Source organism: Cryptomeria japonica, chromosome 8 (assembly GCF_030272615.1).
Source record: "Cryptomeria japonica chromosome 8, Sugi_1.0, whole genome shotgun sequence".
Lineage (NCBI taxonomy): Eukaryota > Viridiplantae > Streptophyta > Pinopsida > Cupressales > Cupressaceae > Cryptomeria > Cryptomeria japonica.
Genome location: NC_081412.1, coordinates 465,325,228 through 465,469,406, shown reverse-complemented (window position 1 = coordinate 465,469,406; position 144,179 = coordinate 465,325,228). Strand labels below are relative to the sequence as shown.

The 144,179-nt window shown below is 36.6% G+C and overlaps 1 protein-coding gene across 1 annotated transcript; it reads left to right on the top strand.

Annotated features, from left to right (window-relative positions):
• The first annotated feature begins 33,023 nt into the window (after positions 1–33,023).
• On the top strand, positions 33,024–137,619 carry LOC131034962 (uncharacterized). The gene is made up of 7 exons (XM_057966579.2): positions 33,024–33,540; positions 45,168–45,315; positions 71,769–71,960; positions 78,243–78,371; positions 116,526–116,695; positions 117,245–117,375; positions 137,291–137,619. Exons 1-7 carry the CDS (start codon positions 33,324–33,326, stop codon positions 137,375–137,377), a joined length of 1,074 nt encoding a protein of 357 aa, XP_057822562.1. The 5' UTR covers positions 33,024–33,323; the 3' UTR covers positions 137,378–137,619.
• Positions 137,620–144,179: the final 6,560 nt, after the last annotated feature.

Genomic DNA, 144,179 nt, shown 5'->3' with positions numbered 1-144,179 from the left:
ACAATAACAGTAAACACTTGCTAACAAGTTAAGACAAACTAATCAAAACAAGAACAATCAAGTAACCAATAAACACAAACAATTGCACAACAAGACAAATACACAACAAAATTAGTACATCAAGGAAAGGCATATCCATATCTTGTCCCTCCCATCATTAGGATCATGTCTCTTGGGGTTATAGAGGATTGGGTAGAATCAATCCTAAATGAGCTCAAAATAAATTTATTGAATGTAGAATTAATTAATCAAGAGCAATTTTAGGAGAAAAAACTCATTTTATATAAAATTTAAGAAGAAAATAATAGGTGCCAAGGAGGAGAGTTGACCCATGTCTAAGATTTAATCAAAGCAAACAAGTATCGACTAAAAAACTTCCTCGTCAACACTTAGTAGGATATCAATGTGATTTGGATGCTAGTAATTCACCCTTGACCACAAGAAGACACTCATAACCACACCTCTTGAAATATTTTTTAGATCTCACCCTAACATTCCAACCACCAAATCATGCATCAACATAATCATTTATCATCAACCACTCCTTCCTTGTGAGGTGATTGATTAAGTCGACACAAATCCTTTGCATACAAATTTGATTGACACTCATAAGGTACTCCTTCCTCACAAAGAGTGTAGTCATTTAGACACTCTCCTACTCCACTATATTTTTCCATGTGATCAAGATGATATATCCATACGTAATCCATGTGAATGGAATATGTGTGCTATCAAATCTCCAACTCATCAATAATAGTGGTAAATGGATTTAGACTAACACAATACCTAAATAAAATCAACTTTCAAACAATTTAATCATCATCAATATAATCAATGACTATAATCAAATCATATTTAACTAATACAAAAATAATCATTAAATGCATTACATAACATGTGTAGAGTTCAAAATGTGTGTTTAATAATCTTGTTACATTATCATTTTTAAATACTATAGCACATAATCATCCTAATTACACATCACTAATTATTTAAGTTTATTTGGGTATTGTACATCCTTACCCTTTTATGTAAGCATCATCCCAAAAATAAGTCTATTTTAAAGAAAAGAGTGAAATAACCAATGCATCTATTGGTTATCTTCCTAAGTTGCACTCTATTTTACATAATGGTCACATTAGACATCACACTTCTTCACAGTACAATTTTACATGTGCACTTATTGATGTATGCTAACCCATAAGGGTTCCACTACTATTATCACCAAAATCTCACTCATACCTATAAAGTATTTTGTCTAAGAATATGTTTTAGATCTACTGTGTACTACTTGATAAGCATTGCATGGATTGTACACATTTCTTTGATTATGTACTGGAGCAAGTCGGTATGTTGTTAGAATTTTTTTTATTTTTTTTAAGATTTCAAATGGACCAACATATCTAGTTGCAAGCTTTATGGTTTTTGGATTTAATGGATCTTGTGGGGCATGAATTGGAGGAATAACTTGTCTCCTACTATGAATTACATGGTATTTTATTACTTATCTACATAGTTCTTGATCGTAGAAGTTGCTTCCTTCATCATTATCGATCCTAATCAATTTCACTTGTTCCTCTATTTAGATTTTAGCATATTTGAACCATTCAATATACAATCCGATAGCTTATCTCAACTCCAATGTAATCACTTACTACCTATTCCATTGGAGTCACATCTATTGGGACTTCTGTATCTATTATTATGTTCACAACTCCCTCTCCTCCCTCAACCTAAGTTGGCTTGTTGTTTGTTGCTCCTCTTACCACTCCTACCTCTTAGGCTTTATTTATGGTGTTTTTTGACACACCAAATTAGGTGAAGCAAAATGATCTCACTTGAAAGGGATTCCTCCTAAAAGGATTTGATTCTTTGAATAAAAACTTAAAATTATTGAATATGTGTTCTTTACATATTTTGAAATTAGCAAGAAAACAAACATCAAATCCCTTGTGTGTAAAACCTACTTATTTCATGAACCTAATTATTTAATTATTGGAATTGTTTATGTTTATTTTAATGGATCATCTTAATGATTAGACTTTATTAGTATGATATTGGATAGGTGGATTTTTAATATTACAACTTATCTACATGGTTCGTTTATAAATGATAAATAATTATATCAATTCACTTTGTTATCATAAAAAGATGTTAGGGGAACCGTGTTTAAGCCATTGATCATGTGATTATGTACTTACAAATATTTTAAGTACACATATGATATCAATGTCGATGGAAGCATTTTTAGTATTATTGTCAATTTTTTTTGGATTATGTGAGTGATAGTTGTTCTAAAATATTCATAATTTCTATATCATTCTCTTATATTTTCAAATAATTTTTGATATACTATATTTGTTTATATCTTTTGTATTAATATAAATTTTCATTTGGTATGTAATATTAGTTTTGTCGTGCTCTGTGAAGTGTACCTGTTCCTGCAAACACAATGCACTCAATAAATCATTACAAGCAATGGTTAGTGAATTAAATCAAAGAAAGACAAAACCATAGCTAAGCGATCTATCGCCTCCTAGTAAATGCAAGTATGAATTTTGCTCTTAGATCTGGTTATGCAAATTCCAGTGACTTGACTACACTTAAATGGAGGATTTAAATGATGAAGATGCATGATGTAACAATAATAGCATGATTAAGCTACATGATTTCATGATTATTCTAGAAAATAGGCTAGAATGAAGATGCAATTAAGCTAAGATTTGAACATGATAACAATGCTTGAAATGAGAAACTAGAAGCTAGATGCCTATAGTAACAATGCATAAGATGAGATGAAATTGGGACCCATATTGCTCCAAAATGAGGTCTATTTATAGGATTTCCAAGGCTAGAGGTGATGTGGCAAGAATCAACGGTCAAGATTGATCAAAAGATATCAATGGTTAAATTGGAGGAGGATGGTAAAGGGGGTTGGACTAAAGGGGACATATGTCATCTCTATGGTGACAAGCGTCAAGAGGCTTCTAGAAGAGGTTAGATGAAAGGGAACACTTAGTGACAAGTGTCACAGGGTTCTAGAAGATGTTGGATGAAAGGGGACATGGTGGGTAGGTAGAACGGGTTAGGTTTAGGAGTGGTTAGGTTTAGGAGAATTTGAATTTAGAAATTCAAATAATAGGAAAAGGCTAATTAATCTCAACAACTCATAAATTTGATTTGTTTTAATTAATTAAAGGACTAGAAGAAATGATTTTGATGGGGGGAATTAATTAATTAAAGGGGATGAAATGAACCTATTAAATAAATCCTTAGATTTATTAATAAGTAGATGAAAGGGGAAATTTAATAAAATTGTTGATGAATTCAATTAAATTGGGAAGGAGTATTAATTAAATAATTGCTTATTTAATTAATTATCTTCAGACCATTTTTAGGTGTATACAAGTTTTACATCTTTTGCATTAATATAAATTTTCATTAAATATGCAATATTAATTTTACATCTTTTGTATTAATCTAAATTTTTATTATATTGTTTTCTTATATGTTATCCTAATTCAAATATTTCAATCCTATTTCATATTTTAGAAATGTCATTACTTTTTATTAATTCCTCCTCTTTTAGTTGCCCAGTTCACAATTTTTTCTAGACCTTAATCATATTGCATCTAGCCTACGTTAGCCAAATGTAAAAGCATAAATAATCTTGTTTTTGTCACATCTAGGGAAAAAACTTAGAGATGATTGGGGTTGTACAATTTGTTGTGCAATATTTAAGATAAACGGAAGAGAAATTTATTCGTATAAATCTAGCATCTCGAGACTCTTATTTGTCAATTTTGTATTTCTCTTGACAATATCTTAGATAAAATAAATTGTTTTAGTCATTTTCTTAGGAATCTATTTTCAATTTAGATTGATAAAAAATTCCCTAACAACACATTTATCTTATTGTTATCATCACTATCATATAATTAATTTTAATTAATTTTATTTATTTTCAACTAGCATAATTTGGTAGATACTTATATATATTTTTAATGCTTGATACAATTCTATTTGATATATTTTTTAAAATGGTTTTTTATTACTTTTATGCATTTTATCCATCTAAAAATTAAGACATAACAATGTGTAATAGTTAGTTTACTATTGAATCTTTACTAATTGAAAAATTATTCCTATTGATGCCCCAATTTTTGGTAAATAGTATCAAATATAAGAAATACTAACTCACCATGATTACCAACAATTATTCCAGTGGATGTTAAATCACCTTCCTAATTTCCCTTTTTGTGATGCCAACATATGCATGTTTGGTGGCTATTCACCTAGACTTTAAGATATTCATTTCAATTATATACCATATTTTCCACTACAATTAAAATCCATCCTACTATTGGAGCCATATCTTCCATAAAATCATTATTGAAAATAAATACAAATCCATTGTCTAAATAAATTATATTAATTAATCTTAAGGTGATACAATAAGAAATAAAATAAAAATAGCTATAGTAGAATAATTTAGACACAAAATAAAGATTATACATTTTCATACAACATAATTTTCCACCATTCATATATTCATATTAAATACCGCTTATATAAAATGTACTTTCATACCACAAACATAGATATATACATCATATGTGCTTCCATAGTATACCTTTTTTATTCTACAATACATTTAGTCATTTTCATCTCCTTTTTACTCTTTTCATATTTCTTTGTGGTATGGTTGGATAATCATATAGCTTATAAAATTGTGCATACATGTCCCTATATTCATATTTTTTCCTTATCAATTCTCAAGAGGTACTACACATTATCAAATCTTGTTGTAATGTACTTCTTGAAACCTGTGGTACCTTTGGCCTACTTGTTTTGCTTCTAGCTATATGCCTACCAACATCCTCCCATGACCTAAATCATTTTCTTTCCCTCAAGACAACCTACCTCAAATTTGATAAAAGAGAGATCCCATTACCTCCAAAAATTTTACTAAGATAGTCCCTTTGGTATCCTAAAATATATTTGAAAATGAAAAAATATTAAGATCCTAGAGGAAACGTACTAGTAGTCGTTATATCTAACTTCGTATACCCACAGATTCTAAATAGTACATCGAATTTTGATGATTTTTTCTTTGTTGTCTCTACATGCGACTTAGTAACTATGCTGATAGGGAGGATAGTGCTGGGTGGTTGTTAAGTGGCTAGTATGTTTGCTTGGCAAAAGTTCCTTACTATTTTCAAGGTTTAAACACCAAGGTCAAAGTGCAAATAGATCAAAGGCAGTCTAACAACTCACCTTGCTCCACCTCCCTATGTCAAACTCTTCTTGGCTACTCAAAAGCTCCAACTCCCTAGTTTGATGACATCCTTCCAAGGGCTCCAAAACCGTCTTATGAAGACAAACTCAACAAATAGATTGAATTCATGTTAGATTGACCTGTTTCAACTTGTTTTGTTGGATTTAATGCTTTGTAACCTTCACTTGCTTACCCGATTTGACAAAAACTTGGTTTTAGGCCTAAAACGGGCTACTAGGCAATTAGCCCTCCATTAGGGGTTTTGTGCTCACCCTATTCAACTGATGGACTTCCAGAACAAAATCTTTACATTTTTGGATACCCTTTTGGGAATACTTGAAGATTCATAAAGTTTCAGGGTCTCTTAGGGCTTCTCCATGACTGTCCCAAAAATGGGTGAAAAAGGAGGGCTTTGAAGGGTTTTGATGGTGAAAAACCAAGATTCAACCTATAAACCTCCAATATGGACAAGAGACCTTAGTGCCATCATAGTACTGACTATTTAAGCCACAAATAAGAAGATTTACACTTCAAAGTTTGAAGAACAAGTTTTTTTTTAAAAGTTGCTTATGAGGAAAATGCAACATTTTACAACTTTTCCAATTTTGCCTCTTTCAAACACTTCATTTGCAAACAAAACCAATTACATTCAACATGTAAGCATGCCTATCATTTATAAACAAAGGGAATCTTGTTAGCCCTGCATACAAGCATTAGGCAATTACAAAAAATGGTTTATTTCACTGTCAAGCTGACTGTTGCTGCCCCTTTGTCTTTCACTGTTTTTTTTGTAGTTCACTGTGACCTGCACTTTCACTGTTAGAACTCTTCACAAAAAGTCTATGTTTGTGTTCCTTAATAAGGCTCAGTCTTCAATGGCTCTTTTTCCTTCATACCTGTCATTTAGAAGAAGGAGATTACAAATATAACTTCAAGAAAATGTAAAACTCAGTCCTAGTTGACTGGGACAGCAAATGGGCATTCCAAAATCTTGCCTCAAAGATCATTGATTGATCTTGGCAACTTCAAACTCATAGATGAAATAAATAACACTCCTTGTGATTTTTTGCAAGCCATTAGAAGGAGGTACAACAACCTTACAAGCTCCAATGCATGATGGAGAGTAGGCTAATGAAAGGAAATTGCCTCTAAAACAGTGACTCACTGTTTTTTACAATATTTTCCAAAACTAAACATGAAAACATTATCCTCATGGCTTAGAAAGCCTCTTTTCCTTGGCATACAAACTTCAACATCAAGGTAAGTCTGTACAAATTTTAAATGCACTTTCTATAGAAGAGCAAAGCATTAAATTTCTTTAAGACCCTAGCCAAATGGCACACTTGCCTAGGGCTTAATGGCCACCAAAACTCCTTACACCTGCATTCTTGAAAAAAAAACATGTATTTACATAGTCTACAAGTTGACCAACTGGTTCTTGGGAAGCCATGATCATTTTAGGACTCCAAGAAGCCAAGTTGGTCAAGCATCCTTGTCAATTCCTAGACAAGGCAGTGAAACTATCAAATCAAACTAATTTTGCCACAAACTCAAAACTTGATAAAATCAAATGCCACCAAAGGGACAAGTTTAAGGAAACATATTAGAATCAGAAAATGCAAGAACAGTATGGCCAAGTACAGCTGGTGTACGGACTGCTGTTCACATGGAGCCAAAAACTAGAGAAAACCAAAAAAAACTAGTGTAAATTTGCAAATTGCTTCTTCACTTCGAATGATCAACCCTTACAATAGTTAAAACAGGATATTAAATACCTCTCCAAGTTGGTTAACCTCCTGTATAGATAGGTACATGTCCAAGGGCACTTAATTTTGACATTTTGATGCCTAAATGACAACTTTTGGTGCCTAGAAAATGCAAGATTGACCTCCAAAACTCACCATCACCTACAAATACTTCTCAAACCTAAAACCCAAACAAGAAACATGTCTAAAACCTTTTCAAAACAAAAACCACAAACAAAAACTCATTTTTCCATCATTTTGCCAGGCAACACCAAACTGGCAATTTTGAGCAAAAAGATGAAAACAAGAAACCAAAACCCCATAATGAGTTCAAAACTCATCAAAACAACCTAGAACAACTTCAAAAACATCCTAAACAACTTTCCAACTTAAAACAACAAAAATCAAACCTGAGATGAAAATGAAGCTGAGAATGAAGCTAGGTGCTCCTGCACCATATGCACATTGTGAGATTTGTTATGCGTGTAAGGGTCAAAAAGTAGACTTTTAAAAGTGTTGCTTGATACCTACTTAAATATGCCCCAATAACTATGTAGTTAAAATCGCCAATACTTATGCATAAATGCCCCAATAGTTGTGTGCTATTAGTACTAATAAAGGTGCACAAATGGTTCAATTATGGTCCAAAAAAGCTAAAAACTGAGTGGCTATTGGTGCATGTGTAATTTATTAATGAGATTTTAGTTATTTGTTTTTTGTTTTTTTTTAAGTTAGTAATTGTGGGTTGGGTGTGCAAGGAGTGAACGATTATTGGAACGTGAATGGTAACTGGTGCTCTTCCCCTATTTTATGGTAGTAAATTCTTGTAGGTGTTCTTGTTCTAATAATAAGAAGTTTCTTGATGAAAGATAGTTTATTGAATGCATTGTACCCACATTGAGATGTGAATATAATTTTTCTAGTAGATAACAGAATATAGGCTCTACAAAAGTAGGATTTATTTGCTTGATAACTAACATGATATTTGATAACATGGAAAGATGAACATTAACTTCTATACCTAATTTATTCAATTGAACAATTAACTAGCTATTTGTATGTTCATTTGGTTGTGTTTGGATAGGAGACTTCTTATCTTTTGTTGTTGTGAACTGTTGAGGTCACTCATAATGACATAGCTCATTGATAGTTGGCTCATAGCCAAATCATATACTATTTGATGTAAAGTAGAAAGATCATTGCAAGTGTTGTGTGATTTCTCTTGTTGTTTAGCTAGTTTTTCCCTTCAATTTGTCACTTCATTTGTACTTGATTAAATTTTTTTACCTCATAAACCATAACTATTTGATCCTTTAGTTGTTTCTTCTCTTGTTTTCAACCATCAATTTGTCTTAGTAATTTTGTATTCCTCCCTCTAACTTTATTTTCAAGGTTGTAGAGGAATCAAATTGGATTTTCTTCTACTATATTAATTTAATTGTCTTGTCCATGCTTTATTTTATAGATATATTTTTATTAACTTGTGTTTAATATTACTCCCAAATACTTCACTAAACTCTAACTTTTGTAGGGAATAAATCTAAGTAAGTTCAATCTAAAATTCTATAGGACTCTCAAGAAATATGTTTGGGTTCATGTTCATTACTAGATCTATCTTCTTGTTTCTTTCCATATACTCAACTATCATGCATATGAGTTCACAACTATTTTTTTCCTCTAAGACAACTACCTATTTAACACTATAATTTTTCTCCTATTCTACTTGCTTTACCCGTTTCTATTTTGGCCAACCTTTAGTTTTTGTAAAAGCATAAATCTACCATGCCTTTTTCTTCCACTTCCCACTTCCTGTGTTGTCAATTATCAATCTTCTTAACTAACTACAAAAATCCAAACTTCTTTGCGTCAATCATGAATCTTATCTTTTATAATCTTGGCAACTTCCTAGATAATCTCATCTTCTTGTCATTATACCATTGGCAAAAGTAAAGGAAATTTCATATTAAGAATAATAATATCATCTTCTTGTTTTTATTTTTTATTTTGGAAAGAGAAGTAATTTAAGATTAAGACTAATAACAATAATAATTTTCACCTACCTAGGCCTTGCATAAGTTCTACTTTGAATTATTTGTTCACTATCAAATCATACACCAATTTTACTGAAAATATTTATGCCAATGGTTTATGAGGGGCTATTTCTTTGTTTATCCAAAATATAATTATGAGCTCTACAACCCTACTTTATTTGGATTCCTTATTCCCGATACTATGATTATGGGTACAACATGAATGCCCACACAATGACCTTATCTATTGAAATCAACAACCAGGGGTTATAGGAATATCACCATACATATTAAATGAGTCTCTCCCCTTTCGTCTACCCTTGATAATGATTTTGGGGTTTGAAAATAATTTTTCAATTATTTTTGTCAAATATTGTTGGTTGAAAATTTTGTACACTAGGGAAGTTCACAAAATTGTGATTTCAACCACAGTGTGTGAGATTGAATCTCTCCTAATTGTAAGGGAAGGCTCCCCCTTTTCTTACTACTCTCTCTACTTTAAACACAAATTCAACTATGAATCCTATTCTAAACTTGGGTCGTACAACATCTTATTCTCTCTTTAGAATAGATGTTATTCTCTCCTCTTTTTTCTGGAATTAATTTACAATGCAGAGCAGTAATGATTAATATAACTTAAAAGTTACAAAAAAATAACTTAGATAATGCACGAATGAAAAATACAAATAAAGAAGCAAAGTTTTGTGAAGGCTCAAAGTCCTCTGTTGCTTCTCCGGGATGGGAAAACAATGTTCAAGCTCAAAGTCTTGTAATCACTATAATCCTATCAACCTTTCACAAGTAGCTTTTGTAACCCACAGTGTGTACTAAGATAACAAAGGAAAGCACAAAGTCTCTATCTTGATATCCTATTACAATTTTGATAATATTTTCTTGAAAATAGTAAAATTAAGCTCAAAGTCTTCAAATCGCTACCTTCTTACCAAGACGACAAAGCAAAGCACAAAGTCTTTGAAATGTTATCTTATTACAATTTAGCTAACTTTTCTCAAAATAACAAGATGAAGCTCACAGTCTTTGAATTGTTACCTCTTGTACTAATTACTAATTCTATTTAACAAGAGCTGAAATGTAACACAAAGTTTACAAACCAACACTTATTCTACTCTTTAATATTTCTTCAGTACACAATGCTTTTATTTGATCACAATAAGATTTTACAACAAGAATGGTGTAAGAACACTCTCACCATAAATCCTAATGAATCCAACACAAAGTTTGAATGCCAAAGGTATCTTCTTATTTGATCAAATTTGTAAAACAACAATATGAACTCAAAGTTTCACTTTTTCTCTTTACTTCGGAAAAGTTTCGTTGCATAAGATTAAAGATAAAAATTACAATAGGCAACCTCATATATAGAGGTGAGGTGCAATGGGCTAATCTATGAAAGCTATGACTAAATCAAAGAAGAGTCCTATTTGACTCAGAACTCGTGCATGTTCCAGATGCAAAAGCTTGAATACAAAATGACACTTAAAGTGTCAAAGTCTTATTACAAAAAATGCACCTACAACTCTAGAAAATATGAAAAATAATAAGTGTCACTAGACACTCCATTTTGATCTTGCTTCATGAATTTCTTGAATTTATGCAAAACAACACTCATTTTTTCTTCATCAGGTCCTTTAGTGTAGCTTTTGATAACCTTGACCTGAGTGATGGAATCTTCGAGGCTCATGTAGCATTTCTTGTGCTTCTTCAGAAGAGAATCCAAATCATCCAAATTAATTTGAATTTTTATTAACTTATCAATTGAAGATAATGAGAAAACTTATTTTCCACCTCCTCCCCAATAAGCAAGATGAACTCTTTGACAATAACATCTTCATGAAGAGGCTTTTGATTTTCATCAAGGAATGTACAAGGAAGTACTAATATCTTTTCGATGATGTCCTTTCCTTTGTCATTACATTTCTTTTGAGCTTTTCTCATATCTTTGACAAGAATTTCCAGGGTATTCATTTGATGTTCCAATATCTCCCTTTTCTCAATGCACATATTCCTTGAAGGGAGCACTCCATTATCAACCAAAACATCCAATTGAAAATATTCTAACTTCAACCATGAGTCAAATTTCTTCTCATATGTCTCTAGTTCATTTGAGAATAGATCCAAAGTTTTATCTATCTCTGACTTTACATCCTCCAAATCATTGATTATAGTAACTACAGAATGTAAGAGATGTGTACCTTGGCTCAATATACTGTCCATCCATTCACCAACTGATCTTCCTCATGAATTAACTTGTTTAGCTTGTTTGATGATTTGTTCATCAATTGATGAGGTGATAGGTTCAATTACCTTTGATGATTTTGTTATCTTGATCAAAACATTAGTGAGTTGATCCACCTGTTTCTTCAATCGATCCTTTTTCACCTTCTCCTCATTATACCTTGTTACAAGATTATCAAAAGATGATTGAGCATCTTCCATCATCCCTTCATGAGTTTTCTTTCCTAGGTCAATTTTATTGATAACATAGTCTGTAGGATGACTTTTATCGAAATCTGTATCTAGAGGAGGAATTGCCATTTCTACATACTTTTTATTTATTTATCCACCTTTACTCTAGATAAGGTTTTATCCTTCTTAGTACCCTTGGGCTTTACAAGAATCAACTGACTAAAACCAATGTCATTTGGGGAGATGGCTTGTTTTTTTCTCTCAGGGGTATTAGATACTAGCCAAGGTGGCAAAGGTGTATCATCTTCCACTCCAACGACTAACACTTGTGATGATGATTCTTGATGTTGAACACTTGTGGCCACTATGGATGGAGTGGAGGTAACAATGGTAGGCGAGTTATGGATAGTAGAAAATCTAGGAGGAAGTCGAGTTTCTGATATAAACTTATCAAAATCTTCTAACATAGAAGAAGTTACTTCAACCAAATTAGGAAGAAACGCATATTCAATATTATCCTGGGGTGTGTCAAGGGCAGACTCACTAGTAGTTGTAGAAGGGATGGTGTGAATTATAGGAGTCTGGGATGAATATGAGATAGTAGAACCCAAAGGAACAATGTAGGAAATTGAAACAAAAGTAGTACCTGTAACATTAGATAACGTGGGAGGAATACCCTCTTGTGTCTCTTGAGACTGGTAAGTACTAGGAATTTCTGGTAATCCTTCCTCGTCAAATTCTTCTTCTTGTTCCTATTTTGTTTCTTCCTCTTCTATTTGGTCACCTTCTTCATCAAGCAACTCTTCCCCAACTCCATCATGAGTTTGAGTCTCTTGGGTTGAAGATTCCCCTTGCCTTTTACTTTTCCCAACTGTGAACTTGAATCTGGGAGCCTTTGGGGCTGTTGTATCCTATCTATTCTTTGTTCTTAACTTAGAAGTCTATCCCACAGGTCCAACAATGTCATCTTCAAATCTAGTTTGGAAAGGTTTTAGCTAAATACCTTTCTGAGTTAGTCAAACATTAGTATTAGCAAGAATGCTTTGAAACTTGACCGTTATTGAGGCATTTTCCTTTTAGGACCATTGAATTAGAGGCAAAGGTGAACCAACAACTTTGGTCTTCTCATACATATGATCTAAGATGTCTCCATCATCCTTGAGATCCTTAGGGATATCAACAAGATTTAGATTCTCAATTTGTTCTACTGCTAGGCACCAATAGTCAAGCCTCCTGATATCCTCTTCTGTCTTGCAATCAATCCACACATCTTCCACCTGGTGGACACGAGTATAACTTTTCTTGATTTTGTTCTTCATGCCTCTATAATCGAAATGTTTTCCAGTCTTGAAGAATTTCATTGTTACTCTCCTCATTTCCTCATCCATAACTCAGGATTTGTAAATAGAATTGATTGAGTATCTCCCAATGGTATTGGAGAACTTAAGACCGACCTTGTGAGAGTCAGATTGAAGTTCATGCATAACCACCATTTGACAAGCTAGCTCCATGAGAACAATTTTGTCTGATGGGTACCTAGGAAGCATGAAAGATTCACCATCAAAGCATCCTATTCTAAGGCATGTGAATGTAGGGAATTGTAGAAAAATGCACCCATACTAACTTACCACACTCTAGGCTTCATCTAATACTCTCTTCTTTTGAAGATATTTATCAAACATAAATATATACTGAGTGAAGAAAGCATCATCAACCCTCTTGAAATGATGTAAACTCTCCTTGAGAGTCAACTATGTGTAATATTGGTATATAGAAATTTGACTCCTATCTCCTATGGTAGATAATCCTAAAAAATGCCTCATTGAGGCAGTTGCATACACTAGATATGAAGTCATGTAGAACTTCAAGGTGGTAGGAACTTTGGTTAACTATTCACACATTGCGTCAACTATCTGTTTACCCCAATAGATCTTCTTCTTATTTTGTCGGATAATATTGATGTATTGATACATCCACTTATGATAAGTATCTAAAATGGAAGTACCTTTACCCTACTAAGAAGAATGATCAGATCATTCACCTTGTCAATAAAGACTAATGAATAGTCTCAGGCCATCTTGCAATAGTAGGCCTTGGGGTTTTCAACCAATTCTCATTGATGCTTCTTTTGCATTTATTTGAATTGTCATCATAGTAGGTTAATGCTAGTTGCATATCAATATTGGTATACTAATCTATATTAGGACACTTGAAAATTGTATCAAAGAAATCCTCATCCAACTTGATGGGAGTCTTCTTTCCCTCTGCATCCTTTACTGATCTACTCACAAGATCATATCTATTAACTAGGGCTAACACAAATTCATGGTTTTGTGTTGACATGGGGAAGGCTATAACCAAATGAATGCCACTGCTGATGGTTGCCTCCATTTTGTAATATTATGGCAACTCTTTGACCCTTTTCAATAATTCCTCAAGATCAATGTGCCCTATCTCTGTGTCCCTAATGTTGTTAATATTGGATGACATAGATTAAGGTGGAAAGACCGGATGTGGGTCTTGCTTCTTGAACTTCATTGTTCTCTTGCTTGGTGAGGGCTTTGTCATTTGAGTGTGATGAAAACTGCAATATTTTGAAAAGATCATTGCCATATTTAAGCTCATTAGTCCCTCTATTAGGATTCCAAAAATCCCATTTGATAGAACAAATATATCTTATTGAGTACAAATTGGATTTCTATTTCCAATTTGCAAGTGTGTGCATTCAATGTAAATTGGACTTATAAGTCTGATTTGTACTAAAAAACGCTAGTGAAAAACATAAACAAAGTGCATATTGGGCTTACAAGTCCAATTTGCACTTAGGGAGGATGAATAATCATATAAGTGTATATTGGGCTTACACGTTCTATATGCACTTATGTAAAAAGCACAAAGGAAATAAATTGTCTTAGGTGTTAATCGGGGCTACAACCCTGACTTACACCTAGGAAAATCACGGTGCAAGTCGAGGTTACAACCTTGATTAGCACCAACTCTTAGCACTCAACAAAATGTAGCAAAAGGGAATGGTGCATGGTAGAGACAGGGCCTCGACATACACCGTTGGGTATGGCCTCGGTGCATGGTAGGGTCATGACTCTGTCATCCACCGCTTGGGCAAAACATTCAGAACAAAGTGATGTGAGTTGGGGGGAATAACCCCGACACACATCGAAAGATAGGGCATTGACATAAAGATGCATGTTAGGCTTAGATCTCAGCAAACACCTAAGAAAAGGGCATGAAAGAAAGGAAAAAGATAGTGTAAGGCAGGTCAATCGTAACAACATACATCCAAAGCTAGCTTTGGTGCATGTCGGGACTATTAACCCAACTTTCACTAAAAGGCCATTAAAAACCAAGAGTGAACAAGCAATGAAAACTATGAAAGCACAAATGAAGGCAAAAACATACTGTGAAAAGAGATAGCCTTAGCCTCAAACAATTAGTCTTCACAGTCCCACACAAACTCTAAGCAAAATAAGAAGAAATAAAGACCTAAAATGAAAATAAGGGAGAGAAAAACAAAATCAAAACAAACACTTGCAAGAAATAAATGCCAATACATGCCATAATAATGGTATATTTCAGACTTACAAGTCCAATTTGCACCATTAGACCAAAAGGGGTGTAGCTTGGACTTGTAAGTCCAAAATACATCAAACTTAGACCACTACTTGCAATATCAGGTTCTAACCCCGACTTTGCACCTAAAAACCTAAAGATGGTGTAAAATCGGGGTTAGAATTTGATTTTGCATCAAATTATCAAAAAATTGTTCAAAGTTAAAATTTTCAATTTTAACTAACAAAACAAGATTTCAAAAAGGAACACAAAGTATTCAAAGACCAACGAAGCAACCAAAATGCCTAAAAAAAAAACTCTTAGAGAAATGAGAATGAATTCAAATAAAAATTCATAGAGGGTTATCTTGTTTTCACCTGAAATGAAAACAAGGATAACAAATGTTATGGCCTTGCTTTCATAACAATATTATAGTTGCACTCTTATCATTAATGCTCCATAAGGAACTAACAATCAAAAAATTTACTCTAGACACCATTGTCAATATATTATTTAAAACATATCTAAGGCAATACAATTTAATAACAATATGTCATGCCATGTAACCTCATAAATAAACAAATTTGAAGAAACTAGAGGCTTTTGTGAATAAGAGATAAATCATGGTTTTTTATTGATTGGGGTTACATATATAGGTTTAGGACTTGGATGATTACTTTGTCATGATAATAAACTAAAGCAATATTATTGCAAAGAGAACTTAACTAGTTCTAGTGAATTTAAATCTACTTTATTATATAAATGCGACTCTAGTGTTGGTCAAAATATGGCTTAAGTAATGTTATTTATTCAAATAGGTTTATTATTAGGCGCTTTTAGAGGCTCATTCTATGTTAATGACCATTTAGTAGAAAATACATGCACCCATAAAGTTATTTAATAGAAAAAAATTATAATTGGGATAAATGACGAGCAAGCATTTAAAGATTTTATTCAAAATAGTTGCCAATAAAACATGAAGTTGTCTTGCTCCATGGATTTCATACAATATCAACAATATTCATTCCTATGTTAGCCCATATTAATGTTCTTTCTTGTTATCATTTGTACTAATACATACACGTTACTATCTGATGCTCTGCAAAAAGGATTAGAAAATCTGCTTGATGGCAACACACACAAGAGCACAAGAAACAGACGTTAGTGTTAGCAACAAAAGATTATCCTAAACAGGCATATCAAGAGAGATATTAAGCATGAAATAGAAAGCATACAAACATAGAATAGATAAACTATACTCCTCCAAATGCTAATCAAGATGCTCATAATTGCTCCTCCCTTGTTCCTCTCCTCTCCAGGTCCCACATGAGTGTAGCTCTCAGCTTTTAGCACTAGCCATGGATGCCATATGGAGATTCAAGATGGTTGAATATGATAAACAAATGCTATGCAAATGTAGATAGTGATGCTATGAAAAATCTCTATGCTAATACCAGTATAACAACAATACTCTAATTCTTCCTTTTTTGCTTGACGAGAAGAGTTCTATTTATAAAAGAAATGGGGAAATGAAGGGTTAAGATTGAGCAATCTTAAGAAGGGTTAGAATTGAAAGATATTCAATCCATGTGAAACTTTCAACCCAATCCCATGTTGACAAGTGTCACCATGAGAAGGCTTGAGAGGAGAGATAAGGAGCATTAAATGCTTGAGGGGACATGATGGCTACCCTAGTCAAAGAAATAAATGCTTTGAAGAAACCCATGAGTCAAAAGGATGGTTAAGTTAAAGGAAAGTCTCTAACCAAAGGTAAAAGGTGAGTTAACCATAAATGGTTATGTAAGAGCCTTTAATGGTTTGGAAGACTTTAGAGGTTAACCATTTGAAGACTTAAAGCCTTAAATGTCTTTCAAAGACTTTGAGGGTTTTGAGAAGTGACTCCAAGTTGCTTAGGAATGTGACAATATTTAGGGGATGGATTAGGCTAACTAGGAAAGGGTTAGAAGAATCTAGAAGGGGGTTAGGATTGCAAGTGGATTTTGTAGGAGAATGCAAGTGGGATGAATTTTGGGATTTTCAATTAAAATAAAATCATTTATTTCAATTAAATGGTGTAATTTGCATTTGGATAGATATTTAAATAAATATTAATTTATTTAAATGTGAATGTGAATTTTGGATTTAAATAAATCTTAATTTATTTACATGAGAAAAAGGAAGATAAAACATTTAAATATTTGAAGACTTTGAGGGAAACCATTAAAGGCTTAAGAAGACTCTAGAAATAAGCCATTAAGTTTGAAGACTTTAAGGGAAACCATTAAAGCCTTGAGAAGACTTTAAGGGAAGCCATTAAGTTTGAAGACTTTAAAGGAAACCATTAAAGGCTTGAGAAGACTCTAGAAGGAAGCCATTAAGCTTGAAGACTTTAAGAGGAACCAAAGAAGGAGCATTGTTCTTGTAAGCAAACAATATATACATAAAGAATAAAGAATATGGATCCTTGGTAATGGTTCATGCTCATATGGTCGAGGTATACGCTGTAGTCAGCAAGCCGTAGTGAACTATGACTATATTTTGCTTATGATCACATAGCTTAGTGAACTTCCCACGTAGACACCATTAGTACATGCCCCAAAACTTCATCGGAATAATTCGCAGAGGATACACAAACAATGGTGTAAGATCCTGATATAAATAACCCACAAATCAACCAAGTATTTGATAGCTTAAACAAAATTTTCTTGTCAAAGAAAATGTCATCTTGTCTTTGTTTTGGTAAGGAAGGATGCATCCTTGTTGAAGATAGGTTGAGTGTTGACGTTGATTGTTTGGTTGATTGATAAGTGGTCATTTGTTTGGAGTATGTCGCAATGTTGTTTGGTATCCGCTTTGAAGAATATATGTACAGGGTGTTGCCATGTTTTTGATTGATTTTTTATGTTTTCTGATGTTTTTGGATTTTGTGAGATAGTTTTCAAATGTTTTTGGTATTTTGATGATTGTTTTCAATGTTTTTGGTATTGTGATTGTTGTTTTGAATGTTTTTGGATTTTGTGAGATAGTTTTCAATGAAGAACCCAATGAATCACAAGATAATGTAGAATCCACTTCCATCAAATAGGTTAAGGGCATTGCCCCCAGTTTTTTTTATTAGACATGACTATGGAAAAGCAGGATATAAGACGCATGAAGTACTTTCTTGGTTGCAGATCAATAACCAGTCATGACTTTGGATGGATGGATGAGTGGATGAAATGAATGTGATCGCAACAGGTCTGAAAGACAATGGAGCCATAGCCTTTACGAGTGGCACCTGTTTGCCAGGTTTTCACCATCGCACTTACCCAAGGTGCCACCGGAGTGGTTGTTCACCGTTTGGATGCATGATTTTTCTTTACTTTTTTGATGTTTTTGTATTTTCTTCAGGACATTTATCTGAATGTTTTTGGATTGATTTTCTGGTATGTATGAGAGCCTGATACTCTGTACAGCTTTTACGTATAAAACCGTTTGAGGTGCATGCTATTGATCGGATCTGCTAGCGGTTCTCCTTCTAAAGTAGCCAACTGATATGCCCCGGACCCAAATACAGCAGTGATAACATATAGACCCAGCCAATTTGATTCAAACTTCCCTGATGTTCTTTGTTTGGTTGGTTACGAGGATTCTCTCGAAGAACAAGATCACCTACCTCGAATGTACGAGGTCTAACCCGATGATTATAGCGTCTGCTCATGCATTGCTGATAGGCCTTGAGGTGATTGTATGCAGCTTGTCGCTTCTCATTAAGTAGCTCTAAGTCCTGAAGACGTGATACTCTATATGCTTCATCATCAATGAGATTGTGCAAGGAAACCCGTAATGATGGTATCTCAACCTCAATAGGTAAGATAGCTTCTGCACCATAGACCAATGAGTAGGGAGTTGCGCCTGTAGGGGTTCGAATACTAGTTCAATATGCCCATAGTGCTGGATTCAATTGAACGTGCCAATTGCTACCAGCATCATTGACTGTCTTCTTTAGGATTCTCAATATGTTCTTGTTGGAGGCTTCGGCTTGACCATTGCCTTGTGGGTAATAGGGAGTGGAAAAGCGGTGTTGGATGTGAAATTTCTCACAGAGTTCACGGACATCCTGATTTTTGAAAGGAAGACCATTATCTATGATGATAGACATGGGGACACCATACCGACAGATGATGTAATTGAGGATGAATGAGGCAATCTGCTTGCCGGTAACTTGGGTAAGTGGAACAACTTCGATCCACTTTGTGAAGTATTTGGTAGCGGTAATGATGAATTTATGGTTGTTGGATGAAGATGGGTGAATTTTATCCATAAGGTCAAGGCCCCATTGACAAAAAGGCCATGGTGTTGTGATTGGTTGCAGGTCCTATGCTGGTGCATGTATCAGGTCTCCATGAACTTGGTATTTCTTGCACTTTCTAACAAAGTAGTAGGAGTCCTTTTCCATAGATGGCCAATAGTATCCAACTCGCATGATCTTCTTGGCTAGTGACGGGCCACTTGAGTGAGTCCCACAAATTCCTTCATGTACCTCTTCCAAGGCCTTTGTTATCTCATCTTGTTCCAGACATCGAAGGAGAGTACCATCAAAACTGCGTCGGTATAGGGTTTCAACAATAATGGTATACTGAGCGGTTTGGCAACTGAAGGTTTTACGTTGGTTATTTGATTGGTTGGGAGGAAGGGTGTGATCATGGAGATAGGTGTAAAACTCACCATACCATGGGGATTCAAAACCGACAAGGTGGCATATCATCTCGGATTCGGGGATATCATAAGCGGGAATCCAAAGTTGTTCTACCAAGAACTCGTAGCGTGTTGAATTTTGTGGAAGATCTAGAAGAGATGCGATAGTAGCCATAGCGTCAACAGCTCAATTTTGATCTCTGGGTATCTGCTCAAAGGTAATTGTAGTAAATGATGCCTTTAGACTGTCCACCATTTGCTTGTATGGCATGAGTTTATCATCCTTGGTCTGATATTCATCTGTTGCTTGTCGAATGACCAGTTGGGAGTCACCATATACTTGTAGTTCTTGTAACTTCCATTATATGGCTAGCCTGAGTCCTATGATCAAGGCCTTGTATTCAACTATGTTGTTTGTGCATGGAAATGCGATCCTGTAGGACTTTGGGATGCTGTCACCTTGAGGTGTGATAAATAGAATGCCTGCCCCCGAGCCATGCCTAGTGTATGAACCATCAAAGTATAGTTTACATGGTTGTGCTTCTATGATCATGAATATCTCTTCATCTGGAAAATTGGAAATGAGAGGATGATCGCCTATGAGTGGTGCATCAACCAACTGATTTGCAATGACTTGTCCTTTGATAGCTTTACGGTCCACATACTTGATGTCAAATTCACTTAGAATCATCACCCATTTGGCCAAGCGGCCTGTCAATACTGCTTTACTGAGTAAGTATTTAGGTGGATCAATCTTTGCAATGAGTTGTACCTTGTGTGTTAACATATAGTGCCTCAATTTAGTGGCTGCCAAGATTACTGCTAGGCAAGCTCACTCAATAGGGGTGTAATTGAGTTCATAGCCAACCAGTGTGCGCGAGATGTAGTAAACAACACACTCTTTCCCTTCTGCATTATGTTGTGCCAGTAATACACCCAATGCGGTACTTGTTGCGGATATATAAAGTAATAAAGGTCTGCTCGGATCTGGTGGGATCAACAATGGTGTATTCGTGAGATAGTCTTTAAGCATCTGGAATGCTTGCTAGCATTTGGCATCCCACTGAAAGCATATGTTCTTGTGTAACAGGTGTGTAAAAGGATGACACTTATCCGCCAGTTGTGCAATGAATCTTCGTATGGATTGCAGCCACCCTTGTAATGTCCTTAGCTGATTGATGTTCTTTGGTGGTGGCATGTCCATGATTGCCTTGACTTTTGCTGGGTCGACTTCAATACCTTTGCTTGAGACAATGATCCGAGAAGCTTCCTTGAGGTTACTCCAAAGACACATTTCTTTGGGTTGAGTCTAACATGATATTGTTCCAGTCTATCAAAGATTCTCTCTAATATGTTCAAATGACCTTCTCTTGTGAGTGATTTTGCTAGCAAGTCATCAACACAATCTTCCATTATGGTGTGCATCATATCATGGAAGATAGTGGTCATTGCTTGTTGATAGGTCGCTCCTGCATTCTTTAGACCAAAAGGCATTACATTCCAGTAGTATGTTCCCCATGGACATGTAAAGGTCATCTTATGTTGATCCTCTGGTGTGATCTTTATCTGATTATACCCTGAAAAGCCATCCATGAGTGAAAGCATGGCATGTCCTGCTGTTAGGTCCACTATGATATCGATATTTGGTAGGGGAAAGTCATCCTTAGGACATGCCTTGTTTAGATCTCTGAAGTTAGTACAAATGCAAATGCCCCCTTTTGGTTTGCCGACAGGCACAATGTTGGATATCCAATCCGCATAATCAATGGGTCTAATGAAGCCAACATCCAGAAGTTTCTTGAGTTCAGCTTTGACTAATACTGCTATCTGAGGATGCATCTTACGAAGTTTTTGCTTGACAGGTTTGACTTCTTTTGCTACTATGAGGTGATGCATGACTAAAATAGGATCAAGTCTAGGCATGTCCGCATATGACCATGCGAAGTTAATCTGACGCTTCTGGAAGAATTTGACAAACTTGGGTTGTTCCTCTAAAGTTAAAAGAGATGCCAGATGTATGAGGTGAGGAGTTTCACGAGTCCCCACATTGTATTCTTTGGTTTCTTCAATGAGAATCGTTGATCGTTCCCGCTGTGTGCTATAGGGAAGGATGTCAAACCTTTCATCCTCAGGTGCCTCAGAGAGGTTTTCACCATTGGATACGCTCTTTCTTTTTACTTTTGTAGGATCAAACAGTGCCACAGTGTGGTTTTCACTGAACGATCCATGCTTTATTGTTATATTTTTGTAGCTGAAAGGTTTGGCATCTGCCCCAAAGTATGTTGCGCTATTAAGTTCTATGGCGAATCTAGCTTTGTGATCCCCGCTTGGTATGTTATCCTGTAAGTCCAAGAAGTCAATAATCGCCTCATCATTTTGCAAGTGGTCAAGACATGGGGGATTAGGTTGGTTCCATTTGATGAGTTCAGGATGGATAATGGGCATTACTTCATCAATTAGGTTAAGTTCATTAGATGTATCAGTGAGGGTTAAGACGTTATGGTGAAGGTCATTGATGGTACTCTCCCTGTCAGAATCAGGCGTAGGATGAGATGTAGGGTCTATGGAAGATGTTTCCATCTCAAGAACCCAAGAAGTCTTTATCTATGCTTCTCCATAAACAAGGATGTCTTTGCGGGGTGGAGGTAGTGATGTGTCTTCCTCATCTGAAGTGTTAAGCTGTACTGAATAAAATTCCCACTCATGCGAGTCAGTTTCTGAGTCACTTTATGTACCGTATTGGGATATCCTTTGAGTCAAATACTACAGGTATGATCGGTGATGCAGGAAGGATTATGGGGATCAATGAATCTGATATGGGTAACATTGGTAGCGTTGACTCTGTTGCTTCTACTAGAACTGTTGATGTCATAGATACTGCGGTGGGTTCGGGTACAGTTGTTGCTGCTAGGGGTGTCTTTGATGCTGCTACTGATGGTGTTGCTGGTTTGATTGATGGGACTACTGGCGTTGCCGTCAATTTTGTTGGGATATTTAGTTTCAATGGGACAGTTGTGATGTTATGGGGTGTTGCTTTTATAATCAAGGGCGGTTTCTTTGTAGTAGGTTGATACAACGGTTTGTTGGGTTTCCCTTTGAATCTGAGCTTAGGAAAGATCTATTTTTGAAAGCCTAAGCCTGCATTGTCTTTGGGTTGCAATTTTGGCAGTAGTGGCTCATGTCGCCCTTGTTTACAATACCCCAAAGCACTTTGACCATCATATCCCATTCTTTGCATAATGAGAAGACCTTTGCCATATTGATCTGTGGGAAGATGAGCTTGTGGAATGTCGGTGGTGATAGGATCCTTATAGATCCATTCTGCTACGTCTTCATCTTTGGTTTCCTCTTCTTGACTCTTTCCAAGGATGAAAGGTGTCAACGCACATGCTGGTTTAACCAGTGTCATTTGAAGTACTTGTTGAGGTTTTCCATGTGTTTTAGGAGAAGCAGGCATTTTTCCAACACAAAAGAGTTGGCTTAGATTGTATTCTCCTGGACCTTCCTCTGCAATTTTCATCTTGAGCTTTTCTTGCTTGGGTATAATAGTGTTTGAATTGGAGAGGGAAGCTGGACTTACGTATGACGTGGAGGAGATGGATTCTCTATTGTTGGGAACAATAATCTCTGGTTGATGACTTATGTTATGACAATATGCAAAGGGGTTTGCATCGCCCAGGATTGTGATTTCTACACCATTATGTGGGAACTTGATACACTGATGGTAAGTGGATGGAACGGCTTGCATGGCGTGTATCCAAGGTCTCCCCAATAACAAATTGTATGGCAGAGGAAGGTCAAGAACCTGACATATGATGTGCTTCACCATAGGGCCAACTCGGATTGGTAATACAACAACTCCTTTGGATGAACACTCTACATCATCATAAGCTTTGATTGTGATCTTCTTGCGAGGATCCACTAATTTAATGACATATCCTAAAGTTGTGACCAATTGCAGTGTACAAATATTCAGGCCTGCTCCATTATCGATCAAGACTCGCTTGATCCTATGCTGGTTGATAAATCCTTCAATGTGTAGTGAGGCGTTATGAGGTTGCTGGAAGGAAGAGTTGTCACTTTCGGAAAAAAGTGAGACAAGGGGATGATCTTAAACTTCCAACCATGGCTTGGAACTAATCTGTATTCAAATTAGCAGGGACTGACGCCTCTTGGAGAGCTTGATCCAAGATTTTTTTATGAGACGGAGATAGGTGCAATAGCTCTAAAATGGATATCAGCGCAGACGTTTTGTCTAATTGTTCCACAAGATTGTACTGCTTTGGTATGGAGGTGGTGCCTTGTGGAGCTGCTTTTATGGTGATCTTGCCACGACGTGTAACAACATTGCAATCATAACTGGGTGGATTTTTTATGGTAATAGTTACAATTTGTTCACTGGTATCGTACAGGTGATTTACAGTGTAATTATACGCAGCTTGCGTATAATCAGTGGTATTAGTGCCTCTCCCGGAAGTGGAAGGAACCCTTTGATCTTGTGATGGAAGTGGATTTTTGAACATCAGATGATCATTGTTTGTTGTTTTTGGGTCATGCCTTTCGATTTCAATATCACCCTGGTCAATAAGATCTTGAATAAGATATTTTAACCGATGACAATTGCTTGTCTTGTGTCATTTTCCTTGATGAAAATCACAGTGTTCAGTATCTCTCCACCATGCAGGTTTGACTTGCTGTTCATAGTTTGATGTTTTGGGTAGGGTTACCAAGTTTTAAGAAACCAACTGTCGTAACACTGTTTTGATGGGTTCCCCTAAGGGAGTGTACGTTCGCTTCATTTTTGGTTGACGTTGTCTAGGTTCATCTTGAGATGTGATGCGGCCTTGATTTTGAGGAGCAACCGTGTTAGTTTTAGGTGGGGGATTTTGTCCTACAAATCGAACTATAGGTTGCGCACTTTTGATAGTTTTGGCATCCACAACCCCGTCGTTGACGATATTTTTGTTTTTGTTCTAGAAGTTTGGTTTGTCACTATTGAAACGTGGACGAGGGCCTTCCTTTGGTTCATTGTAGATTTTGATAAGTCCTTTCTTAATGAGGGCCCACTCACATTTCAAGCCTTTGGTGATCATATCATTGAAAGAATCTGTGTCTTTTATGTCCAGGTGAAATTCCATTTCTTCGTTCAAGTTGGAAATAAAAATTTCCACTAGTTCCTGTTCAGGCAACTGAAGAGAACGTCTGCTAGACATCTGACGCCATCATTGCAGGAGGACTGAGAAAAGTTCACCTGGTTTTTGTTTAGTGTTACACAGATCAGCCATGGTGATATCACGTTCAATGTTATGTGAGTAATGTGCTAGGAACTTCTGAACTAGCTCTTCAAATGTCCTAATGCCACTTGGTTATAAGGAAAACCATGATGTGGTTGTTCCTCCCAAGCTTTGGGGAAAAAGGTGCATGAGGTATGTATCTTCGTATGCCACTTCTAGGCAAGCTGAATGAAATTCTCTGACATGATCGCGAGGATCTCCTTTTCCTCTATACTTTTCAAACTTGGGTGTTTCAAACCCTCGTGGAAAAGGTGGCATATGAAGATTCCTATCAAAGGGATAGGGACAAATGTCATTGAGGGAAAATTGATTTGTCTTCACACCACTACGAAGTTGTTGGGCAAGATTTTCAACTTGTTGCTGCAACATCTCTATGTCATTTGGAGGAGGTGGTGGGTTACCTCGAGGAATGTTATACTTGATGTGATCTCTACCTCTTTCTTCCTCATTGCGACTTTGTTGTTCTGATGCTTGTCTTAGTTGTGCAAGATCAAAGTCAGAGGGGAGTTTAGCTCCTTCTTGAGCAAGTCTTAAAAAGTGAGCATCAACATTACTCCTGAGTATTTCATCAAAAAGTCTGTTAAAGAGAGGGTTGTGTTGTGCCCTTTCCATTGTCACAGGAGTAGGAGTACTTGGGTTTTCGTCATTCGCATTTCCTCCAAGTGCTTCTTGAAATTCATTGAGATTTTCTTCTTCTTCTTCTTCAATTTCTATTTCTCGTTGCCTTGACCGTGATCGGGTTTGGGCCATTTTGTTTACAAGATTTTGTTGAAGTTGGGTGAAAATGATTATGAGTTGTTGATGAAATGAAAGATTTATGGTTGGTGAAGTGTTTTGCATATGGATCTCTAACACTTAAAGGTAGATATGACCAAAATTCTTTCTTGAATTGCTTGTTGTGTTTGATAAGGTTTGATGTGATAAGGTGTTGAGAAATTTGAGATGCGTTACAGACTTAACTACCCAGTAATGAGAGGATTCACTCATACACTAGTTTTAACCTGCGTAGATATGTCTCTTAGGATGAGCTTATCCTAGATGTAGAAACAATCTAAAAAGTGATTTGTTGTGTTGATTCAAGCAATATCCAAAAGAAAACTTAGGACAAGAATCTCTTAATGTTTTGAGAGTTGAAATGAAGTGATGAAGTGAAGGTGAGAAATGGATGAAATGTTTAACTTCAATAAAAGCTTTGTGTCACAAATGGAACAAATTCTACCTCTTCCCTTTTGGGGTGTTGGTGGCATTTCTCGAGCCACGTTGTATGTGATACAAATGTCTGGGAAGAAGTTGGGATTGATCTTGCCTCCTTGGTTTTTGTTAAACTCAAATCTCTATATTGCATAAAAGCTCTGCGGTTCAATGATTATGGATAAATTCGTTTGATTTTCCTTGAAGATAAAGGCGCATGTGATGCAAAAAAGCTCTATGAGAAACAAAGATTTGTCTATTTAGATAGAAGAATTTTTGCCTTTTGATTAAAGCCTTTGAGCTCAAGGGTCTTCTTTTCAAGTTGATGTGTTGATGAAGATTCTTCTTTCTCAAGATGTGAAGAATGGTCATATATTTTGATACTCTTCTCTTTGTTTTTGATCTTTTTGGTTGTTTTGAAAATATTTGGTTGGATGAATACTTGTTTTGAAATTTTGCATTTTATGATGTTTCTTTGACAAGAAAACAAAGCAAGCACACAAACACAAGTATGTTGCCTAAAAGGCACAAATGAGTATGGGTCTAGATCAACCCAATCCTTGGAATTTTTTTATGACCCTTTCCTTTAAGTGTATTTTAGGTGTTTTTCTTTCCAAAGCTTGAAGTCGGCTCAATTTGCACTTGGTCTTGACTCAAAACGAAAACACTTCAAACACTCTTTATCCCTAAGGTCAAATGGCCAGTTGCGATAAGTTCAACCCACATCTTGATATTTCTTCGACTTTGGTGCTACATACCTTATGAATCCCATTGTGACAGGTAAGGATGTGATATACTAAGTCTTGCATGAGCATAACAAATATATGATCCCTATGATGGGGGAGTCACCACTTTCATCAAGCCACAAGTGACTTTTCAAAAAGCTATGTTTCTACTCAAGGAAATATGTATGGTGAGTATCTTGGGAGCAAAACCTTCTATGCTCTTGCACTGAATTTATCACAAATATCCTCAATCAATAGAACAAGTGGGCTACTACTTAAAGGTGTTAGTAATGTTCGATGTTTTTGGACATAAGTTCATTCTGCAGTGACTCACTTAAGAGCCTTGTAACTTGTGGTGGGGCCTATTTGTCCTTTCAGCAGGTTACACTATAGGAACAATTATACCCAAGGCTACAGCTTTCGCTCTCACCTGATTTCTATAGCGGCTCGAAGGATTTACCGTGCGAGGTCGTTCCCAAGAGTGATGTGTCTCTTGGCAGGCCTCTCTTAAAAATATAAACTTTGAGTGTTACTAACACTTTTCTCTTGCACCTAGGACCACGAAAGCCAAGGGAGAGGATAGTGTGTGTTAGAAGTAGGACCACTCGACAAAATTTGCACGAGCGTGCCAAACATAAAAGATACTTGTTCTTTTTAACTCATCATTTGCAATGTGATCTAACTATTTGGAGATGTTGCTCCAACAGTCATGGTGTTCTTTTTATCCTTTAATGGCAAAATGTGTTGTAATCTAGGAACTTGAAATCCTGGTCAACTAAATTGAAAAACACGTTTTTGCTTGAAGTAAAATCACTTTTGAACTTTGAAGAAAAATAAAATAAAAATGGCTTGTTCTTTTTAGTTGGCCCAAAACGAAATGTTGATTGTGAATTTCCTTAAGTTGATGCAAGAAATGAAAGTTGTGTTGTTGATTTTAAGCACCAAAATAAAGATTGTTCCTAAATTGCAAATAAACTTTGAAGTTTGTGGTTCTTTTTAATTTGCAAGTGGGGTTATTTTTACAAACCAAAACTAAAGATGTGATTCTTTTTATGATCCAAAATGAAAATGTGAGGTTCAATTTTTAAGCCAAAAGAGACAATGCATTTGTTTTAATCCAACTTTGAAAACAAAGTGAAAGAAAGAATTCAATGCTTTCTAATCTAACTCCTCCAATCCTGCATAAACAAACAAATAGTTATTCCAAAAAATAAAATAAAAACGAGGTATTGGTGGGCTTCTACAAGCCTAGGTTTTGATTTTTGATTACAGTAAAAAAAATTACAACTCTCTGTTATAATAGCGCCACTCTGTGTAAACAAAGAAGCACTATTTAACACGAAAGCGCTAAAGCGCAACCTGTGCGGTAATTTAAACAAAAAAGTTAGTAGTTTTGTAGAGAAATCTTGTGCTGGATTCACGTCGGATTCACCAAATGATGATCTGCAAAAAGGATTAGAAAATTTGCTTGATGACAACACACACAAGAGCACAAGAAACAAACGTTAGTGTTAGCAACAAAAGATCATCCTAAACAGGCATATCAAGAGAGATATTAAGCATGAAATAGAAAACATACACACATAGAATAGATAAACTATACTCCTCCAAATGCTAATCAAGATGCTCATAGTTGCTCCTCCCTTGTTCCTCTTCTCTCCAAGTCCCACATGAGTGTAGCTCTCAGCTTTTAGCACTAGCCATGGATGCCATATGGAGATTCAAGATGGTTGAATATGATAAGCAAATGCTATGCAAGTGTAGATGGTGATGCTATGAAAAATCTCTATGCTAATACCAGTATAACAACAATACTCTAATTCTTCCTTTTTTGCTTGAGGAGAAGGGTTCTATTTATAGAAGAAATGGGGAAATGAAGGGTTAAGATTGAACAATCTTAACAAGGGTTAGGATTGAAAGATATTCAATCCATGTGAAACTTTCAACCCAATCCCATGTTGACAAGTGTCACCATGAGAAGGCTTGAGAGGAGAGATAAGGAGCATTAAATGCTTGAAGGGACATGATGGCTACCCTAGTCAAAGAAATAAATGCTTTGAAGAGACCCATGAGTCAAAAAGGTGGTTAAGTTAGAGGAAAGTCTCCAACCAAAGGTAAAAGGTGAGTTAACCATAAATGGTTATGTAAGAGCCTTTAATGGTTTGGAAGACTTTAGAGGTTAACCATTTGAAAACTTAAAGCCTTAAATGCCTTTCAAAGACTTTGAGGGCTTTGAGAAGTGACTCCAAGTTGCTTAGGAACGTGACAATATTTAGGGGATTGATTAGGCTAATTAGGAAGGGGTTAGAAGAATCTAGAAGGGGGTTAGGATTGCAAGTGGATTTTGTAGGAGAATGCAAGTGGGATGGATTTTGGGATTTTCAATTAAAATAAAATCATTTATTTCAATTAAATGGTGTAATTTGCATTTGGACAGATATTTAAATAAATATTAATTTATTTATATGTGAATGTGAATTTTGGATTTAAATAAATCTTAATTTATTTACATGAGAAAAAGGAAGATAAATCATTTAAATGCTTGAAGACTTTGAGGGAAACCATTAAAGGCTTAAGAAGACTCTAGAAATAAGCCATTAAGTTTGAAGACTTTAAGGGAAACCATTAAAGCCTGAAGAAGACTTTAAGGGAAGCCATTGAGTTTGAAGACTTTTAAGGGAAACCATTAAAGGTTTGAGAAGACTCTAGAAGGAAGCCATTAAGTTTGAAGACTTTAAGGGAAACCATTAAAGGTTTCAAGTGGGTGAGGATAAATAAAATTTTAAATAAATAATTTATTTAAAATAGTTGTGCAACTTGTATTTGTAGGAAAATGCAAGTGGGTGGAGGATAAAGGTGATTTAAATAAATAATTTATTTAAAATAGTTGTGCAACTTGCATTTGTAGGAAAATGCAAGTGGGTGGAGGATAAAGGTGAATTAAATAAATATTAATTTATTTAAATGTGAGAGGTGGGATTTTGGGGGAATTTAAATAAATATTAATTTATTTAAATGTGTGAGAAGATTTAATTAAATAAATATGATTTATTTATTTAATTAATGGTCTAAATTTGTTTAAGTGAATTAAATCAAATAAATTGAATAATTTATTTAATTAATAGAAGAAGAGGGTTAAGATGAATTAATTAAATATATTAATTTAATTAATTATTTATATTAATTTAATTAATTATTGATTGATGGTTAAATAATCAAATAAATACTAAATATTCATTTAATTAAGTGGACAGATTTATGTGACTACACTATCTATCAATATAGAAATATAAAATACCTTGCATTATAATTATTTTAAAACTCATTCCATTGTCATAAACAAAATTGTTATTAAATGTAAATTAGTAATCAAAATGAAGAGCATTCTCAATCACTAAGATTGTAATGCTAATTATATAATTATATATTATGCTCACAACTATCACCACAAAATTCTTGCATTTCAATCTCTTCTTATTAGACAAATGAAAAGGTAAAAAAAAATAATCAATACAAAATATTGATATTGAAAGCAAAAGATGGGATCTACATTCACACTTTTCATGGTATTACTTTAGAAATATTAATGTATTTTGTTTCTTTTAATGTTACAAATATTTATATTTCCATACATTGAATTTGATTAGTTATTCAATGTAGAGAATGAGCTACAATATATAACATATTATAACATTATAATAGATGACTTGCATAGCTACAAATGAGGATATTTATTTAGAGTAGACATTTTTGTTACATATGTAACATTTGACAAGAACTAAAATATAAAGATATTGCATACATACTTAACTGATATGAAAGGTGGAGCAATTATCAGTTTATAATATATTTCTAATATACTTGTACAAGAACATGAAGCTCTATATAAAATATTCCATGAGTTTATCTAGAGTACAGATTGATACTTGTTAAAATTATTGCAAAAAATACAATAAATACTTATACATATCCATTGGAAGTGTTACTATAATTGTAACATTAGAAACAATTTCGAAAGCTCAACAAACACTTTAGCTAAAAAATGTCAAACTCATACATGGACAAAACAAGTGTAATTTCTAGCACATTCATAAAATATTACATTTTTTCAAATAGTTTTAAATTACTAGCAATATCTTGGTTCGCAATTACAAATTCATAGATACATGAGATACATGAGCATTTTCAATCCTTGTATCAATTTGTTGAAGAACAAAGTCAATAAAGAAAAATCATATTATGCTATTAAAAATTACTATTCTAGTACATAAAGGTGATGACTACACATTCTAGATTGCTCAATCAACATTTATCATCATGCTAACAACAACAAAAAGCTATAAAAGAGTAGAGCATATTACTTGCCACATTCAGCAAGGTAATCAACACTTTCTTATTCTTCTTTACATAGCTACAAAATGGAACATAAAAGCTTTGAATATATGAAAAGAGAAGTAACATGTACATTCTATTATTTTGAATATGTTGAGGGCACTCTATTAGACACAAAAAGTACTCAATTCCACTTGAGCCAACATGTATAAAATGTAATCTTGTAATTTGATCCTTTAATGCATTGAACTTGAATAAAACCCTTTGTAATTTATATAAAATTTGTGCGATAGATGATTCACACCATCTAATTATATGTTAAATATTTCCAACAACATAGTTTTACCATTCATTGTAATAAAACCTATACTACAAAATATCTTCCTTCACTTACATAGGTACAATATAAAGAATACATTGAGGACAAGTCCACAATCATGTTAATGTTGAGGCACTTTCAAGTAAAAGAATTTTTCAAAATGTAGTAAGAAAATGTAATTTAAGAAATTGATGCTACAAACTTCACCTACATATATATTATAAATTGAATGGTAAAAAGCTTTTCCATTCATAATAAAAACTTTTTTACTATTAGAAAAATGTTGTTTCTCTATGTAAAAAATATATTCAATTGTTTCATTCTCTACAATGATGTCTTTATAAAAAAATGAAAAGTTTAATTTAGGTACTCAGATTCAATAGACTACGCTCAATTCAACAAATTATAATGAAGGGTTTTCTTTCTTATATGTTTGAAGAACATTTATCATATTTGAGTTTAGTTTCATTATGTAATTTCCATCACTATAACATCATGCAAAACTTTCCAACTATATAAAAAGGATTAATAACGTTTAAGAATAAAGATAACATCAAATATTCATATTTACATCTTTTGTCATATTTCTAAACATTAAATAATAATTTTAAACAATATGTGTACCCTATTCAATATGCATAAACTATACAATCATTATTCTATCTCGTTTAATTTTTTCATTCTCTAAATTCTATCTATCACCATCAATCCAAAACAAAACACAATTCCTTCACTACACGATATTTAGTAGAAAAGAAGTATAATCAAAATTCAATTTATAAAAAGTGAATAAAATTTCTAATCACTCAATACTAAAATTGTATAGGAAACACCAATAAAATCACATGATCAATCATTTCTTTATGCTTTTAAAGATCTATATTTTTTATTCTCAATCCCTTCTCATTCTACTTTCTCAAATAGAATATTCAAGATACAAAAGAAAAGAAAGGTGAAATAGACAAAAAGTTAGTTTTTTTGTTTCTTTTGGAATTTTGTATTTATAAATGTTGTTGACCATGAGAAGATCCCATAAATTATTTGACTTAGGTAATAGATGTTAATTGCTATAAGAGTTGGCTCACATAAATTTAGATGCAGAATTGGAAGATACCTACAAAGATATTCGAATCAATTATGTTGAAACACTAAATGTAAACATCATGAGTGATCTATTTCTAGAAGAAAAGATAATAACAAGAGTTGTAGAGTTCCTAATCAAGATACATGGTAGATCTAAGATGCAAAGTAAAAAATTTAACAATAGCAATAGTTTTAAATTTTTACATTCTTTCTTTTCTGATTATCCTTAAATCCCATAAACTATTTGACCTAGTAAACGTCATTAATAACATTCATTAATTCATTCAATCAACTTCAACATGACCACTAACTCCCCTTGGAAAAAATGTGTTCCGCGTTTTAAGAAAGTTCAGAATTGTGTGTCGAGGTTGATATTAAATACGTACACGGGAAACATTTTACTTAAAACTCACTAATCGTACAATTGGTCCCTCGTTCGAATCCCCAAACTTGGTCAGACTCCAGGAGAGCAAAATTGCTTTTACGATCAGGGGCCACGGGGTTCAATTCCCTCCGCTCTCCCCTGCGACATTTGATTACCTAACGCTCCGCAAATTGCGAGCCTCTGGAAACTCTCGCACATAAATTATTCACAGAAACATAAAATTCTCCACTCGTCGCCGCAATTGATCTGTTATTTGTTGAATGATTTAGAATGAGGAACCATAACAGTACGAACGGCAAGGAGATTTGGGGATTCGAGCTGAAATTAGGAGCGCAGAACACGAAGGTGCTTCTCGGATTGGACGGTGGCACAACTTCCACTGTTTGCGTTTGCACGCCGGTTCCATCGCGCAATGAACAAGTACCAGATCCTCTCCCTTTACTCGCCCGAGCCATTGGCGGATGCTCCAATCATAACAGTGTCGGAGGTATGCTCTTTTCAAATGCAGTGCTATTTAAAATTTCTCCCCTCTGCAGGCTTTTTGGACTTTTTAATTTTTTTTCAACTGCATTGTTCTCTCAACATTATAACATTATGCTAAGAGATGGCTAACCTCCCTGAAGAATTTTAAAAAGTACAATTCTTTCAAGGCGTTTGGAAATTCTCCAATTCTTTTTCATTTTTAAAATTTTATTTTGTTATAATATAATTGGTATGAAAAATTGGTAATATTTCACACAAAACTATTGATTTATTGAAATTGAGGCCAATATTCCTTATTCGGTTTGAGGCCATCACGGGTGAACCCTTTTATCAAAGACTTGACGATTGAGCTTAGCTAATTTTCATTTTTAAATGGTCATTTTTTTTGAAAACAAGTCTGGCAGAAATGGCCAGTCGTCAATTTTTGAGTATTTTATATAAAAGCGGTAAATTTCACAGAAAATTTATCTGATCTAAAGAAATCGAAGCTAATTTTCATTTTGAAATGGCCAGGATTTTCGGAAACTATTATAGCAAAGTAGCCGACTGGCAATTTTTCAGACAATGGATTTAACTTTTTTTTCCCTTATATCTAACCTTTTACAGAATTCTTCTATTGATATTCAAAAGATGTTTAATTGATGTGTGGTTGATTCTGTTACAACGACTGATATTTTTGTAAATTGTTGTTGTAGCTGATAATTAAAATGAAAATGCTTAATTTCTATATATTGTAATAAAGAATGGTACGTTTCACAGAAAGTAAAATTGATTTACGGAACTTGAGAACGATTTTCATTTTTCAAGTGGCCCAGATTATTAATATTATTTTTATTGGATAGCTTTTAATATATCATATTAATCAAAAACCAGGAAGAGAACATTTTAGAAGGTTGACGATAGAAAAGGTGGCTGGTTGGTATACAGTGTACACAGGCCATCAAAGCAAGAGTCCATAAGATAACATGAGATTCAAAAAATAGAACACAAATAAAAAAACAAAACACAAAGCATGAGGAACAGACATCTCCTGGAGGAGGTGAAGGAGGATCATCTTACCTTTGAAAATTCCACTGAGCAATCTTATTGGGTGGAGGATTGAGGGCACACTACCCATCTTGCTTTTCCTAAATAGGCTTGAGGATTAATATACCCCACCCTGGAGGCATTGTCGTCACCTAGTCTCTTGCCTAGCATGTATACTCTCAAAAGTTTTGCCATTTGGATATGTAAATCAGCCTCTTTGCACAGGCAGTGGTGAAAAATAAGTCCAACTGTGAGAGCAGTTCTGTTGGCGAGGCAGAGGAGGTGAAATGTTTTGGATATTCCCCTCAGGAGGGACTCTGCTCATCGTGCAAGGTGCACTGCTCCAATAATGAGAAGATCCTGCAAATATTGAAACCCCAAAGCAAGTTTCTTAGGGCTGGCTTGAATTTGTAAATAAATAGAGGAAATAATGCCAATCTTCTCAGGAAGAGAGAAATTACAACCAACATTTTCAGTATTAAATATAGCTCCGTTTCTAGTCTTCCATAAATGAAATAAAATAGAAGCTTTGAAGAACTGCCAAATTCTGGCAATGTCAGCAAGCTATTGAGCTGCACCCCCAAATGAAGCCATCCTTCAAGAAAAGAAACTTGGGTGGAAAGGAGAGAAAAAACCATGGTTCCACTTCCAAGCATCTTGAGCCTGAGGGCCAATCCAAAAAATCATGTTTAAACTTTAAAAGTCTCTAGGTGACAGTAGGCAGGGCACTTATGGTGAGCAATGCCAATATGGAAGAATCTCTTTCCAAGCAACAACCCTTGATAAATTAAGCATCAAAGAAAGTGGGCAATCTTAGGCTCAAGCTGAGCTTGCCAGATCCTGTTGATTCGAAAAAGTCAAGTGTGAGGGGAACAGGGGAAGAATTCAAACCCCTGCCAAGTTGAGCATATTAAGAGCTGGAAAGACGGAACTTAAAGCTTTGTAGATAAGGATGAGATTGTAGCGTTTGAAGATAGTGTCGTAACTCTACTGGCCTTCCTTCTACTCTACTCTAGGAGGCCAGAGGCCAAACTTATGTCTCTAACATAAGATCAGGAATAAACTCTTGAATGTGTAAAATAGAAGGCATCATCTTAATTTTTTGTTGGAGCACAGGCCATGGGATCCATCTTGATAGAAGACTAAGTTCCTAATGGTAGTTTGAAAGCTTAAATTCTAGGAGTTTCTGCAACTGGCAAATTGGAATAGCTAATGATGGGAGACCGCCAAGACTATGGAAACCAAATCTTGAAACCATTGCCAACATACTTGAAAAAGGGCTTAATATTCTTGAATGCTTTCCAAATGTTTTGTGTAATGAAAGAGCTTTGAATCTTAACAGGGGCATTGGTAATTAGAAGGGAATGAAAGGCAATGCCTTTCCAACAATTCTTGCCATAGGGAGAATTGAATTTGATGTAGTGCCTGAGAAGAACTTTTCAGGCCTCCAATGGCTGAGACAATCTACTTAGTGCAGTGTACAATACTTTGCAAATGCACGCATATTAGGTAAGGCTATGTCACCCTTTTCCTGAGGAAGCAGCAAATGTCTCAGGTAACTTGATGGAAACTGTGGATTTTTTTGATGTTATACCGAAAAAAATCTCTCAAAAGCTTTGCCAGCCTATCATAGGCAGTTTTGGATGGGGGCCAACAGGAAGAATAAAACGTGTGAGTGGCCACCAAGACTTTAGAATAGATTTGGAACTTTCTTGCAAGAGAAAGCTGCATGGTTATCTAAAAGATCTTCTTCTCAAACCCCTAAAGAACATGCTGCCAAAAGGTGGCAGCATACTTCAAAGGCAAAAGGGATACCTAAGGTTGCTCCCCTATCAACCCATTTTTCATGATAATTCTAAAGTGAGGTCAGCAGAGTGAAAGGGCTCTATCTATAACATTGTGTCATAGTCCATAGTAGGTTCAAACTAGAAGTTTTGCAAAAAGTATCCAAAGAGGCCGTAGTTACTAGGAAGGACTCCTAGTTTTTGGTCACGTGAGTAAAGAGTCATTTGCAAAGTGTTCATTCATGAGGTGTCAAGAAGAATTGGAAAGGAAGATCTCTCTAACCAAACGATACGAGGCCTTATGAGCCAATAGATATTGCTAAAAGCCTCGACAACATGAACACATGACAAAGATGCAAGAGGGTATCCTTGGCAAATGGATCTAGACAAACCAAAATGTTTAGAAATTGCCATTAATTTAGACACATGTCCAAACTTCAAAAAAAGGTTAGCAATGCTTGAAGAAAAACTCTCCAAAACTTTATTGGCCAAAATTAAAAGCCATTCAATTTAGTGGAAAGCCTTCTGAAACCTTAACATAAGAAGAGGAATGCATGGCCAAGAGGCCCTAGCCCATTCTATCCCTTCCAGACAATTTATTTATCTAGAATGTATCAACTTTTAATGAATCCTATTAGCTAAGGTCACACGATAGTAAACAAAATATGCTTGATATGTAGGCCAATGGTTTAGCTAGATTTTTATATGGGACATCAAGCTAAGTGATAGGTCTCTAGTTGGTAATAAGCTCAAGGTTGTGAGCTTTGGAAAAAAAATTAATGTTCTCTAGATTGACAATAGAGCATAAGGATGGCTTACTATATAATGTCCCGTTGATGTGTTTTTTATGCACATAACAATACAGAATAAATTACCAAAGTAATTTACCCTCTCTTGAACAAAATCACCTCAGATGCTAAGAATGAGATCAACTAAAATGATTCCAAGGTTTCTACATGTCAGGTATTGACGAGTGGGTAAGTTCAGTGGTTGATGTGAATTGCTTTGTTTCACTTGGGGACTTACGCAAATGTTTAGATTATCATGAATGATGCGGAATAGGTGTGCTGACAACTTAAGGTTTATCAATAAGCCTCTGGATTTACTTCTTACTAAAAAGGGGGAAAAAGAACAGGGTTCAGGAAATCTATTCTAATCCTAGGAATGTAGGAAATGATGAATGGATCTAGTGGAATCAAACTAGGCAAGGTCTCACAATCAGGTATTGACACAAGCTTAGTGCAATCATCTAAGGTATACTTAAAGATTTTCAGACTATTACCATCAAACGTAGACACCATCCAAGTTGATGCTTGTCGACGGATGAGTAAGAGTTGAAGTTATGCTTACTCAAATTCCAGTTGACCACACAAGGCGCACTTACTAGCGGCAAGAGGCTAGTGGTATGGATTAAGGATTCCACACAAATGAATTCAACAAATCTTCCACTCAATCTGACATACACGAAAATAAATTCTAATCTAAATTCTAATCTAACTTGGAGGAATCGAGAACCATGAATGCAAATACAACACTTGAAGAGCAAAATCACCAACAATTGAACAATGATTAGGATTCAAATAACTGCAGCATATACCAACAATTCTACAAAAACTCTCCCTTACAAAGAGAGACAAAGAGGCATATATAGAGTCTCTTACAAAATGGATGGCCCAGATTGATCTAAGATCAACGATCGAGATCATGCCAACAAAACCCTAGAATTGCTCTAATTAGGGTTACATAAAAAATGGCGCCACCAACATATGGCCCAATGAAAAGATACCTAGTCATCATATAGGGAATCCTCTAGAAGATTCCTCACCGCATCTCTCTCTTTGTCCTAGCATACTCCAAGAATCTAGCCAATACTGAATCTAACTCCTCCATGGAAATGCTAGGCAAGGTATCCTACTGTAAATCAATCACATCCAATGAATCCGAGCAAGCATTCAAAGTGTTCTCCCATTCAGGCATAAGCTTCTGCGAATTATGAACATGAATCAACAAAGAGACCAAGTCATCTATTTGACTCTTCTGCAAAGAGTCCAACTAGCAAAAATACATAAATTTCATCTTGTCTCTTAATTCGGCTAAGTGTAAAGCACTAGCATCACTAACATCAACACCCAATAATTCCTCAATCGAGGCAAGGATCTTCATCTGAATGTCCTGAATTAATCCTTCCATCTCCATACAACTCGATTGGGCGTTCTCATAAGCTGATTTCTTCAAGGCTAATGCACAATACCAGCCATGGAAATCATATATGTCTCCACTGTGCACAATGTTCTCGTTGACCAAGGTGGAATTAGGAACCTTCTTCAATGCCAGGAGGCATGGAATAGTCTTGTCTTGAATAGGCCGAAATTCTTCCCAAACTCCCTCCAAATATTGGATTTTGAATATGAGCGTTGTTGTCTTATCATATGCATGGACAAACTGAATAAGGAAATCATCTGCCTGCTTTCTTGTGCTTTCAATCCACTTTTCCACCTCTGAGTGTGTACCTCTCGCTACCTCGCAGTGTGAATGTATTCCATGGTCAACTGCAATGGGGGAAATAAGGGTGGGATCTCCATGCCTTGTCCCTGCAATATACTCTCTGAGTCTAATATTTTCTTCTCTGTACCTGTCACTCTCCGCAGCCACTCTGTCTAACCTTGCATTGATTGCCTGGAGGTTGTCACCAATCTCCTGGAATTCCTGCTCTGTGGATGTACGACCAAGGGCGACTGAAGTGATCTGGAAATCCATAGGAGTAGCAGTGTCCGCTGTCACGCCTGCAATAGGAACAACAATCTGCGCAATCCGCATTCCTGTCTCATCTCTAGCTATGTGCGACACAATCTCCGCTCTCTTGGGCTCCTTCTTCTTAGCACTTCTAGCTAGGTAGTCATCAATATCATCAATAGGCTGCACCTCTATCATTTGTTTACTTTTCTCCGTACTTCTTGTCAGCCATTCAGGAATAGCGGCCATCTCCATACCATCATCAAGACATACTTGTTGATCAAGTCCTTTCAATGCTGAAATAACATCATCATTATCATCAGGATTACTCTTGGTCCAATCCTATACTTCATTTCCCAAACTAACTTCCAAAAGGACAGTAGGGGATTCCGGCTGATCATTATTCTCATCAGGAGGTGCAGATGTTGCTGTGGCATGGAACTCCTGAATATTCTCTGGTAGTATCACTGTGTTGGAACACTGTTGAGTCTCCTTATTCTATTCTATTACTTCAATCACTTCGATTGATGAGACATTGGGAGGGGGTGAAGGAATGATAGTCTTTTGTTTCTTTTTCACATCCTCAATCTTCTTCCCTCTGACCTTAACTTCTCTTGGCGTGTTCTTCCTTCTCTTGGGAGCTTGACTCTCCTCGTCTGCATGAATCCCGACATCACTGACAATCCTTTGATCATCCTCGAAAGTAGGCTCTTCCGGCTTCATCTTTTCATAAGTGAAGGGAACACCCATGTCAACTAATATTCATTTGTATATCCACCCATAGGCGGGAGAAATTCAAGACCTCTCTCATCAACGTATTCAGGTCAATCTCTTCTGATTTTGACCAATTAGGCAATAGGATTGCCTTCTTCATTTCATTCTCATACTGTGGATGTGTATGATCTCTATCATCTAATACCTGATCAGGAATGAGGAAAAGTCCACACTTCCTCATGAAATCCACTGACATTCTGGACCACATTCTTCTCTTCACTGCTTGCTCGTCCATCAGGTTAGCCCAATAATCTTCTATGTCAATCTTATGAGTGAACTTCTCTCCTCTGATCCTTCGGACCTTCTTGTCTGGATCAAATCTTTCTCTCTTCTTATATGTAGCAAATCGATAGAATGCAAGCTCCTCACTTGCAGTGCTGGCGGCTATGGCGGACTGACAAACCTTTGACGTCTTCCCAACTGAAATAGGGAATGTCATTCCTGTCCTGTGCTTCTCTCTCTGGATAACATCGAACTCTAGAAGTTGTCTCACCACTTCCAACAATATCATTATGTCGGTTGGATACCTAGAAAGTCTCTAGGGTTCAGATTGAAACGCATGAATCCTGAGGTATGTGAAAGTGACAAATTGTATATACCACGATCCATATTTCTCTCTTAACTTTGTTGCCTCCCTGCGGCATCCCCATCACTCTGTTGAGTAGGAATATCAAATCACTATATTCCTCCTTAAAATCTATGCACATAAGTGTCTTGGGAGCCTTGGAATGATGAGACCTAGGCTCAGTCATCCACTCTTTGTTAATTAAACTCTTGCATACACCCATCTTCTTCGTGTATCTGTTTGCATAATCCTCCTTGGTTACATCCTTCATGTCTGTTCCGCATGGAATTCCGAACACCTCAACAATGGCATCCTCAGCAAGGTAGGCAATGACAACGCCTTTAGGACTCTTGATCATTCTTGTGAGTGGATCGTAACATCGTGCACACTCCAGGATCAACTCACTGCAACTGTATGGACTGTGGAAATCCAACGGCATGGAAGATGCCACTCTTCATAATATTCGCATATGCTGGGGAAGGAACCTGATCTCTGACTTTGAACATCCGACGCTGCATTTGATCGAAGTCCAGGAAATGCATGTTTGTATCAGCGATCCCCTTCCATCTAGATGAAATCTCAAACCTCCTATCATTTTCTTGGATTTGTTGCAATGTTGTAACTTGTTCTTAAACTTTCTTAGCATTGAATATTTCTTGGCTGGGTTGTATAATCACATTTAAGATGGTCTTCACCTAGTCTTCTCTCCCAAGACACATGGACCTAATAATGGAAGAGAGAGGAAAGGGATACTTGACTTGCTTGTAATAGTTGTTAGTTTGTAGAGTTGATTTGATATTTTTTACTTATTTATCTTAGTATAATGTTGGTTTATTTTCTATAAGAGGTTTCTAAAACTTGTGAATTATAAGCCTATCATGCTATTTTTCTCTTTTTGGTTTTATATGAGTGCAATGCTAGAATGTCTGTGAGGAAGTAATTTGTTGTTATTTTTTGGAAATAAACATTTTAATTGAACTTACTGACTCACATGAATTTCAGAATGTTCTTGGTAGATTTGAAAATAAATGGAATTAAATGAATTAAATTTACCTAGATGAAGAACTACGTTCTTGGTGATTTTCTACTTCTCAGTAAATAAATGGAAGAAAATAGAGGAAGCTTCTAAATCTAATTTAATCTAAAGAAGTAACTCAAATCTTTTATAATATAGAAACCATAACTAAGAGTGTCATCTCTCCTGCCTACTCCTGCATCACTAGTGATGGATTCAAATGGAATTTTCTTGCCTGTACATGCTTCTATGGATGTTTGTAGTGCTTTAATTAGTGCTATCCCTATTTGCATGCTTGCCTCACTTGGGGTTTCTGCTGTTGTATATGTCATTGGGCATGATGTGGCTTCTAGCCCACTCCCCTCTATTATGATGGGCTCTCTTGGCTCACTTGTCGTTGGTCTTACTTTTGAGGCATGTTCCCTTGAAACTGTTCATTAACAAGCAATGTCTGATGGTGGACAAGTTTCTTTTGCAGCTGTCATTGGGTTGGGTGTCCCATTTGATCTTGGTGGGTTTTCTAACCCTTTGTGTGACAAGAAGCCTCTTGCTTGTTTGAGTCTCCCCTTGTCCTTGTTTGTTGATAGGTTATCATTGATGATGAAATTGTTTTCCTCTGTTTATGGTCTTTTCTTCTAGGCCTTCGCCAATGTATGCTAGAGTTCTAGAGACCTCTTATGAAAAATAGAAACAAACTCTGTCTATGTGCCAAGGAATTTTTCTTTACAAAATTTCAATCTATTGCAAATAAGGGAGGAGTGTTGGATGGTAGGCTTTGGATGTGGGGATAGCATTCCCTGTCACTCTTTATCATTCTTGTTTTCCATTTTTGGGGGCTCTCCTATCTTAAAGATATTGGCAATATGATTGGACATTTTCTCACAATTTTAGATAACTTTTCAAATATTGGACATACCAGCTATGCCCATATTTTTGTTAACATAGACATTTTTAAGGCGCTGCCTAAGAATATCATTCTTATGGTAGATTCTGCTAATTGGTGGAGGAATGCTCATTATAAACTCTTGATTGTTGGAGATTTTCGTGACTTTGAGGATTGCAGATCTCCCATGGCTTCCCCAGTTCTTGTTTGGTCAACTTTGGATGTTGTTCCTTGTGGGTCTGATGTTGTTCCATCACCTTCTTCTCTTCTCCAGGGTGCACCTTCTCTTGGCCTGGTTATGGTCAATGTTCTTTCTTCTATACCTACGTCTCTTGGGGTGTGTGCTGGTGGAACTATAGCAATTGCTAAATATTTTATGAACCAATCATTATGAGAATACTTAAATATTATTTACCAGTTATTGGATGCTATGAGGATTAGATTTCCTTTGGTTTAAATCAACTTGCTACAGTTGTAGCATATTTAATCTTTTGTGGCACAATTTTGCGTTGATTTTGGTGTTGTCTTTGCTTCAGGTGCTGTTTATCTTTCCTCTTTGGTGGTTTGTGTTTGTACTTTCTGATCTTAGGAGACTTGTGTGGGGCAAACTCTTGCTAGATATCCATACTTTTGAAAGATACAACATCTATAGTCCAGTGTTTTTTATTTGATTCCTATCATTTCCATGATTGATCTATTAGGCAAAAGTTTCTCTAAGTTTAGATTGATGCAGATGCATGTAGTTGAGAACACCTAGATTTCTGAGGCTGCTAGGTATTCTCGTATGGCATTCTTAATGTTTTTGAAGGCATTTTCCTTCCTGTATTCACTTAGAAGTAGAGGTAGTTTTATCCTAACTAGGACAGTGCTTGGAAAGTCCTCTTGGGTCGAAATCAGGGGAACAATATCTCATACAAGCTAGATTTCTTTCTTCAAGAACCATGGTTCTCCTTGGAAAACTTGGTGTTTCCCTTTTTTTATTGAAAGGACTAGTATGAAGCATTCCTTTGGCTTCATTAAAATTCCCATGGAGCTTGACAATTTCCAGTTTACATGGTCCTGGATCCTAACAGTTTTTGGTCAAGGGAAGGCTCCAATGAATCTGCATATAAGTGCTTGTTCTTTTAACATCCAAATGCTATGTTCTAATTTGTCCATAGAATAAAATCCTTGGTTGGATATTCATCATCAGATAATATCCATTTTCCTTTATTATGGGAAAATTAAGTCTAGTGATTGTCATTTCGGCCCTGGCATTGTTTAAATCCTTGTCTTCCTTGGAGACAACACATCTGAAATTTTTGATTTGGTTAATGAGGAGGTCCCCATCATGGGACTAGTCTCAAAGACCAATAAGCTTTTATTTGACTGGGATATTATATACTGAGTTGAAGAGATGGATATGGGCTATTTCAAAGGGTGCAAACACATCCATGCGCATGGCAGGAGTATCTTACATGCTAGATTGATCTCCATGAACACTAAACCTCTAGTTAATGGATTGTGGTTGTATGGGGAATATTCAGGTTGAGATCAAACAAACTTGATATTTTCTCATGAACCTGGTTATACTCGGTGTTCGAAAAACATTTTCAAGTTTTCTAGGATATGCTTGGGAGTAAGCATGTGGTGTCTGTGTTTAGGGAGATGGATATGTGGAAATTCATGTATTTGGAATTGGTACAATTGCTGGATATGATGAAAAAGCACCAAAATGTGTTTTCGATGGTACAGAAAGGTGAATGTGTTAAAATCTGCATTTTGTCTTCTGCATCACTCTCCAAAATTATGGGTGGTGGATATTGTGGGTGTTTTGGGGGATTACTTGCTGCTTTAGAGGACCCTCTCAGGACTCTTGAATCCTTGGATTGAGACTTCTTTCAGGGCTATAAATAGGAACTTGTGAACTTTTGGTTGAGGTCGAAAACAGCAAGTGTGGTGGTCCTTCTCACATGAAACACACCAGTGACTTATGTAACTTCCTTGGAAGCTGCTTTACAGAGGAAGTGTCTCTGCATGTTTATAGAGAGATGGAGGATCTGATGTTTTGTAGCCTGGTTCTTTTTTCTATTTCTTGTCTTTTTTCTGCATTTTTTGCATGTGTGTAATTTACAGTTTTATGATCATCTGTTGGCTGTGATGCCTGTTTTGCCATCCATTGCCTAAGTCATTTTTCTTGTGGGTCTAAGATGACTATGGTTTCCTGGTATATGCATTGAATAAGAGTAGCCATCTGTATTTATGCCAGGTGATGCGTATGGTTGGTGATCATAATGTTCATTCATGCTGGTCTAAGATGGCTATGGTTTCCTGGCTTACACATTGAATAAGGGTGGCTGTCTGGATGTACGCTAGGCGATGTGTATGGCTGGTGATCATTATGATCAGAACTCTCATGGCTTTCTGTTTTATCTTGGGGCTCTTTTATGATTTATATCTTTGAGTGTACCAATAATATTAATATAACTTGAATTCTTTTATCAATGAAACAATAAGGGTTAGAAATGGTTCAAGGCAAGGAAAAGTGCTGGAATTACTTTGAAAATCCCAGAGACAGTTCTGATCAACAGTGTTCCTTACTGCACTGATAGCTGTTTGATAGAAATTCTATGTTCTTAAATTTACCTGATTACAGCCATAAGGTTTGTATATGTAGTCATTGACTTGTTTTATTTGTCTTCAACTTTGCACTTGACTTCTTGGTGTAGAATTAACAGGCTTTGGAGTTTTCAAACCTATTAATGGTTTATCCTAGAAATATAGCTTTAGAACACTTCTATGTGAATTCAGCCTATAACTTTGTAATATTTTATAACCATTAACTGGAAATGCCTTCTTGTGGTCAATGCAGAAACAGAAGCAAGACAAGAAATGGAGGAGGTTATGGCAGAGGCACTCAAGATGGCTGGCTGTGGCCGCTTAGCTGTTAGAGCAGTATGTGTGGCTGTCTCTGGTGTCAATCATATGAGCGACCAGCATCGGATGACCCAATGGCTTAGGTCTGTTGGCATCTGTTGGCTTGCAGTTATTTAGTTTATTGTCATTTAGGAATTAATTTTCTCGTGTAACATGTCATTGATTGTTAACTTGTGTTATTAGAGAGGTTCCAATAATTGTTTAAAATTGTTAGTTTGATAAATGCACAAGAGCTAAAAATTGGCTATTTTGTGATAAAAGATTGAATTTACTAGTTATCAATTGCTCAAAGCAGCACTATTATTAATGTATTTACTAGCCCTGTAACTAATTTTGGGAGCTTCAAAACCCTTCTACATAACCTTTCACTGTTGGAAGGTAATTTAATTGAAGATATGAAATTTATTTGACTTGTTGATCAGTGGTAGTGGGTTCCATGTCTCTGGGTTACCCAAGGCCATGGTCAAGGGTGAGTCCCTTGTATTGCATTCACAGAGGTCACTCAATACATAGTTTTTACATGTACATTGGTATGGACAAAATCTCTTACTTCACTGTTCAAAATTTTTTGAACAATAATAAAATGTCCAAGAGAATAGTAGTGACCGGTATTGATCTTGATTGTTTCCGGATTAGATTGTGTGTGTGTATGATGGTGTAGATATATATATTTAACATATATATATCTTTATTAGTGCGTGTGGGTTTTTATGTCTTTGTTCTCTCTTTTTATTTATTTTTTATTCTTTTTTATTTTTCTTGTTGTTTTTTTCTGGTCTTTTCTTTATTGAGTAGGTGTGGGTCATACATACATACATACATACACATATATGATATATATGTATGTATGTATGCAGGTATGTTTATTTGTTTGTTTGTTTGTATGTATGTATGTATGTATGTATGCAGGTATGTTTATTTGTTTGTTTGTTTGTTTGTATGTATGTGTGTTTATTTTTTGGGAGGTATGTGTATTCATACACATACATTTACACACATATATTAATATATATGTTCACACACCCACAATTATCTTATGGTTTGGTTGTCATTAATTTTTCCTTCTTTTTTTCCTTGGTTTTTGTGAGTTGCCTTCGTAATTTTTGTTTTTTGGTTATTTTTCTTTGCTTTCTATTTCTTTTGGTTTTGTTCCTTTTACCCTTTAGTGGTCTTGTCACTTTTCTTGTTCCTTGTGCCCCTTCCCTCCTTTTTAGCTGCCTTGGTCTGCTTCTTGGTCATCTTTTTACTTCTGCTTGCTCTCTATTTTCATCTTGATGATGGATCACCGTGTGTGATCCGAAACGTTGATACAAAATACTCACACACAATCTAATCCGGAAACAATCAAGATCAATAACTCATGGATTGTGGAAACTTGATGTCTCTTAGTGACCGGTATTATTATAATACTTTGGGTCATTCAATAAATGCATGCCCATTCTGTACAGTCACTGTTAGATCCCCAAATCTCAAAACCATAAGAAATGGAACTTTTGATCATAGCTGTATTTTAGTTTGATGTCTTAAAGTGGATTCAGAAGCATTATTTGTCCAAGGAATGCATATGATATGCTAAAAAACTAGAAATTGAGTTCTTTCCTTCGAAGTCAAGTGGATTTTTAATAGCATCTTCTTGTTGGTATTGAAGGCAATGACCATAGTACTATTTTCAAATGTTTTCTTATTGCAGAAGAGAAGTAAAGAATCTGGTTAGGGCTGCTTTTACAGACCAGTGAAAGAACAAATAATGTCAGTGACATATTAAAGATGGAAATAAGACCTTATGGATAAGGCAATTGTTGGGCATGTTTGTGGTATGACTGAGATCTTTCTCCTTGATTATAATCTAAGAATTCTTTTAAGAAAGAGGCCTAAATCTTCACAAAGCTTATGTTGATAGGAAAATATCTTCGTAATCATTGAGAGTTTGAGATGGCCTCTAAATAGGTGGAAGTGGAACAACTAGTATGAATCTGTTCTCTGAGCATGAAGTGGAGTCTTGATAATATCTTTTTGGTGTTAAGGGTGAATATAGGCTTGCTAAATATTTCTTTGGTGATATGGAAAGTTGTAAACTTAGTTTTCCTTCATATTTAAGTTTAACCCTTTCTTGTTGCATACGAGAGGCAACGGATCTTGCTTTTACTAAGAATTCTATGGATTGAAAGAGAAAGGGATGAAATAATTGACCAAAAGAAGGATGGAAAAAAATACTCTTGTATAATTTATCCAAGTTTGTGTTGGCCTTGAGATTTTCCTTCAGCCTATCAATTTACAATCCAAAATTATTGAAGAATAAGGATCAACTTGTTTAGCACTAATAGAACCTCCAACGGCACCTGATTTTGTTGATTCAAGTAGCATCGATCAGATAAAACCATATACCTATCTGTTTATATCAAATGAAGAAAGACGGTAATGCAGATATATATTTCATATGAATGATTTATATATCGAACCTCTTCACTATCGAATTGCAATTAATACATGTCCAAAACATTATTGATATATAATCGGGTTATATTAGAATTGACCCGAATTAGTTATCGGGCTTGTTTGCTTTGATACCGATTCATTATCGGGTGTGTTTATATCGATCTGTTATCATTTACACCAATTAGTTATCGTAGACACCGAATGGATCGGTTGCCATTTGGAAGAGTCACGACCAAGTGACATCTTGATCGGACATGTCTAAAAGACATGTCCGATCAAGGTGCCACTTGATCGTGTCTACCTTACTATATATGCATCATTCAAAAGAAAGGGGATGACATTGAAATCGATACATGTTCATCCTCCATACCTGCAGCAAAAGTAAGACACAAATATTATTGTCATAGTTATAATACCTAAGTCTTAAATACACAATCTTGCATATAACTTGTTCATTAAATTGGAAATTGCAATAACATTTACAGATTCTCCAAAATAATTTGACTATGCATGATCTTAGAAAGATCCTTATGGAATTTGATATTTTAATGTCACAAGGCTTATTCAGAATATTGTATTTGGAACTGTACCAAAGGCTTCTTAAAGCTTTAGAAGAAAAGGGCTTAGATTTCAGTGCTTATGCATATTGATTATGACTAAAAGACTAAAGAGTGATCCCCATTTTGGTAGTATGATGGAATATTGGTAGTCTTTGTTTTGAAATTCTAAGATTCTAAACAAGTAGAAAGTTCAAGATTGAGTGGAATGGTTGTAATCTTTGCTAAGATCCTATTCCTGACATTGAAATTGGTGACATGATTTTGATGGTACAGTTTACGAGCACTTGATTAAGGTCCCTATCCTCTATATTTATATCTTGTTGAATGTTTTAGGTAGAGTTATCAAGATGTGGTGTGGGTAGAATTGTACAAGTAAGGAAATGTTGATTTTTTGGGATGATTTGTGCATAAATGTCGAAATCACATAAAAGAAAAAAGGAAAAAGAAGAATCAACTTGTCCACATTTGGCAGGGCCAAGAATCCAATTTGACTTGTTATGTCGAGGTGTAAGTGTAACCATAATGGAAGCAATGAATGGATTATAATGGTGTGAGTGTGTTAACAAAAACTCCTTATCTTAAATTTGACATTCATTTACATGTCAATTTGTGAATTTTTAATAATAAACATACCGGCAATGATGTTTTATTAAATAAAAACAATTAGTACATGAAACAAAAGATAGCTCTTCAAAATAAATAATATCTTAAACAGAATACACTTGAATAACATTAAACTAAATAGTTCTTGTGTCTTTAATTATCTATATACTTATCTATTAAATAAATAATAAAATTTAAAATGACATTCACATGCAAAATAAAATAACTTTTGAAGTAGTTCATTTATTTAATTTTTTTATTGCATTATTATTGAAAATTAAATAGCTCTTAAATAAAATTCAAAATAAATAATACTTGTATATATATTTTTTTTCATCTATTGTTTACCTTATTTACATGTTTGTATATGTAGTACTTTAAGTTTAGATAGATATTAATGAACAGTATCCATATGTAAATTGTACAGAAAAATATTTTTCTTATATTAATCTAAATTCGTGAAGCAATGCTCATAACTATGCACATCTCACTATAGATTAATTCATAATAGTTTCAAGTGATGAAATCTTATATATTAATATGTATATGTTAAATCTAGTATAGATATATTAAATGCATCTAACTCCAAAACGTTGAGATATATAGTATAGACATCTCGAGGTTGATATCTTTGGACATCTTTTAGATAGATGTATTTAAGATATCTATCCTAGTTACTAGGCCTAGTTACAACGAACTAAGACTAGACGAGATTGATATATTTGAAAATTTATAAAATATTAGTTTTTTCACAAAAGAATTTAAAGAAAGTCTGCAAAAATAAAAATGTAGAGGCATCCAATTTTACACCACTGCATGTCAAAAGAACTACTTAATAACAAAATGTGAACCACATATACCATGAGATGTAGGAATAGATAGAGGTACACCATGATTACTATTAGGGTGTGGATGTACGTAATTACTATGTGGGTGCATGTGTGTGTATATGGGTTTGCCCTTGCATTTGCATGTTCATTCACAAGTATGTGCGTGCATGTTGAGTATAGGTGCACATATATGAATGTGATTATTTGAAATGCCAAAAAAAAATCTTTTGTTATGAATCAAACCATTAGAAAAATTGATTTAAAATTGAAATGATTTGTTTCTTCTCAATTGTCCTTTACAATGTGATAATTTTCCTTGGAACTATGTTTTTTAAACCTATATTTATCTTTTAACCTTGCTGGTCCATATTTCCAATTTTATACTGACATTGAATCTACCTAAACACTTCATAAAACATTTGGTAGTTTCTTAATTTGAATGAGCAAGGAATGGCTTAAGTGGGATCTCATGATCTTTGAGGGCTCAAGGCATTTGAAACACTTTTTGTTTGTTTTCCCTTTCCTTTTCTTTTTGTAGGAAGACGGGCCAAGAGACTTTAGGGTGGGTTCCCTTCATGCTAGAGTTGTCACCTAATATGCAAGATATTGCATCTTTGAAACGCGTGCATTACACCAAGATATGCACTTCTAGGGTATGGTGTAACTCCATTAATGAATCCCAAGATAGTAAACGAAATCCAAAGTCCATAGATAATGGTTTGATAGCACAAAAGACATGTAAACTAATTAAACAATAGGAAAAAAATCCATTAACACTAAACTCAATCCAGCTAAATCTTTGATATGTTCTTATAGTCAAGGTTGTCAGTTTTGATTTTGGGCTCGGTTTTGGGGGTTGGATTCATATTGGGTTTGTCCTTACAAAAACATATGTATATATGTATGTATGTATGTATGTGTGTGTGTGTACGTGTATATATATATATAAATAATGTGAAATATAAAAGTTTATATATATATATATATATGTAATACTTGAAATATATTAACATTAATGTATGTATGTATGTACGTGTGTATGTGTGTGTGTATATATATATCTGAAATATATTAACATTAATATTAATATCAATAATTAATTTTATTTGTAATGTCCTGTTAATGTGTTTTTTATGCACATAACAATACAGAATAAATTACCAAAGTAATTTACCCTCTCTTGAACAAAATCACCTCAGATGCTAAGAATGAGATCAACTAAAATGATTCCAAGGTTTCTACATGTCAGGTCTTGACGAGTGGGTAAGTTCAGTGGTTGATGTGAATTGCTGTGTTTCACTTGGGGGCTTACGCAAATGTTTGGATTATCATGAATGATGCGGAATAGGTGTGCTGACAACTTAAGATTTATCAATATGGCTCTGGATTTACTTCTTACTAAAAAAGGGGGAAAAAGAATAGGGTTCAGGAAATCTATTCTAATCCTAGGAATGTAGGAAATGATGAATGGATCTAGTGGAATCAAACCAGGCAAGGTCTCACAATCAGGTATTGACACAAGCTTAGTGCAATCATCTAAGGTGTACTTAATGATTTTCAGACTATTACCATCAAACGTAGACACCATCCAAGTTGATGCTTGTCGACAGATGAGTAATAGTTGAAGTTATGCTTACTCAAATTCCAGTTGACCACACAAGGCGCACTTACCAGCGGCAAGAGGCTAGTGGTATGGATTAAGGATTCCACACAAATGAATTCAACAAATCTTCCACTCAATCTAACATACATGAAAATAAATTCTAATCTAAATTCTAATCTAACTTGGAGGAATCGAGAACCATGAATGCAAATACAACACTTGAAGAGCAAAATCACCAACAATTGAACAATGATTAGGATTCAAATAACTGCAGCATATACCAACAATTCTACAAAAACTCTCCCTTACAAAGAGAGACAAAGAGGCATATATAGAGTCTCTTACAAAATGGATGGCCCAGATTGATCTAAGATCAACGATCGAGATCATGCCAACAAAACCCTAGAATTGCTCTAATTAGGGCTACATAAAAAATGGCACCACCAACATATGGCCCAATGAAAAGATACCTAGTCATCATATAGGGAATCCTCTAGAAGATTCCTCACTGCATCTCTCTCTTTGTCCTAGCATACTCCAAGAATCTAGCCAATACTGAATCTAACTCCTCCATGGAAATGCTAGGCAAGGTATCCTGCTGTAAATCAATCACATCCAATGAATCCGAGCAAGCATTCAAAGTGTTCTCCCATTTTGGCATGAGATTCTGCGAATTATGAACATGAATCAACAAAGAGACCAAGTCATCTATCTGACTCTTCTTCAAAGAGTCCAACTGGCAAAAATACATAAATTTTATCTTGTCTCTTAATTCGGCTAAGTGTAAACCACTAGCATCACTAACATCAACACCCAATAATTCCTCAATCGAGGCAAGGATCTTCATCTAAATGTCCTGAATTAATCCTTCCATCTCCATACAACTCGATTGGGCGTTCTCATAAGCTGATTTCTTCAAGGCTAATGCACAATTCCAGCCATGGAAATCATATGTCTCCACTGTGCACAATGTTCTCGCTGACCAAGGTGGAATTAGGAACCTTCTTCAATGCCAGGAGGCGTGGAATAGTCTTGTCTTGAATAGGCCGGAATTCTTCCCAAACTCCCTCCAAATACTGGATTCTGAATACGAGCGTTGTTGTCTTATCATATGCATGGACAAACTGAATAAGGAAATCATCTGCCTGCTTTCTTGTGCTTTCAATCCACTTTTCCACCTTTGAGTGTGTACCTCTCGCTACCTCGCAATGTGAATGTATTCCATGGTCAACTGCAATAGGAGAAATAAGGGTGGGATCTCCACGCCTTGTCCCTGCAATATACTCTCTGAGTCTAATATTTTCTTCTCTGTACCTTTCATTTTCCGCAATTGCTTTGTCTAACCTTGCATTGATTGCCTGGAGGTTGTCACCGATCTCCTGGAATTCCTGTCCTGCAGATGTACGACCAAGGGCGACTGGAGTGATCTGGAAATCCATAGGAGTAGCAATGGCTGCTGTCACGCCTGCAATAGGAACAACAATCTGCGCAATCTGCATTCTTGTCTCATCTCTAGCTATGTGCGACAAAATCTCCGCTCTCTTGGGCTCCTTCTTCTTAGCACTCCTAGCTAGGTAGTCATCAATATCATCAATAGGCTGCACCTCTATCATTTGTTTACTTTTCTCCATGCTTCTCGTCAGCCATTCAGGAATAGCGGCCATTTCCATACCATCATCAAGACATACTTGTTGATCAAGTCCTTTCAATGCCGAAATGACATCATCATTATCATCAGGATTATTCCTGGTCCAATCATATACCTCATTTCCCAAGCTAACTTCCGAAAGGACAGTAGGGGATTCCGGCTGATCACTATTCTCATCAGGAGGTGCTAATGTCTTTGTGGCATGGAATTCTTGAATATTCTCTGGTAGTATCATTGTGTTGGAACACTGCTGAGTTTCCTTGTTTTGTTCTGTTACTTCAATCACTTCGATTGATGAGACACTGGGGGGGGTGAGGGAATGAGAAGTGGAGTGATAGTCTTCTGTTTCTTCTTCACCTCCTCAATCTTCTTCCCTCTTGCCTTGACTTCTCCAAGCATGTTCTTCCTTCTCTTGGGAGCTTGACTCTCTTCGTCTGCATGAATCCTGACATCACTGACAGTCCTCTGATAGTAGACTCTTTCGGCTTCATTCTTTCATAAATGAAGGTAACACCCATGCCAACCAACTTATTCATCTGCATATCTACCCATGTGCGGGAGAAATTCAAGACCTCTCTCATCAATACATTCAGGTCAATCTCTTCTGACTCTGACCAATTTGGCAATAGGATTGCCTTCTTCATTTCATTCTCATAATGTGGGTGTGTATGATTTCTATCATCTAATACCTGATCAGGGATGAGGAAAAGTCTATACTTCCTCATGAAATCCACTGACATTCTGGACCACATTCTTCTCTTCACTGCTTGTTCGTCCATTAAGTTAGCCCAATAATCCTCTATGTCAACCTTATGAGTGAACTTCTCTCCCCTGATCCTTCCGACATTCTTGTCTGGATCGAATCTTTCTCTTTTCTTGTATGTTGCAAATCTGTAGAATGCAATCTCCTCACCTGCAGTGCTGGCGGCTATGGCGGATTGGCAAACCTCTGACGTCTTCCCAACTGAAATAGGGAATGTCATTCCTATCCTGTGCTTCTCTCTCTGGATAACGTCTAACTCTAGAAGCTGTCTCACCACTTCCAACAATGTCATTCTGTCGGTGGGATACCTAGGAAGTCTGTAGGGTTCAGATTGAAACTCATGAATCTTGAGGTATGTGAAAGTGGGAAACTGTATATACCACGATCCATATTTTTCTATTAACTCTGTTGCCTCTTTGGACAATCTTCTGTGGATTCCGCTTTGCAGCATCCGTGTGATGTACATAGTGAATGCATTATTCACTCTCTTATAGTCTTGAATTCTGTGCATGCTCAGCTGGGGGTAGCATTCATAACTCTTAAATTGTCCCTGCCCATTCCTGACTTCACCTTTGCATATTAATCCTCTGTATGAAACAAATCGTGCAAGTAGGTACACCAGGTAGGAAGTCATGGCGAATGATTTGGACCGCTCTACATTTCTCAGTTGGAAATCTAGATTGTCACTTGTAATCTTGGACCAATTCACTAGTGTTCCTCTAAGACAATCTTGGATGAGGTAGAACATCCATCCATGAAATATTGCTCCCTGCGGCATCCCCATCACTCTGTTGAGTAGGAATATCAAATCACTATATTCCTCCTTAAAATCTATGCACATAAGTGTCTTGGGAGCCTTGGAATGATGAGACCTAGGCTCAATCATCCACTCTTTGTTAATTAAATTCTTACATACACCCATCTTCTTCGTGTATCTGTCTGCATAATCCTCCTTGGTCACATCCTTCATGTCTGTTCCGCGTGGAATTCCGAACACCTCAGCAATGGCATCCTCAGCAAGGTAGGCGATGACTACGCCCTTAGGACTCTTGATCATTCTTGTGAGCGGATCGTAACATCGTGCACATTCCAGGATCAACTCACTGCACTGTATGGACTGTGGAAATCCAGCGGCATGGAAAATGCCACTCTTCATAATATTCGCATATGCTGGGGAAGGAACCTGATCTCTGACTTCGAACATCCGACGCTGCATCTGGTGGAAGTCCAGGAAATGTATGTTTGTATCAGCGATCTCCTTCCATCTGGATGAAATCTTAAACTCTGGATAAAATCCAGTCTCCAACGTCTTCAGCAGTTCTTTTCTTTCCTTGTATCCTGACTTTGACATCGCACCTGTACGAAGCTCGAAGTTAGACTTAGGAAAATATTCGTAATAAAATTCCCGTCTCTCTAAAGATTTAGCTAATTCAGAGCATGGAGTCAGGAAAATAATCTATACACTTGGTAAATTTTAGCAATTAAGTTCAAAGTGTGACAACACTAAGGCATGGAAGCCTTCCACAAAATTCATTTAATAACTCCTTACGCTTAGAAAATATGCAAGCTAAAGTGCAAAGGAGTATACCGGATTGATGATGACTAAGGAAAAGGTGTGAAAGATTGTGTTTTCACACAATGAATGTCTGAAGACACCTTCTGCAGTCAACAATGGAGGTCAAAATTCTGAAGACAACTTGAAAATCAGACTTTTAAAACATGCTGCAATCTTCAAAATGTGCATAAAATTGATAAAAATCAGTTTTATTGATGAAAACAATCATTTTCTGGAATGTAAGTATGACTGGTAAAATTTAGTTTTCTGAGGACAAGTCTGAAAATCGGATACTTCAGACTTACCAGCACTTTGCAAAGTGGTTTAAATCCCTGAAAATGATGAAAAATTGCTAAGGAAACAGCCCCAAGCAAATTCGCCAAAATTGGTTAGGTGGCTGGAAATGAAAATTTCTGAGGGCAACCACCTAACAATGGAGTTTCAGACCTGCAACAACGATAAAATGGTCTAAAAAATGCACATAAAACTCCATAAAACACCTCCAAATGCTAAATGTTTAAGTTGGAATTGGCTGGGCAATAAAAACTTAAGTCTGAAAATTAATGGCAGCCATTAATGGAGGTCAAAATCTGAAGCAAACCTCAGATCTGAAGCGAATCAGTAGGCTGGAAATGCTGGCAGCCAACAAGCATGCATGAAAATCACCAAAATGTGGCACCAAATCACCTCCCTAGCAAAATCGAATTTTTTCCAAGTATGGCGCCAAACTGAAATTCTGAAAATTAATGCCAATGGTAGCCTTGATTTGCAACAGCAAGGATGCCAACAATCTGGAAAAAATCGCCCAAGTTGGGGTTGGATACCCCAAACACAAAAATTTGCCTTAGCAAAAAATCGAAAATTTCAAAATTCTGAAAAATGTTGTTAATGGCAGCAATTTGCAGCAATGAAGGTCTAAACAGCAAGCACAAATGGTGGAGGAAAAATCGCCCAAGTCTCCCCAATCATGAAATTGCCAACTTTCACCAAAAAATGCTAAATTTGGAAAAAATCGCCAAACTTAGCAAAATCGAAAATCTGAAATTGGTCTTTAATGGCAGCCAAGAGGAATAGATCAGCAAGCTGGAAAAAATGGAGGAAAATAAATCCTCAATCCCACACTTCACAAAATACCTTGCTAAAAATTCACCCAACTTGGAGAAAAAATCGCTTTCATGAAGACACCTGGCAGAAATAATAATAAAATAATGCTGAAGTTCCTCTCATATACTTGCTTTCACCTCCAACTTTCACCACACAAGCAATGTGGGATAAAACACTTGTATAAATACTTGCTTGGTGAAACCCTAACTTGCTTCTAGAAGGTTCAAACATTTAATAATTATTGCAAGTTATTAAATTTGCTTTTAAATTTTAAATAATCATTTAATAATTATTTAAAAGCAATTAAATGGGGTTTATTTATTAAAATATTACAATTTAAATTCAAAATAAAGCCTCTAGGGGAAAATTGCTATCAGTTGGGATTGAAAAATCCTTTTAAAAATCACTTGTGTCAAAATTTACCCCATAAGGGAAATTTGACCCATGCTTGGATAAAAATCCATGCTCAAATTCATCAAAATTGCACATAAAAACCCTCCAAGGGGAAATTTGATGTGAGTTTGGACAAAAATCCAGACAAAAATGCACTCAATTTGCAAAAAAAAATCACCCCCAGGGGAAATTCGATATGTGTTTGGACAAAAATCCACACTCAAAACTCACTTAACTTGGAAAAATACCTCCCTGGTGGAAATTCGACCTTAGTCTGGACAAAAATCCGGACTCAAAACTCTTCATAAATATTCCCAATGGAAATTCGACCTCTGTCTGGATGGAAATCCGGACAAAAATCCTCACTTAGTTGTCACAAAAATCCTCACTTAGTTGTCACAAAAATCCTGGTGGAAAATCGACTCAGGCATGGAATTATCCTTGCACTCTAGTCCGCACTCCTGGTGGAAAATTGATGACAATCTGGATAAATCCTGACACTTAGCCAAATTTTAGCACTTCCAGGGGAAATTCGATGGCAGTCTGGATAAACAGTGGGGGAAATTAGTAGCCAGTATGGATTTCAGGGGAAACCCATGTGTAATGTGGATTTTGGGTGGGGGAATGGGTTGGGTAGTCTGGAATGTGAGGGGAAAATCACCTCTAGCATGGATTTTGACCCTTTAACCCTTGAAATATGAATTTCCCTTAGGATTTTAACATTTTAACCACTCAAAATCACTCAGTGACTTTAAATTTGACTGGACTTAGGCTAATTTTCCAAAAATATGAGCGAAAGTCTAGGAAAATATTGGAATAAAATGCGAAACCAACTTAAATAATACCTTAGGAGTGAGAAAACAACTCCAAAAGGTCTGTGAATATCTTGGCACTTTAAAATCACTTGATGCGCGTGTTTAAAAACACATTAACGTTCAAAAAAGGTTGACACTTAGCAAAACTTAGGATCATTAAAACATCAACTTTTGTAACTTGATCCTATAACTTCAAAAACCCTAGACGGCACTAGTCATGATCAAAACTCTGAGACTCGGGCACGGAAAACGCAAAATTGCCCACTAAGCAGCCAAAACCCTAACTTAACAGCGCAGGAAACTGGCAAAGAGGGGGTCCCCGTTAGCAATGGGGCGATGTGTGAAAAGGTCACAACATGTCCCCATTTTGAAATAGGATTTAATAAAAATAATAATAGATATAAAATAATAATAATAGATATAAAATAATAAAAATATAATATAATATAATTAAATTAATGAATGGTCAAAAGGCATGGAATAAAGAGTTGTGACTCTCTCAAACATGAGATATGAGAGAGAGAAGAGATCATTTGAAAAGGGATAAGGAGGAGGGAAGAAATGAAGGAGCATGGGAATCAAGGAAGGATTAATGGAGGAAGAAAGGAATGGGAAGTGGATAAGGTTGTGTCTCTTTCAATGGGCAAAAATTATGAAGGATTGTACTATTTCAAAGGGTGCTAATCGTGAAAGGTTGTGTCTCTTGCTGAGGGGCAGGCATGATGAAGAGATGTGACCTCTCCCTCACAATGGAAGATATAAAAGGAAGAAGGTTCATTTGAGGAAAAGATGGAAGGGAGATCAATTTGGAGAATAATATATTATTCTCAAAAGAAGAAATGAAAAGTGGTGACTCAATTGTTATGAAAGGTGGTGACTCAATTCCTATGAAAGGTGGCGACTCTTCTACCTAAAGTATAAAGGAGAGATCATTCCAAGCATTCAAGGATCATGGAATGAAATCAGATTGAATATTAATAATTAAACATACAACAGTTCAAATATAGTTGTGGGTTTGGGTATGAGTTGTTTATGCACAGGATGATGAATATTATCTGCTCATTGATGATTAATAATATGATGTTGTTTACAACTGTTTCTAATATATATGACTGTTTATAATATATATTTGACTGTTATGGCTGTTTATAATATGCTGTATGTTTATGACTGCTTAAGATTCATTATATATCCTGCTTAATTGTTATATTCAGCCATGACAGGGGCAATGAGGGATTACAAGGAGGGGAACAATGATGGGGTAGTCTTCTAGGCACGCCACCTCATGGTGGTGACCGAACTGTCCCATGAGGCCAAGGGGGTACAAGGGGTACTGCCTTTGGGCATAGAAGGGATGGACTTTTGGGGCACCCTATTGTAAATACACCTGAAACCTTTGTCATGGTGGATCAACATACTAAGGAGTCCAATCATAGGAAGTGGAATTGGATGACATGATGAAGGGGAACGGTTATAGGACACCTCACTAGGTACACCACCTCATATCAATGTCACAGGCCACATGAGGCCAAGAGGGATGGTATATCTGCTCTTGGGCCTAGGGTTGAGGATCTCTAGGGCACCCTATGAAGTCACCTTATTATAGCTTCCCTATGGTTGAATTTCTTCAATAAACTAGAGATATTTTATGATTAAGTTAATGTTCCTAACCCTAGTAGGATTTTAGGGCAAAAACTAGGGCATTTATAAAAGGGGTCATTACAAATGGTATTAGAACATGATCTTGCTAGCCTGCAGGGAAAAGCTAAAACAATGAAATGCATTCTATTCAAAAACAATTTTAAGTTCTAAGAAAGGGATCTATAAACTTAGTCCAAAAATAAAATCAAGTAGACCAACATTGCATTTCTATATATTTATGCCTTTAACTACAACATGACTAATGCGTGTTGAGCATGCTTACTCCATGTATATTTAATATGCATGGTTTTCTCATGAATGCCTTGTGTTTGCTTCATGTCTGATGTGTTCTCAGCATGCATGCCTTGTGTCTTATGTGCATTTATGTGTTGCTTCATGACAGACGTATGTCCACTCCATGAGTGCCATTCTCATATATGCTTTGTACCTTACATGTATTTATGTATTGCTTTGTGCCTTACATGTGTGCTTCATGCTTCCATGTATTTATGTGTATGACTTCATGTCTTACATGTTTTACATGTATGCTTCATGCTTTATACCTTGTGTGTATTCATGTGTATGATTCATACCTTGCATGTATTCATGTGTATAATTCATGTCTTACATGTATTCGTGTGTGTACTTCATGCTTTACGTGTATGCTTCATGTCTTGTATTCATGTCTATACTTCATGCTTTATGCCTTGTGTGTATTTGTGTCTATGATTCATGCCTTGTGTGTATTCATGTGTATACCTCATACTTTATGTGTTTGCTTCATACCAAATGTGTTTGAGCATGTTTATTCCATGTGTGTTTTATATGCATACCATTCTCATGTATGCTCGGTGTCTTGTATTTTTGCTTCATATCTTACGTGCATTTATGTGTTTGCCTTATGTCTGTCATGGTGTGTGCGCCTTCCTAATGTATGCCTTATGTCTTGAATATGCTTTCCATCATGCTTGATGTGTTTTCAACAAGTTTGTTCCATGTGTGTTTCCAAAGCAATTTCATATTGGGAATCATTTTGAATGTTCCATGATCATTGCTTGAGGACAAGCAGTCTTGGGCAGGGCAGGCTGTAATGTCCCATTTTGAATAAGGATTTAATAATAAATTATAATACATGAAATCATAAAAATATAATGTAATATAATTAAAATGTAATTAAGTTAATGAATGGTCAAAAGACATGGAATGAAGAGTTGTGACTCTCAAACATGAGATATAAGAGAGAGAAGAGATCATTTGAAAAGGGATAAGGAGGAGGGAAGAAATCAATGAAGCACGGGAATCAAGGAAGGATTAATGGAGGAAGAAAGGAGTGAAGAAGTAGATAAGGTTGTGTCTCTTTCAAAGGGCAAGAATTATAAAGGGTTGTACTATTTCAAAGGGTGCTAATGATGAAGAGATGTGAGCTCTCCCTCACATGGGAAGATATAAAGGGAAGAAGGTTCATTTGAGGAAGAGATGGAAGGGACATCAATTAGGAGAATAATATATTATTCTCAAAAGCAGCAATGAAAAGTGGTGACTCAATTGTTATGAAAGGTGATGCCTCAATTCCTATGAAAGGTGGTGACTCTTCCACCAATAAAGTATAAAGGAGAGATCATTCCAAGCATTCAAGGATCGTAGAATGAAATCAGATCGAATATTAATAATTAAACATACAGCAGTTCAAATATACTTGTGTGTTTGGGTATGAATTCTTTATGCACAACATGATGAATATTATCTGCTCATTGATGATTTATAACATGCTGTTGTTTATAATTGTTTGTAATATATATGACTTTATAATATATATCTGATTGTTTATAACTGTTTATAATATGCTATATGTTTATGACTGCTTAGGATTCATTATATATCCTGCTTGATTGTTATATTCATCCATGATAGAGGCAATGAGGGATTACAAGGAGGGGAACGGCGATGGGGTACTCTTCTAGGTACACCACCTCATGGTGGTGACTGAATGATTCCATGAGGCAAAGGGGTTACAAGGGGTACTGCCCTTGGGCTTAGAAGGGATGGACTTCTGAGGCATCCTATTGTAAATACACCTCAACCCTCTGTCATGGTGGATCAACATACTGAGGAGTCCAATCATAGGAAGTGGAATTGGATGACATGGTGAATGGGAATGGTTATAGGACACCTCACTAGGTACACCACCTCATATGGATGGAACGGGCCACGTGAGACCAAGAGGGATGATATATCTGCTCTTGGGCCTAGGGTAGAGGATCTCTAGGGCACCCTATCAAGTCACCTTATTCTAGCTTCTCCATGGTTGAGTGTCTCTAATAAATTAGAGATATCTTATGATTAAGTTAATGGTCCTAAATCTTGTAGGATTTTAGGGCAAAAACTAGGGCATTTATAAAAGGGGTCATTACATTATTAGCCATGATTTCAAAGGTGAGGGCCAAACAAGGGCAATCTCCCAAAGCTTTCGATGTGCTTTTCTTCTCCGCAGCTCACTCGATGATGTTAGATATGGCGGATATGTCGAATGTGGCAGATTATAGGGGATATAACAGAATGACCGAACCCACTGTGTACCAGCCCCAAACCGAGACCCAGTTTGAACTGGACTAGGACCTCAGGGGTTAGGAGGAAGGACTCGATAACACAACTTATAGTTAGTACTTCTATCGATTTGTTGGATTCTCTTAGCAACTAATCTGCCTTTCTCTAAATACAATCAACTCTAGTCCTTGCTAAATTTTTCTCTCTATTGACTTACTAATCTAATCAGATGATGGATCTAACTTATCTTACTCCAAGTGTTTGTTGCATATTGGAAGGGGCTATAGTCTACAAATGATAGTGATGTGGAGAAGGGAGATGTCTTAGGTACAAGAGCGAGAGGGATTGGGACTGGGACAAGGGTCCCTTTTTCTGAAAATGCAAGGTAAGGATTACTGGAAGAACACAAAATAGACGAATAAACTACATATATACAATTCTAGAATTATTGGGTTAAGAAACATATTTTTTTTCAATTTTAAGTCATTCTAGGGTCTTATCATAGGAAACAACTAAGGACACATTTAGAGACAACTAGAAAATTCAGTTGAAGTCTTATAATGCATAGAGAAATCTCTGCTTAGGTTTCTCATACAAGACATTTCTATCCACAAGACACATCCTAGGTGTTAGATATTGTCTTCTTGTTACTATGATACAAACATTATTCTTTTGGGCTGATTTATTGTGCTTCTTGGAGTTTATATGCTCGATGATATTCCAACCTTGCTCACACCCAAAAGCACTACATGATTGACTCAAAATTCCAATGACAGTTTTTGATACTTGGTAGTTAGGGCTTCCACAATATCACTAGAGAGTATTTGCATAAAACAAACCAATAAGTAGATTATGCAAAATCTTGCTCTTGTAAATAAAAATTTTTCAATTTGAAAGGTAGATTTCAAAAGACATAAGACAAGATTCCTTCATATGCTGCTCTAAACTGCAAAGAGGCTGTTTGCATACCTTTGGGTGTATGGTTGGATTTTATCTTGGATATCATCATTGCAAGTTATCTTCTTCATGCACATCTTTGGGCCTTAATTTACCTCTTTATCTTCATTAAGGATGCATCAAAAAAGAATGTTGGATAAATGTATCGCCAAATTGCCTATGGAGGTCTATGAAACTACTGTTGCCTTCTACTATCAGAAATATCCCATAGAAGACGGCATGTTTCCTCCCTGTCATCATGTAATCCTCTGAAAAATTTCTTGACCTTCTTATGGCCTCATACATGTAATCCGTATGGGGTTTATTTTCAACCATGAAGTGAAGAACTTAACTAAAGGCTTTGACAACCATATTAACTTTTGAGGTTTTCTCCATAATATGTTTTCAGATCCATTCTGGACAACATCCATGCCATCTTTTTTACTCATGTGAGATGATTCTTCCAGTCATTAGTGAGTGCACACTTTTTAATATTCATCTTTTGTTCTCAAATTGATTGCAAGGGAAAAATGTGGCTAATCTTGTTTTAGAAGTTTGGAAAAGCTTTCTATTTGTGTATGCGACTTTAGCCTTTATCATATTGAAGAACAATGCTGATGATCCCCACCCACTGAGCCAATGAAACCCCAGATGCAAAATGATTTGAAGCAATGCTGCGGCCTGTAGGCTCAGCACCATCAGCCCCATATGGCTGTAAATTTATGTGGTAATGAACTTTGTTTTTTCCACAGACAGTTTAACCTATAATATTTGTCTATCAATTTTAAATTATCTTCTAATTGCAATATGATTAGAAGCTTTATGTGCGATGTTCCACCAAGTCCCTCTTGGAGGATGGGGTATGACTTAGTACAGCAGTATAAACTCTCTTAGTATCTACAAGAAAGGATTGAATAATTGACTTTTTTTTTTCTTTATTTTTTGAAGCATTTTTCTTTTCTCTTTCAATGGGGATATCCTCTAGTATTCTGCCACAAAAAGGCACTGCTTGGAGATGATGTTTTTGCATCCATCATCCTTGTCTTGTAGGTACACATTTCCTAGAGGTCTGACCCCAGGGGACATTTCATCATGGAACACAGATTATATGTGATTAATTGCACTACATTCTGTAACTCAACCTTTCAAAACAAATGTCTTCAAATAAGCACCAAGCAACTTCGTAGTATGCTCTGGTAGAAGAAACAGGTTTGTTCGAAATTATTTTTCCCCATGTCTGTCCATATAACTACTTTGTTGACATCTCCCAAAGCTTCACCAAAGTTTCCTATAAGAACCTCATTGTTAATTTCTTTGAAGTTCCAAATTTTACATGACAAATAACAATGATATCATTCATCAGTTATCAATATGGAGACCTCATAAAGTTGAAGGAAATTTCAAAATAAAATAAAAAATCCTAATTTCTTTCCTAGTATGGTATTGTTGGGGTTGATTCCTATGAGCTCCTTCAAGCCAAGGTTGTGAACCATATATAGTATGGAAAGAAAAAAATCTATGTAGTCCACTTGAAGTGGGAGAAGGGCATCTACTATGAGGAGTTAAAGATACACATAACATGCCTATTGCCAAATCCATGTGGTTTGTCTTGTTTGGCTTAGGTCTTTATTTTCTATGCTACTTTTTCTTAGATGTGGTTTCCACATTCGCATTCACTTAAGGTGTCATATCTAGTAGAATATGAGGATATTCTGCTACATCATGCATTTTTATTTTACCAAGACGATACTTCATTCTATTCATTATCCATACTCATGCTTGCTACAATGTATGCATCATACCTTCTCATTTTTTATTTCCCTGCAGTGATTCAGTGCTAGATCTTGGTTTCACCATTGGACTTTTATTTGTGAATCAATAGTAGTTCAATGATATAATTTATTTTTCCTATGTTACACAGGGATGCATCCCCTGCTCCAAAACCCAGCGTCCCTGCCCCCTGCCATTTCAGGGACGGGGGGATGCCAAGGGGACGCCCCTTGCCATCCCCACTTGACCAAAAATCCTAGGAAACATCCCCAACCATTTGGGGAAATTTTGTCATCCCCAAGATGACAAGGGGACATCCCCTTGTCCCCAAAACCGGCTAGCCATCCCCTGCTGCTGGGAATAACTAGAGGCTTACAAAAACAAAAAAAAATAGGTTTTTTTAAAAAATTTTCTTTTCTTCTATTGGTCTGCGTTGGGCCCACAAGGATTTCTAAACCTCAAAGGAACCCTAAAATGACAGAGTTAAAACCAAACAAAACACTAACCCAACAACCGAGACTGTTTGGGTTACAATTGGATGATGCACTTTTGCTAGAGGGTAATAGTGACTCAGATGGTTCTAAGTCTTTGCATATTGATAGCTCGAATGAGGCTTAGTTTCATAGACTGTTTTATATTTTTTTATGGTTGAAACTTCTGGATACCTGTTTGAGACTTTTGGATATTGATAGACCATGGTTTTTTGATGTTTGAGATTGCTGTTATAATGCTTTATTGAAATTGATTATGCTGTTGTACTACTACCCTCAAGATTTATTTACAAATGATATTGTTGTTATCAGTTATTGACATATCTCTCTCTTTCTCCCTCTCATTATAATATATTAATATATTTTGAAAAATTCATTCATATATATATATATATATATATGTATGTATATATATATATATGTATATATACATACATACATACAGATATGCATATATATATATGTATGTATGTATATGTATATGCATATATATATACGTATATAGACATATACATATATGATATATATATGTATTATATATATGTATTATGTATATATATACACATGTATATGTGTGTGTGTATACACACACACATATCGCTGTCCCCTGCCATCCCCTAAAAATGGCTCTCTAGGGAATGTCTTGGAAACGTGTCCCCTGCCATCTCCCTGTCCCTGTCCCCATCCCTAAAATGCCATTGAACATAGATTTTTTCTTGTTTTTTATAATGCAGGGCTCCTTTGAAATTATAATTTTTTTTTCTCTTCTCTCTGTCTATGGCTCAAAAAAACAAACAAGGGTTACACCATGGCATGTTGAATCCTTGTCTATATTAAAAATAATTTCAATACCTAATTTTATTTATAAATACATTTAATATTTATTAATTTTAATTATATTATTGGGGATCTATATACAGGGCCCCAGTGCAGCAACGTTAGAAAAAATCAGAAATGCCATAGAGCCATCTTTACCAGCAGCAACAGAGACTTATATAGAACATATCAAACTTCTATGAACCTATAGTCAACCATATGTGGAGCTATACAAATCCATACCATACTTTGGTAGTGGTAACATTTTCCATCAACCAAACAATAATTACGATGGTAACACTACCTAAACCAACACCAAGGAAACAACAAACACAAATGAAAAGCTAGATCAATTGCTACCACTTGCAGCCAAGGACGAAGCATACTGAACATGACCACCGTCAAAGCACTTGGATACTTTATAGACTGGTACCAGGGGGCACTATGAGCCATCACTCCAAAACCCTATTGTAAATTCCATTCCCTGAGACGAGCAATTTCTACCAAAGGAGCAAAAAGACCGTTAACAGAAACTGCACCATGAAGCTTAAAATCTTGGATTCTTCACAGTGCATTTGTAAGCATTCCTTCCTCTAGCAATGGCATTATATATACACTTGTCAGCTCTAATGTTCCATTATGAAATGAGATCACCATATGCCAAATTGCCATCCGAAGATCTTGACAGAATGGTTCCAGATATTGATTATCAATGTGAATTTCATGGATATTGTCGTGAAGCTTCCTTATAACGTCTTTCATGGGTTCCCTTGAAGAGTCCTTATACTGCTTACCCAAAGCAGAATGCTGCTAGCCGCTCTGCCATCCTACTTCCTCACCCCTTTACCTTCTCTGGACCTAACAGTTGTAGGATGCGATTCCTAACGTTGTCACTTACTACAGCCATTTTCAACTTGTGTTTGAAATCAGCTAAATTCACTACCCTTGACACAACCAACTATTATCAGTTAACTCATCCATCTACACCATAGTCGAAAATCTTGCCTTAAATAAACTCAGATTTCCTTCCACACCACAGTTGAATTTTTTTTTTAATAATGGTCTGTGATTGGACCATGCCACAACAGATCCCTGGATGATTCTTCCTTGCTTGGGGTTCAGTGGGATCCATGGATCCTCAATCCGATCAAACCATTCCCCTAATATTCTAAGGGTGGTCCCTCCACCATAGAATAGTGGGGGCTTCCATTAATCAGCCTGCTAAACTATTCCCCCCACCCCTTTAGAATAGTAGGGGAGATACCTCTGCCATTAATCAGCACAGAGCCCTACTATCCTAAGGGGGCCCCAGCCGAATTGTAGGGTGAGAGAAGCCCTCTGCCATTAATCAGCCTGCTAATGAAAGCAATGATATATACCCGGGGTTCGAGTCTTGACTGGAGTAGATTAATGACGTGAATTAATTACGGAAGGGAAGGAAAGGATTTAGTTAAATCCCACCTCTGCTCATGATGACTCGTAAACTTAAACAAGGCATTTTAAAATGACTACTACAGTACTAAAAATGTGCAAGCTATATACATCAACAAAATGGAAGATTCTTGAATCTACCAAGAACATATATTTTGACTCATTCCACATCATCTAATAGTTATTGTGGCTGATCCTCCTCAATAATGGGTTCTAATTCATTCCAATCTTTAGCCTCCTTACTTTTAAACAATGTGAATTCTAACTTATGAAAACTATGGATAGCCAAGAAATTTTCCATTCTATTTTGTAACCAATAACATTGCACTACCTTAATCCAATTGAACTTATATGCTGCCTTTTAAGTTGATTTCATACCTTCAAGTAACTTTTCCTTTTCCATTTCATTATTTGTTTCCTTACCTAGGTACTTCAAACTTATAACAAAAAGTCTACTTTATTGTTTCTTAAGACATAACTAGCACCAGCCGGGCCTGGATTACCTTTGGACGCTTAATCTAAATTCAACTTGACTGCACGTTTTGGTTCTTACCACTGAAACTTTTCCCTACTCTTTTCCTCTACAGTTAACCCTCAAAAGGGGTTATTAATGTTATTTTTTATTTATAATAATATTTTACTTTTATAAAACATATATTTAACTTAAATTTTTCAATTTTGTCGTTCAATATTTTAAATATATTGAAAGATTTCAAGCTTCCACTATCTGCAATGTTTAGAAAAGGTACATAGGTGTTCAATGTGGAAATACACACTGCAGGTCAGCAAAACCTGGTATGACCTAAAACTTGAGTACACAGATGCAAGGTGCTAAGGTGCAGGGTGTGTACCCCCAAAATTTAGGCACATAGTACGCTTGGGCAGAACAACACGACATTTAAATTCAAAACATAAAATCTTCATGAAATTAAGTAAAACTTAAATTCTGTATATTTTTATCAATATTTAAAATTTTTACTTATAAGCTTTAGGTTTCTAGTATATTAATAGATTCTTTATGGAGTGCATATGAAGTTTCAGTTAGATGCATTGAGTGCACCATCATGCATTAGGTTGTACTGGTGCATCGCAGTTGCAAATTTGTGACCAGCGCTCTGTACATGTGCCTCAATTTGAATTGGGTATGTGTACCCTGCCCACCTTGGTTAAGGCAATATTTTTTCCTTTAAAAATTGCATATAAATTTAACAGGATCAACATTTTGAACCATATTTTGTGTTCATCACTAGGATGAATGATAAGATCACATCTAGGAGCTCATTTTTATAGATAACTCTGATTACGTTTAGTAAATAATTAAAAATATCAATAATATCGAGAAGCAATCTACATAATAAATTTCTAATGCATGATACATACACTTATAATATATTGCAGAATAAAATAATTGTTATAAGATTCAGAAGTGCTTGTAATCGACAATTTACCCCTCTAACATTGTGGGGAAATTTATTTCTAAAAATTAGCTTGTGAAAACGTAGTCAATGAAGTATCTACCCAAGGTTAATAAAATGTAATGTTCCCTTTTGGGATATACCTAGTTTTTGCCCAAAAATAACAATCTTAACATGATAACTTATTTAGAAATAGTATTCTATGACTAAATCACTTAACAGCTATTGAACATAAAAGGAAATAAACAATTAACATCACTGAAATGATAAACAACATCACCTAAATAAATTTAGATCCATACTATAGTTTCGCTTCCAACTACCAACCATATTAGGGATTTGAGGGGAAAGCATGATAGGGTGCCAGGAGACTGTTGGCCACAACTAAGCCCAAGGGTGCAGAACATCCAACCAAGACAATTCAACCCCTTGGCCCACAAGTGGCAGGACCTCCAGTCCATCCAACTTGGGGTGGTCTACTTACATTGTGGGAACTGGTCTACTGCATCTCTCTAACATGTTTCCTTACTAATCTCATGTCTGATTGCTCGTAGAATGATAAAGCGATTGATTTATTAATTCTAAGAATTTAGATAGATTGATGATTCAAATTAATAAATAAATCAAAGATTTATAAGAGATATACTAGAGAATAGACTTAACCACATTTTCACCAAATACTTTGCTTAAATCAATGGCTTCTTTCCCTGAATGCAGATTATATTTGATTTGACATGATAATCAGAATCAGTCTTCCTTATTCCATTCCTTGATTCATACCAAACACAACTTACAAATTCAAGGTTGATAAGTACCAACTCCGATTTTTGCTTTTATTTTATCTGATTTCCCATTCAATATATCCCTCTCGTTTGATTGATTCTTTCTCTTTTTATATCCTTTCGCCTCCATGAAGAGAGGCATCTCTTTGAAGAGTGACAACCTTTCAAAGGACATCCCCTTTAGTTTATAACCTTTCTTTAAACTAGTCACTTCGTTTGTTCAATATAATTGCTGCTCTTTATATTAGTGCCACCCTTAACATGAATATACAAATTGCCGCTTATAGCTGTTTGTGTATACTAATCGCTGTCTTTGTTTACTCATTAACATCGCTGCCCATCTTCTATTAATCATAATTGATGCCTCTTAGTTTGTCTTTGTTTGATATACAAGTCATTTCAATTATGCTACCCATCATAATCTTTGTTTTACTAATCACAGTCCCTATCCCTATCATATGCATGGGGCTGCTCTAATGCTCATAATTACTGTTTTGATCGCTGCTTGTTATAGTTATTAGTCAGATCTTATTTGTGTTTATTATATATATATATTTTAAAAGTAAGTGCCTGGCAAACTTTTAACGTGACTGGTGATGCTGGCATGACACGCCCTCTAGCCCCACATACGTGAAATGCATTTGACCCGGAGCTATGAACTGGTGAGGTCACAAATGGTGGACCTAATCCCCATTTATTAAAGCTCAGGCTCAAACCCACAAGCACCATGGATTAGCAAAGGCACAAGCTTGCGATCACAATGGCTCAGCAGGTGTTTGAACCTTGGTGGCCACAACAACAATACCACCACTTAACAACCAACACATTATGGGAAGAACCCCATTTGTGTTTATTATTAATAAACACGAGATTTGGTCCTTTGTTTTATGTATATTAATCACTCCCTTCTATACCACTTTATTTCTGCCTTCATCAATAAAATCGCTGCCTTAATCCTTATGATGATTAAGATATGATTACTGCCTTCTCATCTCTTTTTTTTATGAATATAATCGATGCTTTTGATGTTAGTATACTTGTATGATTACATCTCCTTTGATATCGGCCCTAATTTACTTATTTCATTGCCTGGGTTATTTTACAAGGTTGGCCCTAGGAATTTCCATGAGTTCAACATCTGAATTTCATCTATTAAAGTGGCGATCTGTTATAAAGGACGGGGGTGTGACATAAAATATCAGTAAATCAATAGGAAAATCCCCAAAATTTGAAGAAGAAACTTATAAAATAAAATAAAATACTATCCCAAGGAATTTTACCATTGAAATTATCTTTTTATCCTTTGCCTGCAGATGAAAATCAGGAGAAAAATGCTGTAATATTGATAAAATCACCTGTAAATAATTTTTTTTGAAGATCCAGAACAAGCAGACAAAAATTGAAGGCAAAATTATGCTGATAAATGCTGAACTTCTTTGGCCTCTTAAAATTGTTCTTTTGGCTGTAAAATGGATGCAGGAGCAAAATCGTTAAAAGATGTCAAAAGATCTTTATTGTCCTATTTGCTTGTAGGGACTTAATCGTCTGTCCAACTTTGGAGTTGATGTGCTGAGTTGTGGTGAATCTGAATAGATTCGTTGAATCTTGGTGTGTGTATCTCAGTGAGCTGAATGGACGTATCTGAGCAGTGAGCTGGCTTGCGCTAGTGAGTTCAGGAAAGCCGAGAAGAGTCTTGCTATTATGATTTTATAGTAATCCACTTCAAGAAAGTCTAGAATAGTAGGTAAATATTATAGTGTGCCACCTCGAAAAAAAAAAGAAAAAAAAAAAGTGTAACCTGATGAAAATACATGATTTGATCATATTTTAGAGTACTGAGTAAATCAAATATTAGATGAGTCTCGTATGCACTTTTTATTATGTCATCGGCGGAGAATGAAAGTCTTCCTACATCAATAGGAATAAGAATGAGAATTAGGAATCCTTATGAAGATAGTCAAGCTTGTGAAACAATATGTTTGGCTAATAGCAAGAGTGTTGTGCTATTTTCTTCCAAAAACATTTGAAAGGGACAACCTTATGCAAATTAATTATAGTTGAAGAGGCTAAAATGATTATTTTTAGAACCATTTAAACCACCATATCAGTCATGTCTAATGCATCATACATAGCATAAATGTCTTGAGTGTGGCAATGGTAGTGTCAATGAGTATCATTGACACATTTTCTTAAACATCATTGTCTACAAGCACACTAAACATCATTAGCTTGGAAAGTGGTTTTCAATTGATAATTTTTTCATTAAGTGTAAACAATTGTTGAGGCCACTGAAATTCTCATCACAATTGGGATTTGAAATCTACTTCATGATGCTGGAAAGTTTAAATCTCTATTTTCTAAGATGTTTCTATTCAACTCTGACTTTCATAATTACTACAGAGAGATTTTTCCAGGTGAAGTGCAATTATATGTCCACAATGATGCTGTTGCAGCTTTGGCAAGTGGAACGTCAGGGAAGCTTCATGGTTGTGTTCTCATTGCGGGCACTGGATCAATAGCATACGGCTTTACTGAAGATGGTAGGGAAGCTAGAGCAGCTGGTGCAGGCCCAGTTCTGGGTGATTGGGGCAGGTATGTGTATGTTTATCTTTTCTAGCTCCTTTGACTATAATATGACAGAAGTAGTCTTGCCTTTAACTTAGAAGTCAAAAGATCCCAGTGTAGGTAAATTTTTACTTATTGGGATTCTGGTGAGAGCTATTTCCATTAAAGACTCTTATGAGAATTCACATTTTGCTTTATTATTTTGTCAATATGGATGGGAAGTTTTAGTAGGTTAAGTTCACTGCTAGCATTGGGGTCATTATTTATTTGTTAAGTGTGCAGACTCTTTGAGCTACAGGATCTTAATTGGCTTTGCATTGCAGTGCCAACTGACCTACGTTGTGCATTTGTGGGAATTTGTATAAGCTTTTTCTTCTTTCTTTACATTTTTCATTTCCCCCAAAATTTGTATGTATTCCAATTTTCATTTATAATCCAATCTTAATGAATGCTTGTCTTTGAATTTCTTGAAAACATTAAGAAAAGATATATTAATATTTAAAGTATTACAACAGTGCAGCTGAGCTGTGCATATTTTTAATTTAAGTGCTTATTGTAGAACCTCAAGGCTTCTGTGAATAATCCGTATCTTTGCTTTCTAATAGCTCTGTGGATCTCTGCTTTTTTTTGGGGTTATACCATAAGGATTAGAGGATTATTCTATGAATTTATTTATCATGTGGCCATCTCTCTTACTGTTTGTTGGACTGTAATATCTGGCTTCTTATTTGGTATCATAGGAGGATGTCTGCGAGTTTCATTGCCTTCCAAGTCAAATCTATTCCTTGTTTTCTTATTTGCATTAACGATCTGATTACCATTTTGCTATCTAAAGTCTTGGCATTTAAATATTTCAGTTTGTATTTAACATTATTGATAATTAAGGTTCTGGTTAAACATTATTGATAATTAAGGTTCTGGTTATCTCTTCTTGCATGTCAAAAACTAGACTATTTTCATCTCACCTTGTATTTTATATGACACTTTGCTTGGAATGTTCCATGAGTGAATGTTGTGGACTCGAATTATGGAAGGCCAATATCTTTTTAGATGAGAAAAAAGTCCTATGCAAGCAATTTAGAGGTTTAAGTTTACAATCACAGTATCTTTAATCTTCAGCTCATCCTTAGGATTAGTGATCGTTTTGCCAATAATTGGAAATTTTTTTTCAATCATTAATGTCAAATCAAGAATAGATTAGTGTAACTCATTTCATTTTTCTTGAAGAAATCCATTTTATATTTTACTTAAGAAGAAAACATTTACATCACTTGAGCATTACAATTACAAGGAAAATATTTTCTTAATAGGCAAGGAAAAAAGTCTTTTGGGCCTGTATCCCATGGGTAAAGGAGTCACATCCATCCAAAGCCACTCAAGCACAGCTTACACTATCAAATCCAAATTTTGTCCAAAAATTTGCATCTTCCCCATATCAAGTGGAGAGGTATCTTCTCGGAATATTTACATTGCTAACTAAATTGTATGCCATAGACTTAAGTAGTTAGCCCTTATCATACAAGAATTCCCAAGAAGAGATCTTACTCCAAGGGAGCTTGAGTAGTAAAAATGGATTTTGATTCAGATCTTACTTCCAGGAGTATGGTTGATGAGCTAAAAACACAAAAGCAATTCACGATAGCCACCAAAAAACTTGATCTCATGTGGACAACTTTAGTTTTCAACTAGGATGCATCAACCAATTTGGGTGAATCAGGAAACAGGGACTAACCACAACCATCTCACGAGTATTTTATTACATTCTCCATTGAGCCATTTGAGGAAAAAGGATTATGATGTCGCTCAATTGTTGCAATTTGATACCATTAGTGCAACTATGAAATTTCCTTAATGATTTCCACAAGACCTACTAATTGTATATGGATGTTAAAGTTTATTAACTATTTTTCTTATGTTGAAGGGCAATTGTTAAACATGTCAATTCATATCATTTTCTTCCTCATAGCATTTGGGAAGGCAATAAAGATATTCTTGATAAGCAAACACCTTCAACAATAAAATCACTTATTTTGTGCTTTTTGATGTTTTTGATAACCCTAAAGGAGTTTCTCTTTAAGGTCCATTTAACTTTATTATCATCCAATTGACCACCTTTCTGCATTACACCTAGAATTTGTTGAGCAAAATTACCAAGTTAAGAATTTGATCAAAGAAGGAAAGATAAAAACTAACACTTATTTGTCTAGATTCTTTCTAGTGTAGTTCCAAATAAAGAAGATAATGCGTTGGTATTTGGGCACAAATTTTTGTGGTCTGAGCAAAATCACTACAGAGAAATTTACCTCCTAAGATTGATGATTATCTAGACACACTTCAAGTGGCCAAGTACTTAACCTAGCTCAACTCATCTTTTGAATGCAACCAAGCTTGGATGGAGACCCACAATGTTTCCAATATAGCTTTCAAGACAAATTTTGAGCTTTGAGAGTTTTTGATGATCCACTTTGGCCTCAGCAATATGCTTGCAAATTCTCGCGTCTTATAAATGATGTTTTTAATGATCCATCTTTGCATATTCATTGTAGTAGGCATGACTTTTCCATAGTCCATGAAGATGATTTTGATTTCTTTTAGATTCAACTACGTGAGTGTTCTGCATAGTGTTTCGGATCACATTTAGTGCTCCATTATCAGGATGAGAAATTGTATTGAAAAGAAGAAACATTGTACAAAAATACTTACATAGTTGAATCCAAAAGCACTGAAAATCATATTTATCAGAGTCCATATGGAGGTTATCTTGGTCTACAAGTTTACAACAAGAATTGGGTTAATCACCTAGTGCAATTGTAGACAATTTTGGATCTTCTTCATCAATGTCAGCTACCTCCAAAGATCAATCCATGTTTAGGAAATCTCAGTCAAATATGAGCATGGAGTACAAGCAAATCTAGATTTACATCCTATTGATCTCTATGAATGAATCCTATTTCTACCCTGTGACAACATGATCGCTTTTTCTTTTTTGTGTCTATCCTTAAAATTAGAATCTGTGTTGTGAACCAAGACAACCAATTCACAGGAAGAATATTTTGACTTCTTTTTGTAAACATGTTTGGAGCTCTTTTGAATACTATCCATCATTTCAAATTGTGTCTCTCAGTTCATGAGGCACTTTTGGTGATGATGTACTGTCCCTTTTTAAATTGAATTGTGTTTGTGGAACAAAGGGCCAATAGCTAAGCCTAGGCCTAATTATGATTCATCGTCATTTCCCATAGGTCCCAAAATTCTAAGTGGGGTGTTTTTGGTTGTATCTCTAATTGTCTGCAGGTTGTTAGACTTCTAGAGTTCATTGTATCAGCATGCCTTTCCATCGAAGTCCAACTTCTCCTTGGTTCTTGTGAAAGATTAAAATTTTTCCATCACAACATACCTTTTTGGCAAACCTCACTCTTTCCTTTCCTCTTATTAGAGTTTTACACTTCTACCTGCCGGAATGCCTTCCCTTGACTGCTCAACTCTTGACCTATGGTATGTGTCATGAAGTATTCTTGCCTATTTACAAAATTCACCTCACTTATATCCTGATACAACATAGAAGCACCCTTAGTGCCAGATTTGACTGTTTTTCCTACCCAAAAACATTGTTTAAAGTTTAAACTTAAAAGGGGTGTGGATTCACATGTGGTTGAAGGTTGACCATGTTTCGTTAATGTGATGGTTGAGGTTTGGTTGCCAGTTCAAAGGGTTTTGCAGGCTCTTTACCCTGCACACAGATTGAAGGATGCCATTAATGCTGATGAAGTTAAGGGCCAACGCTGGTAGATCTCTTCCCTTGGCCATTTAGTTACACCAAAGGAGATGTATTGTAGAATTTTTCATTATTCTAGATTATGTATCGTTCTCCAAGACAAAATCCTAACTAACATTGTTTTGAGCACTAGTGTTTGAATAGTCAGATTTGAGGAGAAAAAACCTAAGATTGTAGAGACCAGAGGACAGAAACTCTGGTTGCCTAGGCACAAGGACAAAAACCCTTTTACCTGGTAGGACGATCACCCAAAGATCGTGCACAAGCTTCAAGGTCGCGGATCTTTAGCTTTATCAAGTTTCATGACATTCCAGTTGTCGTGGGGGCAAGCACTATATTTGTCAATTTTTTATAGCTGTTGCTACAGCATTGTAATGTATTATAGAAAAATTAATATAGTGAATGCTTTATTATTTATCTTGCCTCTTGGTGAATCTAGTGTTAGATTTGGGTTGTAATGTCATTATGTAAATGTGAAAGAAATTTTTGGATGTGTTAGATTTAGGCCGAATGTTAAGTCAGTTGCATTGGGTTATGGAATCTATTGTTGGTGTGGGTTCAAATTATTATATTTTTGGAGAGGCTTTTTTTTGCTTAGACATTGAGCCTGGGACATTACAGATAATTGTGGAAGTTTTAGATTCATCAATTATACTTTTTTACTTCATCTCATCAACATTGAGGTTGTTGATCGCACCTTATTCCATACTTACATGTTTATTGTTAAAAAAGTAAGTAGTGGGACAACTACATGCATATTATTCAATATTTAAGCATTCAAGTTTCTCTTAACTTTCATCCTTTTTATGTTTATTATGGCTTCCAATCTTTTGTACCATATGAGATTTTAGTTTCTCTTAATGCAATGGTTAATTGACACTATTAGGACAAATATTCTCATGTATAGATAATTTTCGCAAGCTTCAAGCCAAAATTCAGATTATATTTTGAAATTGATGATAGATTACTAAAAAAGGTAGCTTACAATATAAGTTGTGTTAAACAAACCACACCAACTAAAGCAGAAAAGTTAAAAACACTCTAGTGAGATCCCAATCATAAAAAGCATACATATAAAACCAAGGCTTATGACCAAAATCCTGATCAATACAACATGATCAGTAGCAGAACATGATTACAGAAGTAGTTTGGTAGTTTTCTTTGACAAAACATACAAAGACTGTTCAATTCCGACAGCATCTGTTATTCTCCATGTACATATCAAATTCCAAGGCAGCAGTAGGAAGAGGTGGACTCTCATTGCTGTCATCTGTTTTGTCACTGTTTTGGTTTACAATTTCAAGATCAGTAGGTTGATCACTATATCTAACCTGTTTAGGAATATCATATTTATGTGTTCTTTCTGAAACTGCATATGATCTTTGATAAACTTCCTCACATCATGGGGCAAAAAGTGAGCATTTTTAATTTCTTTTTTGTAGACAGTAGTTGATCTTCATCCAAGAGCCTCTTTCATTGCATGCCTCCTTTTCTCCTTCCACTTCAGTTTTATCATTTTCTACTCCCATTGCCATGAAGAGTATTTATTCTCCATCATTGCTTGAACTTTCTTAATTGTTTTCTTCCAATGAGCTATTGTTCTTCTTTGAATAAAAACTTTTCTTGCATTTTTGAGAGTTTTCTTCTTTTGATATTGATCTTGTGGCTCTTCTTTTGATGACACTTTCTTCCTTTCTTCATGTAGTGGTCCTCTTTATCCTTGCTACTTTCATTTTTATCTTGTGGGCATTTAGAAGAAAAGTGTCCAATTTTACCGCAATTAAATCTTTTAAATAGTAACTTACCTTGATATTTCCAAGATCCTTTCTTTAGCTTAATGTAAATACTCATCTCATCTTTACCTTGATATTTCCAAGATCCTTTCTTTAGTTACTATTTCAAATTATGATTATTTTGAATTTCATTATTGCATCCAGTAATAGAATCTCGTAACCCTTGAACGGGGGAAAGGAAACTTAATGTTTTGAGCTGTAATTCAAAGTAACATAATAGAGAACTATTTTCCTATGACTGTTTCTTAATAATTAGTGTAGAAGTTTAGTAGCTTTATGGGGGTAAATACATTTTTATTATTTGCATCTACTATGGTACTTGTGCAAGTTCCAATTTTCATTTTTAGGAGGGTGTATATCACATTGTCATCTTATGTAAGACATACTTTGTAGTATTTTGATTTACATTTATACACGTAAATACACAGGAATCATTCATATAAAGAAGTTTCTGAATCAGGGGATACATTTTTATTTGAGTTCACTATAATTGCTGCTGATGAAATTGCCATGATGAAAGATAATATTCTGTTAACATTTTGTAACTTGTGCCTTTTAAAATGCTTACTGTCATTTAGGTTTACAAGAATGTTCAGTTAACTTTCCTTTTGTTCAGAGTAGTCTCCTATATCTTTTGCTTTCATTTTTTTTTTTTTTTGTGGGGTATTAAATAGTGCGTAAACAGATTCATTTATTTGACAAGCACTGACAAGAAAAATTTATGGCCTTGGTTGTGTCTAGTGGTTATGGAATTTCTGCTCAAGCTCTAACTGCAGTAATACGGGCACATGATGGTCGTGGACGACCTACATCACTCACTTCTGCAATTCTACAGAAGCTAAAGTTGTCAACCCCTGATGAAGTGATTGGGTATGTGAAAGAGGCCTGCTATGTATTTATTGATAATTTTTCTCATGTTAAAGTAAAATAATTTGAATTTTTTTGCTTGTCATGTGCTATCCTGAATGTCGCACATCATAAATCTTTTACATTTAATTACTTAAAGTAGATTTGCTACCTTTTATTCTCATTTAGGATACAATCTTGGTAAAAATTAGAACTATGATTTCTAAGGTTGGTGAATTTTTCTAAGGGCTGTTGAGAGCAGGTTTGGATACATTATGTGTCTGCATCTATGACGTGGGGATGGAACCTTATCCAGGTAGGGGAAATGTCTTTGCTGGTGGTGACACACGTTCTTGTGTGTATAAGGATCGTGTGCTTTGTTGGTGGTGGCATGCTCTCTCGAGGGCAGAGGAATTACATGATGGGTAGGTAAGATTCTTGGACATCCCTTTCTGTAAGGACAGATAGAATTCTTCCTACATGTCCTGTCCTATGTGAAAGAAATTTGAGGATATGGGACGTCCTCCTCTCTCATAATTGTTCCCTCTAGTTTATATAAATGAAACAGCCAGCCTTTTTTATTTTCCAAAACCTTTTGATTATTTCTTGAACAATCCATTTACAGATCCGGATCCCACTAAATTAACCCTCGAGGGAAATTCATAACTGAAGTCTGAAATAAAAACCACAAGGTATCTTAATGGTAAGATCCATCTTAACAAGTAGGATTTGGTGAATCTTTTAAAGTTCAAGGTTATATAAACAATGGTCATTTAAATAATACCCATTAAATTCATAGAAGACCATAATTGAGATAAACAATGCTAATTTTGGGTAGTATAATCCATCAATAGTTAGCTACCAGCTTTATCCTTAGCAACTATACCCTTGTTGTATAGTCATGATAAAGATTCATTTTCCACCCAAATATATGGCATCATCAAAGATTCTAGTCCAGGCCAACCCTTGAGGTAGTTTGCAGAGTTTACCCCTAACCATAATGCCCATTGTCAATATCTACATGGCTGTACAAAATATCAAATGCCACAAAAAGATTTTTTACTGTTGAGGTGACCCACTCAGGATTACTTGTCTTGCTTATATTATGTTCTTCAATTGATTGGAGGAGCATATCTCAACAAGCTAGTTTTGTGCCTAGTTTGTTCCTATCCTCATGGTTGGATCATCATAACATTATTCATAAAAATCTTTATATGTAAAAGTTGCATAAGCTTTTCTGGAAAAATATTCTACCCTTGAGCACACAAGTCACAGATCAACTTAAATGTCCATCTTATGCACTTTGTTCATCTTGTAGTGTGCCGGGTGCCCCTTACCTCCATGTTCTAATGAATCTGTACTTATATGCTTTCATCAGTAATCAAGTTTTTCTTTACGTATGCCCTAAATGCATAGCTGGTTAATGCAAATGTAATGTGTCCATCAGCATGATTTGGCACAAATTCAATGAGTTCATGTATCAGTCCTAATGAAGGGTATCACATCTGTTCCTTTCTTGGGTACTGCTATTTGATAGGGGTCACAACTTACTTGCACCACATCAATATTTACAAGTTTTTAACTACTTTCAAGGCATTTCTTAGCATCGATGGTTATCATCTATATATTTGGTTGTTGAAATATAGGCTTTAGTACTGGAAGCAAAAAATACGAATAACTTACCTTGTAGCAACAAATGCTACTATTATGAATGGAGACATAAATTTATGTCTGAAAAGCAAGCAACTTCCTGTATAAGAGCAAATTCTACCATTTCTTAGGTCTCAGAAGAAAACAACTTTTAGAAGCAAATATTACCTGCTCTAGTATGACGGTATTCTAGTTTCAGAAGCACATTATTTCCTTACATAGGATTGAATGGTACTGTTTTGATTAAGAGAAAAGATAATCAAGTCTCAAAAGCAAATGACTCTTCTATCCCAACAAGTAAGTCCATGAATCAATTCCTAGAGGCAAAAGACTTACCTTGTTACTGCAAATGTTATTCCATGACTTGAGACAATGCAATTGAGTCTCCTAAGAAAATATATACCTCTATTGATTATTAGAGACAATAGAGTTAATGATCAAAGCAACAACTCCAAATGCACCCAGTGATACCTGGCCGGATGCAATCTCATGGATTGCAGTTACACCTAACCATGAATTTGGTCTTGGTAATGCTAATTATCTCATGTGGTTTGTAATGGTACCAAGATCAGTATTCCATATCACCAAATATTGCACCGACAAATTGGGGCAATCTGGGAAACATGACTACATCAAGCTATCTTGAGAGAGTAAACAACCTCATGCAGTTTATATCAGAGGATTCACCATGGTCTCAACTGCCCACGGTCCAAACTACAGAGCTCAACTCCTAGTACGTAACATTGCCAATTATTTACAACATTTGGTTCCCATACTTAATGTGGCAGAGCCCCTTTTATGACTTGCAGGAGGCCCTTATGGAGTATGGGTAAATACCACACGGTACAGAATTGATTATTACATTGTAATGTGTCTCAACCATAACTGATGGAAGACAAAGAATCACTTGTGGAAGAGCAACTGGTCATCTTTCATGTAATGTATAATGAATATTCATTGTATACATAGAAAAGATAGATGAATTTATAAGAAGATAAAAACCATTCATCTCCTTCAATTGAATTCCATGTATAGAATATCCAGATTAATATATATTTTGTTACAACTCTGTTTCTTTCCTTTACATTATAATATTATATCTGAATATTTTTGTTATCTCCAAATCCCTGTTTAGTATTTGTGTTGTTATCACATTTGAGTTCTGTAAAGTTGTACATCTCTTTTGTTCTGGATCAGTTTGATCTCAAAACAGAATGGCTTTTCTATGGTAGACTATTGCCACTGTGATGCAGAGACCATACAATTAGGGCATGGAAGGAATTAGATAACCTTGCAAGAGAAAATGCTACCATTATGATTTGGGGACTAGCTGATCTTATCTTGAGGACTATACCAATAAAAGCCACAATAGAAAAGTAATCTTAGAGGAACAAATAGACTATATCATAGACATAGAGTTACATACCTGTAACGTTATTGATATAAAGCAGTATACCTCAAATAGCTACACTACATGAAAAATATGACAATATAAGGGCTCATTTTACTGACTTTCAACATTTTACATACAGGTTTGTGTTGAGACATGGACCAGCTAGGACTCGAACCTAGGACCTTCCATACGCTGCTGGAGTGCTCTACCACTGAGCTACTGGCCCCTCTTGGACCAGTCCATCGTCGGTTCGGGTGTGGCTTATTTCCAACACCAACACCCCCCCTTAAGCCACACCTCTCGTGTGCTTGGGGCTCCTAGCCTGGACCTGGCTCTGATACCATGTTGAGACATGGACCAGCTAGGACTCGAACCTAGGACCTTCCATACGCTGCTGGAGCTACTGGCCCCTCTTGGACCAGTCCATCGTTGGTTCGGGTGTGGCTTATTTCCAACACCAACAGTTGGTTGACCAAGAGGTGTGTCCATCAGATCACAAACATCAAAGTGCCATTTATACTTAGCAAACAATTAATAAGTACACTACTCATACCAATACATATAATTACAGTTATTGCGGACTATTTGCAAAAATATAACTTAACAGATAACTTATAAATGGACCATATCAATTCCCATCTTTAAATCCGTGTTTCTCCGAATTTCAGCAGTGGGGGCACAGGGTTTCAAACTTTAGAAACTAAAATTATAAATTTTAAGCTACAAATAAATAAAAACATTAGAAATAACTTAAACAAAAGAAGTTGAAATTTTAAAGAGTATATACAATGTGCCAAATTCACAATGCCATTTTATTGATCCAATAATCTATTTGGTAACTATAATGACATAATATGATTTGAAATCTATTACTGTCAATTGAAAGTTACAAAGTTTTTATCTTGAAAGTTTGACTGTTTCTAAAATTTTTAAATCTTCCGTGTTAACAAAATGGTCCTATTGTAAATTGCCCAAATCAATTGAGTCATGTTAGTCAAATTCTAAAAGTCTAGTCTCAGTTCTGGACAATCATTGCAAAAAAATTCGTGCGTTAAAGCGTTTTCCATCTTAGGTAATTAGAGGTGGATTTATTCCTTAAAAAACAGCAAAAATTTCTAAGGTAAAGTGCTAAAATGGATGCAAGTGGGTGATTTGGAGTTATTTTGCACATTTATAATTTTGGTGTGACTACATGGAAACCATGTGAGCTTGACAAATTCTTTTGTGGTGGGCATCTAGACCTTTTTTTTTTATGTTTGTATAAACCTACACACCAACATTGAAAGTCCATCAACATATATGGATTAATGGGGTGTGGGGGGATGGCAATTCCATGCAAGTTTGTAATTTTTTACATGATGGCATGTGAATCTCAAAACCTTGAGGATCCCTAAAATGTCAGGGTTTGGACATTTTGTGCAAAGTTGTAATATTTACAAAGCTTCTGAAAAACCCCTTATCTCCACCAAGCATAACTAAAAGGCCTAAGATTAATTGTGTAGCATGCCAAAACCCTTTTACATACCCACAAGTTGTATTTTCATTTTTGGTATTTTCTTTGCGAAGTGTCCCTTCAAGCTTGTTAATTCATACTTTCCCCTATTGCTAATCTTCTACCTACAAAACTGTTGCTTTGGAGCACAAATTCTTTGTTGTATAGTAATATTTTCATTTTTGTTGCTTGTTAGCACTTCATGTTGTGGTCGCACTAGGGTTTGATTGATTACTCATTTTCTAGAGATTCCAACTCAGATTGCAACCATTGAGATTCTTGTGACTTTGACACTCAAAGGCTTGGTGATGTCTTCAGAAGTGGAAAGCAGAATTTAGAAGTACCATTGTAGTTGTTATCAATTTTATTGCATTGCCCCATTTTCCCAAGGTTTTACATTGTGGGTAAATAGGGTTTCTTTGCCACTTTGTAGTTTGTACATTACATATAAGCCCCAAAAGTCCAGTCGATCCTTTGTTTTGCTGGGAGGTTGAGTTTTCTTGCACCTTTATAATTTTTACATAACTAGCCAAAGTCCTCAAAAGTTCAACAAATCCTTACCTTATGGGGAGTTGATATTTCCTTGAATTTTGTAACCGCTGCACAATTACATTCAAATCTTGAAACCTTTCCTTGCACAAATTTGTTGGGGATCCAAACGTTCCTTGTAATTTGGTATTTTCTACAAAGTTGCACAAGATTCCTAAAATTCTGCCAAGCTATAAATTGTGGGCATTTCACCTACACAAGCACTCCAAAACTTCACTACAAGATTTTTCACTGCACAAACATCTTGGAAACCTTCCATCTGATGTGCAAACTTGATGACAACTCCTATATTATTAAGTCAATTTCATTTCAATGTCCCATTCAAATAAATAAATCAAGTATGAATTCAAGGGGGTCAAACCCCTTCCAAAATTGAGTTTGAGCTCTCTGTAACTTACATCCTTGTTTTTATTGTTTTGTTTTCTGTGTGTTTTAAGTGTTTGTTGAAGAAGAGAGATATGTAGAATATTTGTTTCACAATAATATAATTTGCAGCTATATAATAACTCAGGGAATGGCAATATTCAGAAAATTCCACAGAATATATAACCCATATTTAATTGCAGAATGGAGAGTACAATATATCATCAAAATGGGCAATACCCAGATAGCTAAAATGATTTACAAAAACATTTCAAGCATACCCATTAATTCCAGCAATACATAAGTCTGATTTGGCACTGATATCTGCAAACTGACAATAGCAAATTTGGATGCCACTCCAGTATCACCCTCCAAGGCCACAAAATGGATAAATCTGATGGTGCAGGTCTAAAACGTCTCCAAACAGCCACAAGAACTCCCCAAAACCCTAGCGGACTCCTTTCCCAATTCTCACCCACTCTTAGGGCTATACGGCTAGCAAGAACAATGTAGGCTTGCCCAAAATGGCCTCTAAAGTCTTCAATAAAATCAGAATCCCTCCTTAATCCGCCTCTATGAATAATCTCTGACAATATGAAGCTCTGAAACTGAAGAAGAAGACTGAATCAATTCACCATTAAAGCTTCAATGTGATTCCTGAATGAAACCGCCAGAATCTTTCAGATTGGGTCTCACACCAACATGGAAGATGTCCCTTGCAAGGGATTTCATCCTCACAAAGCTACAAATGAATAGGTTCAATCAAAAAAGAAGAATTCCAAAATATCAAACCAAGCATGAGAAATGAGCTCTTCAAACTCACTTTTATATCCCTCCAAAAGCTATGCCCCTTTTGCCTTCTGCTTTTGATTTAATTTTAAAGTTACTTATGTCTCCAAAGTGGCGTCCCATTCTCAGAAGGCCCTTTTTAACTATTTTGCACTTTATTAAATTCAGCACTCCTACGATCCTTTATTAAATATATTAAAATAACAATAAAGTTAAATCTTTAATTTAACTTTATAATTTAATAACTAAATCTTATTTAATTTAAAAGCACTAAACTATATCAAATATTGAGATATAATCATTAATTACATCCACCAACCATACTAACAATAGCATAAAAATATCAATATTGACAACTGGCTTAGTCGGTGCCTAGAATTGACTTGCTAAAAATAGTATGGGAAAAACCATCCAAATCCACTCCAAAAAAGTGTGTTGCACACATCTCAACTTCCTAAGCTCAAGGAAACACCTGTCACTGCTAGATTCAACTATCATCATGAGTTCTGTAACCCAACTTATTAGTCCATGGGAACCCACTGAATAGGCTAATAGTCCACCAAACTAAAGTGCTTAGGAAGAGGACATTACACACTCTTAAATTCTTGACATAGACCTAGGGCACATTGACATGGAGGACTTTCTTGCAAGGATGAACAACAAAAAATACATAACTCAGCTTGTCATGTGTCTTGTTGCTATTGTAATTATCCAAGGTTTTGCCTTCCTCACTTTTGTTTGATGCCTTGATTTAGTGAAGGCTTGTGATTAGCATTATGACTCTAATGGGAGGCAGATTTGGAATTCGTGAAATGAGGTAGCATTGCAAATAATGTTGGAATACATTGATGGTTTACTTGAGGTCTCTAGCCATGACGAATAGGTAGAAATAATATTAATACAACTAGAGTATTGGGAAAAATGATCCAAACAAATGTATGAGGGTACTCAATAAGTATTGGCTAACGAATGCGAGGACAATTGTGAAAATGATGCCAAAAAAACTTTAGAGAAATGATTTTGTGGACTTGGTAACATGGTCACCCTTTTGAACAAATTTTTGGGGAAGCCAATTGCTTAAGAATTCCAATAATGGATATATTCCTTGTGATAATCATTGAAAATTATGCAACACATTGACTGTGGCACATTTATTACTAATCATCTGCACAATGAGTTGTGTGAGATAAGGCAAACAAAACAGTTTTAAATAACATTATACCTTTTCTATAAAATAGCCAATATTTCCTAAGTTGGATAAAGTTGGAGTCATGGGGCCCACCCAATAGAAGGTGTATGAATACTACCCTTAGCTTGAGGTCAAGGCCAACAAGAAACATTTTAGGTGTTAATATTGCCATTCTTTCCAATATTATTAGGATATTACTGAATGATATGGTAAATGCCTCTTTGTGGGAGCTACAACAACAATAGCACAATGTTATTTCAACCACAAAATGATTAATGTTGTACAAAGATATTACTGAATGATATGGTAAATGCCTCTTTGTGGGAGCTACAACAACAATAGCACAATGTTATTTCAACCACAAAATGATTAATGTTGTACAAAGATATTACTGAATGATATGGTAAATGCCTCTTTGTGGGAGCTACAACAACAATAGCACAATGTTATTTCAACCACAAAATGATTAATGTTGTACAAAACACAATGGTCTCGCTAAATAGGAAATTCGTTGAATTGGAGGGTTTGGTTACTAATGCCTTGAATTTGAGAAAACAATAAGATCATTGTTGTTAGTGAGTCTAGCAGCGATATTGACTCCCTCAAGGATGTTATGCATCAACTTTCAAAAGAAAGGGAAGCAGCTCATAATCTTCAAAATCTTGGACATTCTTCCTCTAGTTAGCTCGTGCTTGTGGTGCTAGTGGTTGGTGTTGGTTCTATTTGTTGGGGTGAGTAGTTGTTAATTGTGTTGTTAGTGTTTCTCTTCTTTCGCTATTTGTGTATTTAATGGATACTTTTTGTCGTCTTCTTGTTGGGACCATTTTTTCTCGACTATTGGACCCATGTAAGGGTACGGACCCTTGTTTTCCCTTATACTTAAAACAAAAACAACAATAGCGCAAATAAGCAATTGGTTTATCCAATTCTCAGCTTTCACTTACATTAGAGTAGGCAAGTTTACAAGGGTTCCATATAAGCTTCCAAAATATGTGAGTGATACTTGGGTTCTATTGGAAATTTGTAGGGAATTGTTTGAAGTTCAAAAGTTCTTGTCAAGCAAGCACAAGTTGGGAATTAATCACCCTCTTTCAACTTGTGACTTTTCCTGTGAACCCTTACTGATGCCAAACTTGTGATGTTAAAATGAGGATGACAGATCATTCTTTTAAGAAGAGACTTGGCTTTGACAGGAGGTTTCATGGAAAAGACATTGAGGAGTACATTCAAGCATACACAAGCCATTGAGGACTTTTGGGTTGATTGTGATGACGAGCATGTTGTTCCACATAAACATTATTCCAAATTCATGCTTGTTGCCTAAAGAAGTTTCCAAAGAAGGTAATAGATGATTGTGTTGACATGATTGACCTAGAATATAATGAACAATCTTTCTTGAAGTCCATCATAAATATAGATTGGTCATTGCTTGAAGTCATTTCAATAGAGGAAAGAATTTAAGCAAATCATAGCATGGAGCTTGGTGGAAAAAAGGATCAAAGAGAGAAAAAACCAAAGGGAAATCTTTGAATAAGCCAAAGTCGTCAAAAAGAGGGACACAATTGCTTCTTCCCTTGGTATACCTTCACCGAAATTTTGTTAGAATTTTAATTTGTCTTTTTAGAACAACTGAAATTGGAATAGTGAGAAGAAATCCCATCTTCAAGTTTTGGGGGAAACTTCCTAATTTAATCCTCTCTTAGAATCTAATCAAGAAAGAATTTTGCAACTTATGCATATTGTACTATTTTATCCTTAGGGGTTTTGCATGAAAATGAAATATTGAAAGCAAATTAGACCTATCTCTTTGATCATGGAGCTTGGGGCAGCCTGAAGAGTTATTATCTCACCATGAGAGTTTTCTATCATGCAACTAGTCAACAAAATGAATTGGAAACAAATACTCTTCATTGGTTAAAACAAAAACCAACAAACATTTATTAATAATATGATTGATTGAACTTGAGAGACATTCTACTAACAATATGAAACACGATGAAGACAATATTTCCTTTAAAGCATACAAAGCTACGTATAAGAAGAGAAAAAGAGTGCCATACAAAGTAGAACATGAATCTTCTTAATATTGTCTTATCAAATCTCACAAAAAAACACAAATATCTGATTTCAAAGTTTGAAGGAAAACTTTTGTAGTACAAGTCTTGCATAAATTCATATTACAGATTATGTGCTCAAGGCACTTAGTTATATGTTTATTAGAGGTGCTTTTAGGAATTAAATAATAATAAAATAATCTCAACAAAGCCCCCACTTTAAAGCAATCCTATCTCTATCCATTGCAAGGAGGATATAAAACACTTAAATAGCCTAAAATTGGCTTGTTTTTGCTTTAAGGCTTCTTTCTGCTCCATATAGGTTGTCTATGCGAAAGAATGTCTATGTTCTAATGTTTTTTTGCTTTTAAACACTCAAGATATGCATTGAAACTGAATTTAGGCTATTATATTAGTAAGGGCACAGTTTATTAGTGGTTTGGCCTCTCAAAAAGTGTGATATGACTTCCACTTGAACTTGGGTGTCAATTTCCTCTAGCTACACTATGTCCAAAGGGTAATTTTAAGATGGCCATGTAACTTAAAAGTGCAAATTTTGTTGTTTCTTTTCACTTAGCCTGCTAGTTGTAGTTTCATAAGATAGTTGCCACTCTTGGTAGAATTATTGGGTGGCATTGCCATTGGAAAGGAGAAAAATTCCTATGTTTTTTAGGTAGTTTCCTTATAGTGTGGTTTTATGATCTCTGTGCCACTTAATTGTTGTGTATTTAAGGTGGTTTTGCCACTTGAAAAGTGTGATTTCTACTTATGTTCTTTTACTCATTATGCATGTTTTGCTTTCCTTAGTCATTTATCCCTCTTTTGTCATAGTTTTCAGATGGCTAGATCACCTGATTTCAGTGCCAAAATTGGGTATCTTTCATGTCTTTTTGTTGGGGCACGAGTCAATCAAAATTTTGCCAATTGCTTCATTGTGTTTATACTTTGGTTTTGCCAATCCTATTTAGTGCCTAGTTTTTAAAAATCTTTCTCTTGCATTTTCCTCCACCTACTGCCACCTTTATGTTGCCATTTTGAGCTGGCCTCACCACCTAAAGAGTGTGACATCTCCTACTTAGTCTTTATTTTACTCCTTGGCAGGGATTGACAAGGTAATGCCACTTTATTGTTCATTTCCTTTTAATTTGTTAGCTAATGCTTGTATCAAGTGCTTTTGATCAATTTCTTCATGCTTCGACTTCTTTTATCATTTTCCCTCGTGCAAGGCTGGTAAAACGTCTTTACTCGTTCCAACTTCATCTTCATCTCCTCCATTGTTGCCATAGCTTAGATCTCCATTATCCTTGCAAATTTGTTAGTAAAAAGGACCATGACAAGACAATTTTTCTCTGGCTATCTGAAAGGCAACCATTGTTTTGAACCCAATTCAGTCTACGATTCACTTGCAACTAATTGGAAAAGAGAGGATTTTAAGTAGAGTTTCATAGGGGTACTAATAAGTTGCTCTAGTGCAAAATGTTCTTGACAATAGTAATATTCAATCTTTTGAGTTTGAACCCTAAGGAAGCAAAGATGGTTCATTTTAAAGGATGTCGGGAAATCTAATGAAGTAGAATATATTGCATCTCTTCAATCCCTATGTTGTTCTCAATGATTATACTATTTGATGGTTGTTTATCATCAATTTTTCATCATTTGCATGTCAAGGTTGGGTCTGTAATAATCATTTTGTTCAAGTGGCAAGCTTGTTGGATCAAAGTTGAGTATTTCAAGCTAATGATTCTTATAGGTTGTTCATGGTTGCAATATTTTGAGTTAAAGATGAAGTTCTTGACAAAAGGTGGTCGAGGCTTGGATGCAAATAAGGAAAATATAAAGTGCTATGCTGGTTTTGTGATGTCTTAGCTAGTATGAATAAGTTACCCTAGTCAAAGAGTGAGATAAGATGGTGTACATGTTTGGTATACAAGCAATGGTAGAAATTGCACCCAGTCTAGTCAACATAAGTGATATTGCAAACAAAGAATCACGCCAGGATATGAAATGATTTCTTCAAGTGAATTGTGGCCAATCAAAGTCTCAAGAAGTGAGGAAAATTGGTGCACATTTTAGGATGATAATTCAGCCTAAAATTGTGCTTGAAAATTAAAGGGTTTCAAGGTGCACTTTCAGCTTGATATCACAACATAAAATCATGCCAAGTTATAAATCACACCTAAAGAAAGGGATTGTTTCAAGTTGAAATGAAGCACACATTTCAGTTATTGACAATAGAAGAAAATTGCACTACAATCATGATGCAATGTATGAGAAAATCATGCTCAATGAAGCTAGGATCTCATTAAGTGATTTGTGCCTCAATATTAGAGATATTTCAAAGTTAAAATACAATGCACAGGTTTGGTAGTGTTGGCAAGTAAACAATCACTCCCAAAGAATCACAATTTGGATAAGGAATTATGCCAAAGGAAAATGGTTTAGGGCTAGGGCACGATTTTTATATGTTGTCATGGTTTAGGTTATGGCACAATTTTTAAATGACTTTGCGAAGCACAATTTGACAAAGGTGCTACCAATCTAAAGTTTTTCTTCTTGAAGATGGTCATACAAAGGTCTGAATACATTTTTTTATTTTCAAAATATTAAAAAGCAACCTCATAAATGTGGTGACAAGTCTAGAAAGGATTTACAATTGATCGTGTAGAGTTTTGAACATTTTCTTGTTCACTAAAGTCTAGCATCCATTAGAAATTTCAAGGCAAAATCAGTTCTAGTCATCATATCAGTTTGATGCAAGATTTAGAAAATCAATTATGCCGACTATCAACCATTATAGTTTTTCTCCTTGTTAGAATCATATAATCTTTTATTACTTCCAACATGACAAGGTACTTCATTTTATGCAAATATCCGTTAGAGGTACTTACCACATGTCTACCAAGATGTCACCATTTATGGAGTTGTATAGATATGAAGCTCCAAATTTCATTGATTTACTCTTTGGGGACAACGGAGTACCCAAGGCTAGTGATTTGCTATCGGAAAGTCAAGACATAATGAAGGCTTTGAAAGAAAATTTGAAAGGCACATAATTAGCAGAAGTTGTATGCTGATCAAGACTGTACAAAGCGTACTTTTGAGATTGGTGACATGGTATACTTGAGATTACAACTCTAAAGCTTAGCCTTGGTTTTAGGGTCCTTTGAGTATCTCCAAAGGTGTTGGAGAGGTGGCTTATGAGTTGGAGTTATTGGAAAATAGTAGCATGCACAATGTGTTTCATCTATCATGCCTCAAAAAGGCTTTGGGGCATAATGTGATTCCTTCTTTCGAGTTTCTACCAATTGGACGAGGAGGGGAAGTTGGTTTTGATTCCTGAGGCCATCATTGATTCCAAGGCATGTACTCTATGGAGGACTATTATGGAGTATCTGGTAAAGTGGACGAACCTACTGGTTGAGGATGCGACATGGGAAAGTGAACAGATCTTGTAGCATGCAGGGTTGCAGTTGCTTGGGGACGAGCATTTTTGGGGAGGGAGGATTGTAAAGTCCCCTTCCTAAAGCTTTGATAGCTTGGTGACCATTAGCCTATTTCATCAGATTCTCGTTAGGGAACCCCTTGTTGGCAGCATTATTGTACACGGGAATAACATTAGTTAATTATGTGTAATTGTTTTGGTTAGTTGGCAATCGAGGGGTGGAAGTTGCAGTGCGACAGTTGGCGCTCGCACCCCCTCGGTACCCTTTTATACTTCGGAATGTAACTTGTAAAATACACTTATTATGAATAGAACATTTGATATACTTTGTCTGATATTTACGACATTATTCTGCATTATGTTCTTTATGCCTTAAGTTATTCACCCGAGAGGGCAAACATTTGGCGCCGTTGCCTAGACGTACTCGGGAACGGAAGACACGGACGACGCACAGACACAATGGGCCTACCCGTTGGTGAAATAAACCCAGAGGCCGACGACGCACAGACAGAACTTTACACAGGAGAAAACACGACAACGCGAGAATTTTCAATTTTGCTCCAAGTAGCCATTCAGACCTATGTCCGACGAGAGGTGGCGGAGGCAGAAATCCCACCAAGTGCTGTGTGGACAGCGCTGGAGGTTAGCCCGACAGTAAACCGGTTAATGAACCACCTCCCCCGGCTGCTTGCACAGGCATCGTTGGCACAGCAGGCCCACCTAGAGGAGATTGCCCAGGAAGAGTGACGACAACAAATCCTGCAATGCTACGAAGAGAACAGCCGATGGGAAACGGAAAGAGATGGCGCCAGGCCAGGAGGGAATTGAACCGTGAACTTCTTATTTTCAAATAAAAGTGTCATTGACACGAGTTGTACTTGAGCAAATGAATTAATAAAGACATGTTTTGATTTATAGTTATGGAAATGTGCGACAATTAATGCCAAACCTATTGAATAAAGATAGAAATAAAAAACTAGAAACGAACGAGTGGGAGGCCGCGCAAAGGGCTTTGATTTTGGAGCAGCAAGTAGAATGTAGATGGAGGTTGAGGCAACTTGCCGAAGGACGACCTGCCGAAGGGGGGCCTGAGGGGAACCAAGGAGGTGTCACGGAGGGTGCAGAGGCCGACGGAAATTTCTACGCGTTGCCAGATCATCGTAGGACGCGGAGCCACGAAGAATTTCTAGAAGAAACAAGGTTATGGCGAAATCTAATTGAGGAGACTCGGGATCAGTTTAGAAACTTATCCCTTACGCCACGGAGTGAAGATCATCAACGGGAAGCAGGAGTAGGCGCGTGTGAGAGCGAAGGGGAGGGCAACAGTACGGGTGTAGGTGCCACACATGACAGGCAAAACACCGTACCTCTAGGACACATCACCAACGCCATCGGAGGAAGTAGCGCAGGGCCACAGACACAGACACAATCGCCCCCAAGAAGACGACCAGGGATGGCGAGTAAACAAAAATTGCCAAAGTTCATAGGGGACGGCAAGGAAGACCCCTTACGGCACTGCCGTACATGTGAAACCATTTGGTCTGCCAACGGAGTGACAGACCAGAATGACTGGGTATAGCAATTCCCAGCCACGTTACGTGGAGTTGCCATTGATTGGTACTCCGATGTAGATAAGCAAAAAGTGGCCACGTGGGCCAACATACAGAAGGAATTCACGGAGGAGTTTCGGTTGCTCCGTGATGACAACGAAATTGTAACAGAGATATACAGTACCAAACAAAGTACCAAGGAGACACTACGGGCATACAGTAGGAGATTGAAGGAATTGTTGGGTAAAATGGAAAGCCAACCGACTGAGGGCTTGAAAAAACGATGGTTCGTGGAAGGATTGAAATCCTCCCTAAGGAAAAAAATGAAGATTGTACCCCCGACGTCATATGACGACGCCTATAACAGGGGGATGGATCTAGAAAGCGAATACAAAACATCAAGGAAGAAGAAAAGTAATAAATATTCATCTGACGATGATGAAGATTCTGACGGGGAGAGTAGTAGTGGTGGCGAATTGAGTAAAAAGGTACACGCGCTCCAAAAGGACATGGAACGAATGCTGAAAGAATTCAAAGCCATGAAAGGGAGTACAAGTAAGACGGAAGAAAATGAAGTGTGGTGTACCGACTGTAGGAGTGACGGACACACCAAGGGGTCCTGTCCCAAGAAGGCTTTTTGCAACATTTGCCAGATTGCGGGACATTTGACAAAGGAATGTCCCTACAATATGAAAACTAGGAACCAACAAGTTCTCTTCATGCAAGAGCAGCCGGTCGCTGGAACGTCGCAAACCGCCAACAATAATGCATCATCTGGCGGATATCGGAACAACCGGCAAGGGGGGAGGGCCAATAATAATAATAAGAGCCGAATCCAATATGATGCCCCCGCCTTGGCACTAAAACCCCTCGCGCAACAAGAAGACGCCGCACACCGCACAGCCGACCACCATGCGACGCGAGGGAAGGAGAAGATGCTGCACACCGCACAACCCGACCACCACGCGACGCAAGGGAAGAGGAAGACGCACACGCCGCACAGCCGGCACACGCTGCATAGCACCCCACGCCACATAGCGCCCCACGCCGCATAGCGCCCCACGCCGCATAGCGCCCCACGCCCGCACTCGCGTAACACTAAAACGCACAGCAAGGTTTACGCACAGCAAGGAAAAGGAAGCGCGCCGCACAGCAAGGGAAGAGAACACCACGCAGGCCATGCACAGGGGAAGAAGTAGCCCGCACAGCGGCAACCATACACAAAAGAAGAGGGCCGTTACGAAGGTGTACGATTTTTTTTTTTTAACAGGCAATCGGTTATACAGAGATTGATGGATTCAGTAGGGAAAAGAAGTTGGAAGAAACAGTTGCACGCTTCTTCCAGTAGCAGCCAGAGGGATAGGGATAGCAATATCAGGATTTTAGCGTCAGGAGTACGTGTTGCAGGCGGCACCATGGATGCCAGCGCCCGACAAAAGCAAAAACAGAAGGCACCACAGGCTGCCATAAGTGCGAAAAACACAGTGACGCCACAAAATGTTACTTTTGAAGGCCTGAATGGATTGGAATGCCGGAAATGGTGGCAGGACACCCCGATAATGACCTGGTAAAGCAAAACCTCCGTAAGGCACAAGTAGAGTGGGCTGTTCGGATGCCCGTGTTCCCTATCTGGGAGTACGAGGGTGCCCTACGCTTCATGGTGGACACCTTCGACAGGCATACATGCACCGGCACGTTTGAATACCTCCGGAGGGATGTTACTATATCCTTCAAAGCAGGGGATTTCACGAGGGTATTCGGCATTCCGAGCAGCCAGGGCAAGAAAATAGACTTGAAGGCCAAAAAGATGACACGGGAGGAGAAGGAGCGGTGGATTAAATTAGTCTCCCGGAACTTGACGACAACAGAGTTGGACGGCGTGGTTGGAGCCACGAAGGGTCGTGGAATCCGTAAGACTTTTGTTGCGGAGGGCCACTGGAGATGCATTATGGATGTCATCAAGAGTAGATTGACAGGGTCGGGTAGGGCATCGGACATTGCCCTCCCTCAGATTATGCTGATGAATGGGCTGATGAATGGCATCGTATATGACTGGGCCGCGTTACTGGCAGAGCGTATGTATGAGTTTTTGACGCTCCAGCATCGCACATTCTATATGCCTCACTACACTATAGGGTTATTCCTAGAGGCCACGCGGGTAGCAGTGCCGGAGGACGAGTTGGAGGTACGGCCGCAGGGACCGTTGACAGTAGGAGAGCCTCCAATAATGTATTGGAGGCACTTGGACATTGGGCACTCTTCCGCGAAGCGAAAACGGGCGGTAGATAGGGCCTCGGCCTCATGGGAGCCTGACAGCGGGAGGGATTCCAGCAGGGCGGAGGATGAGGAGGACGATAGCAGCCAGGCGATGGAGGAGCCTATACGAGTCCTGTTTGCCCCAGCCCTGTTACCGATGGGCACGCCTGTGCCATCATCTGGAGTGGGCAGCACCTGTATTTCGGCCTTCGGGCAGAGCCATACACCTGTTACACTTGGTCCCCTCCAGCACGAGCAACAGGGAGCATCATCGGGCCCAACCACGGCGGCACTTACTGAGGACATGGCAGAGTCAGGGACGGAGGAGTCACCGCATCGGGTAGTGGTTGCTGAGGAGCAGGGGTTGACGGAGGTGGAGGATACCGAGCCTCACGTACGGTTGGACGTCGTGGGTAGTGATGTCGTGATGACTATTTCTGCTTCCTTGTTGGAGGAGCCGATGACAGCGAACCATTCCCCGGTCACAGAGATGCGTGCTGACCTCAAGGCTATGCAGAGCTAGCTCACACAGCGGTTTCAGATGACACTGGCACAGCCGGAGGGAGCGGTTGTATTCTCACCGTGTCGAGAGACTAGAGCGGAGGTAGTCGACTTGGATGACTCATCAGGGGAGGCACATGGACTCACAATTGGGAACGAGGCGGGGGAGGTCGCCTCTGCTGGGCAGGCACCAGGAGATGGTTCACCTTCGGTGGCCGTGGTGGTACCTTCACAACAAGATACAGTCGTGGCCATTCCACCAGGGACTTCACAGCCCTCGGCGCAGACGGGGGAGGATGTTGAGACCTATCTAGCTGACATGGCTGATATGGTAACGAGGGGTAGGCGGGTGGTGGCCGCTGCCCAGACGCACGCATTGCAGCAAGTGGTGGTGGAGCTAGAGCAGGTCTTATAGTTTATACGGGTGGGCTGCCCGACAGCCTTTGCTACCTGCTTTGAGTCTCAGGGGTGGCCGACTACGGAGACAGAGGAGATGCTCCAGGCTTGGAGGCTGCGTCAGCCCGTTGTGGAGAGTCGGGTGACGGCAGTTGTCCGCGAGATCGAGTAGGTCTACCGGATGCCTATTATACATTGAGGCGTACATAGCAGGAGTCTGCAGTCAGGGAGGCTGCCCGAGTAGCATTGGAGAAGGAGGTGGCCAGTCAGCAGGCCTCATGGGCAGCCGCAAGGGCGCAGTTGTTGGCACAGCTAGAGATGGCCCGCAGAGAGACGCCTGAGACCCGGGCAGCGAAGGCCGAGGTAGAGACTTGTCTGGCAGCCGAGCAGACTCGGTTGGTCTGTGCGACGGGGGCAGTGGATACAAAAGAGGAGTTGCTGGAAGCCGCACACATGGTGAAGACAACTTTAGAGAAAGTATTGGTGGCGAAACGGGATGTGGCTGCACGCACTCAGCAGGTGTATGAGCTCCGCGCCCGCTTGGCAGCCCAGACACCAACATCTCACCCTTCTGCTTCAGGGACGCTTTCTCAGCCCCCTCCCTAGTCTTTCAGATATGTATATTGTATAGGTTGCATTATCTCCATTTTTGTAAGTCGCCTGGAGACGACTTTTCTTTTTGGGGGGGGATGATGTTGGCAGCATTATTGTACATGGGAATAACATTAGTTAATTATGTGTAATTGTTTTGGTTAGTTGGCAATCGAGGGGTGAAAGTTGCGGTGCGACGGTTGGCGCTCGCACCCCCTCGATACCCTTTTATACTTCGGAATGTAACTTGTAAAATACACTTATTATGAATAGAACATCTGATATACTTTGTCTGATATTTACGACATTATTCTGCATTATGTTCTTTATGCCTTAAGTTATTCACCCGAGAGGGCAAACACCCCACGGGAATTGGAGACCTTGCAATTCAACATATTTGATATTTACAGGTGTTGCTTTGAGCTCAGTTTGGGTAGAGATGAATCATGACACCTTTTTGGGCACTTCTAGACATTAAGTGTTAGCTTGAGCACCATCTTGGTTAGATGGCAACGTTTTCACCTTGGGATGGTCAATGATTGTATTTAGTGTTGATTCAATGATAATTTTAATTAGGGATATTTTATCAATGCTAAAGTTATAAATTAAATATTTAATTTAGCATTATTAAAATATTAAAGTGACTTAATAAAGGCGCCAAGGGGACATAAGGATTTAATTTGATATTGAATTAAAGATATCTAAGGGGTGGCATCCAAGCGGGAGATATAAGGGGGATATAAAATTAATAAAGTAATTGTATTTTCCCAAGGTGGGTGTGGGGTTTGGAGAAGGGAAATTGGTGCAGGAGCACCCTAGGAGCCCCCTTATGCTCACATTGGTCAAAGTTGGGTTTTTGTTTCATTTTGTGTTGTTTCATGTTAATAAGGCCATTTTGGGCTATTATTGTTCATTTGGACCGATTTGTGAAAGTTTGGGATCCATTGGTTCAAAGTTGTAAAAGTTGTCAAATATTGTCAAAGTTGTCTTGACAACTTTTTGCATTTTCTTGTCAACTTTTCAAAAAGTTGTTAGATGGTAGTTGGGGTCGGTTTGAATGGTGGAAACTGATTTTGTAAGAATAAATAGGCCTACATTGTGCGACCCAAGGGTTGGTGGATTACATTTTGAAGTTGGAGCAATAAAAACACGTAAATTTCTGCACTTTTAAAATGTCTTAGTCTGCAAATTCCTTTTGTACGGACTGTACTTGCAAGGTTGAGGTCTGAGACTGATTGGAATGAAAGTTAATTGAGTCTACTTCATTTTAGTTTTGGTTTCATCTATTTTCATTCAAGATTGCTAAAAACCCTAGGTAGGGTAACCAGTGAATAAGAAAAATGCTTATCTCTTCCATCCACCGGTAGAAAACTCTAAAACTTGGTGGAATGGCTTCTTATTACATTTATTTTAGTATGCTAAGCTTGCAGGGACAGATGTGGAAGTTTGCACATGTGATGATGCCATGAAGGGTCTGATATCCCTATGTATCAGACTGAGAAAACCAGTGAAAGGATAAAATTGCATTATAGAAGGCAAAAGGTTAAATTGCCTAGTGTCTGGAGTCAAGGAGATGTGTGGCGACCCTGTCAAACCAAGTGACATGTTTGGGTGCCATGACATTGCAAAGAAAGCCTTATGTGAGTGACTTTCCTAATGTAACCATTTGTCACAGACTTGGTTTACCATAACTTATGCTGCAAAATAGTGCCATAGTGAAAGTTGTTGTTGTTGTAAGCCCAAGAGAACCCCCATAAGACTTTTGCAGGGTTCCCCAAGTCAACTTAAGAAGGGTTGGGCAGATGTGCGTTTGTTTGGCCTTTGGCCATCAATGAATGTCAATTCAAGTTGGATAAGCCTTGTGATTATCAACTTTGGAAAGTGTGGAGTTGTTGAGAGCCAACACTTAGGTGTTAGCCCTGTGTCTTCAAAGTTCAAACTATGATAAGTTTGCCATGATGGTTTACATTACCCTCATAATGTTGGTCCTAACCACATTGGTAATTCATGCCTAGGAGCCCAAGTAATGTATCCAAGGATATCTAAGAGGATGAGTTGTGTCATCACAGTCATTGTATGTTGAAAATTTTGTGTATGCCCCTACCTCTGCATCAGAAATAAAAGATGCTTTTGAGCTCATTTTGCAACTCATGTTTGAAATTTGATAATAGATTGTTGCTGGACTTAACTTCGTTCATCCAAGGGCTTTGTGAGGATGAAAACCTTCACAGAGGACATCAATTGTGGAAGTGGAAGATCTTTTGTTGCTGATTTTTGGTGGTTTCATTTCAGGAATTACATAGGAGCTTCATTTATGCAAAAAATTCAGTTGAATGCTAGAGTTTGAAAGAGGGAAAGCTGGACTGATTTGTGGAAGTAATATTGCAAACATTGAGGAGTTTTCAGACCATATTTTGGCTTCTATTGCTGGTCGTACCAGTGCACAGACTAGTTGTACTAGTCTAGTAGGGGATGTGGGAGTTTTGGAGGTGGAGGGTGAATGCCTAGGTATTGGGTTTTTTTCAGACATGTTTGGGGGAGGTTAGGAAAGAGGAACACTGTGTCATCCTTTGTTTCAGGGAGAAGTGCAGAGTTGTAGGCTTTTTGATACCATTTTGGTGGCTCAGTTTACTGGTCCAATCATTGTTTCAGACATTTTTGCAACAGCAGCAAATGGGTATGTTTGTAATGTCATTTTGAGTAGATTAGGCCTTCTGGGTATTGATATTTCAAGTGTAATATTGCTTGTGGGTATTTCAGTGATTAATAAAATCAATGTTTACTTCGTTTGGGTTTCACTGGAATAAATTTCTGTATATTGTATGCTTCATATTATCATTTAAAAATACAACTTTAAAAAACAAATAAAAAAAAATAGGGTGCATATTACAGTATTTTATGGTTATTTTATTCTCTGTTGTGAGTTTTCAAAACGTCTGCAAATTATACATATTCTATTCAAAATACAGAGGGTAAATTTCATAAGGCGAGTTGCCTTTATCTATGGAAGAGCATAGAACCAGTCTTTTGCCATTTGGAAAAACATTAACAATTAATATGGCGACAAGGGAATGAACGGGTATTCTATTCAAAATACAGAGGGTAAATTTTATAAGGCGAGTTGCCTTTATCTATGGAAGAGCATAGAACCAGTCTTTTGCCATTTGGAAAAATATTAACAATTAATATGGCGACATGGGAATGAACAGGTGGTCTAAAGGGTAAAGATATCGTGGAAATTTATGTAACCTAGTTGCCACTCATCTTGGAGATAGTAATGATCTTCATCAACATCAAAAGGTTGATGCAGGATTTTATGAGGGATATTGCGGCCTTTTTTGAGGTATTGCCCAGTCACAAACTTCTTTGACAATAGCCATGCGACCCACACAAGGAAATCATGGATTCTTTTGAGACAAAATGAGTCTAAACCCCAAGCTATGAGCCTAGATGGGAAAGAAAACCCAGTTTGTGGTAGAAGAAACAACATTTGTGGGCAGTTGGATGGGTGTGAATATATTCCGACGACTAAAACAGGTTGCAGCAATGTTCCAACAAAGTTGAAGGACAAATTTTTGGCTGGTGGTGGCTTGTGTTTTGAGTCATTCTTTTGTCCGCCCCAGTTCATATTCTTATCATGCTAGACATTTGAATCGTAGATAATGGGGGTGAAACTGTATGTAATCTGTGCCAATATATCTTAATGTTAGAAACTTAATACTTAAAGTCTTGCATTGTATGAATTGATGTAGTAAATCTACTACTGACATTGGACATTAATAATGAATTCAGTTGGGTGCTTATTTTCATCATGTTGACGTGTATTTTGTACACCATCATACACAGAATAAAATACCAATAGGCATCTTATCCTCTCTTGAGAAAATAGTCTCTAACTGCTGAAGATTCGCATAAAGGATCAGTTAGGTAGACTCCAAGGTTCCTTTAGTAGGGTCTCTACGCGTGGACAAGCTCCAGTGGTATGATGTGATTTGCTGGGATCACAAGGGGACTTACATGTGATGATTGAACTTCCGATCTGCTTTGCTGGACACAGGCTCTTACTAACTTAGATTTGAAAAAATGAAAAAGGATAAGGGCGAAGAGAGGATCTAATCCTAATACTAAGAATGTAGGAGCAATGACTTGATTTTTGATGGAACTCTAACTAGATCTTGTTTTGACATCAATGAAACATCTACACAAGACTAGTGCGATCTTCTAAGGGAAGCTTTATGATGTTCAAATCATCACCGCAGGCATAGATACCATCCAAGTTGATGCATATCAATGAAGAAGCGACAAATTGAAATTGAGCTTAGGCTGAACGATTCCAGTTGACTACACAAGGCAAGTCTGCAATCAACAAACTGCTAGTAGTATGGATATACGAATTCCACCATCAATCAATCACATTTCCTCCATTCATCTAATCATCTACCATCTAAGATTGAAGACTCAACAAGAAACCATGCAAATTGCAAGAAAACGACATATTTCACCATTACTTCAATGAAAATGGAGTTTGTTTACAATCAATGGCAACAATTTCTTGCCTTGTCCTCCTATTCTACTCTAATTGCTATTCTATCAATTTCTAACTACTCTCTATCTTCTAACTCTCTAGCTATTGCTTATTAACCTTTACAAATGAAATGCTTGGGCTTATATAGTGCCCACAATACAATTTGATGGCTTAGATCAATTTGAGATCAATGGCCAAGATTCAACAATAAAAACCCTAATTAGGGTTTGTTACAACCATTACATAACATTTAATGCTTGACCAATGATAAAATTGTATTGCTTGGACACATGTCCCTTCTAGAAAAATCGACCAATGGATAGCCGGGGTAGGTACATCGGAGTTTGTGCCACCTTCCATGAGTTAAGTACATTGAATCTGGACATGCTGAGATGGACCACACTGACTGGAGGAGTGATGACTAGGATGCTACCTCATCTCACGCTTGTAGCTTGCTAGATATTCAATTTGATGTCGTTGAGAGGCTATCTTTAATTAACTCTTGTCCTAACTCCTTTTGTCCTTGATGTGCAGGATGATGATGTACCTCGCCTTGGAACGCTGGATTGAAAGAGGTCGCCCCTGTCCTGGCTTGATCGTCCCGGCGAAGATCGTCCTTGATTCGGCTTGATTTTTCTTGATGAAATCTCCATTTGATGCCTACACAACATTTCAAAATTAGTACCATGATTTAGCAATACATAACATAAATTAGAGAGCAAATTTTAGGAAACTTAATGATAAGTCCTTTATTAATCATTTCCTAAAAAAGATTAAGCTAAGGGAAAACAAATTTTCAAAATTCAAAATTAAGGCAATGATGATCAAAATTCGAAATTAAAACAAGAGATCTTGCCATACCTCACTTAAGAGCTTAACTCTAAAATGCAAAATGAGGAATTTGCCTAGGCAAAATTTGAAATAAGATGGTCTTCAACGTGATCTCCCCTCAAAATAGCAATTTCGCCACCTTTCAAGTTTTGACGTGATCTTCAAGCCTCTGACAAGTTCGCACCCCTTTTGAATATAATTCGCACCTCTTTGTCTTCCTTAAATCGCACTTGAGATGATAAAATAACAATGTGAAAATAATGATCTTCACCACCCTCCTTTATAAGTGCTTACCTCTCATCATTATTTAGGCCGACTTTTGTAAAAATAAAGCAATTATAAACGATTTTTTAATAAATAAGAAAGGCCGACCTTCATAAAACAATAAAATACCAAGCGCTCTATAATAATTAATTAATTTGCCATCGTTTTTAATTAATAAACTTCGATTTTTTTTACAAGGCAAAAATTAATTAATATTTAAATGCAATATTTAAATGCTATTTTTAATTAAATTTTCAATCTTATCGAATTTTCTAGCATTTAAATAAATTCAAAAATGTGTTTGAGCGCCAAAATATTTTGAAGATGGAAAGATACGTACCTCATCGCCCTGGTCCCTTGGAGAGGGACAGGAGCGATCCATCAACTGGGTCTTGATTCTTGCAATTTCGACGTCCAAAGTATTTATTTCCACGTTGAATTAGACATTTTTGCTAGGATCTTTGAGCTTGATTGTCTTGTTCTTGCAAATGAATGTCCTTTAGATATGATATCGCCCTGGTCCCTTGGGGAGGGACAGGAGCGATCTTCATGCTTTCTCCTTGATCTTGCATTCTTTGACCTCCAATCTCTATCATAGGCGAAAAATAACATTGTTTCTTTACTCCACGCTTGCTCCACTTGATTTTTACAAGGCATATTTGATGTTAAGAGGAATATCGCCCTGGTCCCTTGGAGAGGGACAGGAGCGATCCTTGTCTTCTAGCTTGAAATTCATCGTTCTTGATATCAACTCCTCTTTTATTACCTTTCAAACAATGCTTTGAACCCTTTGCAAGTTTGTTTTGTCATGATCTTCGAAGGAAAATGAGTGCTTTGGCAAATATCGCCCTGGTCCCTTCCTGAGGGACAGGAGCGATCTTAGTGTCCTGGCTCAAATTTGCAAACTTTTGATCTTCGTTCTTCGTTTATTGCCTTCCAAAGGACGTCCTTGACCTTGGCTATCCTTGCCTTGTCTTGGATTTGACGGAACATAAGTGTTTTGATGAAAATCGCTTTGGTCCTTGTTCAAAGGACAGGAGCGATATAGGCTCCTTGGCTCAATTGATAACATTTTGACGTCAAAAACCTTTGTATATCATCTCCAAAAGACATCTTAGACCTTGTATGACCCCGCAAAACCTTGACTTAACGTGATTTTTGAGAGATTTGGCTAATATAATTAATATTTCTCTGGTCCCTTGGAGAGGGACAGGAGCGAACTTCAAGTTTTTGGGCTCATGCTTGTGTTCTCCAACTTGCAATTACCTTTATTGTTCAAAACAAAGTCTCTTGATTCCCCTTGATCGCTTGATGCGTGATAAACTTTCAAAATTTATGCCTTTATGCAAATTTCGCTCTGGTCCCTTCCTGAGGGACAGGAGCGAACCTAGGTATTTACGTGCAAATCCTTCAATTTAGTGACCTTTGATGCTTTGTGCTTGATTGAAATGCTTCGAAACGCCTTTGCCACCTTGTTCTTGACTTGGAACGGCTTGAATTTGGTGAAAAAAGCAATATAATCATTATATCGCCCTGGTCCCTTGGAGAGGGACAGGAGCGAATTTGTACTTGTAGTCTCCATCACACTTCGCCAACTTCCAAATTTATCTTCAACGGTCTCGTAATGTCCCCTTTCATTCATCCATGCCTTGGAATTCATTGTATCTTGTCAAGAAATTTGTCTAAGACAAAAATCGCTTTGGTCCCTTGGAGAGGGACAGGAGCGAACTTGGGCATTTAGGTCCCTTGTTGACGTTTGATAATCTTCAATTTGTCTTCAATGGGTTCAATTCATCTCCTTTCTTGCCTTCAAACATAAAACTTGCTTGATCTTTGCCCAGATCGTACCTTATGAAGAATTTCGCTCTGGTCCTTCAGTGAGGGACAGGAGCGAATTTGACCCTCTAGGCAAAAACTTCATCATTTCGTTGTTTTTGATCAAGTCTGGATGCTCTATCATGCTCATTTCGTCCTTCACCATGCCTTTGATGTCTCGATTCGTCCAAACAAGGTCAGGAATGGCTCAACTAAGCATTTTCGCTCTAGTCCCTTGGTGAGGGACACGAGCGATTCGCCTTGGTCCCTTGGAGAGGGACAGGAGCGCTTTTCGCTCTGGACCCTTGGAGAAGGACACGAGCGAAATTTGACTTTTCGAACTCTCTATCAAGATAAATTTTATGGAATATAACATTTAAGTATAAGAAAGACTTATACTTTAAGTTATATTCCATATATACTTTCAGGATGTTTGAGAGTGGTTTCAGACCTCCAGGAGTTATATTGCAAAATCTAGTTTTTGGAGGTTTTTTCAGTTTCCAGACTTAGTCAAATTCAGTATCAGGACATTCCAGACTTAGCCAAATTTCAGGATCAGGACCTCACTCAAGCCGGACTTGCTACCCATGTGATCCCTGGGCGACATTCAAAATGCAAAGGCTAACTAACAAAACCCTAAAAAACCTAAAGAACAAACCCTAAAAAGCAAAAAACATGGGTCCCCATTTGCAATGGGGCGATGTGTGAAAACGTCACAACACATCATCAATTAGGTAATGAATTGCTTTCATTTAATGAATGGTCAATTTGTTGACTATTTGATGGCAATTCAAAAAAGAAAACAGCGTAGTATCCCATGAAATACGACTGCATCAAATAATTATTTCAAGAAAAATTTAAACCTGCACAATATACTTTCCTTACAAATAATTTTCTCAAACCACTTATTTGTAAGTTCTCCAGAGGTAGTTTTCATTATTTGCTCAAAAATCATTGGCAAAGAATAGAAAATAGCCATTATTAACTATTTTGAATCAGTAGTATCTGACTCTGAATCTCAACTTGACACATCTAGAAGATTTGGTGTTTCAGGAGACAATGTTATGTTTTTTTCTCTTACTAGCTGAAATTTATCAATAAACTCCCTGATTTGAGTAGTTGGAGGTTTCTTGGCTAACTCTTCCTTATCCATCTACCACTGAACAAGCTTTTGCTGTTCACAAATAATATGCAATCTTTGAGCACCTTGATTTTGCATGCACAAATTCTCAGTAAAATTCTCGTAATTTCTTCCATATTACTGATATTAAAAGCTGAATCTCTTAATCTTGTCATACTCAGTTGCTCAAAATTAGTTTTTGTTGCATCTAGGTTATCTATGGCAAATGTAAAGGAAAGAGGAGTGCAGAAAGATAGAATGTCCTGTTCAGAAACTTGCAACCTCACAATATTTACCCAGACAATCTTCAAAGTGGATTTTGAATCTCAAAAGATAAATGGCAACCAGCTATCTACTTAAGAATATGATAATCGTCAAAATTTTCTGTCACCTTTAATCTCAACAACTCATTGTTCCCCAAAAACTACTTAGGTCTAGGCTGGTCAAAATGTTCTCACATGAAGAAATACCAGCAGTCAAAACACATTCCAACTCTATGGATTGCAAAAGGGTATCATTGGTTCTCTTCAAATAATCCTCACAAAGCTTTCCAATCCATTGCTGAATTTTCCTTTCACATAACACTAATTCTTTAGGCTGTTGCTTTTGGGGTACATCAAGTCTTTATGGTGACCTTTTTCCTAGTTTTGATATTGGATTTATAAGATGCTTAACGTATGCCCTTAATCCCTATTTTCTACCTTCAAACTTTCCTTAGCCTCACCATCTTTCTTGAATATTTCCTTGGCATTTCTGGTGGTAAATTGCAACAAACCAATATTTTCTAAGCTGCTCACACGCCCAAAGTTGGCTTTTGAAAATTGAAAATCAGCAACCTGTACATCTTGAAGACTTTTATTCATAGGGGGAATGGATGCTTCAACCTTGTTTGACTTTTGATTTTCTTCATTTTTGCCTCTCTGGTCAGATTGGATACAACATTAAAGTTGAGAGGTTGTGCAACAACTCTCCTTGTTCCAAGATTCTTGAATCCATTTTGAACTACCTATACTAGGTCTTGCAATCTCTACCATCATGGCTGGTTTTTCTTCCCTAGGCCGAACCATTGTAGTAGGAGATGTGTGAATAGGAGATTTGGATGTTTAAGCGACTATCCTCGACTGATTTGGAATTGGAAATAGAGAAGTCGGAATTGCTGCTTGAGAACTTGGAGGACTTATATGAATATGTGAAGGAGACTTCATTTTCTTTTTCACAACTAGTTTCAATCTCTTAGATATTCAACTTTCATAGCTTCACTTGAAGCTTTCATCTTCTTCTTTACATCTTCAACATTAACAATTGTATCAAGAACTGTTTCTACGCTCAGGTAGGTAACTTGGAACTTTTCCCTCTTGGAGCCACCCTTGCTTGTTCTACTTGCTTCCTCTATAAATTTTTTCTTGATAATGTCAATCACTAGTTTGTTCATCCAATCTTCAAAAATGCCAATATGAATATCTTTGGCTGATCTGGAATTGGAGATAGTGTAGTATTTCTAAATGTTCACTTTCTTTTTCACAATTGGTTTCAACTTCTAGGTTTTGAACTTTCCATAGCTTCACTTGAAGCTTTCATCTTACTCTTTACATTTTTAGCACTAATAATTGAATTTTTGATATCAGGAACCATTTCTATACTCACGCAGGTAATTTTGATCATTTTCCTTGTGGATTCATCATTGCTTTTATGTGAGCTTCCTCTCTAAGAATTGTCTTAAGCTGTTCATCACTGTCTTGTTCGTCCAATCTTCAAAAATGTTATCTTTAATTAACCAATCAACTGGTGACAAGGTTTGTACTTTGTAGATGCCCTCTTGATTGAACAAAACAGAGAGATTAACTATAGTCTTTTGAATCAACCAAGTCCTATGGAACTGGTTCAGAAGTGAATACTCTTAGCTAATTTAAACTCATTCGACTGTTCTTTCTTCTAAGGGATTGATATTCATCAAGTCAATTCACCCAGAAGTCATCAATACTAGGTACATGTATAAAATTGGGTCCAACTCTTAGCCATTACACTTTTAGAGCCAAACCATCTGCTCTTATGATAGAACTTGAGATTGAAGTTTGACAGTTCAGCTTCCATATTCTTGGCATCTGTCATTTGCACCCTTGCATGACCTGATTTATATTGGAAAGTTTGCTGCCAACTTATGAGTTTTCTTGCAATACTTGCAAGCAACTGATAATTGCCTCCAATATTCTATCAGAATGATTTGGTCTCTCGAATACCAAGGTAGCTTGTATGGATAAGATTCAAATCTACAGGCTTAGATGTAGGTGAAAGTAGGAAATTGGAATAACCAATCAGCCAACTCTATCATAACCACTCTGTAATGGAAAAATGATTTTCATTCTCCAAATCTCTAGTTTTCAGCATAGTGAAAACATCATCATTTTTTTTGAAATGTTTTGGCCTTTATCTGTAGTCTAGCTGCAGATACTGCAAGAAAAGGTGTCCTTGCACTTGGACCCTTTCCAATCCTGTGAATGCATTGGTTTGTACCAAAAAGTAAGTTAAATATGACACCATGTAGAAATACTTTGTGCCAGAGAACTTCATCAATTGGGTATGGATGCAATTAATGATGAGATGAGTACAATTGATATGCCTCTTCTTTCATAAATGTGGCTAATAATTTAGAATATCCAGCTCTTGAATGTTCTTGCTTTTGATTGACCTACATCCTATTGAGCACTGTAATCATCAAACCAAGCTCCTCTTTGAATTTACTTTGGTACAAATGCTTGGGTAATCAGATTGGTCTCTTTGACTCCTCCAGCCACTTTCTTGCAATGTCCTTTAGGCAATCCTGCATAGTACTGTTCCATTGTTCCCCAAATATTCCAAGTTGATTAATTTCTTTTCTTCAGATATTTGCAACCTGAATGCTAAATCAAGGGTTTCAGCAGGTAAATTACATATCACTCAGTTGTTTGGAGACACAGTTCTTATTCCTGGTTAATAATGTCCAGCACAAGCAATCACCAATTCAAGGGATGAAATTGTGACTGGAAACAAGGTAGCTTGGATGAGTCCACTTTCCACCAATTTGATGGACAAATTACTTCCCACTCTAACCCTCTCATCCATCTTTAAATCAAGTATGATCATGTGTCAAAGAGGGTTATTGTGGACATGATGCAAGCTATTGAATAACAATGTTTTTGGTCAAAATGCATATTCACACAACTCCCTAGTTGAAGAAGTTGCCTTTTTTCTTTCTATGACTTATGAAAGGTGTAAAAATTCAATGAAACTAGAGTCATAAGACTTGGACTCAATTCAAGCTTGACAATTTGATGCTTGATCCAATCTCAGACTCAACACTTCGACTTGGCCAAATGAAAAAACCTTTATACATAAATATTTTTAATGATTTAAAACTATTATCATGCTTCTTTTTATGCTTTTTTTCCTCAAAATTTCAAAGATCTGACCAATTCTACTCATCAAGACTCACCCAGTACTCAGGTCATGATTTCGGGGCCTTGGTTTGGTCTGCTTGGCATAGGAATCACTGAGTCTAGACGAGTCACAGTAAGTCATGTAACTATGAATGAAACTTTGTTGTATATAGACAAGCAGCAGTTTGGAAGTAGAATTTGGATAAAAATTTAAATGGTAAGATGATGTAGACACTGATATCCTTCACCTGCAACAACAACCTTGAAGAACTTTTCACTATGGCGACTTCAGCCAGAAGTAAACTTGTTTGTGTGTTTGAATGAGTAAGGAACACATATATTGGCAGTTACCGATTTAGTCTTTGCTTTCTTCAAAGTATAGGTTGACTGGGATAAGTTTACGCCAATTTTTTTCTCTAATTTTTTCTTTACTTCTAAAGACAGGTGTGGATTTGAATACTGGCGACTAACACAGGGTGCAGGTGAAGTTTTGTGGTGGCTGTGTCAATGGGAAAACACCACTTTTGTGTCTTAATTTGATTTTAACTTAAAGTGTCATTTAAAGATGGAAATGATACTCCAGAATCACGCTTGGAGATTAAAAAGGTGGCAAGGACTAAATAAAAGCATGCCTTATTCATGTTATCAACAGCTTTTTTCGTTTGTGGATTTCATATTGTATTTGCCATTTTTTGAAATTTTGGGGAAACTAGGTGGTGGCATTGCCATAGACAAAGCACACTATCTCTTTAGCTAATTTTCAAGTTTGTCTTTTAGCATGGATTTCGAAGGGATTTTCCTCTGCATGCTAGTTTGTCCGAGTATTGTTTATGAAAATGTGCACCTAGTTGACATTTAAACAAAATTCATGCTTGGCAGAGATCCAGAATGTGTTTGCTACATTTGGAACATTGGCGGAATTTCACCTTGGTATTGTCACCATGAAATAGCGCCATCTTTTGATATTTCATATTTTCAAACACATTCAACCTTGGCTCACTTTCTTGATCACTTCATCACTTCACCAACCTTTATCATGCAAAGGTGGAACTTTGAGTAGACTTTTCCTTTGGAAAAGTGCACTTCTTCTAAACATTTCCTTTGGGTTTTTCCTTGGCAGAGATTTGTGGTGATTTTTCCACTTAAATGAAGTGCTGGAGGAGTTTACTTAGACCTTTGCTAATCTTGTATTCAGACTCGTTTCTGTGACATTTCCATCACTTCTTTCTACCATTGGAGGCACCATCAATAGAAGACATTTTCATCTTTCATTCAAATAGTGCTTCCTCAAAACAATTTTTCAAGCATTGTTAATTGGAAAAATAGACCATAACCAAATATCATTGTGTAATGTCCCTTTTTGGGTCCCTTCCAACATTCTTGGAGAGGGTCTGTTTTATCAAAACAATTGTTTGGCATTGGCAGAATGTTCAAGGAGCTAAGATGAATACAATGTTTTTTCTTTTTCCTGAGTGCAAATCCAACTTTTAGGGAGCATTCCACACTTCTTGGAGATTTCCAACATCTTTAGAGAGCACCAAATTTCCGAAGACCTTGGGATGTGTAGATAAAAGTAAATAAATAAATAATTTAAGTTGTCTTAAGGGGATTTTATATTATAAAGACAGCTTATGCTTATTTATTTATTTATTTTAAAGAAGGGTGGTCCTTGTCATAAAGTTGTTTTAAAAGGGGGCCAAAAAGTGTTAGCACTAGGCATGGGGTACAAGTGACTTAAAAGGTTATTATTTAAAAGTGACAATGTAATGGAGGATTAAAAAGTAATATTTAATTAAAAATTCTTGAAAAGTTACTTTATTTTATTATTGAGGGGAAAAGTTAATTTTTTTTAGAAGGAAAATTATCTGGTTGCCCTAAAAGTGCCTTTTTAAGGAGTGGTGTAGAGAAGAAGGGCTAAACTGTTTTTTTACATTTGCTATTTGCTCTGAGCGAGAACATGAATTATTCTCATTTCTTGAGGACAGAAACCCTCTTGGAATACTAGTTCTGGGGATGAAAACCCTCTTAGCTAGAAAGAGTGATTTCATCCTAAAGTCACAACTTTGCTGCAAAGTTGAACTTGATTTCTACTGTTTCAATGGAGATTTTTGATGTGTTTTGACATGTAGAGATTTCTGATGTATATTTAAGAAGTTTGTGGGCTTGTGAAGTGATTGGTGGTGGTTTCTTTTTGAAACCAAGCAAGAATAAGGTGAACATTGGTGATTTGTAAGAGTTTTATGAAATGTGTAGCTACTGTACTTGTTGTAACAGCAACATTAATATTGTATTATAGACTTGCAATTCATTTGAGTACTATCGTAGACTGATATCAGATATATCCATTGGTTTTCACAAGTTTGGGGTTAGTTTATGATTTTTTTGAGCAGTGTAGATGCTCACTTGTTAGGGAGATGGGATTTGATGCTATTGGAGTTTTTTTGTGATGTTGTACTTGCTTTCCATCTTTAAATCTTACCTGCACATGTCTGAATTCCTTTTAGTAGCTTAATAGCGTCCAGTTATAGTGTGTTGGTTGAGGTCGTTTGGAGTGCCTTATCAGCTGTTATTTCAATTTCGGGTAAGTTGCTTTCAATTTGGGATTATCGGATTAGCTTACATTGGTGTTTGCAGAGTGTTTTCAGATTATATCAGTCTGATTTTGGATAGTGTAGAGTTGTAACAGTACTTTCCAACCTCTTGCTTCAACTTCAATGTCATACTTAACTGGGTTGGTGGATACACATTTTGGGCATGATATTCCTTGTTGATTTTGAGCCTTGCAGACTAATTTATGCTATTAAAGCAGACTGATTTTATAATCAGAATTTAATATCAGAATTATATCACTAGTATATCTCATAAAATGCTATTTTATAATGCATTTCATGATAATCTCTTAAATCCCAGATGGTAGTGCCATCGGAGTCTATCCTCTTGTATGCATTTCATTTTGTAATTTGGATGTTTATTGACAATTATTATAGCATAGCATATCATTAACCCCGTTTTGACACTGAATGGGCTGGCATTATTTACGATTATGGTTTGAATCAAGCTTAGACATTCTGCTAGTGGCTTGCATTGCATTCATGTTATCATACAACCTGTTTTGGCTTTGAACAAGCTAGCATTATCAATCATTTTGGTCTGATTCAAGCTTAGACATTCTGTCAGTGGCTTGCATTACAGTCACATGGTCTGCTGAAGAGGTGTTGATTAGGCTGGCTTTGCCTCTTGTGTATTTTGGTTGGTTTGCCGCCCTTGATTTGGTTGCATGCATCATATTCTGCGGTTGAAGCACTATATGCTCTCACCTTGCCCACTTCGGGATTGGGGTTATCAGGAAGTGTGAGAAATTGCATATGCATTTCTATTTTGCAAAAATTCAAATAGGAAAATTAGGGTGGGTTGTTACACTTTGCAACTTGACCAGAGGAAAAGCTCAATTGATATTGATAACACAACAAGAATGGCTTGATTAATGACTACAAACTTGACCAAAGACAAGGTTATGTGGGCATACCGTTACCATGAATTCTTGCTTGTGCTTAAGTAGTTCGTAATTGAGGCATTGTCTGGAGGAGGTCGTGTACCTTCACAGGCACCTCCTGTTTTAATTTTAAAATTTGATTTAGTATAGCATCCTCCGCCTCCGATCGGCTGGAAGTACTCGCCGTACCCTTCGCCTTCGCCCTTTCTCGTATCTCTTTCTCAATTTCTTCCCGTGCTTCCCGTGCCCTTCGCTTCTCCATCTTCGGGTCTGGGCACATTGCATGTCTGGCTTGGGCACGGGTTACGGCCAGCACTTCCTCTTCTTTGGTTTCCTCAACATTGAGCAAGTTGACACCGGACTTCGGGCAGGTGGCGTCTTCGTGGTCTCCCGGTCCACACCATTTGCACAAATATTGCGTGGCCTCTCCCTTCGGGCAGTCTCGGGTGAAGTGCCCCCACTGGTTGCACGCTCTGCATTGTACCATCGGTCGACCTTTGGAGTCGTATTGGATCTTGCTCCTTGTGTTGTTATTGTTGTTTCGTCCTCCCCACCGGTTATCTCGGTAGCCTCCCGAGGTTGCATTGTTGTTCGCTTGGGAGCTGTCGGTACCGCCCGATGTAGTTGGTTGGTCCTGCATAAGCAATACTTGTTAGCTTCGTGTTTTCATGTTGTAGGGGCATTCCCTGGTGGGATGCCCCATCAACTGGCATATATCACAATAGGCCTTCTTTGGGCAGGAGCCTTTTGTGTGGCCGTCCGTCTTACATTCCGTGCACCAAAGTTCCCCTTCGTCGGTCTTGCTCGAACCTCCCTTCATAACCTTCAGCTCTTTCATCATCCTCAGCATGTCCTTCTACAGGGCTTGCACCTTTTTGCTGGACTCGCCATCGCTGCTGCTTCCCTCAGAAGAGTCATCATCCTCGGACGAGCTATCCTTCTTCTTTTTCTTCCTCGATGTCTTGGTCTCGCTCTCGAGATCCATCGCTCTATTGTATGCTTCTTCGTACGATGTAGGTGGAACAATTTTCATCTTCTTTCGGAGGGAGTGTTTCAGTCCCTCTACAAACCATCTCTTTTTTCAACCCATCTGCTAGTTGACTCTCCATTTTTCCCAATAGTTCCTTCAGTCGCCAACTATAGGCTCGGACAGTCTCGTTCTTGTTCTGCTTCGTTTCGTAGATCTCGGCGACTATTTCGTTGTCATCTCTCAGGAGGCGGAACTCTATCCCAAACTCCTTCTTCAGGTCAGGCCATGTGCCGACTTTGGCCTTGTCCATATCTGAGTACCAGTCTATGGCCACTCCCCTCAAGATTGTTGGGAATTGTGTTACCCATTCGTCTTGATTGGTAACACCGTTTGCTGACCATATGGTTTTGCACGTTCGACAATGGCGGACAGGATCTTCCTTCCCGTCGCTATTGAACTTCGGTAGTTTTTGTTTACTCGCCATTGATGGGGGTCGTCTCCCCTAAGGTGGCTGTGGCTGTGTCTGAGCCCCTGCGCCGCTCCCTCCGGCGCCGGTGGTGTGTCCTGCGTGGGTGACTGGGGGTATGGTGTTTTGCTTGCCGTGTGTAGCACCTACAGCCGTACGGTTGTCTTCCCCTTTGTTCTCACCCGCACCCACTCCTGGCTCCCTTTGGTGATCCTCACTTCGTGGTGTAAGGGATAAGTTTCTAAACTAATCCCGAGTCTCCTTGACTAGATTTCGCCGTAACCTTGTTTCCTTTAGAAACTCTTCGTGGCTCCACACCCTACGGTGTTCTGGCGACGCGTAGAAATTTCCATCGGCTTCTGCGCCCTCCGCAACACCTCCTTGGTTCCCCTCGGGCCACCCTTTAGCAGGTCGTCCTTCGGCAAGTTGCCTCAGCCTCCGTCTACGTTCTACTTGCTGCTCCAGAATCAAGGCCCTCTGCACGGCCTCCCACTCGTCCATTTCTGCTTTTTTATTTCTATATTTATTCAATAGGTTGGGCATTAATCACTTCCGTACATAGCAAGCACACGCCATGTACACACAAAAAAAAAACTAAACTTTTATTATTTTTCCTTTCGGCCACAATTTATTACAGGGTTCAATTTCCCCTTCGCCTCTTGCCATCACGCTCTGCGTCCCACGACGATTGTTCCGTTTGCGCGTCGTCGGCCTCTGGGTTAATCTCACTGAAGGGTAGGCCCATCGTGTCCGTGCGCCATCCGCGTCTTCCGTTCTCGAGAACGTCTAGGCAGCGGTGCCAAATGTTTGCCCTCTCGGGTGAATAACTTAAAACATAAAGCACGTAATGCAGAATAATAATGCCATAGATATCAAATGCAATATAAGAGATGTTATTCCCTTCCTCATCGTTCTCCCATCACAAGTTACATTCGGAAGTATATAAAGATACCGAGGGGGTGCGAGCAACAACCGTCGCACCGCAACTGCCACCCCTCGGTTGCCAACTAACCAACACAATTACAACTTAATTAACTAGTTTTATTTCCGTGTACAATATTGCCGCCAACAACTATCAGCAACACCCAATCATTTGTTTACAATTTCAAAATGATTTTGCATTGATCTTCTCATCTTGGAGTCTTGCAACAAAGTTCTGGTGGATCCAATATACTTTCAGTTGCACCAGATGGGATGTTGGTATGAGAGGGATTCTATGTTTGCACAAATCTAGATCACTCCCTTCAAATTTTTGTATGTCCACATAAAGGCATCCTTGTGGTCCATAAGCACATCAAATGGTGCAGGCTTTAGTAATGGATCCCAATAATCATTTACATTTAACATTTATGTGTTTTCTTCTTACTCTATATTTACCTGCATGGTGGTGTGCTCTTTATAAGTTAGTATCAAGTATCAACAACACTGCGAAACTGATGGGCCAATTTGTTTTTGAGCTTTTCATTATAAATATGTATTCTAAAAACTCAGGATGGTTAATTCAACCCTGATGTTGACAGTACATAGACTCGACATCATTGACTTTTTTTATGGTCATCTCCATGCAGGGATTCTTTTATTTCCATAATTTCAATGAAGTTGCAATCTAGCTAGAATGCCCGATAGTCTTTCATTAGCCGATGGAATAGACTGTTGAGGGATTTTGTCTCATTTTAGGAGCATGGCTGCAACTTGAAGATCCCTTTTGTCATTTGACCTATAGTACCCTGGTTTCCTTCATTAAAGAAATCTTCTTTGAAAGTTCGAGTTCAATGAGCTGGATGAGGCTGGTTCCTTGCTTAGTGCCTGTTCCTGAGGTCTATCACATATTTCCGGCCTTAATTTTTAAGGGAGAGCAAAGGTTTCTGGTTGTGATCTGTATTGGCTGCTATCAAGCAACCATGACCCAACGATGCATTCTAAGTCCTTGCAAAATGAAATGATTATGAAATTCAGCAAGCAGAGTTGGGTTCTAGTAAATACCTTTTGTGCCATATTCATTGGCTTTCACCAATTTGAGGGTTTGAGACCAAACAGGTGGCTTCTGCAGATTTCTCCAAGTGTTTTTTTGAATAATATTCACAGTAAAATTGCCATCCATGATGGTGTTGATTGAATTTTTCCCAAGTATCTCCATGTGCATTGCTGCCAGACTTTGGAATAGATTCCTTGTTAAGAGCATAAGCTCTATCACCTGGAGGAAGACCTTGTTGCCACCCAACTTCAGGTTTGACATCTCTGTTTCACATCCTTTCTTTTCTAGTTTCGTTAAGTTACTTTAAGGAAATAATCCTCCAGATTATACAATCAGTGTAATGGACCCAATTATAATCAACTTGCAATTCTTCTCTATCTATCACATGATGGTTTAAATCCTAGGACAAAGTCATAGAAATGAACATATGATTCTGTCAGCACTTATAGTTTGGATTAGCAGAGGAATCTTGTTGGTTATAGGATCACCATGATGACCTTGTTCCTTCATTTGGAGAAACCTCAAGCTTCTCATCTCTTTTATTACTCAAAAGATAGAAAGAAAGTACATTAATTATTGTAAATTGATCATAATATGTCAATTCTATTCAAAAGTAGAGCAAAACTACAATAGCAAATGAAGAAATAGTAAAAAATCTAAAATTAAAAATAGAAATCTATCTACAAAGCAAAAGAGCCTCTGTGTTTTGCTAGGTGATTAGACTGGACAATATGTGCTTATTTTCTAGCCACTGTCTAATGCTTACCGTGGTATATTGATGCATTTAATGTTATATTAATAGACTTCTCCTCTTTATTGGTAAATTCTTTGTATGTGGCCATAGGCCAGCAGGTATGACTTGACTCAGACTTCTGATCTTCTTAAGGGGCTATTTTTATGTTTTAGGCCATTCTTTTGACTTTCAACGTAAAAATCCTTTGTATTTTTGTTCAATTTTGCGTTTCAATTTCAGCAGAAAAGAATTTTTTTTAAACACATCTAGATTCTTATGAGAATCCTGGAAATGAATTTTCTTTACTTGGCCCAGGTTTTGCTATCATGCGAAGGATTATAAATTCATTTTTTGGCAGATGGACTTATGCAGATCCTTCTTGGGCTCGTATAGCTGCACTTGTTCCAGTGGTGAAGGCTTGTGCTGCAGCAGGGGATGAAGTTGCAAAAAGTGTTTTGCTTAAAGCCATCCAGGAGCTTGCCGAAAGCATTAGAGCTGTTGTTCAGAGACTAAATTTGTGTGGGAAAGGTCAGATCTGTCTATGTAATGTTCTTAGAGAATATTTAATAGAAAAACTGGTTTTAAAGTACAACAGGATACCTTTTTCTCAAAGATATCAAATAGGGTTCCAACATAATTCTTATTTCTTGCCATCCTTAACTTTGGGTGTAAGTGAAAGCTAGTATGCATCCCTTTGTCTGAAAAAGAATGGAACACACTGGAAATATATAAACATGTCTATGGTTTAGATTAATGTGAATCTGCTGTTACTAAGTTAGTCATGCTCATCAGTTGCTGAATGAGAATATTAAGGTTTTAGAATGGGATAAAAATGAATTATCATGATGAATGTATGGATGCTTGTGTATGTGTGTACACACACACACACATCTATTTACATACACTTATACATGTGTGTGTATTCTTCTTTTAGTTTGACAATAACATGTTGATGCTGTATCAGTGTCATAGGCTGTCACATGTTTTCAGCTGTTTAACCATATGTTGAGCATTCTTTGTAGTAATTCTATTGCCCTTAACTAATTTTTTTGAAATTTGAAATCGTTTTGACTTCAGATGGAAGAGAGGCTTTTCCACTTGTGATGGTTGGTGGTGTCCTTGAAACTGATAATGGATGGGATATGGGCAAAGAAGTTGTTGGATACATCTCTAAGGAATTTCCTGGCGTTCTTCCAATTCAACCCAAGGTTAGCATGCATATAAAGGCTGGACTTCTAATTGGGTATCACATTAGAATAGTTTGTTTGGATATATCATAATTGAGTGCTAGTTCTAAGAATTGAAAATGCAGATACTCTAGAGTGCTTTGGTTTTCATGTTTTTTTACTTGCATAATGTTTTAGTACATACTGAGCAGTCAGAATTTAACTTTACCAAGAATAGATCACTCACAAAAATGTTTTCTCTTTAGGCTTTTTGCAATTCTATACAGCTTGAGAAAACTTTATCTGCACATACCATTTGTTTTTGTCAAGATCTGCTTATCCATTATATCTTATTTCCTAGCCACCTCCCTTTTGATCAATATTTGGTATGTGATCTTGAAAGTAAAAGGTCTTGTTTTGAAGATTCCCAATAGCAGTGAGTACTAGGAACCATGTTAGATAATTTGGAACAAAATTCTGTATTCCAAAAACTTGTCATTGTTCTGGTGCATTTGCTTTCTATTCTTTCCTATTTTAGAGAATGTGATAGATTTAGTTGTCATGTGCATAAAATTAGCAAGAAGATTTCGCAAAACAATCATTGGACATAAAAGAAGGTGTAATGTCCCCTTCTTAAGAACTTCAGCTTAGTGGACTATTAGCCTAGTCAACAGGTTCCCATAGGTTAATAAGTTAAGGTAAGGGGACTCATGATGGCAATTAATCCAGCAGTTACAGGTGTTTCATTGAGGTCACGCAGGTGAGACGTGTTGTGACCTTTTCACACATCACCCCATTCCAAATGGGGACCCTCCCTTTTTCCTGCTTTCTAGGGTTTTTATTAGTGCCTTGTGACCTTCCTGCATCAATATTGGCAAGTTTGTCAGTTTTGAGCGACTTGTGTTTTGAACATTATGAGTCAATGTGTGCAAGCCATGGTTAGAACAGAGCCTAGATGTCATCATTGTGTCTAGAAAGCCCAAAGGGCGAAGATCGCAATTGATTTAAGCTAATTTGAACAATTTTCTATTTTTGGGAAGTTCTGCTTTTTGGTTTTTCCTATTTTTTAGGAAGTTTCGTTTTTGGCATTTTGAGCACGATCCTTGAAATGGCTATTTTTAGAAAGTTTTTCTTATATTTTAGGGAACCTTGCTTTTTCTATTTTTAGAAAGTGGATCTAGGGTTTGCACTGTTCACACTAAGATACATTGAAATGATCGACAAATTCCTTCTAAAATCCAAGTTTTGACCCAAAAAGCTAATCTCCTAAATTTTAGGAATCTCGAGGAATTCAGTGAATGGTTGAAGCACAGTTTTCAAATTTCAAGGCGATCCGATAAAAATTGCACGAGTTATGGAGATTTCAAGTTTTGATCATGTGGTTCCTGAAGTTCATAAAGTCTGCCCTTGGTCAAGGTTGTGGTTCCTGAGATCCACCAATTCCGCCTTGCCTTGAATTAGCTAAACCCCACCCATGAAGATGGTGCCTAAGGTTGATAAAGTCGGCCTTGAAGGAGATGGTAAGTGGTGCCCAAGATTAATGAAGTCCGCCCTTGCCATGGTGTCAAAAGTTAGTGAAATCCGCCCAAGGGATTTAGAAATGCCATGTGAAAGGTTCCCAAGTTGAACAAAGTGCGCCATGAGTAAAGAGTTGAGGTGCGAGGAAATAAGAAAGTCCACCCTATCATTGCACATGGTGCCTAATGTTAAGAAAGTGCGCCTTGCCTTGCAAAAGAAGGTCACCAATAAGCTGAAGTGCGCCCTACCATGAAGTTGAAAGTGCATGCAGATGTTGAATTCCACCCTCCAAAGGGTCATACATCAGGCCAAGTCCGTCCTATAGATGATGGGGAAAGAGCACAAGTTGAGATGAAGTCTGCCTAAGGTCATGAGCATATGGTTCCTAAGTGTGAAGAAGTCCGCCCTTAGGGAATGTGGTGTGCATGGAAGAGATGAAGTCCGCCCCATGGACATAAGGAATGGTGCACAAGTTTGATAAACTTCGCCTTATTTGGTGCATGAAATCAGTTAAGTCTGCCCTCATTGATCACAAGTTGAACAAAGTCCGCCCTAGCAAGGAGAAACAAGTCAAGGAAAGTCCACCCAAGAGAAGCATACATGCTAAGTGATGTCAGCAAGATCTTCATGAAGTTCGAACTGAAAGAGAATTAGAAAGTTTTTGAAAGGAGACTATTGCAGATATAGTTCGAATTATGAACTGAAAATCAATTTAGAAACTTGCATTTGGAAGATAAGATGAAGTTCGAACTTGCTTAAGTGATGATAAGTTCACTAAAGACCAAATTAGAAACGTTTCCCTGCAGATTCAAAAGACTAAATGACAAGTTAGAAACAAATTTCGAAGGTCTTTTGTGTTTCTAATACAGATTGGAACTTCATTACAAATACATTGTCCATTTTTTCATTCTCACATATGAAGTTCGAAGTTCTGAGCATATTGAGAGCAAGTTTGTGATTTCTTTTTACAGGTTGAAGGTTATTTTTGAAGTGCATTTTGCAGATCGAAAGTGTTTTTGAAGAAGTTTTAAGTATAAGCCTGAGTTTTTAACCTTTTTGTTCATCAAATTATACTCAGATTTTGAGAATTTCTGACTGGTTGGAAACCAAAACCCACTGATTTTTCCGAGTATGGCAGCTTCTTCTCTCATTTTTTTTCTTCATTCTTCGAAGGTGAAAGTTCATCAAGGTTTTAACATGGTTTTGTTTGAAAAGGAATAGTAAATTTCACAGATTAATCTTTTTCTCTTTCTTATTTTCTGCCCTCTAAAGCGAGTTGAAGTAATGTTGAATATAATTTCTTGGACTTAATGTTTCAAAATCTGATTTTGAAGTGAATCAAACCTTAATGATCAAGTGTGGAAAATCCCATTTTGTGACTAAGTGTTGAAAAGAAAGTGAAAACCACAAATTACTTAGCCACCAAACTCACAAACTACGCTTAAAAGTATGGAATTTAACTTAAGTGGGTTTGATTGTTTTGCAGATTTTTTGGAATATCTCGCAGCTAGGATGAAGTTTCAGGTGGATAAAGATTCCCCTCCGGAATCCAAGATGAGGTCCAAGTGGAAGCTGGTCGGAGACACTAACTTGGGACAAATCAACTTGAGGGAATTCAAGAAGCAAATGTATGGCCTAGACAACTTGATGCCTACAACAACTGCAAGAAAGATGATGAGAAATGGAATCGTACAGGCTGCTGGTTTTCTTCTAGTGATGCAGTGTACTGAGTTGGTGGTGGAATGCTTTAAACACTAAAATCCTATAAATCGAGAGATCATAGCACCTGACGGGAGAGTCTTAGCGAACATTAGTGATGTTGCTATCAGGGAAGCTTTCCGCATCCTTGAATATCATAACCCAGTTTACATGACCAAGGAGGAAGCAACACGGTTGTACCAAGAAAATATTGAAGAATATGAGGCCAATATGAACCATTCGTGGTTGGAAAAGCCAAGGAAGGATGCTTCCATGTTACCCAAGGATCTTGTGAGAGCCTATTTCAAGGAAGATATTGGAGACCCGATAGTTTTGTTAAACAGAGTCATGGGTAGTCCACAAGGCACGCCATTTGATCCTTGGATGTACTACTTCATCAACGAAATAACTACTGGAGCGAAGATGATTGATTGGGCAAAAATTATAAGTAATAATCTTGATGACCAACTGAAGAACTTGGAGGAGAACATGACATTTTATATGAGTTCCTATTTGGTGTACTCTCTTGCCCGAACTTACAGATATAGAGGACTCACCTATAGAGGAGAAGTGGGAAATAAGGAGAATCAGTTTTTTGTTTATGATTGCTACCCACAACTGCACTTGGAGGAATAATTTCACTTTAAGAGAGTTAACGATACATTCTTGATGCACAACATCAGGACGCTCCAAGGTGGTCTTCATCAAAGGCTCTCTGAGGAATCTAAAGATTTTGTCAGCAAATTTGAGCATTGGTACATCCAATACCCTAGATTTACTTATCTGAGAATTCAAGGATTCTCTGGACCTCCTTACAAGTTACCTATGTATCCCACCAACAGAGTAGTGTTGCTTGAAGTTGTTAGGCAGCTTGAAAATTATATGATTGTTTAGAGAGAGAAGCAAAAGAAGGCAGGAACGTCTTGTCTCACTATTGGAAATGGATTGGAGACATGTCCATCATCACAGGTTGCCGCTAGTGTTGAAAATGAGCTTTCTTGGTACCCATTCTTCTAGTATAAGGCTAGAAAGGACTTTGACCCTTTTCACCAGATGAAAAAGGTTGATGGAGAGATATTCGAGCATAGACCTGATCTCGAAGACTATTGGGCTAATGCAACTGATAGCTTTGAAATCAGAAAGAGATTGTAGTCCAGACTTCCCCTGAATTTGATTAGAGTAACATAAGTTTTTCGAGTAGTAGATCAGCTTGAAGATGATCCCGAGTTTGAGCAGCCTCACTTTGATAAACTGAGAAATGTGCCCCTTGCCTTGGTTGATTGGTCAGATTCTGAGAGGTCTGATTTGAGCGACCTCATGAGACCAGTGATTGAATATTCAAAACGGTGGGCAATAGAGAAGACAAAGTGTCTTAGATCCAAAGGTATCAATCTCACATATGATCTCATGGGAACCAATGAATCAATGTCTTCAAACCATGGTGTTTCGTCAAGTATTGGACCCAGAAAAGGAAAGAACCCACTTTAAATTCTTCGAGGGGTAAAGGAAAGAAAATAGTTTGAGATGCAAGCAGAAATTATAAATCAGATGAGGGCCATCTGACGTTAAGTGTTTGCATCCACTGCTCCAGTCAGGACTACAACTAATGAACATGGGATGAATGCTGATATAGGAGGTAATGAAGTAAGAGCTCCTTCCCCTTCAGTGGAAGAGATAATGGAAGAACCAGCTCAAGAGCCAAATTCTGGTAGGAATGTAGAAGTTGAAGAACCGAAGCCGGCAAGGGAATTCCTAGATGGTATAGTTACTGGACCAAAGGAAATAGAGGATAAATTTGATGCGAGTGGCATGGAGTAGTCAATCATTCCAGATTGGTTGAGGGAAAGAATAAAGGCTAGGGCTCCTGAGGAAGCTCATTCAGAAGAGAACACAACAACATTCTTGGCTATGGTGAGTAAACTAGTCGAGATAAGACCGCCCAAACCAACTAAGAGGTTCTCTTTAATTCAAAGAGATAGTACAGGATGCAGTATAGTTCAGGTGGTAGTACCTAAGGCAGGGAAAACTCAGGTTAACATCACTCCTGAGGATTATGAAATCACTACTGTGAAGTTGGGTATGCCTACTCAGGCCCAAGAGATCCAAGATTTTGATGATTCTTGCAATGCCCTCAAGGAAAGACTAGCCGAGGAAAAGGAAAAAAAGAAGAAGGTTGAAGATGAGAATGAGCAATGGAAGAGATATGTTCAACATTTGACAAAACCTATAGATCGGGAGGAGGTACCTGTTGCTCCGCCCATACCTCTTCCACAAGAATCATTAAAAGATTATGAAGACAACTTTCAAAGAAGCTAAAGAATGGATTGCTAATACCTCAGAACGTGTTGACATACTCATTGAGAACTTGATATCAGCACGTGACCCCACATCTTCCTTATTGAGCATAATTCAAGACATAGCTGAAGCTTGGGAAGATATTGAGCATATTCAGAGAAGAATCATTCCATATCCGAAAACAATCAAAAGACTGTCTCAGCAGGATCTTATAAACATAAAAGTCATCCAGCCCGGTGACCTATATGATTTCAGCACTTGATACTTTGCCTTGGTTACAAGGGTTGAATCTTTGAGAAAATCCGAGGCTAAGTGTTCAGAAATTGAAAAGACCATTAGAGATATTCAAGACAAGGTCTTCTTTGTGGCAGTTGAGATATTGCAACAGGATGAATACAGTATTTGGAGGGAGTTTGGGAAGAATTCCGACCCATTCAAGAGAAGACCATTCCACGCCTCAGAGCTTTGAAGAAGATTCCTAAGTCCACTTTGATCAGGGAGAATGTTGTGCACAATGGAGATAGATACGATTTCCATGGTTGGTATTCTTCATTAGCCATGAAGAAATCAACTTATGAGAGCGCACAAATGAGTTGTGCAAAGATGAAAGGATCTATTCATGATATTCAGTTGGAGATCCTTGCCTCAATTGAGGAACTATTGGGAGTTGATGTCAGTTAAGCCAGTGGTTTACACTTAACAGAATTAAAAGACAAAATGAAATTCATGTATTTCAATCAGTTGGATTCTTTGAAGAAGAGTCAGATAGATGATTTGGTCTCTTTGTCGATTCATGTTCATAATTTGCAGAAGCTCATGCCTGATTGAGAGAACACTTTGGATGCTTGCTCGAATGCATTAGACGTGATTGATTTATAGCAGAATACCTTACCCAACATTTGCATGGAAGAGTTAGATTCTGTATTGGCTAGATTCTTTTAGTATGCTAGGAGAGAGAGAGATGCAGGGAGGAATCTTCTGGAAGATTCCCTATTTGATGACTAGGTGTCTTTCTATTGGGCCATATGTTGGTGGCTCTATTTTTTATGTAAACCCTAATTAGGACAATTCTAGGGTTTTGTTGTTATGATCTTGGCCCTTGATTAGTTTTAATCTTGGCCATCCATTTTGTATGAGACTCTGTTGGCATTTTAATGATGCTGTGATTGTCATTGATGGACACACACTTGTTTTATGATCACTTCCCTATGTATGAGTTATGCTCAACCGGTAATTGTTCCAACCTGTATTATGAATTATAGTCTTTAGACTATCGGTGTTTTGCAGAAGGTGTTTACCGGTCACAAAGCGGTATGAAGACCCAAAGCGGTATAAAGACCACAAAGCAGTTTGAGAATCCCAAAGCGGTACGAAGGAACAAGGCGGTTGTTGACGTTTTCCCAGTCTTCATTTTGACAAACCGGTAATTAGTAAAATGTATGAACCAGTATTTCTGTGATGAGTTATCATCCATCGACACTTTTGTAGTGATTTTGTCCCGTGTTACCAAATGTGTCTAGATGCATTGAACCTAGGAACTTGCAATGTAATCCTATTGGACCGACATTAAATCAGATTCCTTTATAAGGACATCATGTCTAGGGTTTTAGGAGTTGATAGGGTTTTAGAAGTGTATGAGGTTTTTGTATGTCCGATCACAGAAGAGAAGATTAGGTCTGTGTGAAGAAACAAAGTGTGGAGATACTGAAGACTGAAGTAATGCTAAATGTGCATTAACAATGAGCTATCAAGGATTTAACCAAGCATACTGTGCTAGTATCTAGATCACTCACTTGTTGATTACTCACATCTTCGACAAGTCTGAAACCCTTAACCGGGTAGGCCTGGCAAAGCCTTTATAAATCCTCTAACAAGGTGGTTCACAACTATGGATTTGAAATCCTCTCACAAGGTAGTCTTTAACAGGACTTATCTCCTAACAGAGATCTGGATTCCTAACAGGATCTGTTCTGGTGAAGAACATTGTATGACCTTAACTGGTTTGACCTTAACCGGTCTGGTTACTATTCTGTAGATAGTTACTTGTGAGTTTCATCTCACCGTGGTTTTTCCCATTTGGGTTTCCACGTCAAAATCTCGTGTTATGGTGATTGTGCTCTTATGGGTGAATGCTTTATTTGCTGTTTGGTTTGCATTTGTCTTAACCGGTTTGTTAGTAAATCTGTTATACCGGTTAACTGCTAAACTGTTTAAGAGTTTAAGTTCAGTAATTTTTGGTATACTAATTCACCCCCCCCTCTTAGTATTCATCAGACTCTATATATACCCTATTGCCTCTCATTTGTAAGAGAGAGTTTTTGTAGAATTGTTGGTATATGCTGCAACTTTTGAATATAAATCATTGTTCGATTTAATGGTGATTTTGTCTTTCAAGTGTTGTCTTGCATTCAAAGTTCTCAATTCCTCCAAGTTATATTAGAATTTGCTTTCAATGTTTGTTAGATTGAATGAAAGAATTGTTGAGTATATTTGTGTGGAATCTATTAATCCATACCACTAGCCTCTCGCTGATTGTAAGTGCGCTTTGCGTGGCCAACTAGAAATTTATGCAAACTTAACTTCGATTATTACATATCCATTGTTATGCATCAACTTGGATGGTCTTAATGCTTGATGGTAATAGTTTGAAAATTTATGAAGTATACCTTAGATGATTGCACTAAGCTCGTGTCAAGATCTGTTCGATTTGATGGTGAGACCTTGCCTAGTTTGTTCATCATATCCTACATTCCTAGGCTTAGAATAGATTTCTTGAACCCTATTCCCTTTTGCCTTTTTTTAGAAAGTCTTGTTAGAATTGAGTTCAGAACTACATTGCCAAATCCTAAGTTATCAACACACCCATTCCATATTCATGATAAGCAAAGTTAATTCAAACAATTGTGTAAGTCCCCAAGTGAAAACAACAAATTCACAATTCATTGAGTTACCCACTTGTCAAGACCTAACTGTAGAAACCTTGGAATCATTTTAGTTGATCTTATCCTTAGCATCTGAGGTGATTTTGTTCAAGAGAGGGTAAAGTACTTTGGTATTTTATTCTGAATGTTATGTGCATAAAACACACATCAACAAGCGGCAATCCTTGGATTGGCACAGTAAATAAATATACTAATAAATAAATAATTATTATTATCCTTATCAAAGCAGCGTTGGAGTTTGGATAATGCCATGGTCCCGAATCTAACAAATCAAATCTATCACTAAGACATATCATGATTAGACAGCAAGGATCGTGTTATGTTCCAACCATAATCCATTTTTATTTATGTATGTAATGTTTGGTCATAGTGACCAATAATCCCTGTCTATTGATTTCCTCACAATTTATTAAAGAATTGTCTTGACTATATTTATTGATTAATTATCAACAGCTGTTTATATTATAAATTTAAATAATAAGCAAGTATTTATATGAGATACCTATAATAACTAATAAATAAATATTAACCAAATGATAAATAATAAATAAATATTAAGCATGTGTTAATTAATAAAAGAATATTAATCAAAGTTCCTAAGGGACTAACCTAAGAGTCACGATCTTGTAAAAGAAACAATGATAAGAGGAGGACGCGACTTTACTTTCAATTAAGTCACGTCTCTCCCCAAAGGCAACCAACCCCCAGGCCATTTTAAATATGAGGCTCAATGCTTCTCACATGGCAGGTAATAAGAGGAAAAAAGGCACAGGAAGGGAATTTATGAGAAAAAGAACCAAAAGGGAATTGCTGGGAAAAAAGAAGGAATCGGTGGAAATTATAAGAGACATTGGCAACAAGTACGTGACAATTCCAGGAGAGAGGGAATAAGAACGGCGTATTGACCTAAGTCTGCCAGTATGGTTAAGAAAGGAGCACAGGAAGAATCTTCAGGTCTGCCAGAAAAGGGAAAATAGGAGCAGGCAGAAACTTGTATGTAGAAGACCGATTTTTGTTAGAATATTAAAGTATAGCAGTCAACAAATTATAATTATATTAAATCTTATTGATATATTATTAATGGTAACTGTTGTGTATAGTGTTAATCAAATAGAGGGCATTAATATGATATTAATTTGAGAGAAAAATTAGATAAATAATATTAAAATGATAATTGTGTCAGACTGGACATAAATATATATCTGCACATTAATTCTGGAATACATAATACAATTAAATTCAGGCTGAACAAAATATTGTAATGCTGTAACTCCATATGATGCGAATAATATAAGGAATAATAAATTCAGTATAATGGAATAATGGCAATAAATTGTTAATACTGATACAAAGATACTAACATAAAATATTATTGATAACACAATACAAGGCACTATTGTTACATAATGGAATGTGATAATTATATCAGATATAATGGATTATCATAATGTGATGAATTGAATAAATATAATAAATGATTCATTGTAAATGAGGGACTCTCTTAAGTATGCCACTCCATAGTGGATGCCTAACACCTGCCACATGGAGCCAAGAGGGGTGAAGCATCTGCTCTTGGGCTTAAGAGAGAAGGTGGTTGTGATGAGGGGGAACGGCGATAGAACGCCTCGCTGGGTACACCACTCCATGATGGATGCCTAACACCTGCCATATGGAGCCAAGGGGGATATGGTATTTTGCCCTTGGGCCTAGGAGGGATGGTTTCTTGGACACCCTATCCAACTAATGGACTAAAGGAATTGATTAGTAACTGACTTACAAACTGACTTTATATAATAATCTGATCTCATCTAGGAAATATAATAATCTGATTATATTCAACAATTATAATTCTAACAGTTATTAATATAGCAGATTTGATATCATTTAATATAATTCATATTTCAGTTAAGTATTATTTCATATATGTTCTCTAATTTTGTTGCAGGAAAACAATACACAAAGGTACGCCTATAAATCCCATTTACTTATTTATAGATTTGGCCAAATTTAGGTTAAATTAAAGCGTAACTAACTAGGGGACATTACAGCTTCACAAACATTTACCAATATGTTTTACCCCCCTTTAGAGCATGCTTTTAATTCTACTGAGTGGCACATAGATGCCACATTTTCGTCTACCAAAAGAAACAATCATTGTTGTTGGCATTATCAAACAATCCACGCTATTTCCAAATATAGAGCCTATAAGAGAAATCTCAAGCATCCAACATACATTGAAATTCCATAGAGAAGATCTTAATTTCCATCCCAATCTAGATATGAGTTAATCTCCTATTTTGAACTTTTCTTGCCATGATTGGAGAAATTAGAGGATTCTCTCTTGAATCAAACCTATTACATTAAGTTCCTTCTAAAGAAGGGGGTACAACTCATAGCTTACATTAACACCAACCAATAAATACTCAAATTTAAAAGAACTTTTATGCTTAGCACAATCTCAATTACTCTTAATATATTGTGAGTTTGTGACTAATACAGTTTTCTATTTATCTTGTAGCTTACTTTTGCATTACATGCTGCCTACTTTTTCATCGCATGTAGCCTACTCTTTTGTCCCATATAGCCTACTCTTTCACTTCATGCATGCATGCATCCTCTTGTTCTCATACCCTCACAACCTCTGGAAACTACTTATTTCTCTACTCACCCCTTTGCTTCTTATCCTCTCTCATCCCCTATTGTTCCGACCATTATTTTTTCCTCCCCCTCTTAGTTAGGACCCTTATATCCTAATCCTTTACTATGTTCGACATTGTTGCTGCTAGGATATGTTGTTGTCATTGATGTCAACATATTCCTGCTCCGGTGATTGTAGATTAGTTCATTGTGATTATGGTTTGGTGTATGGAGTATCTTTAGTATCATTATATTCTTTTGTACTGGTGTTGGTGATATGGGAAGCTTAAACGATCATATCATATGGTCCGGTTTTGCAGTATGTTTATCTGATCAGTGTGCTTTGCAGAGTTCAGTATTTCCTTTGGTATATTCCGGTGTGATCAGATCTTGATCCGAGTCTTTGGGATATTGTTTGGGATAGTCTTGTGTATCTTCATTTCAGATGGTTCGTGATATGGTTCTCCGCAAGTTATCTTTCTTCATGACAGTTGTTGTTGTTTGAATGTTCTTGAGCTCCAGACGTTGACAAGTGAAGATTTGATAAGTGTTGTTGGTGCAGCTGTTACTAATGATTCTAACGTGCTTGCTGGTGTTTCTTAGTCGTGCCCTATTTGTCCTGATGATCCACATTGATCGTTGTGCGAGTTTTTGGTGTTTTTGCTGAACCAGTGATGTTCTTCGTGTTATGTGTGTAGTGTGTTGCGGTTGATCTTGGCGTGATTTCCGGTGGTGTTGCGTGTATGGAGATTTGATTTAGGTCCATGTTATGTCATGTAAATCATTATATTGGTCCGGTGGTCGATCTTTGTATCGTGTGATGTAATTTTGTAATTGTGAGTTGAGGGTTTAGTCGTCCTTGTTGTCAAGGTTGATGAATTGTATAAATATGTGATATTGTCATGTAATTTGGGTATCAAGGTTGTGTCTGCATTATCAGAGAGTGGTGCATGTTCGAACAAGGATTCATCTTTCGGTATAGTGTATTGAGGAGAGATTGGTGTTGTAGAGCAGACAATTGTGCTTAACCGAAACTGTCATCAGGCATTTGGAGATGCTATTATTGCAGTTCATTACTTCCAGATTCTAGTTTGAATCTTGTTGTAAGTCAGTGAGACTTCCCTGAGGGTTGTAGCCTTCTGGGTCATTATCTTTTGAGCAGTGAGCTCTAGGCAGTGTGCTTGAATGCATGTGCATTCCCCATTGTAATATTTTCATATACTACTACAGAGTATCATCTTATTGTGGGTAGGTTTCCACAGTGGTTTTTCCCTTAACTAGGTTGTCCATGTCAAAATCTTGGTGTTGTGTGTTGTGCTATCAATTTGCTTATCTTTGTTATTGCTGTAGTTTATCAGATATGTTTTTGTGGTTAAGTTTGTAGATCCGGTGAAAATTGATTCACCTCCCCCACTCTTCCCCCCCCCTCTCAGTTTTCCTCCATTGTTGCTGCTAACATGCTCTCCCTAGCATTGCAATAATTATAATTTAGTTATTCAGTATTACATTGTGTGGATTTATCCCACATGCATTACATGAAGCTGTGATAATTTAATGAGTTCGAATTAAGTGGGTAGATTTATCCCACATTGGTTGCAACTCAAAAGTTGCTCCTTTCGAGGCCTTTATATTGTTGTTGTAATAAAAGATCATCTTGGATTATATTTTGTATAGAGCTTTTCTCTAAAAGATGTTAAATATCCCTTGAATACTGGGGTGTGGTATGTCTTTGTCTAGTCATATTGAGTCTTTGCTAGTGCCCCAAGTATGTAGCCGCCATATATCCTAGATCATTTTGATTACCCCATGATTTCTCCAATTTTTACTTAATAACTCTACACCCATTGTAGCCACATAGTCACTTTCGAACTTGAGACAACATCTAGAGCCACTCGTTCCTAGCCCCGTGCCTGAAATCCTAGGTTCATCACATCAAAACACTATTTTAGTGTGGCATGGATCTCAATGCATAAAATTGGGGTATAAATTTAAACATGCTCTTAAAAAGATTCTATTTCAAAAATCATTAAGGAGACCACTTTAATTATCCAAATTCATTTCCAAAATGTGAATTTCAAAATTTAGTTTTCAAAGGAAAAACCATAAAATATTTCCTAACTCCATTGATGAATGTTTGACATATCAAAATTGAAAATATATCATTTCGATCCTATGGTGAACATCACTCTTTTGAAGTCAATTTCACATTCCTTAGTTTTGGAAAAAAATATGTCAAAGGGCACCAAATGAACTTATTGAAAATTTAAAAGCATGAATTAAGTTCAACTTAAATATATGGAAATTTCAAATTATTCTCTAATAGAAAAAGGGTGTCACTAGGGTTGAGCAAGGTTTTGCAACTTCTTGGGAGGCGTTTGGACTTGCTTCAGTCATTTCTATTCATCACACAGCCTTTGGACAGTTTCTTGGAGTGTGGCATCCCATTTCTACATAGCCAGTTTGCAGATTTCAGTGCCAGATCAGACATCTTCATTGCTGCAATTTATGGGTGTGCTTGAAATACATTTGTAATGTCATTTCATGAACTGGGTTCATATTTTTTAGATATATCGTATCTACAGTTCTGAATTTAAATCTGAGTTATTTCGGCGTTGTGGATTTCCTAAATCTAGTAAATTTCTGAGTTATTTAATTGCTCCAAGTATTTCTATAATAATACAAATTTTCTGCACTCTTCTTTCTTCTATAAACAATTGCAAGTCAGAAACAAAAAATGCAAAGAAAAAGCAAGGCAGAACAGGGCTGCATATTACAAATTCTATGAGTGCAACTATAGGCCACACTACACAGATCAAGATTCATGAATTCTTAGAGATCTACATTGGACTTCATGCCTCATGGGAGAAAACCTTGCTTTGATACCAATTGATGCAGGTCTAGATCTGAAAATCCACTTAAGGATTGTCAAACCACACAATGCCACAACAAAACACATCAAATTGTGGAATACATAGACAAAATTGAAGCATGTACAAGTTCTGATAGATTCAATACATAAAAGAAGGTGCAAAGATGAGCAATAGTAGGTTAGAATGATCTCTTTAAAATTTACAAACTGGGAAAGTCAAACCATCAAGGCTTGAGAGATGCATTACAATGACAAAGGGATTTACACTCATACTGATCCAGAACCCTTAGAACCCTTTGCGATCCCCAGTGACTTGTGACCAACCTCTGAATGAACAAAGTGTTATGTTGGTGTCAACATGATTCTTCCCTCTAATTTATCTAGCTCAGCCAATGAAAATTCTGGAATCAAATTTGTGTTACTGTGGTGATGATCCAATTATCCAACAACTCTAAGGTGTGAGATCTAAGGGTATGCGTCCAAGATATGAAATGTGAAAATAAGTTCAAGGTACACACAAGTATTCCTTCTTTGGAGGAAACTTGAAATCTTTAAGGAATTTGGATGTCTAGTGAAATCTTAATGAGACAACAAATGGATTCATCTATGGTGAGGTCCTCTACATGAACTAAGCTACAAATATCATTTGGCTTTTACTGCACAACTTAGATTGTTTAGTTGGGTGAAAAAACATGTGACAAGGAACTCTTTCAATTGGCATGGCAAGAAAGCCACAACACCATTCCTTTGTGTTAATGCACAATCATCCAAAGATCTTCAGAAACCAACTGTCGAAAATGAAAACTATAACTCATAATGCGGACACCTAACCTGCAAAACAAAAGAGGCAAAGAACAAAAGGCGACATCTTGCATTTTGCTAGATACAAGATTTGTGTCAACTAGGGATGCTTCTTGCGTGCATACCTAACTTTCTGTCTATACAGATATGGATTAGACAGGTTCAAAGATTGATAAAAATCTATTTCAATATATACATTCAAGTTTAGATTTGGTGTAATTTCATTGTTTAACAAGAAACAGTCTACAGTTTGATTGAAGTTGCAATTTACATAAGAATAGTTGGAAGACATGAATTTCAAACAATCTGTAGCAATTCTAATGAATGTAACAATCTTAATAACATTAAATTGATGAAGAGTTAGCTAAGAACATAAAAGTCTAGTGTCTTAGTTTGGTTCGAGAAAGGAGAGCTAGCTAATTTATTGATAGACGTTCAATAAAGATAAATTTGAAGAATTTAAATAAGTGTTGGGTTTAAATAAGTGTGTTATGTAGAAAGGGAAATTGTCCGTTATGTAATGCTGACTAGAAGATAAATAGTAGTTATTTAATCAACTACTTGATGTAACTTACCATTACAAGTACCATATAACGACAGACTTAGTGCATCACTATAGTACATATCTATACACTTTGGGCCTTTTTATTAGGGGACAATAAATTAGTTGTGGAACTCAACGTCTTATAATTAGCAATTAGTCAAAACTCAGATGAATTAAGATTGGCAACTGCTGAATAATTAAGCAAAATAGATTCTTATTTCAAGTGAGAGCTTATACAATTTGAGAAAACTCTGCAAGGGAGATATATGCCCTCTACACTTCTTATATGCTTTGAATTCGGCTATTATATAAGTTTATAATACAAGACATTAAAAAATTACTAAAAATAATAAATTAGGGTTCTTGGTGAGAATCTTAAACTTAAAGTCATCTTACACAGCAGTGACCTATGTCCATGGATATCAGAAAACTAAAAGCATTTGCTATGGGTAGTTAAGTTTGGTACCCCTAGCTGGCAGTGTCATAACTCCTACAGTCCTACCCTATTACTCAAAATTCAAAGGTAGCACATGTATTGGAAGGATTATGCCATGAATTAGCAATCTAGGTTGGATTGTGGCATAAGGCCTTTCAATGGCTGCATTGCCAAATTCTGCTTTGGGGTGCCCCAAAAACGCAAAATATGAAAACATAGAGAACACTATTTTTTTTTTTTCAAAGTTCTCCGCAAAACTGCCTCTTAGAAGACCTGAGATTGTTTTTTGTCTCAGTTATCATTTTTGATGTCTTGTTAGTGGGCTTTTGTAACATGCAAATTCCTAGGATTTGATTCACTAACATATATAGTTACAATTAAAAATTAAGCAACAAGAACTCATCCTCAATTTTAAACTTAGAATCATTCTTGTGTTTACGCATCTCAAAGACTAGGACACTTTTCTTTTACTGGAGATGGGTATGATATGTCCCTAGTCACAAGAGACATTCTGGCCTCTTCATAGGAGACGTCCCAACTGTGTCATTAGGCATCCCCACTTTAAAAAAACCTTTATTTCCACAATTTTCTTGTTTGTATGTTTTGAGCCTCCCATCTATATATCAAACATTAAACTAAAACACTATAAATTATCTTTAACTTAAGGTTTTACTTTTCATTTCAAAATTTTCTGTCAAACGTATTCAATGGGACGTTGTATGCGTGCTCCAATATTTATAGAATGCATCTGCGCCTTACATGTTTTGAAATTTAAGCAAGGTCTTGTTTTATATACCCCCCTTCATATGTGCCATGCACCATATAACTTTTGTAATTGTTTTGTGTTTTGAATTTTTTAGTTTTCGAACTTTGTTATAGTTTAGTTTTTGAATTGTTAGGTTCACTTTGGTAAATTAGTTATGATTTTCTCTTCCTGTTGAATTTGACATCTTTCCAAGTTTCAATTTTTTTTTCACTTTTTATATATTTCACACTTTAATTTTGGCCGTGTTTAATTTTTGGTATCTCCAAGTACTTGTCTCCTATTTTTTCAAAAAGGGCGAACTGGTGCCAATGCCCATTTCCTTTACCAGTACTAGTCTCATGACAACTATGAGTAATACTATCAACTTCACTAGTCACCTTTCCTCTATACATGTCTCACTTGATCTCACAAAGATCCTTGCACCATTAATATTGCTAAAATTTTATAGATTTTGGATAGAGCATCTCTATCCATATTTTCTATACCTTCTAGATGATTTGGTCTATATTTGTAAAATAGCATGATCTATATATAATCTAGATAATTTGTCAGTTCTTTTTCTTCTTTATTTCAAGCAATGCTTTAGCCTTAATTGTATATCAATGACTATAGTTTTTGTTCAAGGATATGATGCCTTCATTTGATTACAATTATTTGTAGGATACCTTGAGGGATGTGTCCTTGGGGTTTTTAGTCTGTCCTTAGTAATGGGGGTGTTTTGGGAGTTTGGATGGGGAGATGCCCAGACGTCTCCCAAGGAGACGTCTCCACGTCCCCTTGGGAGACACGGAGACGTCTCCTTGTCTCCAGCGGCGCTTGGGTGGCGTCGGCGGGATGTCGGGGGGACGTCGCGTCCCCATCCCCCCATCTTGGAGACGTCCCCGTCTCCGAGACGTGGCCAAAAAGGGGGGGGGACGCGTTCCCGTGGAACACTGCTTTAAAAAGAGCATTTCTCTAGAACAAACAAAACCAAAGGGCTTCAACAAAAATGGGTTTTGATACCCAAATTAAGCGACACTACTAAAAGGAGACCCCAACAACAAAGGAAAGCATAATGCCCTTTAAAAAAAAGAAAGTTATATATAATGCACGTGTTTTGGTAAATAAAATTAGGGTTCCCACCATAGAAGGAAGAAACCGCTAATTTTATTGCTTGTGGACCAAAACATTCAAAAGAGGGTGCCAATCCAATAGATCTAGTCATGAACCAACAAGGATTAGGACTGAGAACTCTAATTGGATTGGGGTTTTTGAGGATGGAATTAATAAATCCTCTTTTGTAAGTTGAATTGCTGAAATTAGGGTAAAAGTGCTGGAAATTGAAGTAGAAATGTATAAACACTAAGGTATTGTTGTAGGATTGAGCCATGAACCTGGATTTGAGCAATGTAAGCAGATTCGGACTTGCTCCCCGAAAGGGCCCCTAAAATGTCAGGACTGTGCTGGTGGTCACCTTGGTCCTCCGAAATTTTCGCACTCCAATGGGGGATCAATTCGTCACTGTAAATAATGCTTATTCTGAAGATCGCAGCTCCGTACCTGTTTCCTGCACAGAGAAAGAAAGGGAAATAGGTTGGGAATAGGGGTTTGCCCAAGTCAAACCCCGGTTTTGGAATTAACCATGAAATAGAAATGAAAAATAATTGAATTGCAGTAATGGAAAGGTTCTCCTTTTGAGGGAGATGCTGAATAATGATTGAAAACACAAATGATATTACCTCCTTGTGAAGTTTCATTTGTCTCCACACAGAATTAGGGTTTCGTGAAGTCTTCAATAACATGGAACATGAATGTCAACTCCAATGCTTGAATCTTGATCTTATTGCTGCTCTAATGCTTGAAGGAATAGTGATTGCTTTCTCACTTGAATTTGAATGCTTGATTGCTTGATTGCTTGAATTGATTGACCAATATGATTGTCGGGTGATCAAATGAGAGAGGAAAGCCTCCTTTTATACTTGCCAGTCAAAAAACATATTAATTTTCCCACATGAGCCGACACGGGGCTGGATTTCTCACTCAATTTTTGAAATGACCAAGGGTCCCAAAGTCAGATCCTAATTGGGAGGATCAAGGCGCCATGCCTTGGTCAGATGCAACTATTCTAGCTCCAAAAACATTCGTGTTATTGACACCCCCGAAAAATTGCAGCCGCCGCTTTCGCGATCAATGGTCTGTAATGCACCCGTAACTGCATGTTATGCGACTTTGCGCGGTACATTAGTGCGTTTTTGGAGCCAGAATAGCCGTCGCCCGCCCCGGTCCTACCCAATTTTGGGGCCAAGACAAAGGATTTAAATGATGCATGAGGTCAATATGGAATCAAATTTGCATGACATGAGCAGAATCGGGTCCTCATCAGGCCTAGGGGCACAAACGCTACAGTGAGGACCCAAATGCGGTCAAAATTGTAAGGGAGTACAATTTAGGATGCTACAGCACAATTTGAGGCTATACTTTATTGGGCTGTTGAATATTTTGTCATTAGTAGAGGTTGGATTTTTTTTTCAAAAAATACGAATTCTTAGCAGTTATATGCTTTGTTGTGGAGGAAACACCGTTTTGGGAGTCATGATTAGAAATCAAACAATTCATCAACAGTTTGCGAATTCACATCAAATGATATAGGTTGAAAAGTGTTTTAGAGGATGAGAATAACAATGATTCATTTGTGTCGTAGATAAACTAGAAGATGAATGGATAGATTTTGTAGTTATAAAATTCAATTTTGCCTCTCTCAAGATTCAGTTTGATAAATATATCTAGAAATAGTCAATGCTTTTAATATCCAACTACCCTAATGAAGTTCCCCAGCTTGAATGTGTTATGTATGACAAACCAAATAAAACAATTATTTTAATGTGTTATGTGGGGATGCATCCCTTGTGTTCTGAGGCTGTCCCAAATGTTCTGGAGAAATTTTATCTGTTCTTTTCTTCCACAAATCCAAGATGTCTCAAAAGTTGTTGGCTATCTTCAATATTTAAGATATTATACTAATAACATTGGGTGTCATGTGTGATATGTTAATTTGGCATTCAATTTTTTCATGCTCTAATCATGCAAAGATTTTCATCCTGTCACATCAAAATAACATCTGTACATTTTTCAAATTTCTCATGTTTTTACTTTTGATATTTTGTCAAATATGCTAGTCTTATAGACTTCTATAATCTAGCATTAAAGATACTCTTAATTGTAGAACACAATAGTGTAGGTAAGGACGGTGGTATATTATCGACTCATGCAAACAAATGCATTTGGGCTATTGCTATGGTAGGCTGTAACATGAAACATCTGTGTTTTCTAGATCGACTTTTCATGACAGTATTTTTGGATTTGCATGGATATAGAATATGAATTGAAAAATGAATATCCTTTGCACGGGTCAAAGCCAATGTATAATCTTTCTTCACTCAAGTGAATGGAAACTTGACTGGCTATTTTGCAGGTTGAGCCAGCTGTCGGTGCAGCAATGTTAGCATGGAATTGTTATCTCAAGGAAAGGCTAGAAAATAGTACACCAAAACTCAAATGATACAAGATCATTAATTAGAAGGTTGTAACACTAATTTATAACTTAAGAAATTGATATTGAATAAAATTAATGTCAAATCTATTGCTCTCAAAGGTAATTAGTGATATTTTTTAGTTGATAATGTTACTCATTTTTTGGTCTTGTGAGAATGGCATTCGTGACATTCTGATTTTTAGCTGAAAAATTGTGACAAATTGTAAATTTTTTACATCCTTTTTAACTTCATGATCTTTGAAGTTCTATTTTTTTTATCATTTATAATTTTAGTTTTCTTTATAGTTCTATTTATGAGCATTTTAATTTATTATATATAAAACTAAAGCTGTATCACAGTAAAAAATTAAATTAAGCCATATAAATACTATCTCAGTAAATGGCAGGCAAGATTCACTCTGATTATACATGAGATGGATTAAATTGACTTATGCACAAGAGAATGTCACATGTAATAGATGTAAACTTAGTCTTACTTTCTTAAATATAAATAAATGGCACAACTATTCTATTTGATAATGCCTAGATAAGTATGGTGCATTTCGGATTTTTTTTAATTTCTAGGAGATTCCGTTTTACAAACTTACAAGACAATCAATAAAGAAAATAAATAAATTAAGCACTGCACTTTTCCTGTCTATTTTGACAAAATCCATAGTAAGTTTAAATTTGCGATTAGCTATCTCAATTGAATTTCAAGGAATTAGATTTGAAGGTTGTACTTACATCCTGTTTTACACGATAATTTTATGCAATTTATCATAATGAGCAACATGTGATTTAACATAAAATAATTATACATTCGAGTACAATTTTGTTGCTAAACCTATGCTAACTAGAAAATGTATTATAAGATGTACAGGTATTGACAAGTCTGAATAAAATTCTATCCAACTATGTAGAGGGAAGCTTCACTTAAAGAAACAAGATAAAATCTAGCTAAAAGCACACTAATATAATCTAGTTAATCCATTACAAAGCATTGAAAAATGCATGTCAGTACACCTATCCTAGAAGCAAATGATTACTATTATCCCACACTATACTAATTCATGAAGACAACTTAACTACAATGCTTACACACTAGGAAAAACATGTTATCAAACATATTGGTTATGCCTCAACGGTTCATATTCTCTTGCGTCCTTTAAATAAACAAATTTGCAGAGATGGCATTTAATGTTGAAGGCTCGTGTATTCTTTGCCAACAATATGCATAACAATAAAGTTGGCTTTGGAAAGCTTTTATTCCTTATTGAATTACTTAAATACCTGTTTTACGGGAGTTGAAACGGTTGGTAGTAGAGATCTGGTAGTCAAGAATAGCTTATATGAATCATTTGAACAAGTAGTCGTCAACCATATAAACTAATTAACAATGGTTAGAAAAAATTCTCTAGAATATTGGAGTTGAATAAGGTTGTCCTCCATGTGCTACTCACATCGAAATTTATATAAATTAGAAATTACTTGGAAAAAGAAGAGGTGCATTTGGACCAATCTTAACAATGGAACGATAATATTAGAAACTTGGGATTTCTTGCTTTGACATTAATCCGGGTTTTTTTTTGAGTACTTAGATCATCATAACAAGGTCTCAATATGACTTTTCATGTTTAAAATTGGGTGAAAATATTTCTCGAGAAACTTGAAATAATTGAACAAGTCTGAAAACAATTTATTTTACTGATAAGGAAATATGTGTTGCATCATTTTCAGCGAGTGAATCTTTATATTTTATACAAATGTAAGTGACTAGGCATGGTCAAGACAGGATCTTGTTAAAAAATAGTGTTTAACTAGTGTTTCTTTGAATTTTGGAGATGGGGGAGTGTAACTTTAATCTTGTTCAAGCATAAGGTGGTTAAGCATGGTCAAGATAGGCTATAGTTCATTAAAACATAATGCTTGACTAGTGTTTTTTTTTCATATTTGGGGATTTGACAACAAGATTTTGGGTGTGATAAGAGAACAATAATTAAAATACTTTAAAATAGTCTAAATGATATAGAGTTTAATTAGATTATAATGTGATTAAACCAATAAGCTTATATCATTGAAGTAACGAAGAAGCAATATAATAAATCAGCAAATTCTTAAAATTTAAATCATTAGATTAGATTTATATGGAGAAACCTTTGTAGAAAAAAATTTCATCCCAAAGAGACACCAATTTGTATTACTTTCAAAATATGAAATGCAATGATTGAATCGACTTGTCCCTTTGACACTAGGTTGGTTGCATAAAGGTGCTTGCAAAGAACCATACAATCTATTGGAGTCCATGTTGATTTTCCCAATTCTTGCCTTTGCTAAAAAATTAACTTGCTTTGCTAAAATGTCATCCTAGTTTGTATCTCTTTTAATGTCTCAATTTACCTAAAATGGGTAGAGATAAAATTCTTGTTTTCTATGTGTGAGATTAGTCTTTTACATTAATTTTAAGTCAATTAGATATGCGTGCTTTTTAAATCCTTAAATTTCATCTAAAAACACCAAAATAGTGAAAAATATTAAAATTGTTATTTTTAGTAAGTTTACATTTAAACGTGTATATATGAATGGTTGATTAATTATTACAATCAATTCCAACAAAAAAAATCATACCCAAACAATAAATTATTAAACTCTCAAAATTTTCTCTTAGAAAAAATATTAAATTTGAATTTAAAAGATTCAAATGGTGCAATTTGGGCTTGGATTGGTGAAATTGGCATGTCAAAGTTCTAAGTAGTAGATCTCTCAATTTACCTAAAATGGGTAGAGATAAAATTCTTGTTTTCTATGTGTGAGATTAGTCTTTTACATTAATTTTAAGTCAATTAGATACGCGTGCTTTTTAAATCCTTAAATTTCATCTAAAAATACCAAAATAGTGAAAAATATTAAAATTGTTATTTTTAGTAAGTTTACATTTAAACGTGTATATATGAATGGTTAATTAATTATGACAATCAATTCCAACAAAAAAAATCATACCCAAACAATAAATTATATTACTCTCAAAATTTTCTCTTAGAAAAAATATTAAATTTGAATTTTGAAGATTCAAATGATGCAATTTGGGGTTGGATTGGTGAAATTGACATGTCAAAGTTCTAAGTAGTAGAGCTCTCCAAGCTCTTTAGTGTCTTTTATTTATTTAAAAAAAAATCAAATAAATACCTAAATCAAAAGCTATGGTTCTTAGAAGTATTATTTCAAATCTCAAATATTTTTGGGTGGTACGTTTTAAATACTCATAAAAGCAAAGTATAAGCACCAAATTTTAAAATTAAAAGTTGGATGGAAATACAAAATTCATTAATGATCTGATAGTTTTCAAAATTTATAAAAGTTGCCTAAAGGATTTCCATATGATATAAAATCCTTTTCATGGGTAAGGTGATTTTGGAAAGAAGTTCTTGTAAGAGAAACTTTGTACAATTTTGTAAGCCTTTAAAAAAAAAGATAATAGAGATCGAAAATTTGTGATGTTGTGCCTATTATAATGATTTTTCTTTGAATGAATAATATGAATATGAACTTTTGACTTTCGTTGTCTCCACAATATTGCATGCTTTTTGAAATAAGTATATTTTTAAAGAAATAGATAATATGTGTTTGCATGTTTGTTATAAGATTTGCATATTTTTGGGAAGGGTGTTGAATCTTTTCAAACAATGATTGGGGTGTGTATTATTTGTAGAGGATTAGTAATTAAACTTAGTTTTTGTAAGTCAAATTTGTGGATTTAAATCATTGTAAGGCAATGATATATTATTGTTATTAATTTCTAGAGATTGAATTTTGTTAAACAATATATTTGATTAAGTTTTAGGTTGCACTTTGATGTGGGAGCATCGTATTATTTTTTATTGCATAGTTTAGTTTTTGTGTTTGGTTGACAATTTACGTTTTCGATCATGTTAGTGGAAGGGAAGCACAGTAAAATTATTTAGTTTATCATTGATTAAGATTCAGTTTGGTAGTTAAGGAAGTAGTTGTTAGGTTGGAACCAGAGTTTACTTTAGTGGCGAATATTCGCCAATGGCGAATTTTTCACGTCGGCCATGTCGGAAATGGCGAATATTTTGTACCGTTTGGGGGTGGCCATGTCGCCAGAACATTATCAATTTCCATCATAGTCACGGCCCGATCGCCATATGTTTTATGCAAATAAATGTTTCTATGCGATGATTTCGCCAATACAATATATGGTGGACACACGGTAAATTTAATTGTTTCGCCTACACTCTTCGAGGTTGCCTTAATAGATGACCTTAATTCGCCTATAGGCATGTGAAGATTTGTTAGCCAGGGGGACCCAATTCGCCTGACATCTTGCCGACGCGTGTCTCCATTCACCCCAACTTTCGCTAACTATATTGTATTCGACTATTATTTGGACGACCTATAATCGCCTCAAAAATTACATAAGTTGTATTTGGATGACCTATAATCGCCTCGAAAATTACCTAAGTCATGTTATAGTTACGCGGGATTCACCAAATATTTGTATACCATATAAAATTCCCGCGGAATTCACCATATAAGGATTGGTATAAATACATGCAAAGATCAGATCTATCTCAATATCTCAACACAATTTGGTGGGTTCTAGGCTTTGAATTCTGATCAATAGCGAAGTTTCAGACCAAGGAAAATCATTGTTGTTGAGTCGTTGACTGTATTGGCGACTGCTAGTGACCTAAAGCCTAAAGGTGAGCAATCATATTTTTGAAGTGGTATATTATACATTATAGCCTATTATTGCTTCTTCAGCAAATTGATATTTTTTTGGCAGCCTTTATTTCGTTGGAGATGTCGAACAGGAAGAGGGGTAGGAAACCTGCAAGTGGGGAAGGCTAGGAGAGGCCAACAAAAAGCAGAACGTTGTCTTCGTACTTTGGCATTGGATGTGAAAATTAGGAAGGTACATCATCACAAGTACAAGTACAAAATTTGCCACCTGCACCGCATGTTGAAGACGACGGCGAACTTGATATCTTAGATCAGGATGATCTTGAAGAAGATTATCTGGTAGATACCCAAGTTAGCCGGAATGATATAATTGACTTGGGTGATAATGCCATTGATGATAATGCACGGAAGGGGAAAAGAATAGCCATATCAAAAAAGGGTGAACCACAATCAAAAAAGGATCAGGAGTGGGATATGTCAGTGAGGAATTTTCAAATTAATTGGGCATCAAAGTATCCATTCATTGAACCAGTCAAGAATTCAATTGAAGGCGAGCCTCCAATAGAATGCAAGTGTAAGATTTGCACTTGGAAACATAACAAGGAAATTAGGTTGCAGCTAAAATTTGACACCATAGAAAAGCATATGGGTAAAGTTTATGAAAAACAAATGATAGACAAAGTTGAAAAATTAGTGATAAGATGGAAAACAAAGGATGAATGTAAGCATGTGAGGAATGCCGAAGAGTATTATTTTCATGAGAAATTACAGACAAAGCCTGCTGAAGTTAAAGGTTCTATTGAAGCTGTTTTTGGAAAAGCAATGCAAATAGAACAACTGAGAAAAGCTATTCAGTTAAGCGTTGTTTTTCATATTTTGAACAGAGGGCATGCTATGATAGATTTCCCATCAATTAGTGGTTTATTACACTTTTTGAAAGCTCTTAACTATCCTAATAGACACTGGTCAGTAAACAGTGGATGGGAATGGGCAAGTTGTCTTGTTGAGTTTGAAAAAGAAGATGTACAAGAAAAAATAAGAGAGTCAAACTTCATTACATTTTCTTTAGACAAAGTTACCGCAGTAGACAATACTTCATGGGTATGCATGCATGTTTATACTGTAGAGAATCATACCCGCCAACCTCATCTACTATCTGTTGCTAAAATGAAGGAGAGTGCGACAACGGAAAATTTATTTCAACTAGTAAAGAGAAGTTTAATTGAATATGGAGGTATGGATGACATGACGGTAGCCAAAAAATTGGTTTGTGCTGGAGCAGATGGAGCTTCAGTAATGCAAGGTCACAGGAACAAACTTTGTACAAAGATTGAAACTTCATTTGCACCATACATTACTACAATTCATTGCGTGGCTCACAGAATGAATCTAGCTTTTGGAATTGTGAGCAAGTTTTCTTCGGTTAAAAAAATTGAAATTTTAATCAGAGAGCTCTACTCACACTTCTGTCGAAGTCCCAAGCGATTTATGGAATTTCAAAACTTTGTGTAGCGTCATAAATTGTACGCACTTGCTAGGGTGGTACAATTTCACACCTAGTTTAGCACCCGCCTTGGCGCATTTTGCATTGCATTTTCCCTTTAGCACTTAATTAATTAAATTAATTAGGTCTAAGGTTCTATTTTATCATCTCCCATATCATAAAGTCGGGCCCTTTCATTAAAGTGTGCCCCTTTCATTTTATTCCTCCAATACATCATTTAATCAAAAACCCTAATTAGGTCCTATTTTGAACTTGGGGGCTTGATTTCGGGGGTCAAAACATCTCGAAATCACCTGTAACTTCGGGATTCTCTCTAAAATCATCATATCCGACGACCCTGAAAATTTGGTGAAAAGTTGTCGGGACCATGGCGCCCGACGTGCACATGGTCCCAGACATTTTTCCCGAAATTTTAGGAGCACGATCCAATCATAAAATAAAGCTTAACCCCAAGAAATTGGCAGGATATTCAATCTCTAGGTCGGCCAAAAGATGAAATTAAGACCTAGGGTTTCATATATAAGAGCTCTCTTTCTTCATTTGAAAGGATCCAGATTTTTGGTTTTGAAAGACCTTCTATGCAGCGAAAGAGCAGATCTTTGAAGACTTCAACAACATTCA

Bases quoted from the DNA above. Each gene is read 5' to 3' on its own strand.
- LOC131034962 (XM_057966579.2), top strand. From the start codon at position 33,324: ATGAGGAACCATAACAGTACGAACGGCAAGGAGATTTGGGGATTCGAG. The intron at 45,316-71,768 runs GTCTGTTGGCAT...TAATTACTACAG, and splicing joins CGGATGACCCAATGGCTTAG to AGAGATTTTTCCAGGTGAAG. The intron at 117,376-137,290 runs GTTAGCATGCAT...GCTATTTTGCAG, and splicing joins TTCTTCCAATTCAACCCAAG to GTTGAGCCAGCTGTCGGTGC.